The sequence below is a fragment of the Squalius cephalus genome (assembly GCF_949319135.1).
Source record: "Squalius cephalus genome assembly, chromosome: 16".
NCBI lineage: Eukaryota > Metazoa > Chordata > Actinopteri > Cypriniformes > Leuciscidae > Squalius > Squalius cephalus.
This window is the reverse complement of record NC_137137.1, coordinates 5,965,650-6,109,828: the sequence shown is the minus strand read 5'-3', so window position 1 is coordinate 6,109,828 and position 144,179 is coordinate 5,965,650. Positions and strand designations below refer to the sequence as shown.

The 144,179-nt window shown below is 36.4% G+C and overlaps 3 protein-coding genes across 3 annotated transcripts; 1 reads left to right on the top strand and 2 right to left on the bottom strand.

Annotated features, from left to right (window-relative positions):
• The first annotated feature begins 29,290 nt into the window (after window positions 1–29,290).
• LOC307173493 (serine/threonine-protein kinase SBK1) lies at window positions 29,291–36,753 on the top strand. The gene is made up of 4 exons (XM_079896641.1): window positions 29,291–29,381; window positions 30,763–30,944; window positions 32,674–32,876; window positions 34,990–36,753. The coding sequence occupies exons 2-4, from the start codon at window positions 30,776–30,778 to the stop codon at window positions 35,635–35,637; spliced, it is 1,020 nt and encodes a 339-aa protein (XP_079752767.1). The 5' UTR covers window positions 29,291–29,381; window positions 30,763–30,775; the 3' UTR covers window positions 35,638–36,753.
• Window positions 36,754–38,674: 1,921 nt separating this feature from the next.
• LOC307174400 (scavenger receptor cysteine-rich type 1 protein M130) lies at window positions 38,675–59,429 on the bottom strand (the record flags this gene model as incomplete). The annotated part of the gene is made up of 18 exons (XM_079898181.1): window positions 59,291–59,429; window positions 59,048–59,158; window positions 58,467–58,658; window positions 58,028–58,222; window positions 56,522–56,806; window positions 56,105–56,410; window positions 55,678–55,896; window positions 54,231–54,548; window positions 53,627–53,923; window positions 53,169–53,471; window positions 51,374–51,646; window positions 49,551–49,832; window positions 49,297–49,419; window positions 48,936–49,016; window positions 48,350–48,421; window positions 47,612–47,758; window positions 47,380–47,517; window positions 38,675–38,769 (listed from the first exon to the last, which is right to left on the bottom strand). The coding sequence occupies exons 1-18, from the start codon at window positions 59,406–59,408 to the stop codon at window positions 38,675–38,677; spliced, it is 3,555 nt and encodes a 1,184-aa protein (XP_079754307.1). The 5' UTR covers window positions 59,409–59,429.
• Window positions 59,430–67,988: 8,559 nt separating this feature from the next.
• kcnd1 (potassium voltage-gated channel, Shal-related subfamily, member 1) lies at window positions 67,989–123,604 on the bottom strand. Its single transcript, XM_079896640.1, has 7 exons — window positions 123,424–123,604; window positions 120,587–122,407; window positions 82,045–82,207; window positions 79,981–80,064; window positions 71,820–71,912; window positions 71,467–71,705; window positions 67,989–69,992 (listed from the first exon to the last, which is right to left on the bottom strand). The coding sequence occupies exons 2-7, from the start codon at window positions 121,699–121,701 to the stop codon at window positions 69,791–69,793; spliced, it is 1,896 nt and encodes a 631-aa protein (XP_079752766.1). The 5' UTR covers window positions 121,702–122,407; window positions 123,424–123,604; the 3' UTR covers window positions 67,989–69,790.
• Between the last annotated feature and the right edge of the window lie 20,575 nt (window positions 123,605–144,179).

Below are 144,179 nucleotides of genomic sequence, written 5' to 3'. Positions count from 1 at the left end.
ACCCATGACTAATGTTTATCAGAAACATGCAGTTCTGACTAGCATAATGGATTCCCAATAACAATAACACCACTAGCGCTGCTGAGTTCCTCGATATCAAAGTGTAAACCAGGAAAGTGTTGTCCACGTCCCTTCCAATTCCATTCATGGCAAGTCTTCCAGACGATGTCATTATTTCACTCTGAAAACAGACTAAGAATAACACAGCTAACAAGAGACCTGAAAGGGTCCTTATATGGCCAAAGAGAACAGGGCTTTACGCCAGACCCAACATTAGCCCTCTCAGCGCAGGGGGCCCTGTGAGCCACAATGACTCAAATCAGGGACCGCGAGCCTGTGCCGCTGGAATGCGAGGATCGGGAACTCTGTGTGAGGGACACATAAAGCCTTCTGTCTTAGATAAGATCATGTGTGAATGTGACTCCAGCCCGTCCTGTGATTCCAATGTGAGGTCGGATGATTACAGAAGAGCTGTCACAGAAAAGCTGGAGTCACATGCTGATTATTTTCGTAAACACTGATTTAGAGAGCACCGCTCTGCTCTGTCCACGTCAAGGCTGGATATGGTTACTTAGCAAGTGTCGACAGCTTCTAAAATGTTTGTATGAAGCCTGAGAGGTTCAACCTTTACAGACCCACTAAAACCCTAATCCATCTCAGCAGCCTCAAATATAGATATATTAAGGTGGAAAAAGATCAAACTTTCATTAAAAACATGATCTTTTGATTAAAAAAAACAACACATTTGCTGGAGAGTAGTATGCACTGAAAATTACTTTGTCTTGTTTTCCAGTAAAAATACCTTAAATCCCTAAAATGAGACAAATGTTTCTTGTATTGAGCAATACTCAAATGTAAAGATCAGTTAAAAAGGATGAAATATAAAATGCACAACCAAATAATGAAGCATAATTTGTATAGTTTGTATAGCATATATATATATATATATATATAGCATTGTATAATTTGTATAGCATAATTTGTATTATTTTATTTTATTATTGTTATGACTTTTTTGTCTTATTTGATTGTATCTACTCTGTTGTTTTGTTGTTTTTTGTTGTTTGGACATGATCCTGAGGACCCCCATGAAAACGAGATGTTTCATCTCATGGGGTTGATCCTCTAATAAATGTACATAAATAAATAAATAAATAAATAGTGATAATAATTTTTTGAAGTATTGCATCGCATTCATACTGAAAGCACTATTTTGTTTTGATCTCTGAAATGGTTTTGGTGTTGAAGAGATGGAAGAACAGAGGAAGAGATATGTATTATTCATATACAGTGGTATTTACACTACACTGCAAGGTAGATCAAAGAATACCACAGAATCACCAGTCTGGTAGTGTGCAAAAAAACATCATGTTTTCCATTTTTTTCATGGTCACAATTTGACCATTAAATATGGAAATACTATCAAATATGAGAAACACCTTTAGACGAGACATATAAGATATTAAAAAATTGTCATCGATATATGAAATCTATATATGAATGATATCTTAAATAAGCAAATTTAGTCTAAATGCACTGGAATTTTTGTTTTGTTTTTAAAAAAAATCTTAATATCTTACAAATTATTGCTTCTCAATACATTTATCTTGTTTCAAGGATTTTTAGGTAATATAACTTGAAAAACAAGTAAAAAAGGTCATGAAAATCTCATAAATGTCATGAAAATTCAGTTTGTTTGAACTATCTTTCCTGCTGACCCCCCGATGAACATTTTTTAATTGACCTTGCATTGAATATTTCAAATCTTCTGAAGAGATATCTTTCTGTGAGGAAGGCTAACATTTGTTAAAAATCTTCATCTCAAATCAAAATCCTCAATCAAAATCAACTTTGCAAAATGTTGCTCCATATGGGTTTGGAAAATCAGGGTGAGTAAATGACGACAAAAATCCTAATTGTTGGATGAATTAACCATTCAATGGATAAGTACCATCAATACTCAACAAAAAAAAGACAGAGCCCAGAGCTCAAGTAGCAGGAGCTGTGCTCAATCCCTAACATTTTACTTTATTTCAATTGCTATGTTTTCATCCAAAGTTGCAAATTTAACTTAACGCAAAATAGGGATATCGCATAAAACAATTGTGAATAAAGCGCCGCTTCCATCCAGTGAGCCGAAGGGAATAAAATCGTCCCTTCCTGATAAACTGGCCCTAAATATCACCAAGAAAAATGGACATTTCTGCAGTAGAAGCCAATGTATATAATCATTTTCATATTTAATAAATGACTTGCACCTCAGAGCATGTAGACAAAACGCAATAAACGTGATCATGTTATCTTGCTTTTGGATGCCTTCTGTTTAGGAATGCAGTCGAGGTATTTATACCAAACCACTTTGACGACAGGCATTGACAGGCACAGACGTTCAGGCATTTCAGAACAACCAAAACAGCATTTCAGATGCATTGCAACAAGATTGGTCCAGTGGTTAGTCCAGTTTTGCCCATGCTTGATGCGCATTGAGGAATTCATTCAGTAAATGCGTTTCTATCGTAGATCATGCACGCGTTTTCTTATTGGATAAAAAATGTATCCAACTCAATTGAGCGCATACGGTTTTAGAATTTATGAGCATCTTGGCGTTTCCATCCAGCTTTTTTTACGCGATATCCAAAAATGTGCATAAAAATAGGTGGATGGAAACATAGCTATTGTGATTCTACAAGGCAGTCTTTCTGCAACCAGCGAGTGACGTTATTATGAACTTCAGTGTAGCCATGTACTGATAGTGCAAATACTTCAGATGAGATAAAATCAATATCCTGAAACATAAACACCTGCATGCTTTGCTGGCGACAGGACGGGCCCGCATCATTCCAATCTAATTTGTGTCGAGACGCTGTACCCAAACCCAAGGTTTGTTAGCGAATGTACAAGGCTAATCCTGCACTGACAGACCTCCGAAGGTGTCGTCTCTCTGTTTCCATAGCAACGTGACTCCCAACACCTGTCTGGGTGTCTCCGGCGCAGCACGGGCCACCCCTGCGGATCACGTGACGAGTGTTTCTCATTAACTGCGGTCCGCCTGATCTCCCAGCACGACACTTTGGATTCACCGTAGCCTCTGCTCCTGTAATCACAGAACACAGCTGCCAAAACAATTACAGCTGTGCCAGGAGACCTGAATGTAAATATCAGGACCTGTTGAAAAGGATGAAATTTAAATTGCACAAGCATACAATGAAGCATAATTTGCAGTGATAACCGTTTTTGAAGCACTCTCTGTGCATTTTATTCATTTTGAAAGCACGGTTTTGGAGTAACCGAGAGATGGAAGAACAGAAAACATGATGTGTGATTATTCATATACCATGGTATTGACACTGTAATGTAAGATGCATTAAAAATACAATAAAATTACAATAATGGTAGAGTCCAAATCAGAGTCCAAGGTTTTTTGTTTTAGTTTTTTTTTCTTCTATGGCCACACTGTGATGTGTCATGTCAGAATTATTTATATTCTATTATATAATTATTATATTTTCGGTTTCATTTTAATTTTAGTAGTTTTGTTATGTGCTTCGTCGTATTTGTTTTAACATATCTCTATTTAGCTCAATTTTATTTCTGTTTTAGTTTTAGTGAATTTTAGGAAGTAATTTTGTCGCTAATTTTGTCAATTACCGAAAACAATTTTGAATAGTTTTAGTTACCGATAACACCACTAATACTGTGCTACTTTCTTATAAGAGGATAAAAGTTTAGGTCATCATTTACCTCCATTCATGTTGTTCCAAATCCTTTTTTGGAAGACAAAGGTGAAATTTTGGTCACTCCTTATCATTTACCAAAACTTAAAAATGACCATTAACATGAATTTAATTGAATACTGTATGTTGTGATCATAGTGTGTGTGTGTGTGTGTGTGTGTGTGTGTGTGTGTGTGTGTGTGTGTGTGTGTGTGTGTGCGTGTGTGTGTGTGTGTGCGTGTGTGTGCGTGTCAGTGAGGGGCACTTCATGTATGAAGTACATGTTATATGCTCTTGATCAATGTTTGACGTTTTATGTTTGATATGTCACATATCCTTGAATAATGTTGATATTTTAATCTGTGCTGTATTTATTTGTACCTGGGGACTGCAGATGCAAATTAGCCTAAGGCTAACTCTGGTGTAATGCATGAAATGTTTACATTTATGTTTTTAATTGCACATGGTCCCTTTTAAATAAAATCAAATCAAAAATCAAAAATTAAAACATTCTGCAAGTTTCATAGCTTAAAACGTTCTCCTCATTATAAACAAAGGATTTATTTGATCAAGCTCCAAAAATGTCTCGTTTTGATATTCTGGGATTTGTGATGTCACACAGGAAATACATTTGCATATGACTGCCTCCATAGCATGACATCGATGAATAATTTAACATCTTCACATCATAGGCCCCGCCCACTGGCCTTCAGTCGCTTAACGACTGACACTGCAAAAGCAAATAGAACCCATTATAATCACTGACGCTGTCTACACTGGATACAGTATAGAGATGCGCATTCACTTTCTGGCATACTCCAGGCGATTAAGTCGACAACAGGACAAATCATGGAAGAGTTAATGGAAGCATCAAGGCATGTTCGCTTTGACGCGTCCTGTTTAAACAGCTTATTTGCTCATTTCTATCAAAACTTCAGAAGAATCCCAGTGTCAGGAACAAGTGGATGATTTATTTTAATGGCGTCATGGATCACGTCGGAGGACTAAACGTTTGTTCGGAGGATTTGACTGTTTTGTAGAGGCACAGTGTAATGGAGAGATTGCAAAGAATTATTATATTTTTTTAGGATAAAATATCCCTTTAAATGATAAAAAAAAAAAAAAAAAAACTTCATTGGGGTTTATATATCTCTTGACACTCATATTAAAGACAATCTTTATTATACAATTATCTCCTTTCCTCATTCCCACTGCCCATAAGGACATAAGGAGCTGCTGACAGTGATAATTACCCCTCTTCGCCCCTCCCTTATGAGCGTTAACGCATTAAACAGTCCCATTTCATCCAGCTGCTACTGTGTGCTACACCTGCTATCGGACGTGCTGTAAATTTGATGCTCAATATAATGTCCAGGTCTAGAACCACACCATTATCTGAAATCTAATTAAGATTAATGACACGGCTGATGATGGATGCCTGGCTATCACAGGCTGAACCGGCCCTTTGCTGCTGATCTGTGTTAAAATGAGCAGCTCCAAACTGATCACCATGTCATAGGCAGAGAAACCGACAACATTTTCTAGAAAAATAGAGGCATTTTGTGGCCCATCACTTGTCATGACAGTTGTGAAGCAGATAAGTGTGCGAGGATAGTAATGGTGGACTCAGAACAGGTGGAGCGGTCCAGGTGTGGGGTAACAAATCTGTATTGTTTTATCAGGTACAACTGGCCCAAGCAGGTGGAAGTATGTCAGACACCAAAAGGTGAAGAGGAGCAAAGGATCCTGGGAAGATGAACAGGTGTTAAGTGACAGAAAGAGAGCAAGAGTAGGTCACAGGGCAATGACGCTGGAAACGACCATTATAAAGCTTGGAAGCGTCAGGGTGTTTATTAATATAGCTCTGACTGTATTCGTCTGAAAGAAGAAAGTCATATACACCTAGGATGGCTTGAGGGTGAGTAAATCATGGGGTAATTTTCATTTTAAAGTGAACTACTCCTTTAAAGGGTTAGTTCACCCAAAAATAAAATCAATTACTCACCCTCATGTCGTTCCAAACCCGTAAGACTTTCATTCATCCTCGGAACACAAATGAAGATTGTTTTGATGAAATCTGAGAGCATTCTGTCCGTGATTTTCTGAAGAGACACGATCGCTTTATATGATGAACAGATTCAATTTAGGATTTCGGTTGAGCTTCTGTTTATGTTCGCTGATCAATGTTTGAAAGTGAATAAAAGCCTAAATTAAATCTGTTCATCATATAAAGCGATCCTGTCTCTTCAGAAAATTTGGACTAAACCACTTTGCTCACATGGATTAGTTTGACGATCTCTTTATGAACTTTTTGAAGCGTCAAAGTGGTAGTTGCGTAGGAGGGACAGAAAGCTCTCAGATTTCGTCAAAAATTATCTTCATTTGTGTTCCGAAGATGAACAAAAGTTATACGGGGGTTTGGAATGACATAAGGGTCAGTGAATAATGACAGAATTCTCATTTTTGGGTGAACTAACGCTTTAAATGAACAAATTAGACTAAAGCTCTTTTGCCTACATAGGCAGCTCCCTTTTAAGGGAGCATCCTAACTGAAATGGAACCTCATAAATAGCTGATTTGAAATGTTCTACATAAACAACTTCATACAGCACACCAATGACACAGAGCAAAGCAAATAGAAGAATCAATGGATTTCAATAGATTTTTGCATTAGTATGTTGCTAAGCTACTGACATAACTCTCAAATATTCATAAAAATACACAGTATACACAATTATTGGGTAAAACTTTACTTTGATTTTTTTATGGACACTTTTCTGTGTTTAATATATAATTATTATATATGATTATTTTACTGACTTTGTCTTAGATTAAGCCATCATTTCTTTAGTGAGTTCACCAAAAAGAAATATTATAAATATTACAATTGATTACAACAGCATTAACAATAAGTATATATTGTATTATAATAAGTATTATTATTATTAAATCATTGTTCAGAGAATATCCTTAAAACGTGATTTTTTTTAATTAACTGGAGGAGAAAACAAATGGCATAAGAAATTAAGACTTGTTTTCATGTTTTCAAAGAACATAACTTGAATTAAGTCTATTTATTCTTACCCCATTGGGGTAATTGTTTTGTGTTAAGTTAGTTTTAGTTCATCTAAATCTAATTAAAATACAAACTTTTTTCAAGATATATTCTTATGTTTTCAGAGAACATACTGTATGTTGAATAAAGTTTACTTATTCTTACCCCATTGGCAGATTGTTTTGTCTTGTTTCACACATGAACTATGATCTAGTTGAAATAATCCAAGATATATGTCTGAATGTCTGAATGCAAGTAGTAAAATCTTACACATCTTAAGCAATTTATTTACTGTTTTACAGAAAAGCAAGACACAAATATTAATTAAAAAGATGTTTTGCCATATTTGATGAGCCTATGCATCAGTAGCATGTCTAATATGCCTTGAAATGTTATTTACACATGCAGGCTTTGGAGTCAAGCCTATGTAATCATCAATAAACGGACCGTTTGTCACGATTCATTAAATCTGTTATACGACAGCAAACTTTCTGAATCCACCCACGCTTTCATACACAAGCTCACATGCACAAGCGCACGTCACATGGCTTATTTAGTAAAGGTTAAGCATGAGTAAAATGGTAAATTGATGAGGGTGACGCTATGAAGACTGTAGCCCGCAGGTCTTTTGTAAATCCAGTGGCCGTTCTCCGATTCCTTTGAATCACACTTGAAGGCCTTTTCCTCTAAAGCACATGACCGCACACTTCCCATGGGACGACATAGCACATGTGTAAGCAGTGACACCCTGCAGCCTGTCAAACACACTCACTCAGTGTGATTGTGACGTGTGTGTGTGTGTGTGTATTGTTTAGCAGCTGCTCTGTTCTCTTATATGTTTGATGCTGACATTCCCATGAGCATTTCTCATTAGCCAAATTCCGATAATCTACAACACAGCTCTAATTGTGAAGGAAATCACATGCCACACAGTTCTCTGTTTTGAACTGGGGCATTTCTGCATAGCTCTGATAAGAAATATGAGATGAGATCTATTTTCACAAGTCCCCCGTGACACGATTCTTGACATCGGGGTGGCCCACTGACAGTTTGATGGAAATCCCAAGACAACCTGCAAACTTTAAATGTGTCGCATTTAATGAAGGATCTATACAGATGAAGAGCCTCAAAAACTGTTTGAGGAGACCAAATCTCAAAAACACGATTGATATGGACTGAGCTAAAGGGTTCAATGGGTGCGACTGTAGTTAACAATAACAGGAACAGGATCCCATCCCCCTCAAGACACAAACACACACACAGCTCATTATTGCGCTGGGATTAGGGTTTGGGAAGGGCATGGGGACAAGGAGCAAAAATCATTAGTGTTCTCTTTATGAGCACACACACTAAATGGGTGTGAGGATGCCTCAAGAAAAAGAGAAAATTAGTCAGATTAAACAAACATCCTTTCTTGTCATAGTCGTAAAAAAAATAATACACAAGTGCTGTAAAAATGTCAGTACTTTTGACAGTAAACCAATGTAAAAATGCTACAGTAAATTGGAATTATATTTAAGACACTAAAATCACCTTAAAATGCACCACTTCATGTATTCTTAAAATTATTGTTGTATGAATCATTTTATAATTCACAGAAGTCTCTGTGTGACTCATAGACATTTAAATAGATACATGTGGCTTCTTATGTTAGTTATGTACAGTAGGTTGCGTCAGGGAGTTTAATATTACATTTCAGTAATGCAGCTAATGTTTATTAATGCTATTTTAATTATTCAAAAGTATAGTTTTACATGACAATGTAATATATTATAACCATGGCATCATTTATTCTGTCTTTATAAACCTGCATTACTACTATGTTCAATGTCTTTTCCGTTTTTTCATAATTCCATTAAAATGAGCTAGGACTGAAGCTGTCAAGATCCAAAAAGAAAAAGAAAACACCCTAAAAGTAGTTCAAATAATGCATGCAGGCATAAATAAAAAAAATTAAACAAACAAAAAATAATATATTAAAACAAGAAAGAAAGAAAGAAAGAAAGAAAGAAAGAAAGAAAGAAAGAAAGAAAGAAAGAAAGAAAGAAAGAAAGAAAAAAGTTGTTATTTGAAATGTTTTTGACTGTGATGAGAATAAATACAAAATGACACATTGAAATATGTGTCATGTGACCATTGGCACCAATTCACTCTTAAAACACTCAATTAAAAACTGTATGAACTACTTCTGTCCCTTAATGTGTCCAATTAAACACTAATATGTTTTATGTTAAAGAATGTGCCATGCAAGTGAAGCAATAAATAGCTTTCATTAAAGTCAATTTACCAGGATTCAAAAATGTAAATGTCTTGAATTACTGGGACACCAACATGGAGCTCATTAGACAGGAGAAAGTGGTAAATTATGGAATGGAAAAATAATGAGGGAAGATATTGTGCAGTGATGCATGGGAGTATCCCCACAGGGGACCGTAAAGGCGAACGCACAAGGAGACAGGAAGAGGTAGCCGTCACGCTCTCATCTCTGGCCCATCTTTTGCCCTCTGTGAGACCCTAGTATTGTGCACCGCTGATCTAAGCCATTGTGAAGGGAGACAGTGGCTCTCCACTAGGGGTTAAGCACTTCAGATACACATTGTTACAAGCTAATGTGACCAGCTAAGTGATCTATGATGACCCCCAAATGCTCACTCTCTTTCTTTCTCTGTCTCTGTTGCATTTCACCCTCACTCTCTGATCTCTCGCAGTGCTAGTGGTGGTGGTGGGGGGGTGTTACAATATGCTGCTAAGACCTTTTAATAGGCTTTGTAAGGGAGTTCTTCAAAAGATCTGACTCCACAAATAGGATCGCTCCTGAGGAAGAGGCATTCGGGAACACAGAAAAGCCTTTACTGTATGTAGCATGTAATACTGGATATTTCTAAGTAAGATATATACGTTTTATTCAAAAACATAAAAGACATCAATAATACCCCCTTGTGAAAAAGGTGGTTGCTAAAAAGTGGCTAAATGGGACTACAGAGGTTGTCAGGGACATTAAATATCACTCATCCACTCACTAGTTCACTTACACACCCTCATTGTGTTTATAAGCGTGCTCTTGCAAACTATTCTAACTCAAACTTTAAGGGAAAATGTTTTACTAATAAAAGACTGAAAGAGTTAACAGAAGCGTATTGGTGGTGGTGTTGAAGTCATGCAACCGTTGTGTAAGTCTATAGCCTATCATTTATCTTTTTACTTCTGGCAATTGTATTTAGGCTTCAAACATTATAAAAGTTGTGCTCATTTGTGAGTATTATCATGATGAACAAAACATGTAAGAATCATAAACTTTGTTGTCACAGAACTTATTTTCTCCTTGGCCTTCAAAAATAATAATGTAATTATACATAAAAAATCCTTTTCCACGCACACATTCTGACCAATCAACTCTCTCTCTCTCTGTCATCTTGACCACCCTCATTCCACAGGTCTGTATTGAAGGGCAATGGCCGTGAAACAGCATTGAGGAGTGTGTGAGTGTGCGTAGAAGGGGTGTTGGCGGGAAATCTGAGAGAATGAAGCCTGTGAGAACCAAATCTCCCCGCCATCCCACCTCCCATCATGCTCTGCTCCCCCTCACTGCATGGAGACAGACAATGCTGGCAGGTGGTTTGGCCTCCTTCAAAACTGAAGGTCTTTTCGCTGTTTGGAGGCTGAAACTAAGCATTTTTGTCCTTATTTGATGCCAAGTTTTGCTCACATTATGTCCAGTTAACTATGGTTAAGAAATATCAGTAATTGTATCTTTCTTTAGACACTTTGGTTCCAATTGCATCTGTGTGTTAAAACATTGATCTCATAGTTTAATTTAAACCTCACAATATATGACCATGGTAACCATAGTTTCTGCCAAAATGGTGACTATAATGACTGTTGATCATTATTTTATTCTATTTAAATTATCTTGTCAGTGCCACTTTGCTGATGTCATGTAAACGTGTTTTCTATCAGCTGCACATGGAAATCAACACGGTCACTGTGAAGTGTAAAAGTGGCGATTAATGATTAAAAATATGCAAAGAATACCAGACCAATCACAATTCAATAAAGAGCAATTAAGAAGAGTAATTAAAATTCAATATGCAAGTAGTAAAATCTAACATTCTATCGATGAAAATTAATATGAAATGATTTAAAAAACGTTTGAATGGAATATGTGCATAAATGGATTCATGTTTAATTCATTGCTGAAGTTTAATAATCAAAGTTTGAGGTTTAGAACAAACCCTATTTTTTAGGAATACAGTAGCTGCAAGCACTAATTAATGTGGGATCTCCTTCAAATAAGAAGCTGTCAAACTCTTTGTCATATTTTCATTATACCACATTTTTATTATGTAAATTAACTACAACACTTTCCAACTGGTTACTATGGTACATTAATTTAAGGGAAGGCATTTGTCATATGCTAATCAGAGGCATATTTATACATCTTGCTATTGTAGAATTGTTGACTGTAAAAAAGCAAAATAGGCTGTCAACTGAGCAGAGAGATCGCAAAGCAGATCTCTCCTCCCATCACAACGAAAATAACTTAGTCATTATGACTAAATCAGGATGCACGACACCAACATATCATCCATAAGTAATGAGCCCGCAAGATCAGTGCCATAAACAACAGGGTTTGTAACAACAAGAGACACAAGAGGGGCAATGAATCTATTACAGATCCAAAACAGTGTGTAGTGTTCATATATATATATATATACGTATATATCTGGATATAAGTGCTTTAGTTGAGTGCTGTCTATAGCAGCATCATCTCTGCTGGTCCAGCTCTCTAATGAGACCAGATTCAATAAAAGACACTTAGAGGTCCACGGCCGGAAGAGACAATGCAAATAGAGTTTATTCTCAGCCTGGATGTCTGGTTTTCTTGGAAAGCAGAGATGAAGCAATCATGGCTGTGATGTTTATTTGATTTAGGCCCCCTCTTGCTCTCTTCACCCACTCCCAAACAAAAAAAAAAGAGAGAGACAGAGAGAGAGCGAGAGAGATACACGCCTGTCTGAAGAAAAGTGGATGAAAAGAGCTGATTGAGTTTGAAAATAGAGCGCTTTATCTGCTAATACACTTGTGATATATGGATGAAATATATTTACAGCACTTTTATGATTTTGCAATCTTTCTAACAACTCCCGCTAAGTTTCTTAAAACCAAACAAAGCGTGTGATCTTTTTTATTTTACGATTTCACACAACCGATTCCCTATTCAGTTATTTCAAAAGCATCTGGAATTCCACAAGGCCTGACATGCATTATCAAATTCAGTTTTTCATCTTCTTTACAAGTCTTCATTTCATTCACCCGCTCTGCTATTCAAATCACAATGCATTAGCGAGCAGCGGCTCTAAGAATGTGCTGATATCCTTTGATAGCTGCCCCCTGTCACCCCACTCTCTCCGGTTTTCTTACCCGCTTTTGTGTCTCTGTGAACTTGGCCTCTTTGGAGGCCCTCACAAAAGCATCCTGAGGAGCGAGGGTCCCGCGCCACACACAGAATGCAACGCACTGACTCAGTGTGAGACCAAAACACACCGACTAGTCTCTGCTCTTGCACTGACACCAATACGTCACACAATAAATGAATGGCAGTTTTTTTCGGTAGATTGTACAAATGCTTTGCATCAGTTGAACTCGATGCCCCCAGAAGGATATTGGCGCCAATAAACGTCCTTAAACTGCTTTATTAAAGGTAAACTAATTTAGGAATGGATTGGGATATGCTTAAAAAGATTTGGAGAAATAAATAATGAGGGTTTTAAACACTTTTCGTCAGGTATGTTTCAGACTTTAGATAGATAGATAGATACTGTAGATAGATAGAGACAGACAGACAGATACACAGATAGATACACAGAGAGATAGATAGATAGATAGATAGATAGATAGATAGATAGATAGATAGATAGAGATAGGCACACAGACAGACAGACAGACAGAGACAGACAGATACACAGATAGATAGATAGATAGATAGATAGATAGATAGATAGATAGATAGATAGATAGATAGATAGATAGATAGAACAAAACCAAGCAGTCATTAACAAAGGCTACACTCTTGTGAAAACTTCCTACTTTGTTTCCTTGGCTCTGACCCCATTCATCCCACCCACAATGCCCTGCTGGAATTCCTAATGGGTGGGAGGGTGAACTCAAGGGGAGGGTCGGGGCTCCCGGCAGCATTCCACCGCAGAGATCCCAGCCAATGGCTCTAGATTGGAGAGGAGGAGACAAGAGGAGGTGGGGGAGTTCAGATTTGGGCAAGGCTTTGCTAGCTTCTTCCCATGAACCTCATGGACATGGTACACCAAAGACAGCGTGCTCCCACACACTGCAAAACAGAGACTTGTCAAAACCAATTACAGATGACTGGGGCGTCCAAAGAGACCACGGGCACAGGATGAAATTGGGGTCACAGAAAGAGTTCAGAGAGGCCGTTCGTGGAACCAATAGGTTACAGAGCACCTCCTGTAGCTTTTTGTCTTCCTCAATCCATGTTTGTCTTTAAGACGCCTTTCCATTAAGAACAAATGTGTCATGAAGAACCACAGATTCTCTCTTAGATTACAGAAAATGGAGGAAGATTGATTTGATGACATCTTGAAACTCACCGTCATTTTTCAATTTGTGCTCTCCGCTTCTACGTCCTGATCATCCTAAACTGGATTTATTTTATTTGCCAACTTACCAAATAAATATATCATTTTTAAAATAGTGATTTCAGTAAGCAGAGGATAAATTGAGTCATGTGGAAGAAAAAAAAGAAAGTGGAGTAATGAGAAAGATTTACCTTGCACAGCAACTGTTTAAGTTGCCTACGATAATTGCCAAGGTTGTGCACCATTCAGAATTGAATTGAGAAAGCCTTAAATTCCAATTCATTTCTTGAATTTGAATTGAGGTAACAAACAGAAGGCATTTCTCAGAATGCATTACCTGTATTTGAACTACAATTCAGTGAAATCCTCTTTTTGTCATTCTAATCCAAATTCCAATTCCACTTCTTGTGGGGCGTGGCCAATTAAATTCAAACTCATGAACTGAAAGGGAGCCCTTTCTTTAATTCTGAATTTCGCACAACCCTGACTCAAACCACCATAACAGAACACGTATGTCATCAGAATCCTGCCATTAACCAATCAAGTATTCCAGAGAGCCGCATAATGAAGTGAGATCCGATAAGGTATTAAAAGATAACACAAACAGAGTGAGGTGGGATTTGAAAGTAACTCTGAAATGAAAACTGACACCTTTGCTGTTTTCAGCATCTAAAAAAAAGGGTTGACCTTCCTCATGAACCTTAACATGAGCAACGCCAAAGGGCTTCTTAAAGGGCAAGAGGTATTGACACATCAAACACTGTCACACTCATTACGTCTTAGGAAAGATATTCATAGATGTCTAAAAATAAATAAAATCCTGCATAATAATGAGATTAACTGACTGCAGGATGTCTTTTTGTCATTAGTTTTCAAAGTAGGAAACAGAGCCTTATAAGGGAATGTGGAAATGTTAAAAACAATACTAACATGAAACAATGCAAGGATTAAAAGACCTCACTTCCTTCTTACCGGTGTCCTTTTCAGCGCGGAACAAATAAAACAAAAAAATCTTTGTAGCTACACAGTGAATGACAGATTCAGAGCGCTTTGAGATGAAGCCAGATTCACACGACCTGTACTGTGTTGATGTGCCAAGCAGACACAAAGTGCATTCGCTCTACGGCGCCATCTATCGATCAGCTGAGGCACAGAAGGGCCTGTTTCTCAGAACTTCCTCAACAGGAATAACATGCTTGGAATCACTGGCAACAAACAGCCTGTTTTTTCCAAATTATAGAGTGTTCTGATCTTGTGATGATCATAGAATGATTATAGTACTTGTCGGTCAATGAATTCTCTCCAGGCTTATGATGACTAACCACAGTGGTCATGTGGGCGACACATCATACTGGAGAGAGGACTACTCGAAGAGACATGGACACAATGCTATAAAACAGTGCTTTTCTCATATGGTGGGCTGCAGACAGCAAGATAGATAATGCTAAATGCAAATCATAAAATGCAGCAAACCATATAATTGTGCAGTTAGGCTTTAGGAATGCACAGATTAAAAAAAAAAAATGCTAGAAGTGAAATAAGACATTACAATATTACAATGTACAATATATATTAAAAAACATATTGTGATTATGTTTGCCAGACATCAATTTGTTTTTGTCTGTTAAGATAAATTTATGACAAAGGTCATGCAAATGAAATGTATATGAATGGAAAAAGCATGCACAATTAAATATCCAAAATCAGCTGATATATACACTACTGTTTAATTAAAAGGTTTGAGTCAGTAAGATTTGTTTTTCTAAAGAAATGGATACTTTTATTTTATACTTATGCATTCAATTGTCCAAAAGATACAGTTAAGTCTTTCATGTTGCTACAATTTTACCATTGATAATAATAATGTTTCTTGAGCAGCAAATCATCATATTAGAATGATTTCTGAAGGATCATGTGACACTGTAGACTGGAGTAATGATGCTGAAAATTCAGGAATAAATTACATTTAAATATTTATTCAAATAGAAATCAGTTATTTTAAATCACAGTAATATTTCACAATATTACTGTTTTACTGTATATTTGATGAAATAAATGCAGCATTGGTGAGCATAAGAGACTTCTTATAAAAGTTATACTTTTACTTTTACTATATCTTATACTTCTTTTTTTTTATTTTATTTTTTTATGTAATGGTAGTGCATTTATCCAATGTCGAGAAATACCAATAGAAAAAAAAAAACGTAAAGCCTGATAACAATAAGGTACATATATATTGTGCATGCCTAATGTGCTAAAGAACTTTTAAAAAGGAGCAAAAAACAATTATTGGATGGCAAAAGCATGAAACTGTCAAAATTCAAGGGACATTTAGAAATCAAACCCTCAAATGAAAATGCACTCAACTTCAGTAGTTCATGGCATATTAAAGACATGTGTATTCAATTTTGTACAATAAAAAAATTCCAGTAACCTCTTGATTTCAAATGTACAGTAAAATCTGCATCCTGAAGCAAAACAGGTTGAGAAGCACTGCTGTGATGCGATTGTAAAATGCTTGAATGATGATGGATACTATTTCCAAATATAACACATTGATGCAGTTACTCAAGCTCCTCTGCTCTCCTAAACGGCTGTGGGAGTGGGAGGCAGGGTTAGGTAAGGTGATGGTGGTAGTTTTAATGTATTATATCCCAGAATGCTCTGTCTGTTATAGCACAGTGCAGGGTTTGGGTGGAAGCCAGACTCCACTGTTACCATGGGAACCATTTACTCCAGTCTGGCATCACAAGAGCATTTCAGCCTTTTACTACAAGATGAACCAGCAATACAAAAAAATACAACATGCTTGACCAAAGTGTACAATCAGCTGCATGTATCATTTTCTAATTTCCCTAAAATGGTCAAAGGTCCAACCCAGATGTCCAAAATTCCCATAAATGAAAAAAAAAATTAAATAATAATAATTGTTCTCGGAACAAACACATAGTCATATTTGACAGGAAGGAGAATTCCAGGGTAATTCCACAGAATCTGCGGAGTTTCAGCAGAGGAATGTTATGTACAGAGGAGTGATGGAGGGTGGAAAAAAACATTACTAGAAAAACATGACATTTTCGGAAAAGGACACAGTGATCTAAAAGTTCATGTGCTCATGAGGTTTGAAATGTGATGACTAATAATTAGACTAAGGGAATTATTAGATTGTGTAAATATAAAGAACAGGCCTATTATTATAATTAGATGTGATGTAGCGCTCCCTGCTGGCAATACCTGTGACAAATGCATAATTCCAACAGCAAAAACCTAATTCACTGAGAAATTTTTTTTTTCTTAATCAGTGTCTGTGTGTGTGTTGGTCTGCTTAATATCTGCTAACACTGCTAATATTTTGGTCCCCCAACAGACATTATACTGACTATAAGTATGTCAACTTATTCTACTAACACTCTAATGAGAGTTAGTTGACATTTAGGTGCAATGTTACTTCTTAGTCAACAAAATGTCTAAAGGGGACCATCAAAATAAAGTGTAACCCTTAAGTCTTGTTTTCATAAAAATGTAGCACGGAGAAATCTATTTATTTTTCTTTGTCACATTGTCACATCTTGGACAATATTCAAAGGCCCTCTTGTCTGAGCTAATATGTACCTCTGTACCTATCATAAGAAATATATATATATATTTTTTTTTTTTGCATTTTAATTAAGATTATCTACAAATAACTAAACGTAGAACGTAGTTTTTGTAAAGGAAAAAAAATAAAAAAATAAAAAAATAATAATTATATATATATATATAATTATATATACTTTATATATATATATAAAGTTATCTTGTTTTTGTTTAGATGTTGTTTCGAAATTATATTATATTATATTGTTAATTTTATAAATAGATATTTATAGTGGGGGGAAAGGCAAAAATACTGATTAATAATGTTTTTGGAAGTTAACACTGTCATTAACAAACAAAAACTGCAAAAGGGATAGTTCACCTAACAAATGGGGAAAAAAACAACTCACCAGTTCTTTATGGAGAGAAGATGTTTTTGAAGGATCTTCAAGCGGGTCTTTTCCACACAATGAAAGTGAAGGGGACTTTTGTTGTTAAGCTCCTAGAAGGATAAAGGAACAGTCTCAAGTATTCTAAAGCCATTCCGCAGATTTGTGTGAAGAACAAGCTGAAATTGAACTATTTCACAGTGAACTGACACAAAGGTGAGTAAATAATGAGAGAATTTTCTTTTTGGGCTAAAGAAAACAATAAATCAACAACCAAAACAAACAACATAAAAATTGCATAGAAATTAAATATATCATGCCATTGATATCCGTATGAGCATGAATCATTGTATACAGCAATATAAAATGTGTTTAATATTATTAACAAAACTATGCTGGCAACATCAAGGATATGGGTTTGATTCCCAGTAAACACAGTACACATTTAATGTACTGCAAACCAATTTGGATGAAAGTGTCTGAATGCAAACTGTTGTGAAATCAGAATCTTAACAGGAAATGGACAGACTGGAAGAGTTTGAACAGCCAAACAAAACAGAAAATTGAGTGCAGCCCAAATGATGTAGTAAACTGTTGGCAATAACAAGCGAATTCACTCATCTAGTGTCATTCCACTTTGACATTTCTGAACTTTTATTTCCAAACCGGTGGTGTAAAAACAGCCCGCTGAGACTTTCTATTGTTTGTGAAATATGTGGAACTGAAGTACTGTATAGGTGGAGTGGGAGGGTCTTTTCCAGTAAGAGGCCAGTAAACTTCTTCTTTCTGGGGAATCGAAACTTTCATATTTCACTTTCCCGACATCATATAAGCATTCACTGAATGGACTTCTTCTTTTTGAAATGTCAGCATCAGGTGATGCCTGAACTAGAATGGGAGGAAGAGAGGAGGCCATAAATTTAGTTCATTGTTGTTGTTTTAAAAAAAAAAAACAGATTCTTCCCATCTAAGGCAAGTATCATGAAGTAAATTGGCATAAACACAAAAAATTACCATCCCTGCATCGGAAATCACATACTGTATAGTAAGTACTACATGTGGTTTGAAACACACTTTGCGACCATTAAAAAAGTATGTAGTAATCTATATAGTATGAATGTGTGCAAAATAAATGATTGAAATTCACATGTACTACATTCACCATGTTTTTATTATCATGTGTACAACGGGTTCAGTTGTGTTGCTTTACAGCCATTTAAAGTCCAACTGAAATCAAAATTGACCCTATTTACTTTGTTAGCGCATATTACTAGTCTTGTGGTGAAAAATTAATCCGTGCAAGTTAATACACAGAAAAAAAATTGTTTGCCGTCGTAATCTTTAATCAAAGTCTGAAAAGTTACTTCCGGTCTGGAATTGCGTTCCTTCTCTGATGATGTAGGTTTGAAGGCTTGGGTTGGGAAACACTTAACCACTCCCCTCAAACCGTTAGTCTGTAATGAGCGAGAGATGGAGAGGAGGAGCGCTAGAGTAAAACCCTGCCTTTTCACTGCCAAATATGTCACAACACTGGAGAAAAGTCGTTTGCAACTTCCGGTTCACGCGGACTTTAAATCGTCTCCTGTGGCCTCATGGGATAGTAAAGTGTCCATCAAATAGCACTTCAGAATCTCGTCAGAAGCAGTAGTAGGTCATCCGGGGACTTTTTGCCTGTTTTATGAATACTATGAATTCGGGCATACTTCTCGGTTCACATACTGTTTTTTGACTACTATATAGTATGAAAGTAAAGTAGGCATCTAGAGATGCATCGCACGGCTGCTTCTGAAATCGCACACTCTTGAGTAGGTACTTATTTTGAACAAGTAACTACTCCACGACTGCTAAAAGTACGTTCAATATAGAATGAATGTGTGTAGAGTGAATGTAATCTGGATGTTCACCATGTTGTCATTATCATGTGACCTACCAGGGTCAGTTGCATCGCTTCACTGTCATTCACAAATCCTCTCCTGTGGCCTCATGGGACAGTAAAGTGTCCATCGCATGCACACTTCAGAATCTCGCCGAAAGTAGTAGATATACAAGTACTTTTTATACTCTTTTATGAGTACTGTGAATTCGGACGTGTCACATACTGTTTTTCGCCTACTATATAGAAGGGAAGTGTGCTATTTCGGATGCAGCCCATGACTCTGATTGCAGGTAATGTCCTGTGTGATCAACAAAGTTGTTGATTCAGATATCCCAAGGATCCATCCATGATCAAAACAATTATCTTCAGGCAGGGATGCGCAATCTTGTTCCAGTAGATTCACCTTGCTGACTATTTTGCAGTAGTACACCAGCTTTTCCATTGTGGTGCTTGGCAAACAGACGTAAGGTGCATTTCTGACACCTACTGGACTGGAGGGGCTAGCATGGCTGGTTGGATAGTGGAGGAAAAAGAGAGGGGGGGGGGTCCTTAAATTAATTAATCAAAAAAGAAAACCTAAAATAACAAAGTCTATTAATCAGACCAGTTGACTTTAAATATCTATTTATCTTAAAAATAATCATTATAATATCTTAAAAATCACATACAATCAATGACCCAATAAATTTGACACATTGCTGCATATCTTGCCAATATTATCACCTCATACAAAGGATAATTCAAGAACAACGGAATGAAATAATGACAAAAATATCACAAACGTTCACAAATATGTAGGTGATATTCTACCACTGTTCATGTTCTAGCACTAGAGGACACTGTTGTTGTTTGTACTGCACTTACTGTACAGCACATAGATCCAGTCTGCATTTATTTACAAAACGTCAATATGGGCGGTTAGAAATGAAGGATGGTTAATATTATTATCATGTTTTTTCCCAACCCATATATTGCCTAAAAAAAGTGCTTGTGAAAGTGTAAAGATGGCATGTATATTATTCTCGAAATAAAAAAATATCTGTTGAACATGTAATGGGCTTGATTTTTTATGATAATTTTCACATATCGTTAACTCTTTTTATATGATATAGTGAAAACTGATACAAACTATTTTCCGGTCACTCATGGGTCACCAGAGGGTCCGGTCACAAGACACGGTATGAACATTACTGATCTCCCCCTGTATGATTGATGGAGGACAGCTTACTATGAACTTTTACAGACATATTGAAAAAGTTATGCAAAATCTTATACAAAATCTATCAAATGTATAAAAAGGATTTGCAAATGACATATACAATGACTTTATTACAGATGTCCTGGTATAAAACTTGTAAAAGATAAAATACTGTATGAAACAACTAGCTATTAAAAGAAAAAAAATGTATGTAAAGGAAATTTACACGTATCGTAATTGTCCATTCAACAGATTTACTTTCCCAAATATGAATCTTCATAGAAAAATTTATTCATAGAGGCTACTGATTTATCATTATCATTTATCAAAGTTGACATCAAACGCAAGTTGCAAAAGTCCTTTCTTCCCTTTTTTGATGTAGGCTATGTCCAAGTGAAATGGCTTCTTGAACAAAAAAAAAACAAAAAAAATGTAGGGTGGGACTTGATTTTGGAATTGATCAGGAATTGATTGGATCATTGTGGTTTACTATTGGTGGATCTCATGTGAGTGACAGGTTGTCCCGCCCTCACGCCAGTAAACACGTCATCAGAGAAGAGATGAGATGTCACTGCAAGTTGTGTGTGTGTGTGTGTGTGTGTGTGTGGGGGGGGGGGATCTTTAAAAAAACAAACTTTTTATTAAACATTACCAGTCCACATAAATAAATAAATAAATAAATAAAAAGATGTGCCCAGATAAATCATTTATAATAAATACTGCAATATTCCACAAAAATAAGAATTTGTGATTTGATTTCATGGTGGCTTTATTTAATTACGTTATTTCATTTATGTGAAATGATTATTAAATTGCCTTTTTATGTTAATTTTCAGTTTTACTTTTCCACAGTAAATGCATACAAATGCAAAGTCTGTCCAGTCAAATTCTATCGAACGGTAACTTTACACTCCTCTATAGGATCCCTCCACTGTCATTGGAAAAGTTGTGACTATCAGGACATCTTAAATGAGCAAATATTTGAGCAAATGAAAGTTTTACGGTCAAGGATAAACTGCTCAGTTTAATAATGTGAGCTGTCCTTTCGTACTCTAGCTGTCATCGCACACAGATCTTCACACTTCATTACCCACACTCATAACATTCACAGGCCACTCGCTATAAATATTCAGCGGCACTGCGGAGTCACTCATGGATCAAATGGCACTGGCAGTGACTGTCATCACATATATCAAGTTCTTTTAAATCCTGTACTGATTTTAAAATAAATAAATAAATGATTTCAGTGCAGCTCAAAAACACAAAACAACATCAAATTCAGTCCAAACTAAAATTAGGTATATACCACACAATAAATGAACATGATTCTGATTGCAGGAATATCGTGGATGATGTGACCTAATGATTAATTTTTTTTTATGGCCCAAGTCTTTAGTTTGTTTTGAAGTTGAATGTTGATTAAAATGTGTGGGTCATATTTCACCACCAAATCAAAAGAAAAATAAGAGATTTTATTTTGCAAGAAGAGAAAGTCTATAAAAAATGTTCAGAGGATGAGCTATGTTATGCTCGTAAATGTCACAATGTGAAAAAATATTGATGGCTTTATTTTCTTAAAGAAAAATATAATTCCTTATGTTTTTTTCTTTTCGTTTTTATGGTGAAATAGGCCTACGACCTAGACATCTTAGTGCGATTCACTACTGAACACTGCTGCTAAGAAATGCTACTGCTGCATAAATAGACATATTAATCCCGTAGCAGATCTAGGCAGGTGGAGCTGGGGGAGGTGGAGGGTTTCAGAGAAACCTGCATACTGCAGCTTGCTAGCTTACAGCAAATAATGGCTGCAGCAATCCAGCAATCTCATCGGCTGCAGGATATATTGTTTAGTTGTTCACACTACATATATAGGATACTGAATAACTGAACAATCATATATACCATAATAATACAGGTGTAAAATAATGGACCATAAGGTTTATCAAATGTGGCATTTCTATGTCACCCACACAAGGAAAAAAACACCATAACTAACACAATTAGGGCCTACCACTAACTAAACAACATAAAATACCCTAAAGTACACAATAGAGCCGCATGATTTATAGTTAAAAGTTTGCGATCTTGATTCAAGCACCCATGCGCTCTTATGGGCTTGCTCATGTGCTTATAAATGTCAACGATTTGTCTATCATACCTGTTGAAAGTAACTTGACGCTTCAAATAAAGCTTGTATATTTGGGGATATTTAATTTAATTAATCAATCAACGATACTATTGATCAGCATTACCAAACGTAGACGTTCCACTAGAAACAAACATTGATGTATTGTTCTAATTTATTACTGTGAAGCTGCTTTGATACAACCTGTGTTGTGAAAAGCGCTATATAAATAAACTTGACTTGACTTGACTTGACTTGTATCAATTACATTGTTACAACAGTAGGTGGCGCAAGTAACTTTAAAAAAATATATTCGTCATTGAATCATTCATTCAAGAGATTCGTTCAAAAATGCTGTGAAGTCTTTATGAGTGACTTTAAATAGTGAGCTATTTTTTTTTTCAAATTCAAATTAATTAAATATATTTTTTAAACAGACTGCAGCAATTAACATTTTGCCGTGATCTCTATTTTAAACAAAAAAAAATTGATGATTCTCAATTTATCCTCTAGTACATAACTGATTACATAGGAAGCAATATAGCTATATAAATGCAATTTAACATAATGCATAATGCAGAGACTTAGGATCCATCCTTTTTACCGTTTTTTTCTTTTACCAACAACACTGTAAAAAAAAATCCCCAAGTCAAAAATTTCTAGTGACTGATAACATCTAAATTTTTCAATTAGTCTGACGTATTATTTCTCATTGAGCCAATGTTAACAGACTATTGCAACAAGAATTGCACTTGGGCCAATTTAAAAATTTAGATGTGACCAGTCACTAGAAAATTTTGACTTGGAGAGGTTAGAAATTTTTTACAGTGAACAAAAAAAAAAAGCATATTCTTTTTAAATATAATATGCATTTTGAACGTTAAGGTAACTTACAGTTCACAATTAACAGATTTTACTGTAGCATTTTTCACACACAAAATGACAGTGTACTTGTGCTGTATTCTTTATGTAACAGCCATCATGTGAATGCACAGAAGCCTGCAGGACGAATCACAGGGCACAGGGGGTGAACATTAACAGACATTGTTTGGCTCACATTACTGCCTCTTTGTTTGTTCTGATGACTAGCGGGAGATAGACATTCCCTGACTGTTTTAGAAGTGAGAGCTGCTGTCTGTACTATCACACCATGCCTGGGTTTGATTTAAAGCCCTCTCTCACACTCTCTGGAAGACAACACTCTGCTGCCATGCTCTTTGTTGACAAAACACTTCGTATCTTGCCCACTAGACACTAGGGTGCTGGGTTTGGTGTCCGTCTGGGTGTAAGTGTGAGGCAGATAGGAAGATATGGGAAGTTTCAAACATTCTTGTCAGCTTTATGGCTTTGCGTAATCCCGCCGCAACCCCACTACATCATAGTCAGCGTTCTCCTGCTGGGCTTGGCAGCGGGGGGCTCGTGCCTTACAATTTTCAACACTTAACACTGGAGAGAATCTCTCTGCCACAGACGCTACTCATATCGGATTGTGTGGCGTACAGTGTGTGACTGAATGTCGATTTCAGAATGTTACTTGAATTCTGTCCACAATTCAGACACTTCTTAAATCTTAATCATGTTAATCCTTTACAAATATTCACCAGTTACTATAGTAACACTAATTACGGTATATTGTTAGTGGAAATGCTGTTTCGCCAATTTTGGAAAGTCTATTAGGGGAATGAAGGCATACTTTGTTTTTATTATATTTTCTTTTTTATAAACCATGATTTATCTTGGTAATGCAAGCCATCAACGGTTTTGTTGGGTTTTGCTACAAATACCACCAAATATTATTACAATTTTAAAATAAATGTTTTCTATTTTTGTAACGTTCCTTTAGAAATCATTCTGCTTATTTTGAGTACAAGAAACATCCCTTATTATTATTATCAATGTTGAAAACAGTTGTGCTGCTTTATATTTTTGTGGAAAGCGTAAGACATTTTTACGATTCTTTAATGAATAGAAATTTCAAAAGAACAGCATTTATTTGAAATAGAAATCTTCTGTAACATTATAAATGTCATTATTGTCACTTTTGATCAATTAAATGTGTTGTTGTTGGGGAATATATATATATGTGTGTGTGTGTGTGTGTGTGTGTGTGTGTGTGTGTGTGTGTGTGTGTGTGTGTGTGTAGCAGCTAAAACAATGACTATTAATGTCCAGCTGGAGTGCCTATAGTAGCCACCAGAGGGCACTCTTTCTGTCTTTTTGATCTCATCAGGGACTGCATTTTCCATTACCCATTTCCCAAACTCATTATGCTTGATTACTTTCAGCTGTTTCTCATTACCCTTGTTAACTCTGCCTATATAAGCCCTGTATTTTCACTCATTCTATGCGGAGTCTTTAATGTTGTTACATGGAGTGTTATCCTTGTTTCATTTCTCTGCCTGTTTTCAATATTCCCCATTTGCCTGTGTTTTCTGCCCTGTTGCTCACTTGTATGGTTTGCCCATGTGTTTGGGATTACGATTCTGGATTGTCCCAATAAAACTGCGTTTTGAAGTCTCTGAGCATACACCTACAGCAAAATATGGTTCTTGATAAAAAGAAAATTCTTGAAATGTACAATGTAAATGTTCATAAGGTGAAGGCCACTTGGCACATATCTCAATGGCATTGAAAGCACCTCATTCATTAGTGTCATATTCATCCGTCTTCACCGTGCTCTACAATCCAACTCAAAACCCAGTCTAAGCTCTGTATCAAAGAACGTTTGCCAGGGAGAGTAATTAGCCTATAAGAATAGCACCTATTGAATCCACCGCTTCTAAAAGTGTGCTCCGCAGAGACCTACTGCCCCCTAATTCATCAGAGGAGAGGACAGACGGACAGGCGCGCACACACACACACACACAGCAGAGTGGTTGGCATGTAGATCTGAAACGATATCTTACGAAGCTGTCTGCACCTTCTACGTCGTTTCTGGCTCAAAACACTTCTCCTCTAAAATAAACCCTTTGCTTTTCTAGTCCTAACCTACTCAATGCCCTACAAAGACCCCAGGTCGGCCACACACAACTGGTCACAGATTGAAAAACAGATACACTTGCACTGGTTTTAAGATTAAACACGATGTCTGTTGGGCATTTTTGTGCTCCTGTCTGTTTCAAACACTGAGATAATAAAAAAAAGTCACTATTTGGTTTAATGCAATGCCATTTATATAGGCTACTTACATAGGATATTTAAGTGTAACCAGTATAAGTTCAGTACAAGTTAAGCACAATCAACAACGTGTCCTCCTCGTCTGGGTTACAGTGAGGCACTTATAATGGGGCCAATCCATAAACATATGTTAAAATACTCACTCAACAATATATGTGTTGTTAACATGATTTTAGTGTGCAAAAACTCGCATAATAATCTTTTTTGTGTAGTTATAGACAACATTTTTGCCAGAAGAATTAATGGAAGCTTTTAAAAATTAATTAAATAATTACATTTATAAATAAGCTTAACATGCCTTCTTCTAAATTCTTGAAAATGTACTTATATTGCTCATTTGCTCGTGCCTCGTTCTTTTTTCTTTTTTTGGAAAATAAGGGACGAGTCAAAATAATATTTGTGGTAATCAACATTATGCCACAAATGCTGTTGAAGGATCGTAACTTGCATAAAAGCCAGAACATTCCCTTAAGTGTAATACAACAAAAGCATCTGTGCTTCTTTAAATGAACAGCATTTGATGATCTTCAAAAGCAGAATTCTTTTTCTCAACTATGCCGGTGTAATTTACAATATAAATGAGAGTGCAAATGCCAAATGAGTCACATAAAACAGTGGCGTACAGTCTAGAACTTGATATGTAATATGATTATAGTGTTCAAACGAATCTATTCTGTGACAGCAGGTGGTAAGAAACCCATGATCCACTCACGTTATTCACACCGGTGGGAAAGAAAATCATTCTAAAGTGAGATCACTGTCAAAGCCAGTCAGTGATTTTCACCCCAAATTAGCGTTCCTGTGGTGATGAAGTAAGATTATCTCGCTGAAACCATTATGCTAATTTTGTGCCCTGCTTTTGTTTTTATTCTTAATTTGCTAGGCACATTCTAGGTCACTGAAGACGAGTAGCATGTTGCGCGTGGTGCATAATTGGGATAATATGAAATATGCAGCAACAGGGTTTGGCTGACCGTCTGTCCACACTGAACTGTAATTCCATTCCCGATGGCCTCCCAGGAAAAAAACACTGGTGCCCTTAACACTATCCCAGTGTCTAAGACATCTCAACTACCATGACATAATTTAGTGTCAGACTGGATGCTAATGTGACTGATTAAGTAAGAACCTTCCTGCTCATGGGCTTGAAATCTACACTCTCAAGAAAAAAAAAAAAAGGATCAAAGGCGTTCTAAATAGATCCCTTGTGTTCTTGACTCAATATTAAAGAACACTTTAATGTATGCCAAAAAGGTTCTAACGAGTAAATGTCTTAAATGATTGCATAATATACTTTCATGCTTAAATGGTTATAATATAATATATATGAAGACTTCAGATGCAAAAGCCTCTGAGTGCCATTTGAAATTTTCTTCTAGAATGATAATTTTTATCAAGCTTGTATGTTTATGTTCAGTTATTTCACTTTAATGGCAATGAAAATTACCTATTAATTGTCATTAAAGTGAAATTACTGAACCTAAATATACGAGCTTGATAAAAATGCTCATTTTAGAAGAAAATTTCAGATGGCACTTAGAGGCTTTTGCATATACAATACATATATAGGCCTAGTGATAAAGTGTTTACGAGCTGTTTTTAAGGGTGTTTTTATTTTTATTATTCTCATTTATTAATGGCTTTTTATTGCCATTTTGTGAATGAAACTTCAAAAAACAAAACTTTCCCCCGATTTCTAGTTTGTCTATGAAAGCCTGAAGGACGTTTTTGCCAGGAAAAGGATGTGACGGTTACGCGCGCTCCCGAGAGCCTCTCTTCTTAAAAGTTTAGGATAATGCCGAAAGAGCCATTTTGTACAGTAATGTCAATGTGTCATGCAAAGAAAAGGGAATAATTCAAACTATAGTCTCACATAGTGAGATTATATCTATATAATCTATTGTCAATATAAGTTACTCAAACTATCATAACAGAGTCATTTGAATTACCTCATCTGTCGACATGATGCCGGTGAATTGCAGATCTGGTGCAAATCACTATGATCAGATGCTTTCTTAACTGCTGCTTTCTCGCTGTCCTTTTTGTTGTTTATTTTGTTATTGAGAGGAAAGCGATAATTACATTCATAAACGTCACTCTCGTGGACGGCGTCGAGATGTTCCTTAAAAGTATATCGCTACAAAGGTATTTCCAACTTATTTTTACCTCTAAAAGCGATGAACGAAAAAGAACATTGTGGTAAGTATATCGGGGCCTTGCCTCACGTTCAGTCTCTTCTCTCTTGTAGGCCTACGTTACTATACATGTGCACGAGCCACGAGAGCGATCACGAGCAGTTAGTTGCTGGCTGCAGTTCACTTAACGGCCATCGGTGTCGCTAATAACAAGGGTTTCTGAATTCTACACGTATCCAAAGACAAAAAAGGGACTTTGATAGACTTTGACCCTTTAGACTTTGACCCTTTAATTCATAAAATAAAGAGGAAAACAAACCCCTAAGCTTCTGTAATACAATAAAATATAAAGAAGGAAATATACAGGAGGAAAAGGGAAAAAAATACACATAAATGATAAAGTAATGATAATGGTAGGCTATGCTAAAAAGTCTCCAGGATCACTTTAAAACAAAAAAATGGAAAAAGGTTACTTTATTTTAAGGTAACGTAGTTACATTGTACTTACTCAAATAAGTACTGAGTAATATTAATTAACTACATGCACTTACTAGAGAGTTACGGTTAGGTTTAGGGTTAGTTACTTGTAATTATGCATAATTTACTGTTATTACCATAAGTACATGAAGTAATGTGTATCTACGTCACCTTGGCTTAGAATAAAGTGTCACTGGAAAACAATATTGACATCTTCAAGCCCTTGAAGAAATTGTTTAAAAAAATACCTAAATTTCTTAAGTAATCTGAAATTAAATGTATTTAAAGTATAAATTATTGAATATAACTTAAATATACTGAGAATTAAGAAAATAATTAGTCAAATTAATAAGATTTAAATTATTTTATAGACATCCTGTTATGAGGGATCTGATTAAAATCCTTGTTATGAATAGATATTTTATTTTATTTCAAGTATTTCTGTCTATTGAAACCCTTTCGATTGACTATAAACTAAACAAGACATTTATGGGGTATTTGTCAAGTTGTTCTTATAAAATAACTCTGTCTCTTTGATGAAAGAACTGATGAATGGAGATAAAAATAGAATCTGATGATGTTGTGAGAGTACGCAAAAGACAGTCACCCTCGACCAGACAGATAAACTGTTCTTTAAACAGATAGACAGTCCAACACGTGCATAAACGCACATATGACCATATTCCTAATTCCAAAAAAATCAGCTTCAACTGATTATTAAATGCTCTGCATCTTAAAAGCCAGTTCTGAAGTTTTGAACGCAGTGTTTTTGTAGAAACTATAGGCCAACTTAGGTTTTTGTGTGTGCTTCTGAATATGCATAAATATGATATGACATCTCAGCCTTGTGTGTCTGATATATGTCAGTGAACATGGGTGGAGTCAGCACCAGAGAAGTGTAACTCTTCCCAGAGCGGGTGCTTCTTCCATATAAAGCGTTGCAGGAGCTCAAAGCCCTCGTTAGAACAGGAATCCTCAGTCACTTCGGCTGCAGCACTGCTATTGCTGCGTCTGGGCGCCCTGATCCTTTGCACAGCTGCAGAGAGGTGAGAGAAGGGCAGAGAGAGAGAGAGACAGAGAGACATTACTACACAGCTAACAATGGCAGATTTGTCGATTAAGTTAAATCCTGTGCATTATTGTGCATGCATACTGTATGGACACTGTGTTATTCGGCTAGTCTGAATTTACAAATATTTGCATTGCAGCGATTTGTAAATAATTGTGGGTTTAAATGTTTCTTAAAATTGCCAATGCAGTTGAAGACTGATATTGATGGAAAAATCCATTTTGGTTGGATTAAATACACAGTAAAAGTGGTGACATGCAATTGTTACCTTAAATAACTTTTTCTTCCTGATGTAACGCATTCAAATTAGTTTGTATAAATCAATTTATTCAGGTGGATTCAGTGATGTTAAATAATATTTTTTGACGGTTGATTTAGATGTTACCATTTCAAGTTTCAAGGTTGCGATTTTTTCAGTGTATAGCGTTGATTTTGAAAAGCTGAATAAATTCTGGACTAAGAAGGCTGGACTACACAAACATAGTGTGATATAATTCACATGTACATTAATAAAGCAATTACATGTGCATTTCTAGATATTTATTTAATTTATGTTTTAAAGTTATTATCAGCATAATACATGGAATCATGTTTTTATTTTATTTTTTTCCTGTTCATTGTAATAGCATGCAGTGTAATTTACAACAACCTGCTTAGAGTTTAAAAGGAAGGAAGAGCTCATAAACGATAATCACACATACCACACATAACCACATTACATTCTGTATTCATATTCCTGATGCGGCAGGTCTTGCACACGTGTTTTGTAGAGTATCAGAGTACAGAGAGCACAGGAGCTTAACAGGAGCGGGAATGTATGTAGTGAGTGTTTGGAAGCTGAGGAGGAATGTGTTGATTGTTCAGTGATGAGTGACGAGGACAAACAGAAACACTCCGCTATTGCAAAGTGAATGTGCAATACAAGACTTCCAAAAGAATCAGTTTTTGATGAACATTTGATTCTTTTTTATTTATTTATTTAGAATTGCTGTTTGGCAATGTCATTGAGTGGCATTTCCAAGATGATGTAAAGGAAAACTCTAGAAATATATAATAGTTTTTGTTATTTATTAATTAATTAAACTTTATATTTATTAAGTGGTCTGCTGAAATTGGTACACAGGGTCTACAGGGGTCCTTTATGTGATGTAATTTACAGTTTTAGGAAAATAGTTTACTGTATGTTAGTTTGTATGTTAATAATAATATATTTGGAATAATAATCATATCGCCTACATAGACAAATGCACATTTACAGCTGGGCACAGTTTCTATTGAAAGGCATTATGTTGTTAACGTTTACACACTCTAAAATGAACAGTGTGCTGAATATTCTTTGGTTTTCTTTTATTTCCCAGGACAGGCAGTGCAATGATTGAACTGGGCTCAGTGGAGGAGGGCAGCAGTCTGATAGACGAGCTGATGGAGTTGACATCTCAGAGCTTATGTCAGCTCGAGATTAAAGAACATTTCAACATCATTAAAGAAATTGGCCGTGGCAAGTATGGCCATGTGCTGCTGGTCACCCACCGCTGTAAAGGTACGCTATTGAGCCTTTATTCTGTATTAAGTCACTCACTGTGTTTTTTAAAAGTTCAGTAAGTTCTGTGATTTCTTTTTAAAACAATACATACCTGATCCCAGCATTAAAAAGTGCAATCTTGGGTTTTTAACTAACTCCTTTGGGGTCTTGTATCACCCTGAATGGATTTATTTTAAGATAATGACTTGCTGACTGTACATTTTTCAGCTCACAAATTATTACACTCACTTACACAATAAATATGACACAAGACGAAAACTGTTTGAGAGTGCGAGTCCAGGTGAATGGACGAATACAGCAATTAAATAAATTGAAACCGCAATGGGGTTATGCACTACAAAAAAACCTCCGTATTCTGTAAAACAAGTCGCATCGCTTCCGGTTCAGGTCTTTTGTGCTTCATCAAATATAGATAGAGCTGTTTTTCTCAAGATACTGTCAAAGGAGTGAAATTATGTGTATTTCAGTTGACTTTAGTCAGATGCATTTACATTGTTACTGTGCCTCAAGATGCAATCAACTGAAACTGTGTCTGTAAAGGTGTGAACCAAATGATAGGTGTATAGGCCAGACGGCCCACACAAATCTTGTGTATCGAGTCTCTGTTATAAAGTTCTGCCCCACGGAAAGAACTTTGGGTTAAGATTTTTGAAGGACGACATGCTAACATCGCTGCTGAAGAGCTATATATTATAGAGAATAAATTATTCTCCCCACACGAAACTCTTGTCAATCGTACTTATTTTATATATTAGAGAAATCTTATACATTGGCGAGCCATCCAAACGACCGCTCGGCCAAATATAGATTTTTGGAAAGCAAAGATGATCATATCTGATGTCCATTGTAGCTATATGCAAATTGATATCAAGTTTTTTTTTTGTTTTTTTTCTCACTAACATTTAGGTATTTAAATAAAATAAAAACTATTAAAAAAAAAACTAGCTTGGTTAAAAAGTCCATAGACATTGGCGTGCGTCAGTTAGTACTGGCGTTAACACTTTCTCCCACAAGCAGATGCATGAGACCTGTTTGATCATGTGACGTTCGGCATAAAGCTTCTGAAAATATAAAAGAATTGTTTTTATTCTCAAGATGGTAAATGGACACCACTCACTGAGTTGAACATGCCGAGGTCATGGCAGGCGTACTATTTGAAATGTTGTGGAAAAACCCTTCTGTTTGATTTACTAAAATAACCTAGAATATTTTGGACTTTTATAAAATCAGTTTAGATTCAGTTCCCACTTGAAGCACATTTTTAGGTCATCCGACAAAAAAACTTTACCAAAAGCACAAAATAATTATTTAATTAATACTAATTAAAGCAATTTCCTGACCAATAATTTGTGGTTAAGACAACTAAAGTGTTTAGCCATTTTGGGCTTGGCCCTTTCTTTTTCTTTTTTGCCCAGGAGTGTACATGAACATCGGAATCATTCAGTACCATGCCATGATGATGTGTATCAAAGTACTATAGTATTACAGTTTGATAGAGTTACTGCATGCACACTTCTGTTAGAGATCACTCAGAGCAGTGCAGAAATGATTTAATGCTATTTAAATGAAACACTATCTCCTCTTTTACACTCCCTCAAATCTTAATGCCAAGACATCATAACAGCTGTGAAAATACTTTCCACTATACGTCATCATTTTATGTCTCTATAGAGCACCATCTATGAAGGCCAAAAGTGTGTATTTTTCACTGCTGATTGTGTCACAGGGACTCCAATGGCTCTCAAAGTGCTTCCCAAAGCCTCGACCAAACTTCAGGGCTTTCTGAGAGAATACTGCATCTCCTTGCATCTGTCCTGCCACCCCTGCATCGTGGGCTTGTTTGGAATCGCCTTCCAGTCCAACGAGCACTACGGATTCGCCCAGGAGCTCGTCACAGGACGGGACCTGTTCGCCATCATCCAGCCACGGGTGGGTGCTCAAACATCATCAGATCTTTCCCTTTATTCATATGCACTAGTAATAGCACTGCCAATTCACACACGCATGGGTCTTTCTTCAAGTACGGGCACTTTAAAACTCAAACATTAAAACTGATTACTTTTTACCATGCCGCCATTATTTGTACTATTTTTCAATTGCATTTTATATATAAATTTGTCCTTTGTCCCGGACATTCAGTCTTTAACTATAACAATTCATCATGAAATAATAATTATTAAATGTTTAATTCAATTAAATACATTAAATGTCAAATTTAATTAAGAGCATTTAAAAAAAGATGGACTTTTTTTTTTACACAAATTACAAGGTGTTGATCATGGTGTAAATTATGCCACAATTAGTGTAAATATTACAGTAAAATCAAGATCAATATCTCATTTCAATATTAAATTGTGCATCATTTCCAATAAATCTGTAATTATGTCAAATGATGCAAAAAGTACAAAAATATGATTTATTTGTGTATATTTAATACTGAAACCCAAATAAGTCAAGATTTTTTTTTCTTAATCTGTTGTGATCATGATATTTTCTTGGTTTGGAGGTAATAAAAGCACTTTCACACACACTATATATATATAAATATACACAAATAAATCATATTTTTGTACTTTTTGCATCATTTGCATGCATATATATATATATATATATACATACATACATATATATAGCCAGACACACTGACTATGTCTGTCATTGCCAGATAGCTTCCAAATCAATGTCTGACACTTGAGAAGGTTACATTTTCATCGTCACAGACACTATGTGTCTCCAGATGTGGTATATTTTATGTCTGCATGCTTATATAATGATGTCTGACAGATGCTGATTAAATGCATTGCGGACTACAGATGGGTGATTTTTTGATTACAGATTTTTTTGTCTCAGAAAATAATGCACGGCCTCTGAGGGCTTTCATAACTTCCAGATACTTTAAGAAAATATTAGCAATGGAATAAGCTATGGAGTCACTAAAAAATATTTAAAATGTAATTTTCTCTACCTTAACATCCAACACAGAGTGATTCCATAATTTGAGATGGTGGAATGGTGAAAATGACATTGATCGGATCATTTACTGTTGAGCACACAATTGAAAGAAACTAGTGAGAAACGTATATTTTAGGTTTATTTTATTATGTCCGCAGTGCCAAAGTGCCCATAGCTGAAGTAAACACTTGCACAGTATGTGACTAATAAAGCTCCAGATCCTTAACATGCCAGTGCAGGCCTGGAGTGACTTTAAGGATCTGGAATCCAGACCGCACGCTAAACATGTTCACATGCTTTTCGTACTGAATAAGGAGCAGGAGGTACGCTTGACATATTTCGGTAATGTTCACATGTCTTAGGAAATCTTGGAGGGTGTAATGTGTGAGTAAAAGAGCAGAGCAGCTGTTTTTCTCTGTCACAACATGAGTCTCTGTTACTTCAACATATCCAGTGAAACCTTAAGCCAGACGTACTGAAGGATTGGAAAGATTTACAGTGGCAATAACACCGCAGGGGCTCCTAAACTCATGCAATCGTATATTGCAATGATGTTGTCTTGACAAAGTTGTGCACAAAGCACAGTTAGCAAAATGTTATTTATATACATTATACACTATTATTCATATACATATTATTGAAGTAAATTACTGAGCAAATTCAATTCAGTTCATAATTGTTTTTAAATGTAAAAGATGTAGTTATATATTATGTAATATATATAAAAATATATATTTATTATTTAAAATGTGTGTATATATATTTATATATACAGTCAAACCAAAATTTATTCAGACACCTTGCTATCCTAACTTACATAAATGAACTATTGTGTCCTGCACCCACTAGTAAAAAAATATCAAAAACTATATATGGTGTCTGAATATTTTTTTGTTTGACTGTTTATATATATATCTATATATATGTACTCAAAAATATGGATTTACTGTATTAGTTTTTTGTCATTTTACAGTATGTAATTTATATTTCATATTTATTTTATGTTACCAAATATTAGTTTTTTGTGCCATTTTTGTGTACAAGATATCCTACTTTTAACAAAAGTTTATTGATTTCTGCTCTTCTCCAGGTGGGCATCCCTGAATGCGCAGTGAAGCGCTGTGCCGTTCAGATCTCTTGTGCTCTGGAGTTCATCCACCAGCGTGGCCTGGTCCACCGGGACATCAAGCCTGAGAACATCCTGCTGCTGGACACACACTGCCGGCGGGTCAAACTGGCCGACTTCGGCCTCACCCAGAGACAAGGAACCTTCATCCGCTTCATATCAGGCACGCTGCCGTATATGGCTCCAGAGCTGTGCGCCATGGTCTTAGAGGAAGGTCAGAAGGAGGTGAAAGTCCCTCCGCTCAGAGTGGAGCCCACTTTAGACACCTGGGCCTTTGCTGTTCTTCTATTCTGTATCCTCACGGGCTTCTTCCCTTGGGAGCGCTGCAACGACAGCGACGATTTCTACGAGGAGTTTGCAGACTGGCGCAGAGCGCCGGCAAAGACCCCCGTGCCGTCTCAATGGAAAAGGTTCACACCCATGTGTATGCAGATGTTCAGGAGGATGTTAGCGCTGGATGCCAGTGAGAGGTGCTCCATAGGGGAGGTCAAAGGTTACGTGGGTAAAGACTGGGTGCGAGCGAAGGATGCCAACGGATGGGTGGGAGAAAACGGGAAGGTCAGCACGTCCACACCGAGCCCTTGCAGAAGCAGCCACAGTGATGAACAGTGATGGTGTTATATGACAAATGAGCAATCAGAATGTGGCGCTAATTGCAATGCAGACAGATGATTGGTGGGCTGAACTGACATCATTAGAGGTGTTGATATAGATATTGCTTCTCTGAAGTAAGTAAAGAGGAAGACACTAATTTGCCACAGTATTGAATTATTGTGGATTAAATACAATTTAGGCTGCTTTAACAGCAATTAATAATTAATTGTCTATATAAAAGTAAATATATATGAGGATTCAAGCTATAACATAATTCTTGTAATGTATACTGTATGTTTATTTGACCTTAGAAAACCTTTGTAACAAAACAGTTTTCTACATGATCTGATTCGCACATGGTTAGATGTGATTTATGTGAAATTGTAGTAAAATGTTCTTGAAATCTTTATTATTGTTAAAAAACTCTTTATGCCAATAGTAAGGGCAGAGGAAGCAGGGATAATTGTAACGCTCAATAAATGACACTGACACAAGACGCCATCTTGTTCAAAATTTCCAAAACTTTTTGGCAATGTTATTTAAATAATATCTGGGACAAAATCTGACAACAATGCCATTATAAATCTTGCTTCAAATTAGCTTAAATTGTACATTATTTTTCAGGCTGGTCCATGCACATACATAGAGTAAATAAACAGGCGGTGCCTCTCTCTAAAATGTGGTTGACTCTTTTAACCGAGGACAACAGCTGCCATAATGAGCATTACAATTGTTCCCATTTATTTCTATACGAGTGGACCGTCTCCTCCCCTTTTATCTCTGATGCAGGTATGAACACGCACAATTCAAACCTCTACCTCCACACAAAATTTACAGACACTTTCAGGAATGATCCATATTGTATTATTTTATGATTTGCCAATCAGTTTTTTTTTCTAGCATAAATGAGGGTCCAGTGAATGAAGAATACAAAGACAAGACATTAAATGTAGTGTAGATGAGGGGTAGATTTCAAACAACTGTTGTATTTTACTCATGTTTCTATCCAAGTTTATTGAAATATCTATTATATATTTGTATAAAATGTGTAGATTTCATTTCAACTTGTTTGTTTTGTTTGCTGTGTGCTTATAATGAGACCCATGTCACTATTAAAGCCTGTCCTATATTATCTCCAAGGATAAATCTAGTGTTTGAGAATGTTGTGTATTAACTTACAGTAATACTGTATAACCATTTTAGTTTACTTGTACTAAATTATAAAATTCAATAATGGCTGCTTATGTCAAAAATGTTGGAGACAAAAATTCAAAGCTTTATGCCAAACATTTCCTGTCAAGGCAACATAATATCAGATATGACTGTTGCTTTTAAAACATTTAACTTTAGTATTTTTATGTCGACTTGCACTAAAAGCGAACATAAAACTGCCCTTAAATGTCAAAGCAACTTGATTTAGCATCTGATGTGCTTTTCATAATGCACGAGCTTGAGCAAAGAGCTCTAGACTACTTGACGAAAGAAAGAAAAAGGATAATTTGCATTAAAAGCAATTCAGTTTAAAAATAAAGTTCCCCGAGTGAGGTATAGTTATTTACCCTTGAAATATGATTGACAGGATTAAACAAACAAGCAGCTCCCCAACCTTTTTTGTTGCAAAATGTGCTTTGAAACCCCTTCTAAGCCACTGATGGCCTTTGCTTGTAACCCCAGTAATTTATTACAGTACATACAAACACAGAGAGCACTACAACCTTCTCTGTTCAACATTCAGAGACCTCCAGGCATCTGTTGCAGCTGGTGTGGTATTGATGGATTCTGGGCTGGTGTTTGTTTAGGCCCGGCTCTAGAGAAACTGTCCCGGCGGTGCGTCGTCACGCTGGGGATTTGACAGCACTTCTGAACCCAGCAGCTCCCCTTGCTTTGCAGCATATTTAGAGCGTTACACTAACCGGGATAATGTTACCGCAGTCCCTGTGAGCTGGTCCAATCAAAGACCTTCATTACTAAATACTCTAAAGCAGCCAAAAGACCATCATGGGGTAAAGGGTTTAACAGCTTTCACTGAAGCTTGACTCCTCAGCAATGACTCATAATCTGTTTCGGTTGTTACTTTGAGCCAGATTCTTCTTACAAAGCGTCTGGCAATAACAGCCGTTTCGTTGGTCACTTTTTGGAAACGGACACTTTATGGTTGTCAATTAATGCAGTGAACTACACCTGTGGTTCCTCTGCTTGGACTCCTGTGCAGGGTTCTTATCGGTAACTAAAACATTTCTGTTCATTGAAATAAAGCTGAAATAAAGTTGAAAGACTTAAACTAAACTAAAATTAGCCCTTAAACGCATACCTCGGGTCTTTAGTGACCCGAGATGTCATTCACTACCCTCCCCCTCATTTTTTTTTTTTTTTAAAGTTAGACATCAACCTTCTTAGTATAGAGGGTGACTGCGGTTACGCCCACTGAGTGGCAAAAAGACTGAGTGGCAGCATTGGTTTTCAGCGTGAATGCCATGGAAAACACACAAAACACATCCAAACCGGGAAAAAGCTTTGAGATTGACTGTACAAACAGATTTGACAAAGAAATCTGAGTTTTTTTTTTTTTTTTTTTTTTACAGACTTCTGAAAGCTACAGAAAAGAGAAGCAAATAGGTCGCTGCATTTCCTAGAAACAACCGGACTCCAGGCAGAGAAACATGGATTTGCAGTTATCATTTTGTCTCAATATGTTGAATTTTGGGGTAAAATCATATCCTATATATTGTAGGCTATTGTTATATATTTTATTAATAACTCATCAATTAAATATTTATGTTCTGCCTAATTTGATGTTTATAATAAACACTGACAAAAACTAGTTTTAGGGCTGGACGATATGACAATATATATATAACATTGATAGCCTATAAGTGATCAACCAGATTTAGACCAACTTATATTGTATTTATATGAAGCGTTCACAGGCAAATTTGCTTAGTGCATTTCTCCGGCATCGGGATCAGGCACATATAAATGTCATAAAACATGTTTCCTGAGGTTGCATGTCAGTGGATCACTGGATCTTTGGTAAGTTGTGAGTCCAACCTTTAATTTAAAGCATTGACGTCACTTTCCCGCCGGAACACGCCCCCTCAGCCGGACTGAGTGGCAAAAGAGCTGCTGCATGACTGGAGGTAATAGGAGAAACTGCAAAAACGAGAGTAAAACAAACGATTATCAGTTTAAACTAAAGGTTGGACTCGTTATAGTGTTCCTTGCAACTTACCAAAGATCCAGTGATCCATGGATACTAACTTAGTGTTATAGTAATAGTGTTTCCTGACATGTATATATGCCTAAAGCTAAAATTAAAACTGAAATAAAAATAAATTAAATGAATATGTAAATAGCCTAGCAATATCTAAAATAAAATAAACGAATAAAATGACAAAAGCACTGTAACGGGGTATGTTGTTATGGGAAGAAGGAGGCGGGAACCGGCGGACATTCAAAGATTTTAATAATAAAAATAAAACAAATACAAAATGAAAGTAAAAGCCAGCAGCCCCTCACGGACGACTGCTGGCGACACAAACAAAAACAAAACATCAACTAAAACACAGGCCTGTCCTCTCTCGCTCTTCACTGTCGTCGCTCCTCCTTTATGCCTCCGCTCCTCCGTGAGAGATGCGAGACCGGTGCGTCTCACAGGTGTGGCTCATCATAATCACGACACCGGCCTCGCGCCGTCCTCCCACGGCCCTCGACCTCGTCCTGCTCGCCACATACCCCCATCGCCCCTCGCAGGCCGGGGGGTACTCCCGAGGCTGCGCCTACTCCCCCCCCCCCCCCTCCCCGGGGGGACCGATCACGGCGGCTGCGGTACCTGGGGGTATGGACAGACGAGGCGAGAGGAAAGGAGACGGAAGCATGAGGAGCGGCAGAGACGAGAGAGGGGAGAGAGGAAAAAAAAACAACTTGATCCGGTTCCCACAACGCGCTGCCATCCGGCCCGCCACCCGCTGGGCGATCTTCTCCGCGGTGCCTGGCGGTGACGCTGGATAGACCTCGGTGGACGGCACGACACTCCTCCGCCGCCTGGTGGACGGCGACGGCTCCTCCGGGTTCGGGCAGTCGGCAGGAGTCCCCCGTTCCCTGCTCCTCCCCGTCATGGCGGATGGCAGCAGGCTCCGGCCCACGGCGAACGGCGACGACTCCTCCGCTCCCTACCGGACGGCAGCCGCCCCTCCAGCACTCAGGCGGCCAGCAGCGAGCTCGACCGTCCCCCCGGCAACTCACTCCAGCGCACCGCCTCGAGCGTCCATGGCGACGGAAACTGCCCGCCATGCTCGATGGCACCGCGGATTCCCAACAGCGGCAAGGGCTCTTTGACAGCGCGTTCCTCCTCCTTCCCGGGTTTCGGCACCAATGTAACGGGGTATGTTGTTATGGGAAGAAGGAGGCGGGAACCGGCGGACATTCAAAGATTTTAATAATAAAAATAAAACAAATACAAAATGAAAGTAAAAGCCAGCAGCCCCTCACGGACGACTGCTGGCGACACAAACAAAAACAAAACATCAACTAAAACACAGGCCTGTCCTCTCTCGCTCTTCACTGTCGTCGCTCCTCCTTTATGCCTCCGCTCCTCCGTGAGAGATGCGAGACCGGTGCGTCTCACAGGTGTGGCTCATCATAATCACGACACCGGCCTCGCGCCGTCCTCCCACGGCCCTCGACCTCGTCCTGCTCGCCACAAGCACATAACTAAAAATGTAACTAACATGAAAAATAAAAATAAAAGCTAATTCAAAATAAATAAATAAAAACTATAATAAAATTAAAATAACAGTGCTCTTGTGTGAGCCTGAGGAGAGCTGACTTCATTCATTCACTAAAAATTCCCAAAACATTAGGAGTTGAAGAAAAATGCTAAATAAAAGTTTCATGTTCTCTTAAGTCATGCGATCAGGTTCAGACATTTTAAGTGTCTGAATAGTTTTTTGGAGGCCACTGGAGCAACAGCGCTAACCGATACAGTGTCAGTTCCTACTTTGACGCCTGCTGAAATGGAAATGAAGTTATCACACTGCACGGCACCAATACGAGGCTCTAGCTGATATAATAAATGCCACTCAGATTCTTCTGACACATGTGGAGCAACAGACGAGCACAGGACTGCTTTAAACAAACCATCATGTTAAAACATATGTTAAAAATGCTTTGAGCTTCTGTACTTTGTTGACAGACTCGACAACTTGACTTTTATGTGTTTTACGATGACACTAAAATATCATCCACCACAGTGACTGCAGTTAAACCAGTCACAACTATATTTTACAACTATCTTTTTATCCCATAAATGCAACAGAAAGTATATGATATATTCACTATTAAGGCCATTACATTCAAAATGGTTTGTGCATTGCAACTGAAAGACAATTCATATTTGTTGTAGTGGTGAATTGTTATCATTCAAATATGCTTTGCTGCTATTAATAATGGTTCTTTTTAATATCAATAATAAGTTTTGCTGCTGCTTTTTTTTTTCTTCTTCTGGAAACCATGCTACATTTGTGCCAGAATTATTTGATGAATAGAAAGTTCAAAAGAACATTTATTTGAAATAGAAATATTTTGTAACATTACAAAAATCTTTACCGTCAATCAATTGAATGCGTCCTTGATAAATAAAAGTACTAATTTCTTTCAAAAAAACAAAAACAAAACTACTTACCCCAAACTTTTGAACATTAGTGTATCACAGTTTCCACAACAATATTAAGCAGCAAAAACAGTTTTCAACATTGATAATAATAAGTTAAGTTTATTGAGCAGCAAATCTTAAAAATAGAATGATTTCTGAGTAATGATGCTAAAAATTCAGCTTTGATATCAAAGGAATAAATTACATTTTAAAATATATTTAAGTTATTTTGAATTGTAATAATATTTCACAATATTAATGTTTCTTACTGTATTTTTGACCCTAACCCATTACTTTCAAAAACATGAAAAAATATTCATATTTGTCATATAATGTGGGAACATAAAAATCAGCTAGGACCCCTCCACATGACATCACTCTCTCCAGTATCCCATAAGGCTTTGAGGGCCAGATGTCATGAAACAGCGGCCGAAGAACCAATGGATCCGTGTTACTGCCAGCAGCTCATGCAGCATTACTGCTAATAAATCTTTGCCGTTATGGAAAATCACAATCTCACAGCCAACAACTGCTTATACCATCAATCCACAGGCCTGTTTGTGAAGGTTATTTCTGCTCTCACAGTACAGTACAGTGTGTCTAGACTCATGGAAACATTGAGCAAAGCATCATATGAGATGACATCTTGATTATATTTCTGAGCATCACTCACTGATGATATTATGCATGAAAGCTGTTTATGAGCGTTATTAGGTTTATAATCTACTGAATATTGAGAACATTTTAGAATTATAATTTTAAAGAAGGCCTATTCCGTGACAGCGTTGGTGGTAATGATTTGCAAGTAACGTGAGATTCGTAATCAGATTACTTTTTTCAAGTAACGAGTAAAGTAACATTACTTTTAAATTTACAACAAAATATCTGACTTCATTTTTTTCAAATAAGTAAGTTACTTTGTTTTCCTATTTATTGACTGACACCTCTCCTGTCAGTGTTGAGAGAAATCATCATGCACACTGTGTAAACATGATGGTTATTTTCATCTAGACTAAATGTGAGCATGCATTTATTCATCTCACTTGCACAAAAACAGTTTCAGTTTTTCTCAAAATGAATAAAAACAGAGAAATGCGAACTCAGAATATTATACAAACATGAGATAATTAAATGTTAAACTATGCAAAGATGCATTTCATCTCACTTTATTTTCCAATGTCTTTGCTGCTGACCTTTGATGATCTAATTCAACCATAATAAGCAAAAATGACTTTAGTGAAACACCACATTTGCAATTTTTGTTTTTTTGCATCCGAAATCACATACTTCCCTACTATATAGTAGGCTAAAAACAGTATGACAAAAGAAGTATGTCTGAATTCACAGTCCTCATAAAAGAGTTGACAAAAAGTGCCCGAATGACCTATTCTTCCAGCGAGATTCTGAAGTGTGCTTATGATGGACAATTAACTATCCCATGAGGCCACAGGAGAGGGTTTATAAACGACAGTAAAGCGACGTAACTGATGCTGGTCGGTCTCATAATAATGACAACATGGTGATAGTACATCCAGATTATTCATATTACACAGATTCATACTAGAATGCATTTTTTTAGCCGTACAATCAGATTAATTTAAATTTTTAAGTCCAATCAACTTGGATGTTTAAGTTATTTCAACTTTAATTACATTAAACTGACTTGAAAAATGTGTTGAATCTTGTATATGTTGAAAAATATGTTGAAAGTTAAAGCAATGTAAAAACATAAGTTGTCACAACTTATTGATCTTTTCATTTTTATCAATGTACTTTCCATAAAAAGTAACCACGCAATTAGTAACTTTTTTGGGAGTATGCAATATTGTAACGCATTACTTTTAAAATAAACTTTCCCAAACACTTATTAAAGAATGCAGTGTGAAAATTTGATTACAAACCAAAAGATTGTCAGATTGCATCATCCACAACCAAACTCTCACAATCGGCCTGCAAACTCAGGTAATTGCACATTTTCTGGCTGCATAAGTTGTTTTAAAAATGATACAAGGTCAAAACAACAATATAAACAAAAGACAAAATGTCCACCTATTATTTCACACCCATTAGCTCAGCACAAATCGCCACAGGCGTGATTAAACTTCTTAAACAGGCTGAGTTTTCACGGAACTGTAGAGAATGCTAAACAAATCCCAGATAATCCTCATTTGAATTTCGGAATGTTCTATTCAGAGATTCCGGCCCCTGAAGACACACGGTCACTTCTCTTCAAAAGAAACATGTTCTGTTTACACAAAGCACTTACAAATGAGCCCCTCTGGGTAAAGCAGATGACATGTGAACTTCACCGGCCACAGGAAGACGTCACCAAAATACACTAACACTAATACTACTAGTAATAGTACACAGCAGCTGATGCTGCGTGTAGTAATGTAATCAGACATTTTTGCAATTAAATACACAGATCATGTGGGATTTAGAAGTAGAATTCCTGATGAAACACAGAGAGCAAACTCTTGTGCTGTGAATCAAACTATAGATGTTATAGAACGATACAGTTTAACACACGGCACCAGAGCACTGCATCTCCACTGACATCGTTTCACCCTCCAGCTCTTTTGAGATTTACTGGACATACATAACATTTAAAGAGAATGCATAATAATGTACAAAAGAGTCAGAACTATCAATTACTTTAATGTGAAATAAATCTATAAAATGGAAAAATCCATCCAAGCAGTTTTCAAAGCAAGCAAATAAAATAAGTGCAATATTGGATAAAAAATAAAAACACAGAACAGAAAACTTGGATCTTATTGTAAAATTCTAAATCATAATTCTAAATCAAAATAAGCAGTATCTTTTAAAATTGATGACTTCGTAAAATTAATAATCACATAATTATAATTTTATACATGCACATAGTAAATTCTGGTGACTTTGTGAGCAGCGTTTTTACATTTTCTTGAGTATAATGTAGCATTAAGAAAACTATTGATTACAGATTCTTCCATTTCTTGCAATTGGAAGAATCTGTAATGTACAAACTAAATTTATATTGTTACAAGGTACATTTTTCCTAATTAATGTTCCAGAAAATGGATGGAATCTAAATGGATAGTTCATTTGTGTTCACTCATAAACTGCGTTCCAAATCAAAGGCTGCATCCTTCGAAGTCCACAAAGATTGAACTGAGCATTGTTAAATGGGAATGTCTTTCCTACAGAGGACTGCAACTGTGACAGCTGCCATTGACGAGCAACAGTAACATTTGTACAGGATTTTTTTAAAAGCTATATTCAACTGTCTGAAAACAAAGCAGGATTCACAACCAGTCTAAATATGTTCACCCAGGGCCATTCATGTACATAATAATGAGTATAAACTATCAATAAAGTCACATCTTGGTGAGATACAAGTCAACATTTGAACAGATATTCAAGTAAATTGAAACCTAATACTTATTTGAAAATGTAATCTGGAATTTAAATAAATCCTGTTGTCATCTGTGCGCAGTGAATCTTGCGACAGCCTTCGTTGCACCGCTCTTCTTCGAATGAAGACGAAGGATGCCGCCTTTGAGTTGGGTTTCATCCAAAAATGAAAATTCTGTCATCATTTACTCACCCTCAAGTTGTTCCAAACCTGTATGAATTTCTTTCTTCTGCTGAACACAAAAGAAGATATTTTGAAGAATGTCTGTAACCAAACAGTTGATTGTTTTTTCTCCATACTATGGAATTCAAAGGGTTCATTCAACTGTTTGGTTACCCATATTCTTCAAAATACCTTCTTTTGTGTTCAGCAGAAGAAATAAATCCATACGGGTGTGGAACACATTGAGGGTGAGTAAATTATGACAGAATTCTCATTTTTGGGTGAACTATCCCTTTAAGTGCAAGTGAACAGGATAGCCTATCAAATTTTAATTTTAAGGATTTCTGCAGAAATCTGCTCATAAGCTTCAACACATTGAAAACAAATGAAAAAGAATATAAAAAACTTAAAACAGAGAAAACCAGATCAAACCACTACAAAGCACATCAAAACCTGAAGAATTTCATCAAGTTTGTAGTGATGATTTGATCATGAATGATTTGTTCATTTTGAACGAATCTTTAATATGACTCGGGACTACTGAGTTGTCTCAGAGAGTGATTCGTTCATTTTGTGTTGACCGCATATGCACAACATCCAATAGGTTCTGTAGTGGAAACAGGAATGATTAGTTCATCTTTTGAGTCTTCAGGTTCGGGTCCGAGTCTTTCATTCTTCCCGTCAGTCCCATACAGGCTATGCTTGTCTGTATCGGAAACAGAAATGATTAGTTCATCTCTCGAGTCTTCGGGTCTGATTCTTCTGAATCTTTCACTCTTTTGTCACGTGAAGTGATTTGACAGCGCTGGACACAGAAATGAGATAATAAATCCCAAACTTTCTTATAAACAAGCGCATAGTCAGGTTTTTTTTTTTTTTTTTTAATTGGCTCTTACAGTTACTGTACATGCTGCGTTTTTGGTCTCAAATTATAGCTTTTTTATTTCTTACAATTTATCATTTTTAGAATTTCTGTCATGGTGGTTCTTTTCCATAACATTAAATGTGGTACTAAAGAGTTGGTAATGCTTTAAACTTTATCTATGATGGGGAAAATCACTAAAGATATATAGCCTAATAACAACATACAGTTACGTGACAGAAGACCAAACGACTCGAACCCGAGAGATGAACTAATCAATTCTGTATCTGGTACCGACTGCATTGCTCAGCGTATGTGGCTGTCACGTGATGAACTAACGACTCAAACCCGAAGTCGATAGACTCGAAACGTGAACTAATCAATTCTGTATCCGGTACTACAGACTGCATAGCTCAGTTTATGAAGATGTCACGAGATGAACAAACGGCTTAGATCGGGAGGTGAGGTAAACTAACAGACTGCATAGCCTGAAGACCCAGATAAGTAATGAATTAATCGTTTCTGTTTCTCATAATTTGGCCTTGTCCTTGCATTGCAATTTTTTTCTTATTCTAAATGTGATCAACATTTGCTGTGTAACATTTTAAATACATTCTGCTGAAATTAACGAAATGACTTGAAAAAAGATTTGTTCATTTTGATGAACTAGATTCAAAGATCCAAGTCAGTAAAATGATCCGCACTTCCCACTACTACACGTTTGGCTGGCTTGTCAGCACAAAAAAAAATTGCTCTTTTTATCAAGTCACACTCTTATGGTCTTGTTATTCCAAAACAGTGTCCTTTCTCTTATAAATCTTGAGAGTTAGCATCATTACACAGCATTCATATATAAGACTGTATTATCTTCCTAATGTTCTACTGATATGAAATATAATAAAAACATAAAATCGTATCTCTTATTATTATCTTAAAAGTAAAATTTGGGGTTACACTTCATTTCGAAGGTTCACTTTAGACAATCTACTAACTATAAGTAACTTTGCAACTACTGTATCTGTGTGCATTGTGACTGATTTGATTATTTTTTTAAACATTGCCCCGTTATATGCCCCCTCGTTCATTTTAATGGGAATTTCTAAAAGTGTGTGTGTGTGTGTATTAATGTGAGTGTGTTCTGCATTGGGAATGTTCTATAGTCTCATGCCTTCATTTGTCTGTGTGTGTGTGTGTGTGTGTGTGTGTGTGTGTGTGTGTGTGTGTGTGTGTGTGTGTGTGTGTGTGTGTGTGTGTGTGTGTGTGTGTGTGTGTGTGTGTGTGTGTGTGTGTGTGAGTGTGTTTGTGTGTTTTTTTGGGGGCAAATTTAAACCAATCCCAAATTGACCCGCAAAAAAGGGAAAGATTTTTATCACAACCACAAAAACTCCTTGAATCCAGTCAATTTGTGTGTGTGTGTGTGTGTGTGTATTCCAAATTTCAAGTGCGACAAAACTCCAGAGGTCTTGGACCACTCCAATGAACACAATTTAAAAAATTAAAAGAAAATGACTTTCGGGTCAAAATAACCCGAACTAAGGATTTAGTTGCAAAGCTACTTACAGTTAATGGAATATCTAAAGTGGACTATAGAAATAAAGTGTGTAACCATGTGGCTGCATCATTTCTCTTCTTCAGCATGAACTTCTACCTCAGTGGTCACCACCACTGCATCTGCATTTACACCTGTACCTGCTTCTGAACCTGTGCCTGCATCCACGGCTACATCTACTAGTGCTTGTGTGTCTGCCATCCCTGCATTTTCGACAGGCATGACATCATCATAGTCCTCCTTGTTCTCTATCTCCACTTCATAGGTGTCCTGATCTGCTGAGAACATTAAGGAAAAAGGTCACCACCATTTCCACAAGGGTACTAACTAAACGCAAACACACACTGCGAGGTGTGCCTTTTAGTGCTGTACCTAGAATGTTGTCGGGTCGCCTGGGAAGGAGTGGGGCGTCGTCATCAGCGTGGGTTTGGTGAAGAGAGATGTCACTGTTTTGTCCCTCAATGTCATCATATTCGGTCCCAGAGGAGCCTTCACTTCTATCATCTGCATCCTCCCCTCCTGTTGGAGAACCGAATATGATTTACTCTAAAACAAATAAGTAAATATATATTTATTGTGTGAATATTATTATGACTATTCTAAATCAATTTAACCTACGTGTCCTTTCTCGTAAAACGTGAGAGTAAGCATCATTTAACAGCATTTGTATATAGGATACTGTATGAATGCTGAATATGCGAATGCTAAATATATATATATTTATTTATATAAACATATTTAGATACATTTATTCCAGTATTTTATATTGCTTTTTATATTTTTTTCTTTTTCTCACATAGTCCAAAAATCTCCTATAAATTTCAGTCTGATTCATATTCATACATTTACTTAGCCTGATATGGGATGTCATTTTAGCTGACCAAAAATAACATTTTAGTTTATCAAACATTTAAAAAAAAAGAAAACCAGTGTAAATAAATTAATTTAATTATCATATTTTCAATCTTGTCTTGTTTATTGTTTGACAAAAGTCATGATGAAAAATTGCATCAGTAATTTTGTTGAGATTAACAGAGTTATTTTAGTTACAGAACACTTGGATGGAAAAATGGACGTGTAGGCAGACAGACAAATATTTGAATATCTTACCCGTCTTGTTGACAGAATCCACATCCTCATAGTCGTCATATTCTAATGATGACGCCTTTCCTTGAGACAAATCTGAAACAGATTTGGCTAGCAGTAATATCTTTGCTTTAAATACACACACACACACACACACGTGCCGCGCACAAACAAGTTATGTGTTCATGTTTTATGGGGACTTTCCATAGACATGATGATTTTTATACTGTACAAACTATATTCAATCCCCTACCCCTAAACCTAGACATCACAGAAAAATGTCTGCATTTTTACATTTTCAAAAAACATCAGTTAGTGTGATTTATACGTTTATTTATAAGTTATAGACCAAACACAGACAATAATTTCAGATATTACGATTCTTTGTGGGGACATTTTGTCCATTTAGGGTTTACCTGGACCACACACACACACACACACACACACACACACACACACACACACACACACACACACACACACACACACACACCTACATTTCCATTGGATATCATTTTCAAATGTTTTGTATTAGCTCATGCTTTTTTACATATGCATTATCCTATGTGTTTATATTCACATCGTTCAAAATAAGAATGAAATTATATACCTCTGTCCTCTTCCTCCATGTTTTTCATTTCATTCCTGTCAATGTTGATGTCTTTGCCATTTTTATTTCTGTAATTTCTTACTGCAAAAAGAGAAACAGGTAGAAAATTGTGCTTTTGGAGGCCAAGGATGATAAATGGATACAGTTAATGTTTTGTTATGTAAATGTTATCGTTTTATATTTATGTGAGTGTTGTGCCTCTATTGTTCAATCTGTAGTGAAACAAGGACTGGGAAACACCGCCATCAACAGGTTAACAAGATGAAGGCACTTCAAATATCACTGTAACTTCAGCGTGTGAAAATAATGTTTGTCTGCAGATCAAGATGACTTCTTTCTGCAAGGTGCAAGTGATACTTACAGACTAAAAGTAGGCGTCTCCTATTCATCCACATAAAAACCATAATCAGCAACCCCAGTATGCCCAGCGATAGTCCCACTATCAGACCAGTATTATCTGGAGGTTCAACTATCTCCTTATAACCTGCAGTTTTAATGATAGTTTCAAGGGTCAGAATATGTATTAACTTTTACTAAAGCTATTTAACAAGAAAGAAAGCAGTGGTAAAACAAATACTAAAAAGATAGATGATTTTTCTGTCATCCTTTTTTTACCTTCACATCTGATTTGAGCATGGTCTTGTGTGCATTTTTCATTGAGAACCTGCACACACCGAGAAATGTGCCTGCAGCTCTCTGGAAATGTAATGGTCACCTTCATTGCATTGGCTACGTCCTTTATCTCCACAAGTTTTTGACCATTCATGCAGTTAAGCACTTTACAAACTTCTGTTGTACGATCTTTATTTAGGGCTCCACAGACATATACCCACTGATCTCCATACTTGACCGCAAGCTTCCCGCCACACTTCTCAGTGGTGCCGAACTCCATTCCCTCTGCAATAAAAATGTCAATTCTGTAAGTGGAAGTAACTGGAAGTATATTCCATACATTTGAATAATCTTTTTCATTTTTAAAAACTTGTATATATCTGTTTCTGATCAAAGTAAATTAGTAATACATAAGCATGTAGATGAGAAAACAGAAATTGACCAACAGCTACAAAACCCAAATTTTGATTTCATGGGATGTTTAAAGATACACTGTAACTTGTAACTGCGTGCATTTTGCGGAAGAACATTGTTTTGGTTGTGCTTCGGCTCTGCTTGACTGTGCGGATGAATATGACTATTTTCATTCATACGGTCAGGCCAAATCCGATTTTGTTGCATATCCGATTGAAATCCGTTCAGAATTAGCTAATGTGAACAGCAAAAATGAATGGCTATTTTCACAAATCCGTTTCAAGCTACATCCATATGTGGTTTGAAATCCCCTTCAAATCTCTTTTCTGGAAATCTGTTTCAGTCGGACTGCTCTGATCGATTTCACATGGTTTATGTGTCTTTCTCATGCAACGTAAAATGTAAACGTCAGACGTTGTTATAGGAAACATGCTGAAAGTCGCTGCCTCTGCTTGTGCCGCTGTCTCAGAAGACGCAGTGGTCCAGCGCGGCGGCTAAACATTTCCATGTTCTAAAATTTAAATAAGACGACATCTTTACTGCTAACCCCTCTATGTTGCGGTTTGTTGTTGTTTTTGGCGTATTCCTACCAACGCAACGTCATCGTCATAGAAACCAATGCAGATATTCCGGAAAACTAAAGAGCTGCATGGACACACAAATCGGATCTGAACAGTTGCAATACACAGTGGGGACATCAATAATTTTGGATCAGATTCCAATCGGATACACAAATAATCGGATTTGGACAGTGTGAACATGCTCATAAAACATTAACTACTAGGCTTAAGAGATATAACCAGCTTAGATGGAAAGGATCTCAAGCCGACAAGCTGAAGACATTACTGTAGCTTTAGGCATTAATAGACACTATACTTCCTTGAAAATAAATTCTAGCACAGCGCTACAATAAACACAATGAAATGATCCAGTAGATATATCTTTACAATGACCTCTGTTAGAGTGCTACATATGGCATTTCACTTTCACAACATTTCGAATCCCTCAGTTGTTGCCATCTCTACAAATCCAATGTTGATTTTGTCTTTTTACAAGCTCAGGCGCATTCTATTTTTCAAGTTCGAGATTTAGCGCCTCCATGTCAACCTTTCTCACTCGTTGTGACAACAAACATATGCCACTCCCACAAAGCAACTTTCCTCTATTTACGGATATGGACGGGCGAGAAAACCTGACAGGTTTAAAATATTAAAAAGTTACAATCTGGGTAAAACAAAACACGTTTTGTAAAAAAAGGATTGATGATGGATTGACTCATTTAAATGTTGTTAATTTTGAACAACAAAAAAAAAGTTACATAGTGTACCTTAAAAAGAGGACCTATACATTTCAGCATCCATTCATTACAGTAACAGTCCTATTTATAGCCCAGTATTATGTGTATGACTCACTTTGACAGGTCACAGAAAGGATTTTGTTACATTTGCCCTTCGTATGGCCGCACTGCCACAGCAGCGTCTCCTTGCCAGAGCAGCTGAAATGCCAGCAATCTGGTTTCTTCATTTCTTTACTCCAGCTGTGGAAGGCCTTACCACAGCCGAGGCTGTCACATAACTCACTGTGCATATGATGATTGTCCAAATGAGACGCACAAACATTCTCCGTCTCATTTATGCGCACCTCGCCTGTGCAGCCTTTGGAGAGGCTAATGGGTGGAGGTTTAGCTGGAGAGGAATGAAACCAGACAATCAGATATTCCTGTATGGCATGTTTATAAAATAGTTGGGAAACTGTTTAAGAATTGATGCCCTTTCAAATCATGAGTTTGGCATGGCCACAGTCTCTTGAATTGAAATGACTTAATTGGAAACCAACACAATCTGAAACAGGCAAAATACTAAATACTGGCATGCTGTTTATGTCCGTTTTGAACACTTTGGGGTAAATTAGAGCATTCTGGGAAATGAAGTGGTCTTCTATAATGGTTTGAAAAAATAAATGTAAACTTTTTTTGTTTATTTATCAAATAATTAAATTGATTGAAAAAAATCATTAAAATGTATATATATTAGTGTGTGTGTGTGTGTGTGTGTGTGTGTGTGTGTGTGTGTGTGTGTGTATGTGTTATTTTAGCATCATTGATATACTATCAAAAAATTGTATTAATATATATATATTTTTTTCTGTTATTTTTATTACCATTTTCCAACAGTTTTATACAAATCACTTACATATATACAATTTGTATATGTATAAATGTAAACAGAAAACAAAATGAAACGTAAAAACACAAAAAACAAAACAAAAAACAAAACCCTGCACACACATGAAGTATTAAGTAAAACTATATAAAATCAGGCATTAGGGGAGCCGTCCAATTTTACTTATTATAATAATTAATAAAAGGTTGCCAAATTGAGTAAAATTTTTGTTCTTTCTTCCTTAAAGAATATTTAATTTTTTCCAATTGTAAATATTGCATTACGTCTCTAAGAAGGTTTTGGTGAGTAGGAGGAATTTTATTTTTCCAGTTTAGTAAAATTAGACGTCTGGCTAGTAACATCACAAAACACAATACATTAATTTGTGAGCTGTTCAAATGTATATCTGTAGGTACAACACCAAAGAGTGACATTACTGGATCTGCTGGGAGTCTAACATTAAAAATTGCTGACAAAGTCTCAATTATTTTAGACCAATAGAGGGTGATGTGGGGACAGTCCCAAAATGTATGTGACAACGAAGCAGGGGCATAAAAAAATTGTATTAATATTTTTAATGTTTTTATTTTCAGATTTTTTTTTTTTTTTTATCAATTTTGTTGAGTGTTTTTGGCATTTTTAATAGTTTTGGTCTTTTTTTTTTAAAATATGTCTATATAGGTGTTATACATTTTTATTTCAGTTTTAGTTATTTTAGTTTAGTTTTATTATTTATTTAGTTTTTAGTATTTAAGTTAAACTATGTTAAAATGAGAAATGTTGCCTTGGCCACTAGTTTTAGTTAACTATAATAAACCTAATATAATGTACATTTAATATATATTTAAGTTCCAATACAAAACACAAATATATTGATTAATTTATAACTGAATTGGAATTTGATGTTTAAAACTGAATTGTCCATTTAATTCTGAATGGTGGACAACCCTGGTTTACTTAAATGTCAATAAAAAAATAGATGGCATTGCTGCTAAGAAAATACTGTTCTCAAAAAATAAGTGTTTATAACTGAGGTGATACCTACCATCACATGTGATGTTTAATTGCCCTTTTTTTTGGGAGGGCTGATTATCTCTCTCACATTCCCAAATATTCGTCTTCCCTGAGCAATTATAGGTCTTACTCCACCACTCTTTCATGTCACTGGCTTTATTGGAGTGTGTTGTGTAGTTTCCACACTGTAGATACTTGCACATCTCTTGCCCTTCCTCTTGGCCCCATCCCTGTGCGCTGACGGGCTGCGTTTTCCCTCCAATCAGAGCATATACAGGACCACTGCAGGGGTCTGCAGAGTCTTCCTTTTTATACAGGAGCAATCGTTTCCATCCTGTTACATCAACGGCAGAAATATCAAAGGTTTCTGTTAGCATGTTTAAGATGGAGAGGTTAAAAGTCAGAGGATATGCAGAAACTACACCCTTCACCTAAAAGGAAATATATGCACATTTCAAAAGAATTATCATCAAAAAAAGTGCAAAATACCTGTGCATTTTATATAGCTGGCAGTGCACCCGCCTTTGACTAAAATGCTTTCGAGGTTACATTCGGAAAAAGATTTGGCACCACTCTGACATTGAATTTTTGATAGTCCTGTCTCTTGAAACTCGTCTCGTGAAACAATAGAGTTAAACTCCCCACAATTCAATTCACTGCAGATTGCATTACTAAGATCTGCATTAAGAGTGTCTTGGCAGATGGGTGTCAACTCTCCAAGGTAAGACAGTGACACAGTTCCAGCGCATTTGTCTCTTGGATCCTCCAGTTTAGCTGTGACGCTGCCTGCAGGGAGTGTATCAAATAAATGTTTATCAAATGGCTTTTCACATTGTTCTTAACCCTGGATTAACATCTTATTTAACCCGAGATTAATGAAGAATGAATTAAAGAACTGAGGTAAATGCAACGTTAAGTTAAAATGAAACACTGATTGAGCGATTACATGAGACATGATACATAATCAGTAAGTAAGTTGTTGCCTATTGTATTTCCCAACATACTTTTTAACATTCATGCGTGTTTTTTGTTTGTATTAAAGATGAAAAGATGACTCGAAAACACCATTTATTGTTTGAACTGTACACATTACCTGTGCATATCACTTGGACTGGGTCTTTGCAGGAGTCGTCGTTGATGGGAATAAACCTGCACATGCTTATATTTTTCACCTCCTTTAAGCAGTACACACTATAGTGGGTCACAGGTTTACGGTATTGTGTCAGACTCTTTTTTAACTGGCTCTGAATTGGTTTACCACAGCCCAAGTCGTTACAGATCTTTTCAGAGTCTTCACTTTCAATTTTGCAAACTCCTCCACATTTTCCATTTTTGCAGACCTCTACCGTCCCCCAGCATCTTTCATCCTTTTCCCTTTCAGGCTTGTTTCGAAGTGTCACGCTCACCGAGCCTACAAGTGGCATTATTAAGAATATAAGCATTTTACTCACAGCAATGTTAAACCTACACTATGTAGGTCTTGGTCCTCTAGTGGTTAAAAATAAAACTGCATATATCTTGAAAAACAACATTGCTTTAGTTGCGCTTTGGCTTTGCTCCTCTGCAGATGAATGTGGTTTGATGGTACCGGTGTACAGAGATACAGGACATCTTATCAGAGAAAATAAATGACAGTTTCTATAACTATAGTGGCTGTTCTTGCGTGTGTAAATCCCCCAAAAATCATGTAAGACTTTCCAAATATATATAGGCAAAACGCTTTTTTTTTTAGAAATGAAATAAAAATTATAAAATTAGGAGAATTTGGAAGAATCATTGAATTATGAATCATTTACTGCCATTAATATTCAAAAAATATTAAGCAGCCCAAGAATAAATGTTTCTTGAGCAGCAAATCAGCATATTAGAATGATTTCTGAAGGATCATGTGACACTGAAGGCTGGGGTAATGATGCTGAAAATTCAACTTTGCATCAGAAATAAATTACATTTTAAAATACATTCAAATAGAAAACAGTTCTTTTAATTTGAAATAATATTTCACAATATTACAGTTTTACTGTAATTTTGATCAAATAAATGTAGTCTTGGAGAGCATAAGAGACTATATGTATTTTTTTAGAGGTACTGCTCATTTCCTCACTTAAGTCTAAAATGCAAGTAAGATTCTGACTGACTATTTTTTTAAAGGCCGCTGTGCCTTTAAGACTGCACATGCTTATGGTTTGCTGTTGAATCCAGTGTAGCTTTTCCTTCAAAAAAAACTTTGCAGAGCATTGGCAAAATCACAAAACTATTTGCGCTAAAATATGCAATTGATCAAATTAGATTAAAAATGACAGTCAATAGCCAAGCATAACAGAGTCAAGTAGTATGTGAGTGGTATAAGACCCATTTACTAACCTCAGAAAAAAAAAAATGCTGTACAAAAAGTGTATGATATGGTCTCTGTAATTCTAAAGTAACTTACTATTCACTAGATCAGTTATTTAAGTCACATTTTGCTAAATAACAAGTTTGCAGAAAATTGCGGTCATATACTAGGTAAAAACAATGAGAAATTTTGGTGACACACATACCTGAACATGTGACATCGCCGTTTTGAATTTCAAAGGATACTACGTCACCACACTGCATTGCATGGCATATGTCATTGGCTTTTGTCTTGTAGTATGCTTCTGTCTGGTTGTCTGCTAGCATATTAACAGGCCGCGGATTGGCCTTGGCCTCATCAAATGACTTAACGAGTACTCTTCCCTTGCAGGGAGAATCACCTTCAAAGAACATAAGTTCTTCCTCTGCGAATGAAGATAATGGATTTGTGGTTACTTATAGTGCATGCTCTACATGAAGAGTAATCAGAGTGATACCTTAGCTTTAATTACTTAAACAAAAGCAAAAACTACTGGGATGAAGTATGCTGAAAAATATGTAAATATTGTGAAAATATGTAAAAAAAAAAAAAAAACTTTTACAAATGTATTTTTATATCATATTATTACTTACTTTGGCACACGATTTGTACATTTGGCTTTCTTGGGCTTAAAGGTCTCTTCTCTTTTAAGCACTCATGGAGTTTTACTGAAGAGTTTTCACAACTGAAATGCCATTCCAGTTGTTTCTTATTCCCTTCGATGAAGGAAAGTTGATTTTTCTGTATTGAAGTACCACATCCGAGACGTTTACACACCACGTTTGAGTTCACAGGGGTCCACCCATTGGAGTTTATGGACATCCATGAGCCCTCCCATTGCAGCTCTACACGTCCAGAACAACGACCCAGACCATCACTCAAACGCACATCCAAGCTGCCTGCCATTTAAAACCATCATATTTTATTATTGCCTCAGTTGCAGGTAATTTAAGTAACTTTCCTGTATATTCTGAGTAGATTGTAATTAACTGCAAGGCTGTCTCAGTTACCTTCACATATAACAGTGGTTGGCGTGCATTTGCCCATGTGACTCCTCATCAGGCAATGCCACAGTGACGCCTCGTCGCCCAGGCACTCAACGTTAGTCAGCAAACCGTCAGTTAAGACGCTGCCCTCTTTCTCATCCAGCAACCCTCCACAGCCAAGCTCTTTACACACTTGCTGCCCCAGTCCTTTATTTGATTTATTGTAGCACACTGCATAGTTAGAGCCATTCACACTAACACTAACAGTTCCAAAACACTTTGATGTGAAGTTGAGGAGCTTGACCTTGTCTGTGAACACAGAAAATGTAATCGTTACAATACCTAATAAACAAACAAATAAAAATAAAAAAGGATTCAAATGAAAACATGATTTTTTTTTTAAAAGAAACATTTGCAGTTAGCATTCAATAAAACGTGTATGCATTAACACCACAAACTACTAATGTACATCAAACAAAACAATAAGAATGAATATGTGATGCTGACTTTTCAAATATGCTTTTTTCTAAAAAATCCAAAAACTAAATTACACAAAAATTCATCATATTCAAGTTTTTTCCTTCATCAGAAGGATGGCTTTTTTGGCCTGTTACTACCCCTGTGTTTCACAATTCTTGCAAGATTATAAAATCTGAACAAAATGTATGGAAGTAAAATTTAGTTTTATGTCTTTAATTATCTCTCTCTCTCTCTCTCTCATATATATGAGAGAGAGAGAGAGAGAGAGAGAGAGAGAGAAAGAGAGAGTTTAATTGATGTGATGTATTATTAAAAGCTTTTATATTTTATTAAATAAGATATCTTATTTGTTAATTAGACTATTTATGATCTATATGACTATACACATGTATAAATACAATAAATACATATACATTTTTTAAATATTTTTAATGTCAGAATTACTATCACATTTCAGAAGGTTGTACGACCTTGAGCATGTAATGTCAACTCAAACTGTCTACCCTATTAACATAATAATAATAATAATACAAATAATAATAATAATAATAACCCTATTATTAAATTGCAACACATTTTAATGTATTAATTGAACTTAAGATGAAACAATACAATTTTCAATTTGTTATAACATTGTACAAAAAATATAATATAATAAAATATAATAAATAAATACAAAGAAATATATAGTCTATTAATCATTTTTACATTATATTCACATTTTACAAGGTTTTACAACCTTAAGCGTGTAATGTCAACTCAAAATGTCTATCCTATTACCATAATAATAATAATTAACAACCCTATTATTAAATTGCAACTCATATTAAAATGTAATTTAACTTGACATGAAAAAAATTACATTTTCTATTTGTAATAACATTGTACAAAAAAATAATCTTATCAAACTGTTTCTCTGTTACTATTTGTATTAATGTAGCATTTGTTTATAAATAATTACATATTTAATAATAACATATCAAACATTTAAATACTTATTAATATTTATATATTTATTTATGTAACATTATTCACAAAAGAAAACATTACCTGAGCATGTCAGTTGGACGCTGTTATTTTTATAAACGGTTGTGACATTTCTACCACAATTTAACTGCGTACAGATGTCTTCGGGGATGTCGCTCTCCTGAACAGGAACCCATGTTTTATTTGCGACACTGTTCTTTTCCAAAATCCCAGAGCAAAGATTGTCGTTGTCACCTCGCAGACGAAAACTCTCGTAATCTGTACAATACAAGTATTCCAGTGTAAATATCGCTGTGAATTTTACCACTCACTTGATACAAACCATGGAAATACTGTCTGGGACAATTACTGGAAAATTTCAATGAATTTCAGTGAAAATGTTCAGTTTCCCGGATGAACGGACTGATTTACACTGTTGCTATGGACGACGGTGAATATTAGAATATCAGAACGATGAATGCCACCAGTCAGAGCGACGTACTTCAGAAAGCTTTACACTTACTGTTGCAGATCACACTGGCTTGTTCCGAGCATTCCTCTGGCTCCATACATTGCCAAGAGAACTGGTCTTTGGCATCACATTTAAGCACTACATTTTCTTTGCTCTTATTTTCTACGAACAGTCCAGGATCGGGGACGTGACTATGATTTCCACATCCAAGCTCCTGGCATATCTTGTCTGCTATATTTTCATCTGGCCAAGATAAAAAAGAAATACATAAAGATAATCCTTGCATAAAGTGTCAGCTGTCACTTTCAATAGTACATAATTTTTTTCAAATATATATATACTTCACTCCACAAAAGACCAATTTGAATTTCATGGCCTTCAGTAATGTTATACACACACACACACACACACACACACTATATTTATTAATAATTACATATTTAATATTAATATGCAATGACAAACACCAAAGTTAACAGACTATAATGCACAAAATATACATAAAGCTAAACATTTATTTATTTATATCATTTATTTGTAATGCAATGACATTCAGACAGTCTGATATTGATTGACATTTAGAGTCTAAGAAGTACAAATTAAAAATAAAATTCTTGTTTTTGTCCACTTACTCCATTTAGATTTACAGACGCCAAAGATCTTGCCTTCCTTGGTTTTGTACTGCACCACTCCAGCACATTTACCACTCTGCCCATTCAGATCCAAACTCAGTTTAACATCTCCTATGGTGAAAAGCTTGGCATCAACAAAGTGTATTGATTCACCTCTGGAAACTAACCAAGATGACCTCAAAACAGAAATATAAAATTGAATAATTTCACAGTTAAACATGCAAAACCAGAAACACTACCTACCAGAGCATTCAACAGCAACAAAACTGTCTTGTGCACCTTTGCACACTGGTTTATTTTCATCATCAAATCTGCAGTGCCAAAGGCTCGTTTCATTCGATATGCAGTCCACTTGATCCATCAAATATTGTATGGGTTGAGATAAATCTTTTTTATACTCGGTTTGTTCTAGACCGGAATTCACCTCGTCCCCACACTTTAATGATTCACACACAACCTGTCCATTTTGTTTCTTCCACCCGAAATGACACACCAAGCCCCACTCGCCATCACTGTTGTTACGCACCTCCAGCCGGCCTTTACACGGGCTGTTCGATCCACGTAAAGTCACATTGAGACCTGCAAAACAACAAAAACTTAAATAAAAAACAAAAATATAATAATTATCAATCTTTTTTGTGAAAATGTGTTTTTGTTTTGAAATAGCTACTTCTTTTTAATGCAATAAAAGATTGTATAGTAAACTTTTAAGTGCTATACATCATCACTTTTATCAGATTGAATAGATTTATGTTGTCATAAACAGTGGTGGACAGTAACAAAGTATTTTTACATTGTTACTTACTTAAAGGAGAACTCCGGTCAATTTTAACATTGAGCTCATTTTTTTGTACATTTGGAGTGCTGTCAGTACAGAGAACAACGACAAAAATCGGTGTTGCCTACACCGAGTTATTCTATTTTTAAAATTTGCACCCTGTTGACTTCAATGGGGCAAGTACTAAACCTGCTTTTAGCCTCTTTACATCCTTGATGTGTCATTACAAGTGCACAGAAAATGTGAGTGATTCCTTCTGAGTGAACACGAGTGAGTCTGACTGCAGTAGATATGAAAGAAATGTATAAAAATTATGTTATTTAAGCCAGCGCAAATACCTGTTTACATCCTGTTTTTCGGTTGAAGTCCAAAGTAGTCGATTGCCGAGTTCACGCGCGTGATCATAGGTATTAAACCTATGCGTGTGAACTCTGCAATCGACTACTTTGGACTTCAACCGAAAAACAGGATTTAAACAGGTATTTGCGCTGGCTTAAATAACATCATTTTTATACATATCTTTCACATCTACTGCAGTCAGACTCACTCGTGTTCACTCAGAAGGAATCACTCACATTTTCTGTGCACTTGTAATGACACATCAAGGATGTAAAGAGGCTAAAAGCAGGTTTAGTACTTGCCCCATTGAAGTCAACAGGGTGCAAATTTTAAAAATAGAATAACTCGGTGTAGGCAACACCGATTTTTGTCGTTGTTCTCTGTATTGACAGCACTCCAAATGTACAAAAAAATGAGCTCAATGTTAAAATTGACCGGAGTTCTCCTTTAAGTGCATATTTCAAGTAGGCTATATGTATATTTTGGGAAACGTTTACTTTTTCTTCTCTACATTCTTAAAGCATAACAGGCCTATCGTACTTTTTACTCCTCATAAAAACATGTCGTTCCTCGTTATTTTGAACTGAAGAAATCGTCACTCGCTTCAAGATGCAACCGATTCGTAAACAAGCTGATTTCAAATGAGCTGCTAGTTATTTGCTAGTTAACCTGTTATAACGATTCATTCGTGAATTGGACCGATCTGCTTTTTGAGTCAGCAACTCACTGATTCAAATTGATCCGGTGAGAACGGGTCTCCAGTTAACAATTCACTAAATTCACAAGAGCAAGAGATCCTCGGTCCCGGCTGTCAGTTGTTTGTAAACTAGTCCTGCTGGCAACTTGACAATTCATAATTATTCACAATAATAATAATAAACATTCATCCATCAGTACTTTCTACTTTTGATTCTAAAGTACATTAAAAATCAAGTACTTTTGTACTTTTACTCAAGTAAAATTGAAAATGAGTTCTTAATACTTTTACTGGAGTAATATTTCCACTGTAAAAAACTATACGAGTTGTGTCAACATATATTTTTATATTGCTTTAACACGTCAAAATAAGTTAAGCAATTTTCAACTTTTTTTTTTATACGTTATACAAGATTCAACACATTTTTAAGTCTGTTTAATGTAATTTAAGTTTAAATGACTTCCAAGTTGATTAAAAAATAGAGTTTTTACAGTGTTGTACTTTTACTTAAGCAGGCTATACTTGATTTGTGTACTTCGTCCACCACAAAACACACAAAAAAGGGAACAGAAAGATAATTTAGTAACACTTTACCATAAGGTCTCATTTGGTAACATTAATTAATGTATTAATAACATGAACTACATTTGTTACAGTATTTATTAATCTTTGTTAATGTTAGTTAATAAAAATACACCTGTTCATTGTTTGTTCGTGTTAGTTCACAGTGCGTTACAAATATTAAAAAAATACAACTTTTGATTTTAATAATGTATTAGTAAATGTTAAAATGTACATCAAGATTATTAAATGCTGTAGAAGTATTGCTAATTCCTAGTTCATGTTAACTCCGTTATTGTAAAGTTAAATGATATAATATGATCATGGTCAAGATGTCGTTTTTAACCTTATATGGTCGCTGGAAAATGTGGTTGTGAATTCTCAGAGCAGATGAACCACATGTTCTGCAGAAACTGCTGCGGTCTCTTATCTGCCTGTGGCTTTCAGCTCTGAAATTCTGGCAAGTTGCATGTTTATGCAGATTCTGAGATAAACCCGCTTCACATAAGCATGAGTAAGTTAACCACAGGCATAACCGTGTCTTTCCACAGGGTTATGAAGAACATACAAACCACTGCATGATCTTGGTTTCAGAATGATTAGGTCTATAGCTTTGAAATGTATTGCAACAATCACGAACATTAGGGAAACTCGTGTAACATGTTTTAATGTGCATAAATATTCATGTATTTCTACCATTTTTCCATAAAGTACAATAAGGTCTCATTTGTTAACATTAGTTAATGTATTAACTAACATGAACTAACAATGAGCTATGCATTTGTTGCAGTGTTTATTCATCTTTGTTAATAAAAAATACAGTCATTAATTGATTGTTCATGTTAGTTCACAGTGCATTAACTAATGTTAACAAACATAACTTTTGATTTTAATAATGTATTAGTAAACATTGAAATTAACATTAACTAAGATTAATAAATGCTGTCAAAGTATTGTTCATTCTTAGTTTGTGTTAACTAAAGTAGTTAACTAATTTTAACTAATTGTAAAGCGTTAGCAAAATAATAATACATTTTATATCACAAAGATGCATTATCATATTCTTCTATATATTAATCATTGTTGCTGTTTTAATTTAGAATTAATGCTATAGTGATTTTGATTGTTAAATTAATTTGTTAACTTATACTGAGAGGAGATAAGTAAAAGACCAGCTGAAATATGCAATTATGCTATATGTGAATGTATAACCTTTTTTTGTGTGTGTCAATTTATCTTAATTGAAATTAATTAATTTATCCATTAATTAATTAATTATTTTCAAATTTAACTAATACATTTTTTTCCTCAGGAACTTGATATAATATGTGTGTGTGTGTGTGTGTGTGTGTGTGTGTGTTCAGTGCTCTAGTTAGGTAATCAAATAGCTAAATAAAAAGCTTATGTATGTATGTATGTGTATATATCTATTTTTTTAACAATAATAATTATTTTAATGCATTTCAATAATCTTTGTTTCGGAAACATGATCCTGCATAATGCAGACACAGAAATGAAACAAATTAGCCATTAGTTTTAAAATTGCAATTGCATTTATATATAATTTATCCATTATTTACATTATAAGAGCTTGTTAATGCATGCATTTCTATACAGGCTCATCACATATATTATTTTATTATATTATGAAGATGAAGCTACGGAAATGTCACTGAAATTAATAACAATCAAATGAATAAACAAACATATACATCAATAAAATAGCAGACTGCAGATTGCAAAAATTATGGCTAAATTTTTTTTGTTAATTTCTCTGTATGCATTATGCCGCATCATATCCAAAACAAAGGTTATTGAAATAATCAAATCCCCAGATTTTAGATTTCTTTTTTCAAGTAGTATAGTAAAACATAGTGATTATAGCTTCATTTTCATGTCAATAAATTATTATTTTTTTATTTTTTTAAATGTTAAAACCAAAAAAGTTATACTGTTTCTAGGTCACTCGTTAGCCATTTTATCAGATTTATCAGTCAGATATTCTTGCTTCCACTAAAGCAGATGCTCTTTGGAGAACATGAACATCAGGTTTTGCTCATATCGCTTAAGTGATACTGCCATTAATTTTTTTTTTTTTTTAATTGTTATCTTGATACTATAAATTGATGAATTATATGTAGCCTAATGAAAAGTGTTGCAATTAATTACAAAATAATGCTAAATAATACTATTGGACCCAGATTAAACAAACATATGCAAAATGAATAAATGTGCATGTCCAATCTATAAAGTGCCCCATTAACAGCAGCATAGAACAGAATGGATGTAAACACAGCAAGAATATGGAATTTGTTTTAATTAGGAAATACAAGTTCACTTGCCTTGAATAGCTGATATTTGCAAATACAGGAGCAGGAACCACATGATTTCAGAAAGGAGGACGGAGGAGAGGGACAGGCCCAGTGCTGTATCTGCTTTTAAGGGCTCTGTGATGTCATTTCATTTTTATTAGCATCCTGTTCATTTCCTTCATCTGAGACCATTCAACTGCATTTCAATTGATAAAATGAGCCTTGTATATAATTTAAGCAGTTATTCGCTGATAATCCTCTCAAACAAACTCTGTAATCCATTGAAGCTCGTTCCCGACGCGGAGTAAAAAATTAAATAAAAGAAATTTCACAATTTGTAATTCTCACTGTTCTTTTTCACAGAATTGCGAGTTTATACTATAGGCCTATCTCACAATTCAGAGGTAAAAAGGTCAGAACTTGCAATTGTAACATTTTTCCTCAGAATTTTTAGATATAAACTAGCAATTAATACATATAGGGTAACGATAAACTTGCAATTGCGCTAAAAAAAAAAAAGGTCAGAATTATGAGTTAAAAAATAGCTTTTTAATTCAGTGGCGCAAACAATTCCATAATCTCATTCGTGGTTTATATAAAGCAATGACAAATTGTAACTTTTGTGTGAACTTTTCCTTCAACAAATTCCGAGCAGCGCCATGACAGTATGAAAGTGAGGCTGTGAGTTTTTTGTCAACTAAAATTTCTTGGAAAGATATTTTTCCAGTGTTTCATGAGCAGAACAACAGAAAAAACACTTTAAATAACAGTACAGCCCATTGCAGAGCTGCATGTCTGTCCCTCGAAGCCTCACTTTCCTTCCCATTAAAAATCAAAGATGGCGCTGCTGTTAATAAGGTCTATTGACCACATACTGTCCTCTTGAGCTCGCGCTGCTGTTACTCTAACACTAGAGGTCAGTGTTGCGTAATCATTTTCCCGCCTTTCACATGTCATAGGCTACGTATGAAAGCTGCAGAAAAATATTAATTATTACTATTTTATCGTTTCTGTTCTTGCTAGTTGCCTTGAGAGGAAAGGAGAATCAAGATTAGAGAGGAAAGATGGACATAGAGACCAGGATTAAAATGGATTTAAGAGAATAAAGAAAATAAAAATAAAAAGGCTCTAAAAAAAGTTCTAGGTCTAATTGTATTATTGAAGTAATCAATTTAAACCATTTGCAAATAATGTTTTATTTTAAAATATGCCCACATTCATTCTTATTCGTATGTCTCGAAATAGCAAACGTCCCATTCAGTTATGAATTAGGCCTACGAATCGTGTAGGCCTAAACTGATAGTATATTTACAATTCAAAATTTGATAAAACATTTTAACATTTATCGTAAAACAGTTGTCAAGTATTAAATGTTTTGCTACTTGCATCTCACCCATAGACTGGATCTCAGCACGAACTCTTTTAGACTGTCATTGAAACTAAAGCCAAGCGTGAAGCGTCGCGTTGAGTCTTCGAGTCTTCTGTGAACAGTAAGGCCCGCCTTCTTCGATTTGATTGGCCATCTCAATCATTTTGACATTGATGACCTCTGAGGCAGACCAGACTAAAAATGTGGAGTTTCTGACATCCTAACAAACAGAGAGTAGTGCGTAATGGAGGGCAGCAGAGCAGGGTCAAGAAAATCCAAAATTTGCCCATTTCTATGATTGGGGAGGACTTTCCCCTGGTGGTGTATTGTTTTATTATTGATGTATTGTTTTATTACTGTGAAGCTGCTTTGATACAACCTATGTTGTGAAAAGCGCTATATAAATAAACTTGACTTGACTTGACTTGACTTACGGCCCTGCCCCAAAATGAACATTCTGTCATTACTTATTCACCCTCATAACATTCCAAACCTGTATGACTTTCATATGCAAACGTTTAAATCACAGATGCCAAAGTTTATGGTTGTTTCTCTATGCCTATAATCATCTTATATGTTGTGTTTTGGATGTCTGCAGTACCCGGAGAAAGGTATCCATCTGCATTCCCATTGAAATATAAATTCCAGACATGCAAAACCTGGCCAGCTTTATCCACGGTTGCAGGGAATGATGGTGGAGTGGAGCTTGATATTGAATCACATTCCTGGACTGTACAGTAAGTAACAGCTTTGATTACATAAAACAAGCCTATAATAAAATAAAATATACAGAAAATTAAAAAAAAACTGATCATCATATCAAAGTTATACCATAGTAGGCTAGGCCTATATGGGCTTGGAGTTCAGTGAATTGAAAAATCACCCAATATATTTTCTAAATGCATTAAAAATTTGTTGTAAACAATTGTTCCCTCAGCTGACCAGTTTTGCCAACTACTTTCAGTGGAAAGTTGGTAAAGCCTGCGCAAAAAGACGTTAAATATCGCCAGATGACGTAATGTGTCAACTGTCCGCACTGTATTTTAATATAATATATGGCTAAATGTCCAATAAAGCTGTTCTCATTTAAATATTTCCTGTCAGACAACAGAACGAGTATGATATAGTTACTGACTAAATGTCAACCAGCAGTCAGAAAAGTCGCTAGTCAATAGTTGCTTTTTTGCAGCTAAAGGGATGTGAAAAGTCACTAATCTAGCGACAAAGTTACTAAATTGGCAACACTGCTGTTGACGTATACAGGACCTCTCCAATCATTTAGTCAGTTTAAACGCCGCCCCTGCAAGCTTGCCTTCGTGTGTCTCCACTTTTGAGTGCAACGGCCACATCTCAATATCCAATCAACAACCGATGCATTTTTGATTTTTTTTTTTTTTTTCATTCTTGATAATCTGTTACACAAATGTATGTCACAACATGGACGACGAAATCCCTACTACTTTTGTTTTATCGCAGCATTAAAGGGGACATATCATGCTAAATCCACTTTTTTAGCCCTTAAATGCATTTTGTTGTATATTTGGAGTGTTTAGAAGTACAGAAAAGTTGAAATTATTCTCTTCAGGTGCTTCGTTGATATCTTTATATTCTGTTTTGGCCTTATTTTTCAACCTGTTCCGATTTTTCTGTTATCTATGACATTTTGTGAACTATTACGTCACAGTATTTGCAGCGGAACTGCCAAATAAGGACATTGACTTCCAGCCCAACACTTCGAGCAATCCGCCATTTTTATTTCTCGCTGCAATTTTGTAGTCCAAGCTAAAAGATGCAGAAGTTACGAGAGGGTAAGTTAAAATGTTCGGTTGTTGGATGTAGTAACCCACACGCTTCATTACACCGTCTAATGTAGATGAACTGCCGCGCTTGTGACAGGGCACGTTTAACTGAAAGAACGAGCAGAGAGAGAGAGACCCGGTCGCGCGCACGCACTCTCTCTCTCTCTCTCTCTCTTCGGAGCCAGGCGAAAGTGTAAACAAGACATCACCGTCTCCAAACTAGACGCTGTCTTGCTCTCTCTCCCTCGCACATATTAATCAAAATAAATCGACACGGTGGTAAAAGGTCGGAAGACCAAAGTTTCATGTGTAAATACAGTAACACACCATTGCGATACATCCATATGAAGACGTTGTTCTGCAGGTTCGTCGTCTTCATTTTCATCTCGCTCCGGCTCCGACTCTGGCTCGAACATGTAAGGCTGGCTGGACAAGTCTTCCGTTGTTGACATTTTGTTAATAGCGTGTGAATAAAACGTTTCTGTGCTGCTAGATAATCGTATCTCTGCTATCAAACTACAAAAATGGCCGAACGGGGTGGAGTTGAACCTCTGCAACCTGGAGAGGGGGCGGGTGAGACACTTCATACGTATTTAAAGAGACCGCACCAAAACGAGTTGCTCTCAGACGCACATCAGAAAAGGGGTAGAAAAGGGGCAGAAAAGGGGCCTGTGGAGCTATAATAATGAGGAATTCAGACCCAAGCATTGCAGTTCCGCTTTATATAGACCACAAATGTATGATTTATATGTAAAAAGGAACGATTTAAAAGCATGATATGTCTCCTTTAAAGTCAACATAAAAAACACATTTCATCTTCTCATCCAATTAATTCCCGGAAGTTCAAATCAAGCCCCGCCCTGCATATTTCCAGCTTTAAATATCCTGTTCCTCTCAGAAATGTCACATTAGAGATGTAAAATGGATTTCGAATGCATTTCATTTTGACTTAACACTAAAAGATTGGCTGTGGTGCGAGTAATTACGCTCAGCTAAATTATTTTGATTTAATGGCAAATTATCACATTATGCAAATTGATAGCCAATTACACAGTGTTCCCTCAGGAGAAAACCAGAAAACAATTATGAGACTTTCAGTGAACATCTTAACCATCGCGTTCAAGATTAGCACTATAAAATATCAGATGGTGTCAGCATATCTGAAGACAAGAACATACATTACATTTTTGATGCCATGCACTGTTGATTTGTAATACAACATTTCATACAAAATAATCGATGCAGATGTTTAGATGTGATTGAGAGCCAACAGACATTGTGTTTTCTGAGTTCTGTTCACTTTATTTGTGGAATAGACTTTACACCTCTGTGCTTTTGATATCTAACTCTTTAATCTTCTACCAGGAGCCGTTTCATCCAAAACCCCTGCCGAAAATGAGCAAGTGCCTGACCAATTACTAAATTTACCACTTCACACCGTTTTATGAAGCTGGAGAGGGGAGAGGGGTAGAGAGAGAGAGACAGAACCAAAACAAACATAAAAATAAAAAGGCTTGTAAACAGAGTAACAAATATATTTTTCATCACAGTCAAGTGCAAATTTGCATTCCACCTGTTTTGTACTCATTTCCATTAAGAATTGTATCCTTCTTTTCAGTTGTAGTAAAAAATAATTACACTATTATTGCCTGTCTCATTGCTGCTTATGAATTTTAAATAAACATTAACAGAGCATCGAGAAATGGCTCACTGGACATAGCCGTGTTCGACGCGTGAACTACTGTATAAAAATAGCTAACTAGGGTTTAAAGGTTACACTTAATTATCAAGCCAAATGAAAAAAATAAGTTGAAGTGACTAATTACTGCTGTAAAACTCAATGACAGTGGTAAACGCCCTCAATTCGCTTTAAAATGCTATAGAAACGCTTCATTTTCCCATGGGAGAAAACATAAAAATACCTATAACGGTATCCATGCATATCTGTGATTCCGAGTCGGCCCTCTCACACACACACACACACACACACACGCACGCACGCACGCACTCACTCACTCACTCACTCACTACCGCACTAGTCCAGCCTTAGATTTTTGCAAAGAACATGCCTGAATGAATTTTTTTTTTTTTTTTATCATTCTTTTTTCTAATGTGCACATCTGGTGCAGCACATTTGATCATTAATACTCTGTAAATATCATCTTTTTTTCATCAATGTTAAGAAAGAAACCAGGACAAACTAAACAGAGGTAAATTAAGGTTCATGCAAAAGTATGTGAGAGTAGCATGTTGGCGGCTCCATTCTCTGCCATGGTATCTACTATACAACAACATGCATGTTTGGGTAGGATTGCTCAGAAATCTCTCTTTTTTTTTCTTTTCTTTTTTTTTTTTGTGGGGTTTTGAAGATGCATGTGATCTAAAGAGGTATGATACAAATATTGATACATATACACCACCTCCTCTATATCGGCCATAACTTTTTGTAACAGCATTTTTCCCTGCAAAGATCATTCCCACCTTTTGTAATCTCTCCTGCAACTGTATTACGCAGTGGATGTATATAGGCATAATTCCTGCTTGTTGAAACATTGCATATCTTTAAAAGTAAAAGGCATTCTGTGCCACTATGACTGCTGATTTATCATTGTAAAATGCGTCGGATTGAGTTTGTCCTTTCACTCTCCCCCAGACAAGCGCGTACGATCAGTCTGCGTGAATAGTCCGGGGTCCTCCGATGTACAACAGGGTCACAAAAAAGCACGTCAGCTCATGCGAGTCTGCGTCGAACTGTCGATTTGGAATGAAGCAGATATGTTACGAGATGTGTCTTTTCTGTGGCGTTGCGCGTTTCCTAGGAGAAGAGCTCTTTCCCCCATCACTTGCGTTCTGTTGTGCAGTAGGAGATGCTTGTGTGCTTGTGGCGGTTATAAGGAGGAGATCTTCACTGTGTCGTGGGTGAAGGAACAGCGAGAGTTGCGCAAGATTCCGGGAATGGCAGGAGAGGGCGGCAGACTCTCGTCGGGGGTGTTGGCAGGAGGGGTGGGGATACTGATGATAGCCGCTGTGAAATCCCTGTCCTCACAGTTGAGCTTCAGGTCTTCTGTCCGGGCGTTCAGACTGGAGCGGCTGTTTGGACACATACGTTCACAAACCCATGGACAGAAAAAAAGTTATTGGTTAGATGGGATATCACTGGAACTGTTACAGAAGTTATTGTTTTTGTTGGAGTCATACTGTATACATAAATGTAGAATACAGTAAAATAAGCTGTATTTATTAGTGTGTAAAATATATATATATTTTTAGAATATTGCCATCTTCATTATTAGGCTATATAAATCTATCATGACACGTAAAAATTAAGAATCTTAAGACATCTTAAGAAAAATGTCAAGAAATATTCAAAAATGAATAAAAATGAAAATCAAAAGAGTCTCATTCTCATTACTGTAATGAACAAATATAAAATAAAATAATTATTTATAGTTATTAAAACATAGTTATGGATTATAGTGTATACTAACAGTTATTCATAATTATTATAAATACACTTATGAAGTAAATAAAATCATAATAATTATAAAACAACATTACATATAAATCATTATTTTACATATTTCAGTTTAGGTTAAGTAATATACAGTATAATTATTAATATTTACAAATAATTAAAATCATAATAATTATAATAAAACAACATAACCTAAACTGAAATAAGTAAAATAATGATATAGTATTTATATTTATAAAGTAGTTGATTATTTACTGTTATTGGACCACTGTCATGATTTGGTTTTGTTTCATGTTCCAGTTTCATGTCTGTCATGTGATCCTGCCACGTGTTCCCTTGTCTCCTGTGTCATGTTGTCAATGGTTCATTGTTTCATTGTTCACAGATGTCCCTTGTCTTGTCATTAGTCTTGTGTGTATTTAAGCCCTCGTGTGTCTTTGTCAAGTTTTATTTGTGTAACCACTGTCTGGTAAGCTCCATGTTCATGTTCAAGTCTTGTTCTAAGTTCATGCCACGCCATGCTTTTGTTGTATGTTTGTTCACGTTATCCTAAATAAACTGCACTTTGCAACTTGCCTCCAGTGGACTTTACTACAACCACATAGGCTGCATTTATATACAATGAAATATTATTACAATTTAAAATAATTTATTTGAATATACATTTATAAATGTAAGTATTTTTGTAACATTACAAATGTATTTACTGTATTTTTGTCTCAATTTAAAGCATCCTTTCTGGATAAAAATAATTCTTAAAAAAAGAAAAAAAAAGTTTTTTAAAATAATAAATATCATTTAAAAGCAGCTTTACAGAAAAGGCATGCGTCTACCTTATAAATAAAAAAAAAATACATTTGTGTATGTATGCATGTATGTATGTCTGTGTATATATATACAATACAATAATAATGATATATTTGTAATGGTCCTAAAAATACTCTAAATTTTCTTTATGCTAAATAAAGTAGATCTAATTTTATATCTAAGTTTATCTGAGTCATTTTCACAATACATATTTCATGATACTTTTTTCCCCATTTGATTTTAGAGTGAAAATGACATCATCGTATCTGTCTGATGTCATACCTTTGGTGTCCAATAGAGGTCTTGTGCACTTGCAGAGTGTCCAGCTCCTGCACGCTGCCCCGGCTGACGGATACGGTGGAGTTGGCGAGGCGGATGGCTCTTCTCTTAGATCTGCGGGGGCAGCAGGACGTCGACAACCCCTGCTGGCTGGAGATGGAGGTGCTGCGGCTCGTACGGTAACCCACGGACTCAGTCATACACATCTCACTGAACGTCAGCTCGTCTGTGAACTCATGGTTCTGTTGGAAAACAGGGGGAAGTGCTTAATGAAACCTTCTGGATTATGCACTTTGATGGAGAAATGTATGATCATTTGTGTCCAGTAACAGGCTGAGCGGAGGAGCTGTACTCACGGTTGTCTTTTCCAGACAATGTAGCAGGTGATGATGTTGGTGCTCAAAGGAAGATCTGTTCTTCAGGCACAGAGCGCTGTCATTGTCTCGAAACTGAGAGATAAAAACACCACAAAAGTTTATTTAGGGCGATCCATAAAAACCATGTCTTTAGATACAAGCTATACTCACCTTAAAACATCTATCTTAAGTGGACACAGATCTATTTAAAGAGACCACGACTATTTACAGCCTTCAGAGGTTGATAGCGTCATCAAGACTTCAGGTTTATTTTTGTTAAAGAACAAAAACATTTTGTTCACTGTCATCTCCAATGTACTATGGCTGGATAAGTTTTATAAAAAGATATGTTTTTACCCTTTTTTTGTGCAAAAAAAACAAACAAAAAAACAATACCAGTTCAACTTCATTATAGTTGATTCTTACTGATTTGGGAAGAAGTCTCTCATGCAAAATACAATAAAACCAGTAATATTGTGAAATATTATTACAATTTTACAACTGTTTTGTGTTTTAATATATTTCACATTGTCATTAATTAATAATAGAAAGATAAACTTTTTTTTCCCTGTTTTTATTGCTCTTAGGGCATGAAAAACAAGATTTTTTAAAATAATTCACGTCATTAATTAATAATAGAAAGATAAACATAATTTTTTTTTCCTGTTTTTGTTGCTCTTAGGGCATGAAAAACAAGATTTTTAAAAATAATTCAAAGACATTTTCAGATGTCCACTTACAGTATGCGTTTTTGTTTTTAACTAAAGAGATATTGTATTAAACATATAATAACACAGTAATACTGTATTTAACAAACCAATAAATGAAATGATATAAAATCATGTGAAAGATATAAAATATCTACAAAAAATATAATACAGCTTCAGTTATTGCAACTGAGTTTGTTCCTGTTCGACAGAGAAGATGGAGAAGAACATTTATGAGGATGTGACGTTATGTAATCGGATTACTTTTTTGATGTAACGAGTAAATTAAGACATTGCAAGCAACGTACATTACATAATCACATTACTTTTAGACGTAACGGCAAATTACATTCAATGACAAAAATGACGTTTTTCAAGAACAACAGTCAGATATATGAATTGTAGCTGAAATATAGCTAGTGATGCATGATGTCCAATTAAATGGGCGGATGATTTATCAGAATTTCCTCCCAATCTAAAATCAATACTTCGAAAATGTAACAATAATATGAACTCCTAAAAAAATTTAACCTGCAAGAGTCTCCTAGGAGAGAAGGAATGGATGGATATTCCGGACCAAACTGGCATTTCTGACTGGCTGTCGGCCATCTTGGTTTGGAGGAAAAATAAATCCACATACAACAGCTTGCCGCATGGTGGCAGTGTAAAGGATGATGCACTATGTGCAACTATGCCTTCAAAACCCATGCATAAGCAAGAAAATGGCCTTTTGAAAACTATAAATGATATATAAACTGTTTCCATTTTTCTATAATTATAAGGAAAAATATTATAGATAAAATATGGATGTTAGCTAAATATGATTCAAAACAGTCTGCAATATATGACCATGCTTGTGTGACTGGCTTGCTGGGAGATTCCAATTTTCTTCCTGCCAAACTTGTTGCTATGATACAGAGCTGCTGTTTTTTGTAGTTTTAATCCATAAAGGCTTTATCTAACTGCAATAAACATTACATTGCAATGTAGTTGCAGTGGGTTAAAGCCTTCATTGCCCTTTGTCACTACTTTACCACGCAACTACCTCCTGAGACAGGCCGCAGTCCTTGATGCCATTCGCACATATCCGGTAACCTCTATAACCTCTCGTTGTAAAACGATCACACGCAAGGATGTCTTGTCCTGAAGAACAAGTCTCTCAAGAAACATCGGTCGCAGCGTCTCCCTTTTATGCTTCCCCGATACCATCTGGCCCCCGAGTCAAGGTGGTTTATCGCCATCTAGAAGTAGCCCATCAGAAGGCTTTAAAAGCAGCCGATCTTATCGAGGAGCGAGAGGACGGGCTGTTCAGAGAGGCTGGGACAGAGCAAGGACTGCCCCGTCAGCCGAAACCAAAGATGGCTGAAGGAATCGGGGCAGATAAGATCATCAATAATTGGACCTAAGCACAATTAGGTTTGTTTTTGCAGAACGAAAAGCCTTAAGTAAAATGAAATGACGCAGCTATACCGCCAAAACCGTCTGAGAAAGTTTGATCACGTAGGACGTGAGTGGGAGCAAAAAGCAATTCCACTTCTCAGATGGAAAAACCAAAACGCCTCAATCCTTTGTAGCCCTACAGAACGGATCTGGAACGGAGACAACGGCTAACATAACACAAAGCATTTCACTCCCATACAATTCAACACAGGAACTACATTTAAAAATTCCCCAAAGCACAAGTGTGTGAGCAAACTAATTCTACAGAGCGGTTTCAATAAAGGATCCACTACGTTATCTTGACACAACAACAACAGAGCAAAAGCAGAATGTCATACATCCTTCAGAGCGACGCAAAATGAGAAAATGAAAGAATCTCAATTTATCTTGATGCATTTCCTGTTTGACCGGGGAAACAAAAAGTGCATTTCTCTACCAGCCAATCACAGATAGGCAAGCAATAAATCCCAAATAAATACATTTCAGTCAAATCCACGGGCTGCAACACTCTCTTTCCGAACACTCCATCAGGAAAGAGAGCAGAGGAACCTCAGAGGGTATTAAACCATCAATCACTGACAATTCCATTGTTAAAAAAGTGCTGATAGGGACGTCACATTAACAACACAATTTTCTCAGTGGAGACAAGAGATACAGCCGTTGGATGACTTAACTACCCATGATTAGCATCTACGCAGGCTGTACCGATGAAAAAAAGAAAATAAAAGCTGGTTCTAAGAGCTCCAGGGATGGAAAAGATCAATAAATCTGTTGAATGCAGTTCTTTTAATGCTGAAGATGATGCTGGAGTGTTCAGGGTGATTGCTAGGCTGTCCACTCTCAGAATAAAAAGGTACAAAAGCAGTCACTGGGGTGGTACCCTGTCAAAAGGTACAACTTTGTATATTATTTACCATGAAAGAGTGCATATTAGTACCTGAAAGGTACCCAAATAGTACATATTAGTACCTTTTGAAAGGGTAAAGCCCCAGTTACAACTTTTGTCCCATTTTTTTTAGACTGATTATAAGTGGTTGCATGCTTACCAGTTCAAGTTAAATGATGAGTTATTACGAGATTAAGTTTAGTACTTACATGCTTAAAAATAAATTATCATTATTAAAAATATTTTTTTATATTTAGTGGTGCTTACTAATGCAAGTACAATTAAGATTAATAATAAATTATTAGAAAATACAGTATCTTATTTAGTGCTGCTTACTAAGGCAATCATAATTAGGATTAATCATAATTATTATTATTAAAAAAATGTATTCGGGATAAAAACAGATTAATTAGATTAATTAATAAGCACATAATGTAATTAATTAGATTACAAAAGTTGAATCGCTTGACAGTCCCAAAAAAATTATAGAAAAACACAATTAGTGGTGCTTACTAAGGCAAGCAAAATTATGATTAACAATATCAACAACAATAATGTTTAATAAAATGTAATTATTATTACTATTATTAGTAAGCACCACTAAATACAGTACTACATTTTGTATCCATTTTTGATTTTGTTTATTTAAAAAAATACATCAGATTTTTATTTTTGAACATTTAAGCTAATGCATGAACAGGTAAATCATACATAGGCTAAATCACAAAGTGGAGCACACGGACACTTCCTAATGACCTTTCGTCGAAGGTCAAGACTGAATAACAGTGTGCAGAGACAAAAGTAAGACCTAAGTGGAAATTCAAAGCCAGAATAAACTGAAGAGTTGAAAAAAGCGTTTGTCGGGTTTATAAATAGCATTGCAGGCCTGTTAGTAATGGCTTTATAGATCCATTCTGAAAAAAATACCCCCTCACTCGGGGATTGTAAATATTGGATTATTGTGGGTTTCACAACCTGAGAAGATTCCGGAGAACTCTACCTGCCGCATTAGTAAAGACACGGATTGAATCTCTCTCTCTCTCTCTCTCTCTCTCTCTCTCTCTCTCTCATGCTTTGAATACAGCTACTTGTCCTGCGTAGTGAAGATGGATTTCAGCAGTGGGAAAAGGTGTGTTTATGGAATAGAGATTTGCTTTAATCCCTGCAGTTATGATCTGATAAACTGACAGGACACGAGGCTGCGGCAGATACAGTTTCAAGACCATCACACCACAAAGCACTTCAAAAAATCATGCAAGCTGTAACTCCTGCTTAAAAGAAAGAGTATACATAAAAGAAGTTATCTAGCTTGACTATCTGACAGCAGTGGTCAACATGCACTTTCATTTTATGGAAAGCATATGCTATAGACCCCAAAAAACTGCCTGGCAAATGCCAAACAAAAATCCCATGGATTTCAACTAAATGACTAAGCAGCCACAAGCACCACGCTTTCTTCAGAAAATGTAAACATCACGTTTGCTTCTATTATTTCTTAGTCTTTAAGCAACTTTGAAGTTATGTAAAACAAATGGGAAAATCCATAAGCTGTTATTCAACACTACATCTTCATTTTCCGCCCTTAACCGTGAAGTAGACTCTATATTCAGAATGTATTCCAAGAGCAACATGATCAACAACAAGCGCAGTGAACACATCCCGGGGCTAGAGGAACTGAAACGAGTGCAATAATTACATAAAACCACAGAGAGAAACCGATATTTAAGTAGGTTTGTTTTCCCTGGGATGGCAATTACCGCAGAATAATGATAACCAGGGCTTCCTCATAAAGGCAGTGATTGGGAAAGGGCAAGAGATTCTTTCCATTGGAATAAACACTGTACTTAATATTACTTAATGCAGCAGAGAAAATGCTATTTGAGAATGTTAAACACACCCATACGCTGGAAGGTGAAAGAAAACCTGTTGAAATATGTTACAAATTGCTGAATCATACTGTGATAAATCGACCCAGCGACCCAGGAAATATGCTTATTTGGTGCTCAATTATTAATAATGGTTCTTATTGTAATCAATGTTTAAAACAGTTCATATTTTTGTGGAAACTGGGAATTTCTTCAGGATTCTTCGCTGAATAGAAAGTTCAAAAGAACAGCATTTATTTGACTTTTGACTTTATTTGACTATACTGTAACATTATTAATGTCTTTACTGTCAGTTCAATGTTAATTTCATGCATCCTTGCTGAATAAAATGACTAATTTCTTATTTTGGTTAAAAAGATAACTACTTACCCCAAACTTTTGAATGGTATTGCATCACGGTTTCACAAAATATTAAACATTTGATCAACATTGATAATGAGAAAATGTTTCTTGAGCAGCAAATCAGCATATTAGAATTATTTCTGATGGATCATGTGACACTGAAGACTGGAGTATTGATGCTGAAAATTCAGATTTGCATCACAGGAATAAATTACATATTAATAATATTTCAAAAATCAATATCACTGCTTTGACTATATTTTTGATCAATTATATTTTTGGAGCCTTTGTGAGTGTAATATAAGAGACTTCTTTCAAAAACATTACAAAAGCTTAATTATCCCAAACTTTTGATTGTATTTTTTCCCTGGATCTCCAGTTCTTACAGGCCTCCAGATGGTGTACTTATGGGATCCACCAGCAGGGGGCTAACCGAACCCTGCTAACCTGAAACTGACCCCTTGAAAAAAAGCTGCCCGGAGGTGTTACCAAGCTGAAAGCCAAGTGAACCGACAGGCCTGAAAGGGTCTCTGTAATTACTGCTGCGCCTCCCACCTGTCCCGCATCACCTGTCCTTCCTTCAGTGTTGTTAATTGCTATTTCCTCACAGCACCCCAGGTAAGGCCCTGAAACCGTGTTTAGCTGACTCTGAATGTCAGCGGCCATTTGAAAAAGCTGATATTACAAGGCTCTTGTGGGACTGACGCATTCTCAGAAGCCAAATGACTGACCTTTACACATACATTAACACTGTTTGATGAGATCAAAAAGACTGTATGATCGTTAATATCTTAAAATCTGTTCTGTGCTCAGCAGAAAAAATATACTGTACTTTTTATGGTGCGCTATGACTTTTTGATTTGAATTTGTTGCCCTCCATTTGAATATGAATACTCTGAAGCTGAGATTCTCTTTTTGCCGGGTTTGACTGAGATTGAACGGGTTGTATTAAACTTTTATAGTTTTAGCCTTGGTTTTTAAAATCGGAGGAATTTAGATTTCTCTTGCAATTCGGAGCTGAGAAAGTTACTTTGAACTCAATATAAAGTTAATTTGAACTAACATGTGCTAACAAGGAACAATACTTCTACATCTTTTATTCATCTTTTATTCATCTAATTTCAACATTTACTAATAAATTAAGATCGAAAGTAGGGTTACATTATTATTTTAAGGTGTCCTTGTTGTAGTGTAATTATACATTTAAGTACTGAGTAAAATCAATTAACAACATGTCCTTAGGGTTTGGTTTAGGATGAGTCAGATTATGCATAATTTACTGTAGAAATGTAACAAGTAACAAGGACACTTTAAAATAGTGGTACTGAAAGTTGTATCTGTTAACATGAGTTAATGCACTGTGAACTATCATGAACATTTTCATTAACTATGTTAGCTAATGCATTAACTGATGTTAAGAAATTGTAATTGTTAAAACATTTTCTGTAAAACGCACACCAACATGGGCACGCACACACACACACACACACACACACACACACACACACACACACACACACACACACACACACACACACACACACACACACACACACACACACACACACACACACACACACACACACACACACACACACACACACACACACACACACACACACACTTTGGGTTGCAAACTACAAAGGAGTTATTCTGGGGGGAAAAAACTTTTTTTCATTCATACAGTTAAAGTCAATGGGATCCTTGACTTTCACTGTATGGAAAGAAAGAAAGAAAGAAAGAAAGAAAGAAAGAAAGAAAGAAAGAAAGAAAGAAAGAAAGAAAGAAAGAAAGAAAGAAAGAAAGAAAGGTTTGGAGGGTGAGTAAACTGACAGAATTGTCATTTTTAGGTGATCTATCCCTTTAAGTAATTAATTATTGCACAACATGTAAGTATTTAAGACAAAAACTAGCATGTATGAAGTGTTTTGAAGTTTTTCATTCTTAAATTTTCTGTCAAGCGAGATGCTACTGTTAGCCTCTTAACAGAAAACCATCTTATTATGGAAGATCCGATATCAACCATTTCTGCTGGAATATCATTGAGGCATCTATTACACGCTGTGTAAGCAGTCCTAACTGTAGTTGAACACTCAGTCATTTCATCTCAACAATAAAACTTCCTAAAATACACCCAAATATCGTTTATTTCTCCCTTAGTCAGATGTTTAATGTCTGTACTGAAAGATTCCCCTTATGCTATAAATCTTTGTGTACATTTTAAAGATTTGATGTCAGGCAAACTTTGTCAACTCCAGCAACTATAGTTCCTCCTTGGATGTGCTGAGTGGAACAACTGGGAGATTGATAAAGACTATAGTTTTTCAGATCATTTAAAGACAGCAGTTCACACAAAAATGAAAACTCTGTCATCATTTACTCACCCTAATGTCGTTCCAAACCCTAAAGGACTTTCTTTCTTACAAGAAACAAAAGAAAAAGGGACGGTAAAAGTAGTCCATTCACATGATTTGTGCTCTGTACAGTGATTCAAGTCTTCTGAAGTTGCGAATAGACTGAAATTTCATTCAACCTTATCTGCTCATTCACAAACTTGCTTTGATCCAGAAGACGCACAGCAGACATGGATTTAGTGCATGTGCACTACACTTCAAAAGTATTAAGTCAGTAAGATTATTTTAAAAGAAATGCAAGGAAGCATTAAATGAAGTGAGAGTAAAGACATTTATAATGTTACAAAAGATTCTATTTCAAATAAATGCACCACAGGAATAAATTACATTTTGTAGCATGACAGTCTACAAAAAGTCTTTTTATTTTCTAGCAAGAAAGCCATACGAGTCTGGAGTGACATGAGAATAAGATGATGATCATATCTTTTTAGACTATAGATTTTTAGTTACAGTGCAACTAAATTGAATTCTCAAGATAACTCTCACCTGAAATCCTCCTTCTTCTTTGTATTGTAGGAAGGCATTGGTGGTTCCCTTCTTGGCCATGCGAATCCTTGCCTGTCGCACTTTCTGTAAAACAAAAGAGCATTTACCTGAATCGATCGTGTAAGCATTTGTTTCACAAACAACTGCAGTGACTCAGAGGTGTAATGATGCCAGTGATGCGGTTTAGTTACATCATGGTTTGTTCAATGCTGTTTGACCTTTTGACTACTCTATTGTGAAAAAACCCCAAAACAAAACAGAGAGATGGGATACTTAACTTGGAAATTTAGCAAGCCAGATAAAAACTCACATTGCCTGTATGAGCACCAATGGTCAATCTACTGTGATGTACTGTAAACGGCTCTGACAATATGATTTCAATAATAATTTATAATAAATTCCTAAAAACACATTCATACTGAAACATAATGAAATTTGACAAAAGTAAAAGAAGACAGACTAGGGGTGTTTCTAAGCTAGATAAAAATGATGTTTCTGAAGTAAATTTGAGCCAACCCTATTCCTTAAAGGTAGGGTAGGTAGGAATTGTCTAAAAAACTTCTTTTCCAAATTTGTTTAAACTTTATTTATACATCAATACATAATTAAAATGTAAGTACTCTGAAAAAGAAAGTATAAAAATCGAGTGTCTGTAGACCTCTCACGACTGTTTTAAAGACAGCTCATTATTTCCATTCACTCCACCCCCTCCCTTCTGGGCTCCTTCCAAAGCCACGCCCCCAAAACACATGAACGCACGACTCCAACCGCTGAGCTGGAAGACGCATTATTTACCTGAGACGAGCGGAGAGGAAGGAGCACAGTGCATGTAGTGACATCATGTCAGAATCACATGTAATAAAAAAATCTAACTTTATCATTATGAATATAAACAAATAAGATGTATTTTAGTACTCACTATCAAGCTAGCATATTGATATTGGTAAAGTTTAAAATATATATTTTTTGATTCGCTAACGAGCTAGTTATATCTATAAGGCAAAGCTAAAAACAGATTGTATTGATAGACGTTTTTCCATTACCATCAGTTACACTGTGATGAAGATGAATTTCGTGTAAGATTCATAACATATATGGTGTTCTGCATGTAAGAGTTTCCATGATGAAAGCATTGTTGACTCTGATGAGGACTACACTCCAGAGACAAGTACCGCATCGTCAGCTCGAGGACAGGTCCGGGGTCGAGGGCGAAGCAGAGGAGGTCGTGCAAGAGGCCGTGCAACTAGGGTCCGAGGATATTGACACGCATTGTATTTCTTTGTTTATCCAAAGACTTTTTGTTCATTACCTTTTCTAGTACTGTCTTCCTTTTTTTGCCTTGTTTGCCTTCGCTAACTGCATATGCCGGTAATGTGAATTTTGATTGCTCTTTCTCTGCCATTGTTTTGCTATTCCTAGGTTCCGTGCCTCTTGAATTCCTCAAATCAAACGGGTTCGCGCAAGTGGGCAGTTCCTGTGGCAAAAGGGTGGTTGCCATGGTTGCGAGAGAGTGACAGTCGCCTAAGCCAATCATTTGTTTCATCCCGAATGGAAATAATGATCTGTGTTTAATGCAGATTAAACGGTCTAGAGTCACTCAATTTTTATACTCTTTTTTTCAGAGTACTTACATTTTAATTAAGTATTGATATATATAGAAAGTTTAAACAAATTTGGAAAAAAGTTTTTTATAAAATTCCTACCTACCCTACCTTTAATAACTTTTTTACTGTGTATCAAGTGCTGAGGAATCCTCCGGAGCTGAAATTCAGATATGGTAATGGCCGTTTGGTTTTCAATAAGAGCTGAGCAGGCTCTCAGAAAGGAGGGGTGTAGAGAAACCAAATCCTTTATCGAACCGTTTCAGACACCGTGAGAAATGAGGTGATGCTGCAGTGTATATTATGAGAAAATTATAGCGTTTTTTTTTATCTTGGATGCATTTAAACCTGTTGTATGAGACCTCCAAAACAAAATCAGGAACCTTTAAAATGGCACTTAAAAAAACATCAGAAGAATATTCCGAACAGATCTATATTGGGATGAAGAGAAGTTCTTTAGTACCTGCTGTGCTCTCATCTTGTCAGCTCTCTGGTTCTGATGGTAGATCCGGCTGAAGTTAGACACAATGACGGGAACAGGGAGGGCGATAACCAGCACGCCACTGAGAGAGCAGATAGAGCCGAAGATCTTTCCAGCGATGGTGTTTGGAACCATGTCTCCATACCTGCAACAAACACCAACGTCAGTCAAACACTTAACAGCTCTGTGTGTGTGTGTGTGTGTGTGTGTGAAAGAGAGAGAATGACAATTTGTGTGAATATGATTACGCTGATTTAATGACCAGCGCTTGCTTGGAATCTATTTTGCAGTCACATTTATTGCAATTGTGTAAATTAGTTTGGAAAAGTGCATGTGCATTTCAATTTACAAGGCTCCAAAGCTCATCTCGGAGGCTCTTGAGGGCTCTAAAAGTCCACTAACACAACACATTACATATTTCTAACAGCAGAATACACCACCACAGAACTGCAGAATGCTATTAAGGTGATGTGTTTCTCACAAACACTCACACACACACACCACAGTCCTGCAGCAGCCGTGATCACCACTGTCCTCCTACACACTGGATGAGGGTTGACTAATTTAGAGGGGTGGTCATGGTTAAGATATAACCTATGGATATAACCCATAAATCTCCTGGAAGGGCATAGTATGATATTACTCATGCACATTTTTTTTACAGTATGCATACTGTGCACAATTTGCACAGTTTCTATAGGCATGCAACAGTGTGCAGTTTGCAACCAGAACACACTGTGAAATATTGTATTCCACAATTTAGTGCGATCCATTTGACTAGTGAAGAATGAACCAGAAACCTTTCTTGGCTATTATTTGATCGGTTTGCTAAATGTGTGAACACAAATTTGATTAAAAATTCATACTGACTTAAACTTATACGTATATAGTCATATCATTGGGACCAGTGCAGCATACTACTGTTGCATTCTGCACAGCATACTGTTTCACATACTTTTTTTTGAAAGAAAAGTATAAATTGTGTACTAAGCAGAATGAGAATAAGCTCCTCTTACTATTTATTCCATATTAAGAGAAGCATGTGCTTTCAAAATCAGCCAGAGATCATGAGTTGAGCTTTTATTTATCAATATCAAAACATTGCAGAAGTATTTTTTTTAAAAGTTTAGATTCAATAAATGCAATTTTGGACTGGGAACTTCTGAGTTTTGAAAGTTGCCGTATATTCTCACAGCAGGAAAGTCAAACTCCTTTAGATCTCAAAAGATCAAGAAAAATGTGAAAAAAGTGCAGCCCACTACACCCATAACATCCATAACGGTATAGAATGTTTGGACGGTGAGGCATGAAACAGTCAAAGCACAATATTCAGAGCTTTACACGGAGACAGCAACACTTTTGAAAAGTAATTTTCGGAATTTTCCCTGGTGCGATACACATTTCTCTGAGGTTCACTCAGCATTTTGGATCAGTCACTGACAACACAACGAGAGAACGAGAGAGAGAGAGAGAGAGAGTGTACGAATCATCATACGGCACATTCACTTTCACATCATGTTCCATCCCTTCACAGGAGACCGATCTGCAGGTGGCGTAAATTAAAACAATATTTGTTTTTAAAGTGGTGTTGATGTTCTGCACTTATATCCTGTACATGTTTACAGAATCAACAGACTGAAACTGTCAAAACACTTTCCTTCTACAAAACAGACAATATGCAAATCAAAACCTGGATACGTTTTCCTGAGCTGGGAAATATAAAAAGATGACAATTTTATCCAAAGCGACTGTTTAAGGTACAAGAATGCTACAGTATATAAGCCACTCAAGGCTGTGCATTACAATGACTTAAACACAGTTTAAAATTCTGAATTTAAGAACTGATTCTCTTCCATTTAATGAGTGTCAACTCGGATTGGTGACACCCACTGGATTTGAATGAGGAGTAAAGGAAATTTCATGTCTTTCATTTCAAGTTTTTCAAATGATATCTTATAAAAATATGAAGCCACTAAAGGAACAAGGGGATGGAAAAAAATATGAGATGGGAGGAAAAAAGACTCCCAAGAAACTTTGCATTTTGCCTTTACCTGCACATGCACTTGTTTCTTGGGGAAACACAAAACATTTCCGAGAGCAAGTAAAGGCATTAAAATACATATTCCATCTCATACATTTTCCATCACCATGTTCATTTAGGGGCTCTGAGTAAATAAATTATAAATAATGAATTATTTAAAATTGATTAGATAAAATTTTAAATTAAAGTCGATTTAACTTGACTAATTATGCTTATGTATTATTTATAACACGTTATTCTTACTCACAAATCTAATTTAGGCTCATGTTAAATGCAAAAATAGCCAATAGTCATATCACCAATCACAATGAAACAACGTGGCCAAATTTAAAAACATTTTTTAAACATATTTCTTACTGTCTCTCCAGAGATCAAAAACAAGAAATCATCTCTCCTCAGAAAGCCTCCAGTAAAAGCAGTCACATTCAGGTCTGTCACATAAATCAGACCAAGGCTCTCTGTTATGTTTTACTGACACATCAGGCTAATGTGGGATTTCTCATAAGAGCCTGATCAGATGAGAGACTCAAACACACACACACACTCTTCCCAGCATCTCTCATTTGTCAGCTCCAAAGAGTTTGTGCACTCCCGGGATTAATCCACATCGGCCCGTGCGCCTAATTTTGTTTCTGACTAGTAAACGTCCACATTTCGGCATCGCCAGATGGCCCCGGGTGCATAAGGAGGGCAGGAAACAGATATTGATTTGTACACTGACAATGTCTATTATCCTTCCAGTGGTTCTTGGTTTTCTTAATCTTTGAATGTTCATTCTGTTGTTTATTAGTGTTATTCAGATATAAGGCAGAGATCAGTAGTTTTTATCTGGAACATGAAACCATTAAACTGCTACATAAACAGGAAAAGTTGCTCGAAAAGGACAGGTAATGTAAGGCATTCAGGCATTATCCAGGAGAGCTCTCTATCCCTTTAATTTTCCCGTAATAGAAAGTCTTAGACAGACGTCCCCTGGGCAAGAATGAGGCTGCCTGGCCTAGATGCCGGTCTGGAAAGGGGTCAAGGAGGTTTGCCAGAAGTTCACGGAGAACATTGAGCAGAAACAGGACGGAAGATTAAACGGCGAGGACATGCATGGAAAAGATCAGAGGAAAAACAGCAAACGCTTGTTTTTGCGTCTGCTGATGCTTCAGTTTTTCCTCTCCTCCTGGGGATCCAGCACCGGGACGTCCCCACTTACACTCTCTCTCTCTTTCTCTCTGAAATCTAGCTGGATATAAAAGGGATGATTAGGTACAGAAGGAGAGAATTTAGAGAACCCAAAATAAAGCTTCCTCAAACATGCCTATTTTTGCCCTTTCGAATCTGATACAATCCTGTTTCCCCGGCCTTGAAACATGACATCACTTTAAACTCAGCAAAACTCGGCTATGAATAGCTGTGGTTGTTACAATCCAAATTAGGAATGCTTCATCCTAAAGTCCTTCACCGCATGACGAGCACACCATCGCATAACACACAAGGCAACATGCAGAAAGGACTGCTAGTATTCTGTTTACTGCATATGGAAACCCTAATTAAATATTACAACAAGCTAATCAAGGTCTTCAGGTTAGGCAACAGTCAGGTGAGTTTTTATCAGGGTTGGAGATAAACTCCTCAGGACAGTGGCCATGTTCCTTATGAAGCGGATCAATTTATGTTATTTAATTTATTTTTCTATTATGACTGCAAATAGCATATTGTGCATTTCTACAATGGTATAAACAATTAAATCTTTTGAATGATGCTACGTTCACACCACTAGGTGTCAGCATCCACGACAACTACCAGTACAGCGTAACGCAAGCAAAAAATTACTTGCATCTGTAATCCAACAAAAGCATCTTTATTCTACGGAGACCCTAAAAGGACATGGGGAAGGAAAACATATTTCAATGCTTTTGAATTCTCTTGCAAATGTTTTGCATTCCCCCGAGAAAGTGTGTTTTCTGAATGTTTTTTTGGTTAAATGCCTGAAACAAGTTCTGTAGTAAACACAAGCCCAAGATTTTTTTAACAAGATTTGCTTTTACTTGTCTTGTTAAAGGCAGTTGCTACACTGTAAACCCAAATAAGTTGGCAAAACTCAAAAAAATGTAGATAATCATTTACATCAAAAGTTTTACTTTAAGAAATTCAAAGTTCAATTAAGCAGAACTTGCAGATTTTTATTTTGTACTCAATTACTCTTAACTTGACATTTGAGCAAGCTAATACATCTAACTTAAAATTATCTTGTAATCTCAATTCAAATATTTTTAGTAGTGGAAACTTGGCTAGCTTTATCTAACTAATTTAATAAATGCTAACTTGCTAATTGGTAACACAATTTGTTATCATTGATAGCATTAGCATAGCATAGTTAAACAACTGCTGAATGAGTACAGCAATATAAACATTTAACATATATCTGCTCTCAAACCAAGCTCATGCATCACTCGTCACAATAACCCTCCAAAAAACACAACGTAACAGAAACTCTTCTAAACTAGCATAACAAAACATTAAACACTACTAAATATCCAACTTAACATTAATCTTGTATAAAAACATACTTTTAGCATTTTGCTCTCCCTTTTGAGTGCCATGGCAAAGCATGCTGTGAAATAGAAATCCCAGCCCAATTTCAGTAAAATTTAAGTTTGTCTAAATTAAAAGAAACAAGTTCATTAAACTCAAAACAATGAAACAATTCAGATTACTTAAAATGTGTCAGTTTTGCGAACTCAAAAAAGAAAGAAAGTGCTAAATACTCATAAACGTTAATTTGATTTGTTTAATTTAAGTTTGCCCTACACAAACCAATAAATTATTTTGAGCATTTACAGTGTTTTACAGTGTAACAAGTGGCTAAATTGGAGCTTTTAAGCTTTTTACTTCTGCCGATTGTGTTTAGGCTTCAAAATTAATAAGTCTTGATGAACAAAATGTGTAAGAATCATAACTTGCCACAAAGCTTATTTTCTGCTATAATCGAAAAATCCTATTGGGTTTTTGTCGAGGGAACCAAGGTGATGCAAACTTCCAAGCTGGCCTAAGTCATCATTGCAGTACTCTGTTAGTTCTGATTCTTTCGTCACATTGGAAATGAAAGCTCAGGTAAAACAATACATCTTGGGTGGGATACAGTATTCTTTGCGGTGTGCTCTGCTGTTTACTGCACATTTACCAAATGCAGCATGTATTTCATGCATACAAAACATTTGCATACTATGCATAGCATACAGAAATAGTAGAATGGTAGTATGCTGTTCTGAACATAGCCACAGAAATGCACAAACATACACCTGTCCAGCAGTGGGAGGTCAAGGGTTAACCGGTGAACGGGTAGTTTTCATCTGCTAGTGGAAATCGAGGAGGCTTGTGGACAGATTACATGTGGAAACACCACTTCATGGATTTCAGCACTGCCATTTCATTTTTTTTTTTTTTTTTTTTACATTTCAGGCATCAATCTCCTTCTTTCTTTTTACAACCCTCATCTAGCCCTCTCTCCACGTCCCTTCTGTAGCTAGTGTGTGTTTGTGTCTGCACACAAGTTTCAATACAAATACCCACCTCTGATTGAATTTCCAGCTGTTCTACTGATGGAATCAACGTTCAAACAGCATGCAAATTCTAAAGCTAAAGCTTCAAACTGAAGCAGGGCTAACAGTGGATGTGTCACTGTTGTGTTTGCTACTTAATTCTTAATTGAAGTGTCAGTTGTTGTTAAGAACATGCATGCATAATAGATTCAAATAAAGTGGTCAGAACCAACCAAGGATGTCTATAATACCTGGAGAGAATTATCCACATTCCTATTCATCTCATTGTCTTGCTCTTGCAGTACTGGAAGTATCTGATTTGAATGTTGCTATCATTGCACAAAAGTATTCCACATACAGGTAACAGGGAAAATATATGTAAATTTTATGCTTTTAAGACTCTCCAAAACATTACTTTGATAATAGTAGCATGGAAATATATTAATGAAAATATAAACGATGTTCTGCAGTTAAAATGTTTAAACATTTAAATAGCAAAACTTTTAATAATAATCAGATTGCAAATCTATATTTGAATGGCTGCCAATAAAGAAACGTACTGAATTCTGAACAGCATACTACTCTTACTGTATTTACAATATATTTCAAGCAGAAATATTCAGCAAGGCTTTTTGCCTCCAAAATGTTGCCATTACAACAATAGATACAAAACATATCGGACCCATTTGAATTCTACACAGAATACTATACATTTTAAAGCAATATGGAGGAGATTACGAGGAGAGACGGTTAGACAGACTCGGCATTAGAAACAGCACTGATGAGTAGAAGAGATAACACAGTTAACAATACACATCCTCAGCATGATTATGTTCACTGTTTTGCTTTAATAACGGTTTTATATTAAGTCTAAAAGGGGAATCTATTAGACTGTGGCGGTCAAACACGGCTGTACCGAGCTCAATGGCTCTGGCCGAGCTGTGATAATGAAACGCTGTCGGCTATTTCAAAAAAGGGGAGGGGCTGATCGATATGTGGTCTTGCCCTGTCAACACATTGAATAATGCTGCGTGTTTCAAGGCACTTCAGTGGACCTTTAACAATGCTAACCAGCCAAACCCTAGTCTCAGAGAAGTCACACCCACGGACCATTGGCTGAACGTGATGCATAAGGAACACAAAATGGGAAACATTTTGGGAGTTTCGAAGTAAGTCGTCATCTGATTGGTTGAATTCCCCCTCATGGAAGAAGAAAGAAGCAGTGTTTACAACAACATGACAATGAGCGCTTATCAGGATCAACTAATCGCTGGATTTTCAAAAGTATGTGAAGTTCACAATCACTAAACGAAAATCACTAAATCACCATAATGAATGGAAAGTTTTTAAACGTCATAAATGTCTTTACTGTCAACTTAATGCTTCCTTGCTGAATAATAGTATTAATTTCTTTAAAAAACAGTTATATTTTATTTCACATTCTACTAACTATAAGTAACTTTGCAACTACATGTCAACTAGCAGTCATTAGAGTATTAGTAGACTGTCTGCTTAATATCTGCTAACACTTTATTTCGATGGTCCACTTTAGACATTCTACTGACAATAAGTAACTTTGCAAGTACATTAACTTATTCGACTAACCCGAACCCTAACAGCTATCCCTAACCTACAGTAGCATGTAGTTGCAAAGTTACTTATAGTTAGTAGAATGTCTAAAGTGGACCATCGAAATAAAGTTTAAACAGTATTGTATACTCACTATAAAAATTTCAAAAAATGTCTATGAATGAAGATTTGTTTCCCCCTGGAAATCTTCAGATTTTCCATAACCACTGGAACCCAGTCTTTCATTTAAGTTTTACAAGAACGGCAAGCCAACTTTCACGTATCTTTGATGTTTTGATTCCCTAGGCAATACATAAACATCAAGTAATGAATATGATGGCAATCACACAAGTTTTGCTCAGCAAGATAACGGCCATGTTGACAAAGCACAGACCATGTTAGCTTGACACAGACATTTTAAGTGTACATAAAATATTCATGAGGAGGCCGCCTACAATTACAAACTCAGCATTTGCCGGGATGTGCGTGTACCGTAAACTCTGAAAGACTCTCTGATTAAACATAACACTTCATTTAGCTCACTTCACGACTGAATACATCAGCTGTCGGGCATGACAGCTAAACGAAGCAAAACAGAAAAGGATGCGTTTTGACTCGGCCAACGAATACACCTGACATTTATTATTGAGCACCAGTCTTCCACAGCTGACAAGTTCTCGCTAAGCGACTGATGTGTCCAAAATTGCCACTTGACATGCCAAACGTTTCAGTTTAAAAGCCGATCTCTCAAATCCTTCCCGTTAGATTTAATCACATTTAAGTAATTACTGATTCAATTATGAATGGCCAACTGTCAGCGTGTGCTGAAAATTAAATGAGGTGTTGAAGTTTCCACACAGCGAGCTAATATCATTAATCATCTCTGCTTAGCAACAACACCTGGTCACCGTGAGCATGCTAAACACTCATAGACCCTGTGTATCATTCACCGCTGGGACAGATCGCCATTACCTTTGGATAAACCTGAGATGATTGAGTTTTCTGCACTAGATCGTGTGCCTATTGTCTGTATGATTATTTAAACGGTGTAACCGCATCAGTACTTATGTCAAATTCGGAGAAAAGAAATTGTATTTTGGAAATCCAGTCTATAGAAACAGTCGATGAATGGATTATTGCATCATGAATAATGAATTTTGCAACTTTATTGCTCTTAATTGTGACTTCGTATCTCACAATCATAACTATTTCAAATAATGTGATTTTATATCTCACAATTGTAACTTTATTTCATATTTTAATACTTACCCATTTTATGTATTACTCTGAGGTTGCTTTCAATATAACAATAGCTTTCATACCTGTATGCCAGCCACTTGTTGGCTGTTTTTACTTACTTATTCAGTCCAATAATCCATTTCAACCTCCCTTTTTAATTAAAGTCAGGCTAGTCAGCAGCTTATGAAATAATAAAGTTGTTGTGCTCACAGGGACCATTTTCCTGTCCAAAGCAAAAGGCTGTTTAAAAGAGGTTCCTTTTTTACAGAAATGTATGCATATGCTAGTTTTGTGGACAAATATAAATTGTGCTCAAGCATAAGCTGTTAAGATTTTGTCAGGTAGTTTAAGTTAAGAATTGCAATATAGTCTATATGGGTTAACCTCACAATTGTCATGTCCTGGAGACGCACTGACTCCTAACACCGTAAATCTTTGTAGTAATGATAGGGTGGGTGTTCTGGGTCTCTGATAGTGGCTTGATGATCGTTCTGGAACTGTTTCTGGCTGAGTGCATTCGGCTGTGCCAAGTGTGATTTATGTCTTCCTACAGAATACAGAGGAATCCAAGTGATATGTCGACGTATCTCACATTCGGCTGGAGATTTACGAGTTTGTGCCCAGCGTCACGCTGATGCAGGCTGAATGTGAACATTAAACCAGAACAATGGCGAACATCCACCAGCTTCAAAGATCACATGTGTGTATGCCGTTACTGCTTGTATCCGAACGCAGTCGTAAACAAATTAAAAAAAAAAAAGAGTGTGGGCAGAAAATCAGGAGTTTGTTGGATAAATTGGCTGGACGGAGAGGGTGTGAAAGACAGCTCCACTGTAAAATGTTTTGTCAGGTAGCCAACATTTTTTTACATTATTATATAGACAAATACTAAATACTATATATAGACACAATGCTGTCAAATTGATCACGATTAATCGACTCTAAAATAAAAGGTTGTGTTAATATAATATGTGTGTTATATAATATATACAGACACACATATACACATTATATATATATACACACATTACATTTTTTTTATATATATATATTTTTTCTTTATATATATTATTTTTTCTTTATATATATATATATATATATATATATATATATATTATGTGTGTATATGTGTGTGTGTGTATATATATATATATATATTATTTGTTTTTAGCAGATAAACATCTGTTCTGTCATTCTAGAATACAAGTTTGTGTTTATAATATATGTGTGTATATATTGCTAAAAGCAAATTTAACATTTAGGGGTACACTAGCATTTAAGTAGCCTGTGAAAAGCCACAAAACTCCAATCTTATTGGGCTTTAAGTCTTTCAACTGCACATTTTCACTTTTTTACAATGTACCTGGCTGGTAGACCAAAGTCGTACTGTAGCTACAGAGACAATGAAACCTTGACCTCAACAAAAACCCACATAATTTAGTGCTTACAATCATTCTACAACTTTAAAAGCAACCATATCTCTTCTGAGAGACAACTAACCTTTCCAAATACATCAGCTCAACAGCAGCAATGCCCAGGCAAATATCACAGCTCATCTCTGCAGTAATAGGTAGTGTTTTGCTCTGTGCACGGGGAACACCTCTGCATTTCTATCTGAATGAGAATTGAAGTCACTCTCCAAAGTGAGATCCCTGGATAATGACAAACAAGTCAAGTCAAGTCAAAAGGGAAACACTCCTTACTTATCCATATCCTTAATCCTTCCTTAGCATGGCTTGAGCATCTAAAACAAATCAGCCTTTGTCTCCCTCTTTCTTGAAAAATAACAGAGTCCCAATCTCCAGAGGACACAGACAGTCGATAGCAATTCATTAATGAGAGATCAGAATCATTTCCATTTATAAAGCAATTGATTCTTTCTTAATGCCAATAAAAAAGTCAAAAGAGTAAAAAAAAACTGTCCTGAGTCCAAAAAGCAAACCACCAAGACTATAGTATTCTAGATTTTGCTCATGTCTGTCAGTGTAAGTCTCTGGGAAGGTTTTTTGTTGTTGTTGTTGTTGTTGTTGTTTTTGGTCCACTACTAGACAGACATTATAAATCTGACCTCTTAAAATCCGGCCTGTCTAAAATGCAGAACTGAATTGAGAATACCTTAATTCTAATTTGAGATAGCAAACAGGAAGCAGAATTTGAATATAAGGACATTTAAAATACTAAAGTTTTAGTAAATACTTAATTTTGTCAAGACAAACATTGAATGCTGTCTTGACAAAGACTTTGTTGACAATGTTTAAAAAAAAATGGATGGATGGATGGATGGATGGAAAGAAAGAGAGATTGATGGATGGAGAGAGAGATGGATGGATGGAGGGAGAGAGAGGGATGGATGGATGGATGAATAGAGAGAGAGGGATGGATAGATGGAGAGAGAGATATGGATGGATGGATGGATGGATGGATGGATGGATGGATGGATGGATGGATGGATGGATGGATGGATGGATGGATGGATGGATGGATGGATGGATGGATGGATGGATGGATGGATGGATGGAGGGAGGGATGTTTGATGGAAAAAGGGATGGATGGATGGAGAGAGAGGGATGGATAGATGGGTGGATGGATGGATGGATGGGTGGATGGATGGATGGATGGAGAGAGAGGGATGGATGGATGGATGGATGGATGGATGGATGGATGGATGGATGGATGGATGGATGGGTGGGGGAGTTTGTTGAAATCTCTAATGCTGAGTATGAGCAATATTGGCATTTTTTGTGACCTACATTTTTTGATTGAACACCAAAGTACAATGTGTGCAACACTAGATTAAATGCATCTGGTAAAAACACCCACGATTACTTTAACACTAAGTGTGGATGTACAATCTGTGCCGAATACCAGAACAAAATATGCTGCAGATATTTACAGGCATCACTGGTAAAAAGACTTGCTTAAGCACTGTTTTGCACTTTCATTTGCAATTTTGGCTCTGGAAGAAAGAAAGGAAACCAAAGACTGGATTACATCAGTCAAGTGTGAAAGGAAAAAACACCCTAGAGGAGATTACATTAAACCAATCCGTTTTTCTCTGCATGCTTCTGGTTTAGTTCTCTTGCCTTTCTGGTGTGAAAAGCCACTGTTAACATTCAATTAGCAGATCCTCAGCGCTGTTCAGCAAAGCTGAGCGTGATGAGCCAAGAGTTTGGGGTCAGATGTCATCCCTATTGGACCGAGAGCTATATTTATCATCCACCCTCCTAAACCACGCAGCCTTGGCAACTAAGCCTCATGTTTCTTGTCTACAGCACAAATAATGAATTAACCATTTAAGAACATCTTCAATACTGTAAGATATCAGTAGAGAAATGCACACAATAAATACAGATTTGATAAACAAATGGTATTTGCAACTCCATATTCACTCAGTTCTGACAAATGATCCCCAATAAATGAAATTATAATATTCTGGTAGCAGTCTAGATAACTGGCTTTCCTTCAGGACCCAGACTTTACATTTCATACGGTTTAAATTGATCATTTTTTTATACTTCTATTCAGCAAGGATGGATTAAATTAATCAAAAGTGACAGCAAAGGCATTGACATATTTTACAAAAGATTTATATTTCAAATAAATGCTGTTCTTTTAAACTTTCCATTCATCAAATCATCCAAAAAAAAAAACAAAAAAAAAAAGTATCACAAATGTTGAGCTGCAAATCATCATATTAGAATGATTTCTGAAGGATCACGTGACACTGAAGACTGGAGTAATGATGCTGAAAATTCAGCTTTGCATCACAGGAATAAATTACATTTGAAAGTACATTAACATAGTAAACAGTTATTTTAAATTGTAATAATATTATTTATAATACTTTAATATTTTCATAATACTAATGTTTTTTACTGAATTTTTTATCAAATAAAAGACACCTTGGCGAGCATAAGAGACTTTCAAAAACATCCATATCTGACCGACACCAAACTTTTGAACAGTAATGTATAAAATATTTCTAAAAAACAACATAAAAACATTTTTTTTCAATATTTTTCAATTTCAATAAACAAATACCATTTTAAAATGTCATTATTTATTTATATGTATTAAAACAAATACACATTTTTTAAGATAGTATTTATGTGAAGAAAAATTTATTTTCTTATTGCGTTGAAAAGTTGATAGGCATGTTGTGAATTGCATATTATAATTTGCATTTAGCGTACAATCGTAATAAACAATAGTACTGAGATGTACTGTATCTGCTGAGAACTGTGCAACCAGTAGAGGCTTGTAAGGCCACTAATGAACACTATTGTAAAGTGTGATATTTCTATAATGCACCCCCAACCGCTATATCTTTACAGAAGGGAATCAATATACAGCGAAGTTTTGCTAGTGTGAATGTTACCTGTAGGACTGCTGGTATCTGGGAAGAACTCTCTCTGCTTAGAGATACTGGCAGACGGAGAAATATGAAGCTCCCTTATCTAATAAAACGAAAGTGATATGCTTTAGAGATGCGCATTATCACCGGAACTGTGCAAGGTGCAACAATCCGCCTGTGAGCAAAATGATAAGCAGGAGAAGGAAGGTCTCCCTGGTTCTACATATCATGAGATTGAAGAGGATTGTTGAAATCCCACTTTAATAGAGCGCAAAGGCGGCGAAGAAGAACTATGGCATGTTACTGGTGAGGTTTTGCATGAGCATATTAAGAAACTTGAGAAATTAGATTGAGAAACTCTGAAGACTCTGAAGACGTTCGTTGTGAGCTTTAGTGATTCATAGACATCTATTTACAGATTATGCTGGCGGTTGGACATGCAAACATAACTATTGGAGGTCATACGTTCAGAATTCCAGTGGAATGGAAAGTTTTAATGGAAACTGCTAATTGGTGTTCAGTGGCAGAGTTAAAAAATATCTCTTACTGAACGACAGCTTACTTTACCAAAACTAATTCTGTAGACATTTGCAATTCCAGTTGATTATGTTTGTGGTGCAGAAACATTTATACTGTCTAACCTGTTCATCCTTTTATTGCTATGTTTGCTTCATAATAACTACCGTTAAAAGTCATGTTTTGCTGACTCTTATTCGTCTTCCTAAACTGCTAATGCACGGCATTAGTTTTTAATTAGTCATACAAATCTATGAAAAGGTGAATATATAAGGTGAATATAAGTGCATTTCGTCTCACAATACTGGCACATTTTTTTTAAACTTATTTTTAACTTGTTTTTATATTTTTTTTAAGGTGAAAAATCTGTCAGTGCAGCAATAAATAATACACTCATATTAAAAACAATCTCTGAAAACTAGCTTTAATATCTTATACAGTGTTGTTTCAAGTACAAAACACAAAAATACAGAAAAAGTCATTTTTGCGGTATAGTACATTGGTCTCAGGCCTTATAATGAAACATATTGCAGAATTACAGAAGAAAAAAAATGAAAAAACAACACAAATAAAAAATAAATAAATAAATAAAAAAGTGTAAAAGTAAAAAAAGCCCACATCTACATTTCTGATATTCTTGTTTTCAATGGATGTCTTCAAAAACAAATCTGTTTTAAACTACACACAAGAGCAGTTTAGGGATAAAACCCTGAATAATTGTCTTGAGATAAACTCATTATATAGACATGTACATATAGCAACCAGAACAACTGACTCTGTATTACTGAGTTATTGAAAATGAATGCACACCACAGCTGTAACGCCCACTCCATTTTTGCATCATGGCCACATAACCATCTCGAGTGCACATTAATTTTCAATAATTCAATGGACTATCCTCAACCAGCCCTAAAATAGCTGTCAAAAGTATGTTATTTTTAGGTGCACATTTGTCAAATCAGTCTCAAAATTCATTCTACATTTTCTAAATGATTTTACTAGTAATAACCTGAAAATAAAACAAAACGAGAAGTAATCAACCGACGACTATCCTTAAAGAAAAGAGAATCAGCCGTAAACAGGCAGCCGAGCTCAGTATATCTAGCCTGGCTTGTCTTGGAGCAGAAAGCAGTGTAGATGATAACAAGGCATAATGGAGTCTCTACATGTGCTTTACCAGTAATCACTCCACTTCCACAAAAATCCCTTCCACCTCATAACAGCTCAGATGAGTTTTCTTTGTGCACAACTAATCATGAATAATGGATGGCACAATGCAGAATGCTGAACCATATTTGTGTGGCTTTTAGCCTTGCCCTTCACCATACCCCTGTTTCAGGAGGGGGAAATGCAACCCAAGACGACGCCGACTGCTTGGCGAACGGCCCAGAGCGACTGCAGCGCCGCTGTCGGACCACCCCAACGAGCTATTTGGAGCAAAGGTCAATTTACATAAGTTACGAAGAACAACACGTCATGCGCAACATGATGCTAAAGGTTGATTAAATGTTTCATTTATGCGTCACGTTAGACGTTTCGCCACCTGACGGGTGGAAGGGGGGCTATCAGATTTAATGCATAATATGATACCGGATGGCCCAGCGCCGGTGTCAGAGCGGATTCAAGGAACTGCATTCCGTCTTTTTACCGGTAAGATACCGTTTACACATCAGTATCAAAATACCTCTCAGTGATGTCAATCATCAGAAATGACCTTTAAACACAGAGCCATTTTCTTCATCCACCTGGATGAGGAGAAGCACTTTAGTCTCTTCCCAGTAAACAATTACCGTCTTTCAACGTTGAAATATGGTTGAAAATAAGTTGGGCCCGCCTTGGACTGGTTTACGACGTGATTTCAACTGAGTAGTTTCGGCCGGACTGTTTGACTACGTGTTTTCAACTGATCATCTAAGAAAGGATAAGTCTGTAATACATGCTAAAATAGCAGAGAAAAACAAACTACCAAACCATGTTCATTATTATCTCAAATAAATTGAAAGAGTTTTACATATTCCATCAAGACGTTGAAGATCGACCTGTTTTCAACGTTGAAAAGTCGTAGTTAGACGTTTAAGATATACGTCTATTCAACGTCTAACAGACGACTTTTTGCTAGCTGGGTTTCTTTCTTTTTTTTTTACTTCTGAGTGACAGACGCAAGGGGGTGATCACAAAGAATGTGGGTTTGCTCTTAAAAACACGAGACGCATAATAGTTACTATAGTACACAATAGTACATGCAGAGCCACAGCACTGATGAATGGAAAAGAGGGCATGGTCTCGAGCGCAAGACGCAGCGCAATGGTCAGATGTTCGTTTAGCGCATGTTTACGTAGAAAAACAAATAAAAGCAGCAGAACTTACCGTAAACAGAGCTTTACGATTGGCCCAAAGCAAACTTCTTACGTCAGCGCGTGATCTCGTACGTGCTCATACCGGTAATATGAATATTCTGTCATCATTTACTCACCCTTATGTCTTTCCAAACCTGGATGACTTTCTTTCTTCTGCAGAACACAAAAGAAGACATTTGTAAAGTCACCATGAAATCAAAATTGACAATTGACACTTTTTTGTTTTCATTTGCCCTCATAATCTTTAATCAAAATAATCTCCTCTCCCTCTGTCAGCGATATGTCTTCTCTCATGACGTTTACTGGCGCGAGGGCGGGGCAACCTGTCACTCACATGAGATCCACCAATAGCAAACCACAACCAACAATCAAATCCAATAGACAAAATCAAGTCCCACCCTACATTTCTTCTTTTTCGAGAAGCCGTTTCACTCAGATTATAGATCACAATAGGGAAGAAAGAGTACCGCAAAAGACTCACAGTTTCCGTTATATGCCCACTTTTAGAATTTTGGGAACCAAATAACATTGGAGCTCACTGACTTCCAGTGTATGGACGACAAAAACAAAACAAAAAAATCTCACAAAAAATTATTTCATGTTTCACAGAAGTCATCATGCAGGTTTGGAAAGGCATTACTTTAAGTCATTTTTCATTACTTTGCATTTAGAAGTACCTTTGAGATTTATTGTGATGTTTGCATTTACAAGCAATTTTTATGTTCAATAAAACTGCTCAGTTTCCTGCTTGGAGAGGTTTTTGGATTAAAAAGTAGTACGCCAAATGCTGTAATATTTGATTTCCTTGTACTAACAACACAAAACTAACTTAATTCCCTCCTGAGGTATGCAACGTCATGCCGGAACAGAACAGGAATAAAGTTTTTTTGTGTGAGTAATTGATCCAAACAGTTTTTATTTCAAACCCACAAATGTTTTCTACAAAATGTATGCAAATGAGCATCTTTATTATTTTTAGCACTACAAGCCATTATTTTATGCATGTCATTGAGGTGGGAATGCTTTAAAACTACCTTCAAGGTGTAAGGAGTTCAGACGGGACAAAACAATACATCAATGTCATAAATGCACTAGTGCTCGTAATGCCCAACAATCAGCCATCAGGACAAACCTTGGAATCCATCACTGAGAGCAAAACACATTAGAAAAGATTACTGCCCTAGTAAAAAAAAATTATACCAAAATCTATTTAAAACGCATTTATCTCATACTAAGAACTTCAAATCCATTAACATATTTATTGACGTATCGCTTAAGACTTACTGATTTAAATTATAATTCAACTTTATTTGGAGTATTTCTTTATTGCACAATGCACAATTCTTAATCTTAAGCCTAAAATGTGTTTTATTATCATAATTAATAAGGATTGTCTTTAAATGCAAGGTATTTAAAGTGTACCTTAAGTATACTTTCAATAGTTCCCCTTTAGCACAATCAAGTAAGCATATCTTTAGTTGGACTTCAGCAATACTTCTGCACAATTATAGACTTTAAGTATACCAGTTTAGTACACCAAAAGTACAATTGCAGGGTATTTTTATTTAGTACATAAATATGTAAATGTATTTGTAGTATACTTAGCACAAAATAAATGTATTTCAAATACATTTTTTTTTTTTTTTTTTTTTCACTAGGGTGGTTCAAGTCCATTCACATACTTACATTCTATGTTTGGGAAGTTTTCCTACAACATACCTTTGCTTATACCTTTTGTATTTAGAAGTACCTTTGAGATTTATTGTGATGTTCGCATTTACAAGCAATTTTTATGTTCAATAAAACTTGCTTGGAGAGGTTTTTGGATTAAAAAGTACACCAAATGCTGTAATATTTGAATTCCTTGTACTAACAACACAAAACTTATTTCCCTCCAGAGGGATACAACGTAATGCCGGAACAGAACAGGAATAATGTTTGCGATGATCAAAGTTTATTGTGTGTATAAAGCCTCATAATTGATCCAAACTGTTTTTATTTCAAACCCACAAAAGTTTTCTACAAATGTATTCATGTCTTTTAGCTGTGAAATCTTTATGATTTTTATAAAATAAACCGAAGAATACATTTATACACAGGACTGAATCAACTAAGGTTTACTTGATTTTTCTAAAAATGGTGTATGGATAATCATGTTGAAATTATCGGTTTTGCCTCCCACAATAAAAACTGCAGAGCTTTGCAAAACTAAGCTATATAAACTATTTAAATATCATATTACCAAGGAGATATAGAGTGACAATTTATATTTATATGCATTTTATGTAAGCAGTCTGTTATACTGTTTTAAAAAAGAGAGTCATCTTACTCTTTGTCCATGTAAATATCAGCAGCTGCACCAAATTGCATACTTTTGCTCAGTTTGGGCCTCTGATTGAAATTAAGGAGTTTTTTCTCCTCAAGGATGAGCTCCATATTCCCATATATCATACTTTGTGAGCCATAAGAGTCTGAAGTATCAAATATAATATTCAACAAAAAACACATTTGTAAACTCTTTTTCTTTTCTTCTAAAGGTCAATAAATGGTTCCATGTTTATTTCTATGACTATTACTTCACATGTCAGGCTTAACAGGGTTAAAAAACAAAACAAATATTTGAGTTTCTTGTCCGAGTTTGTCATCCCTTAGATATCTCCAGAACTGATCGAATCTAGTTCATCCCTGAGACTGTAGTTATTCAGCAGTGAGGGGTGTTTGAGGGGACACCATTGACTTCCATAGTAGGAGCAAAAATACTATGGAAGTCAATGGTGTCCTTGACTACCAACATTCTTCAAAATATCCTCTTCTGTGTTCAACAGAAGAAAGAAATTCATACAGGTTTGAAACAGCTTGAGGGTGAGTTAATGACTCTTGTTGTTATCGTCTTGTTTTCTGAAAAAGTGAATTTCTGCTTAAATCAAGAAAAATATCTGCCAATGGGATAAGAAAAATGAACTTGTTTTCCCATTGAATTAAGTTTATATTTCTTACCCTACTGGCAGACATTTTTTCTTGTTTTAAGCATAAACTCACTTCAATCTAGTACATTTTTCAGACAACGAGAAATAATATCTTAAAAAATTTTTCTTCAGTAAATGTATCTTGATTTAAGAATGTTTAGATATTTTTTAAAGAAGAATACTGCATATGAAAATTATATTTTTTTATGTCACTTCTCAAACTGTGCACATTTAGATCTATTTTATTTTTGCATCAAGTAATGTTGCTTTAAAAGCTGCTTCTCGACAGAGAAGGTCAACTGGACTGTGAAGTTAATTTGTAATGAAGACACTGGGGTAGGAAGTCAATACAACAATGACAGTGAGGTTACAACTTAGGACAACTTACTCACAGACAATGAATCTGGAAAAATGTAGAGAATGGCTTCATAATAAACTCCAGATATTGGATACCATATCAACAAATAACAGCTCCACCGGTGAGCTTCAGACGGGAAGGAGAGACAGAGAGAGCGAGAGAAAGAGAGATGTGCGGGGTGTGGATACGGTTATATGGAGATGTCAGAATCTGAGAAAAAGGATTTTTTTACTGGTTTTCGTGCATCATGTGATCAGGCAGATTAGACTCCGGCTAAGACGACTGCAGCAGAGAGAGGCGTGAACGTCAAATGAGCTTGAGAAATTGAGAAACGATAGTTCTGCTCTGAAACCTAATCTCTTCACAGGGAGAACAACAGAAATGACAGCTATTTATAGATACTGGGTTTATTTAGCGCATTTTGTGGCCACAACATCAATACACCTTCGGGGAATAAGTCGGCTCAGCAGAAAACGACTGGAGGATCACACATGGGGTCATTATTTTGGGATTCTCTGTGCATTAAATAGTAACTTACTATAAAAGCTTTAGGGCCAGATTCTGTCTCCTGTTCCTGATCTGTGCTTGCGTTCCAACTATTGGGACATTTGACGGGACACAAATTACAATCTGACTGCCGTTTCACGTTCTTTCCTTTTTTTTTAATCAAAGCTTTAAAGCTAAACAAACAGAACTAATCATAGGCTTGACTTCCAGCAGACCTCCATAAATGGGAAGCCGACGGCGATGCTGACAGAATGCTGAAAGGCCTCTTCCACGAGATTTATATGTGGCATCCACAGGTTAAACAGACCACCCGCTCGCAAATATCATCAGTGTAGAAAACTAAAGAGAGTGCAAAGCTGTGGTTTATTGCTATAAGGGAAAAGGACTTCAGGAGCAAGAGAGAAACGCTCAGCAGGACTTTATGAGATCTGCAAACATCGAGTGTGTGATTTAAAACCACTAGAATGTGAGATATGCAAAAAGACAATCGTGCATTAGCACAGGGGTTTTCAAACTGGGGTCCGGGGAAATGTTTAGAGAAATTGTAAAAATGAATCAAAAATAAAATAAATAAATAACGCAAGTTACAAATATTAGATTAAAATAACTAAAAATATGAAGAAATGGATTAACTAAATAATACAAATTAGATTAAAACACACAAATGAATAATAGACAGTACAGTACTATAGTGAGTAGAAAAAAAGTGTATAAACATTCAATAGTTTAGACAAATTTCTAATATTTATTCATCACAATTTAATTTGGGTCTTTATACATAAAAATATATAGCTGCATTTTAAATTTTAAGATGGGGTAGTGGTCCATGGCATCTGAAAGATTGAAATGGGCGGTGTTAAATAAGGCCTGTGGGAAACATAACTTGACGATACTTGAACGTTTTGCTCTACAACATCAGACACGAGCACAACGACTGATGTAGTCAGCCAGAGGAGAACTGCCCCTCCGACTGAGCCTGGTTTATCCCAAGGTTTTTAAAAAAACAACATCAATATATAACTAGATAAGAATGTTTGGGGTGTGAGTGTGTGCAGTTTATGTTGTAGAGCAAAACGGTTATGTATTTCTACCACAATTTACCAATGCATTACAAGTAACTCAATAAAATATCTCAGTTACTTTTTCAAATAAGTAACATAAGTTACTTTGTTTTCCACCTTTATTGACTGACAGCTCTCCTGTCGCAGTGTTGAGAGAAATCGTCATGTGCACTGTGTGAACATGATGGGGTTTGTAGTTCTAGACTAAACGCGAGCATGCATTTACTCATCTCACTTGCACACAAACAGTTTCAGCATTCCTCAAAATGAATAAAAACAGTGAAAAATAACGCAAACCTGCAATAACTTTAAATATGTTCACACAAAAAGTACAAATGTACTTTATAATCTCACTTTATTAACCATTGAATTAGCGGCTGACCTTCGATGATCCAATTCAACTATATGAATAGACAAAAATTATTGAAATCATATTTGAATCTCATTTTTTTTGTTTTTATTGCTGAAGTAAACGTGTTGAACTTTCTTCTTCTGCATGTTTCTGTAATCCAGAATGGCAGCAAAGCTGAAAGGTTTGTCTGAGCTGTATCTTCTACGTGCAGGCTTGAATTTGCATTTCCTTTAGACTGAGGTTTATTCATTTCACTTTTGGTTTACATTTGCCAAAAATAGAACTTTTGTTTGTTTGTTGATTTGTTTTTTTACTTAAAAACAAACAGACAAGCCCAGCCCAGGTGAGAAAAGGAAACACAAAAGTATCGTAACGCATTACTTTCATAAAAAGTAACTAAGTAACGCAATTAATTACTTATTTAGGGATTAACAAAATATTGTAACTTTTAAAAGTAACATTGCCCAACAGTGTTTACCACAGACCTTATTTTACGCATACATTGGCAACACTACAAAACACTTCCTGACACAGACAACACTACAAAAGTTGCAAAAGCTCAATTCTAAGACAGCATGGCGTGTAATCCCAAAATGCATTGCAATGGCTCAGTGAACAACAAAAAGTTGGTGGAGAAAGCGGGAAATATTGATAATAAAGAAACATTTTCATTCAACAGTGAAAAGACTTAGTTTAGTGCAATTAAAAATGATTATGATGATTATTTAACTCACTATGTGTGTGCATTTAGATTATCAACATCCTATATATTGAGATTTCTTTGGAATAACATGCACAAATGAATCATTCACAGTAAGATCAGGAATATGTATTGAGTTGATTTAATTTTGACAATTTCCCAAAACTTAACAATGCCAGTCAAGCTGATAAGAATTCATACACTGCGGTTTCAGTTTAATAAATGAAATTGTATTCCTATTCTGTCATCAGACCACCATAACTCCATCCGTCTGCAATATAAGAAAGGACATAAATTTGATTAAGTGAAAAGTGTCCTTTTATTGAATATTTGGCCGGAGAAATGCTGAACTAAAGGAAGGAGTTTGAACCCTTAGAGAGAGACAAAAACCAATGCCATTTGTGAAGTCTATTTCTGAGAAATATAAAAAAAAAAGAAAAAAAAAAAACCACACACATATACACATACATATATACAGATATACAGTATATATATATATATATATATATATATATATATATATATATATATATATATAGAGAGAGAGAGAGAGAGAGAGAGAGAGAGAGAGAGAGAGAGAGAGAGAGAGAGAGAGAGAGAGAGAGAGAGAGAGAGAGAGAGAGGAGAGAGAGAGAGAGAGAGAGAGAGAGAGAGAGAGAGAGAGAGAGAGAGAGAGAGATATATATATATATATATATATATATATATATATATATATATATAGATAGATAGATATATACTCACCTAAAGGATTATTAGGAACACCATACTAATACTGTGTTTGACCCCCTTTCGCCTTCAGAACTGCCTTAATTCTATGTGGCATTGATTCAACAAGGTGCTGAAAGCATTCTTTAGAAATGTTGGCCCATATTGATAGGATAGCATCTTGCAGTTGATGGAGATTTGTGGGATGCACATCCAGGGCACGAAGCTCCCGTTCCACCACATCCCAAAGATGCTCTATTGGGTTGAGATCTGGTGACTGTGGGGGCCATTTTAGTACATTAAACTCATTGTCATGTTCAAGAAACCAGTTTGAAATGATTCGAGCATTGTGACATGGTGCATTATCCTTCTGGAAGTAGCCATCAGAGGATGGGTACATGGTGGTCATAAAGGGATGGATATGGTCAGAAACAATGCTCATGTATGCCGTGGCATTTAAACGATGCCCAATTGGCACTAAGGGGCCACTAAAGTGTGCCAAGAAAACATCCCCCACACCATTACACCACCACCACCAGCCTGCACAGTGGTAACAAGGCATGATGGATCCATGCTCTCATTCTGTTTACGCCAAATTCTGACTCTACCATCTGAATGTCTCAACAGAAATCGAGACTCATCAGACCAGGCAACATTTTTCCAGTCTTCAACTGTCCAATTTTGGTGAGCTCGTGCAAATTGTAGCCTCTTTTTCCTATTTGTAGTGGAGATGAGTGGTACCCGGTGGGGTCTTCTGCTGTTGTAGCCCATCCGCCTCAAGGTTGTGCGTGTTGTGGCTTCACAAATGCTTTGCTGCATACCTCGGTTGTAACGAGTGGTTATTTCAGTCAAAGTTGCTCTTCTATCAGCTTGAATCAGTCGGCCCATTCTCCTCTGACCTCTAGCATCAACAAGGCATTTTCGCCCACAGGACTGCCGCATACTGGATGTTTTTCCCTTTTCACACCATTCTTTGTAAACCCTAGAAATGGTTGTGTGTGAAAATCCCAGTAACTGAGCAGATTGTGAAATACTCAGACCGGCCCGCCTGGCACCAACAACCATGCCACGCTCAAAATTGCTTAAAATCACCTTTCTTTCCCATTCTGACATTCAGTTTGGAGTTCAGGAGATTGTCTTGACCAGGACCACACCCCTAAATGCATTGAAGCAACTGCCATGTGATTGGTTGATTAGATAATTGCATTAATGAGAAATTGAACAGGTGTTCCTAATAATCCTTTAGGTGAGTGTATATATAGATATAGATATAGATATATATACACACAGCATGATTTCACATATAGCTACAATGAATAATGAACAGATGTGCTTAAACACTCACCCATCTGCCACTGGTCTCATCCCACTACCAGTACTTTACATATTGTCTACAGAAAACATGTTCATGAATAATAAGACAGGCTTATCAATGAATTTACAAACACACTGAAAATGACCACAGGTCCACAGCATATACAAAACTGCCTCTTGGCTTTTAGCGTTACCTCATCAAGGATGTGAGATATTTTGTGATGACTTATTAAAGGAAAGCGCATAAAAATTGCAGGAGAATGGATTGAGAATTCATGTTCCTCCTTCAGCCCCTGATAGTTGGTTGTTGACACCGCTGGCCCTGTTAAAAACCCGTACAACCCAAGATCAGCTAGCTATGGCATCTGTACGTCCCATATGCTGCACTTGAATCTAATCGCAGTGCTTTAGTTTATGAGCCGAGAGAACACGAGAACAGTATCCAAAGTTTCTGAAAGTCTGTTGCCAGTTCTGACCATCTGGCATGTGAAGAGAAGGTCAAAAGAAACCTGTTTATGATTCAATTAATAAGATCTTAATTTAGACAGAAGAGATGATGTGATTACAGAGTTTAAACTAATTATTATGGCAGAACTGCAAATTTGAAATTAGATGTCTTAAATATGAATGAAAGTCATAAAAATGTATGTACAACAAAAGGCTACAATGACTGTCCATGTTGTTCGCAACAAAATGCTTGGTCCGCTCTCATTTATGGAAACTACGCTGAAAAAACTGTCACGAGCAAGAGCACATTCTGAGAGATCATCAATGCCTATTCAGTATTCAGCAACTTGACCCTTAAACATCACATGCAAAACATTCAAAACAGAGCCATATACACATAGAAGTCTTAAAGGTACAGTAACACAGAAGACCAGCCTTTTATAGCACCTGTTTCACACTGCAAAGTGTGTGCGCAAAACAGCAGTGTAACTCACATTGTGTTTACCAGGGTTGTGCTAATTCAATAGAGTGCAATAGTTCCAGAAGTAAAAACTCATTCATTTTCTCCATAGGGAAACTGTTTTTTAATGATAACTTATAAACCTTTAAAGACAGACCTGTGAGCCAGGAGGTTGTTAATGGAATTGCATCTGTTGAAGCTGTCAAACTGCATTATTTCAACTTCTTGTTATGAGTTATTGTGTTTAATAGCGGAATTTGTGGTGAAAAACTACATTACCCATGATACTGTACAGAAATTTCCACCAATCAGAGTCACCACAAGCAAAACGCCCACTCCCATGAAGCACTGCGAATGACGAAATCAAGTCAAACTCCTTGCGCTCTCAAAATACTTATATATGCACATTTTGCAATAAACTTAAAATATATTGTTTTTATATAATCAACATTTTTAAATGAGTAGTTTAATATTTCTCCATCGCTTTTAATTCGATTATGCTGTTCGCAATGCTTCATGGGATGGTCTGATTTTCAAATACTTTTATGCTTCAAATCTAAGCTTGTAATGTCATAATGTCACCTCGTAGATGGTTGGCCTGGTTCATATAACACTTTTACGATTTAAAAAAAAAAAAAAAATCTCTATGGAAGAAATGAATGGGAGAAATACTTCTGGAAAAAAACGCTGCTGATAGATTCCGACTCAGATTTCCCAACCCTGATGCCTAAAGGTCAGAGGCAGAAAATAAAAATCTATTGAAATCTTTACATTAAAGGGTGATTTAAAATGCTACAAAAATGTACAATATGGCTGTTTTAAGATTTAGGAAGCATATGTTTACTACCCACTGCAAACTAGAACCTAAAGAAGCATATAAGGCTAAATGAAAAAGGCTATTGTGTGCTTGGAGCTGTCAGGTTTCTGCTCATATGTTGGCTATGTGCAGACAGTCAAGTGCACGCATCAACGGTTTAATTTAAACCCGCGACGGCTGGCCAGGAACACAGGAACACAGTACAAGTGGTTGCAAGGCTTCCATTGGCCATGATTGCTGCCAGATAAAGCTGGGGCTGTAAATGAAAGTCTTTTCCAATCCTGCAGAAAGGTGATAATGGTCTCTGGGATGAGGGGAAATGGCAGGGACTTAATTTGACTCCACATTCTAAGCTGTGGAAACGTCTAATTAAAGATCTGTGGACTGCACACATGCGACAAGAACTCAATGTGCATGTTAGATTCCACTCTGAAGCATCGTTAGCATGTTAGACCTCTGAAATTAACAGCTTGAACTCGGATAATCAGTTCCTTTGCAAACTGGAAAAATGTCATGATGTCTGCTCTTTCTGGAACACAACGTGAGCTCATGGGAACTGATAAAGTGCACCTCATTTTATAAAGCTGATAAAGTGAACATGTTGAAGTACTTTGTCTCTTTTGTAATACTCTGTAGACCTAAATATACCAACTATATAAATGTCTCAAGGTATATTTAATTCATAACACATTGTTGCTTAAACAGGTCAACACAAATAACTTTGTCCTCAAAATTGTGACTGTTGGTGTTATGATATAGAGGAGACCGGGTTTAGTTGTCACACTTTCTACTCTAGTGAATACTTCTCAGAGTGGGGTTATTTTTCAATGTCATTTTTTGAATACGCGCATACCTGCACATGAGTTTTGTCTACAAGAAGTTCATTCAGTTCAATTTAGTCTATTTAATACACATTTTTTTTCTTCACGCAATGGGCTAAGTTGTCACAACAGCAAAGTTTTCAACAAAATTAAACATGTAAAATGATAACTGTTTTGGTAAGCAGAAATTATAATAAATAATTTCTTTAACAACATGCCCTGATACTATACTATTAGATACATTACTTATTATGCAAACCTGTAATTTAAGATTTTGAACAATTGTGAATCAAAACCTTACTGAGATATAGCCAATGTGACAACCAGCCCAAGTCTCCAATATACCAAAAAATTAGAATTGAGACAAATTACAATATATATATATATATATTGTAATTATATAGTAATTTGTCTCAAAATATATATGTAACCATAAAGTCAATGTCTCTTTTATAGGTGACACTGAGCTCTGAGTTTTCCCTCCAGAACGGGACATGTTTAGAGGGCTATAAATCAAAAGCACAATGAACAGTTCTCTAGATGATTAAAGTGATTAACTATCAGAGACAAAATGAATGACTGTGTATATAAATGCTAACTACTAAATAATGAGAAAGAAAGTAGAAACAGAAAGGGCAGAGGAAAATTGGGCCTGCAAATAGAGTAGAGTAGAGTAGAGTAGAGTAGAGTAGAGTAGAGTAGAGTAGAGTAGAGTAGAATAGAATAGAATAGAATAGAACAGAATAGAGCAGAGTAGAGTAGAGTAGAGCAGAATAGAGCAGAGTAGAGTAGAGTAGAGTAGAATAGAGGAGAGTAGAGTAGAGCAGAGGAGAGCAGAGTAGAGTAGAGCTGAATAGAGTAGAGTAGAGTAGAGCAGAGCAGAGTATAGTAGAATATAGCAGAGTAGAGTAGAATAGAATAGAGTAGAGTAGAGTAGAGTAGAGTAGAGTAGAGTAGAGTAGAGTAGAGTAGAGCAGAGCAGAGCAGAGTAGAGTAGAGTAGAATAGAGTAGAGCAGAGTAGAGCAGAGCAGAGTAGAGTAGAGTAGAGCAGAGTAGATTAGAGCAGAGTAGAGCAGAATAGAGCAGAGGAGAGTAGAGTAGAGAAGAGTAGAGCAGAGAAGAGTCGAAGAGAGGAGAGGAGAGGAGAGGAGAGGAGAGGAGAGGAGAGGAGAGGAGAGGAGAGGAGAGGAGAGGAGAGGGTAGGAGAGGAGAGCAGAGTAGAGTAGAGTAGAGTAGAGCAGAATAGAGTAGAGTAGAGCAGAATAGAGTAGAGCAGAGTAGAGCAGAATAGAGTAGAGTAGCGTAGAATAGAATAGAGTAGAGTAGAGTAGAGCAGAGTAGAGCAGAATAGAGTAGAGCAGAGCAGAATAGAATAGAGTAGAGCAGAGCAGAGTAGAATAGAGCAGAATAGAATAGAGTAGAGTAGAGCAGAGTAGAGCAGAGCAGAGTAGAGTAGAGCAGAATAGATCAGAATAGAGTAGAGTAGAGCAGAGCAGAGTAGAGCAGAGCAGAGCAGAGTAGAGTAGAGTAGAGCAGAGTAGATTAGAGCAGAGTAGAGCAGAATAGAGCAGAGGAGAGTAGAGTAGAGTAGAGAAGAGTAGAGCAGAGAAGAGTCGAAGAGAGGAGAGGAGAGGAGAGGAGAGCAGAGCAGAGCAGAGCAGAGCAGAGTAGAGTAGAGTAGAGTATAGCAGAATAGAGTAGAGTAGAGCAGAGTAGAGCAGAGTAGAGCAGAATAGAGTAGAGTAGAGTAGCGTAGAATAGAATAGAGTAGAGTAGAGCAGAGTAGAGCAGAATAGAGCAGAGCAGAGCAGAGCAGAGCAGAATAGAATAGAGCAGAGCAGAGCAGAGTAGAATAGAGCAGAATAGAATAGAATAGAGTAGAGTAGAGTAGAGTAGAGCAGAATAGAGTAGAGCAGAGTAGAGCAGAGTAGAGCAGAATAGATCAGAATAGAGAGTAGAGTAGAGCAGAGCAGAGTAGAGTAGAGCAGAATAGAGTAGAGTAGAGTAGAGTAGAGTAGAGCAGAATAGAGTAGAGCATAGCATAGTAGAGTAGAGTAGAGTAGAGTAAAGCAGAGTAGATTAGAATAGAGTGGAGCAGAGTAGAGTAGAGCAGAATAGAGTAGAGCATAGCATAGCAGAGTAGAGTAGAGTAGAGCAGAATAGAGCATAGCATAGCATAGCATAGCATAGCAGAGTAGAGTAGAGTAGAGTAGAGCAGAGTAGAGTAGAATATATTTGTTGTCACACAAGCAGGGTCGGTGTAATATCTTCCAAGCTGTAATTCTTTTTAGTCCTAAAAATTGGCCCACATAAAGCGATTTTTTTTTTCTTGACCTAAAATGAATTTGGCATGCCCATATAAAAAGGACAATCCCCCTGGAGTAACCTGGGGTTAAGTGTCTTCCTCAAGGGCACAATGGTGATAATTCATGGGCTGCTTCTTGCTCTCAGGAATTGAACATGAAACGTATAGTATTTTCAGAAAAGAGTAGAATATGAGATGGATCACCCAGAAATGAAATTACTGTCATCATGTACTAACCCTCATGTCATTCCAAACCTGTATAACTTGCTTTCTTCTGTGGAACACAAAGGGAGAGAGAGTAAAATAATTTTTGGGTGAACTAATCATTAATTTTTTTTTAGATCTTTAGGTTGCATTACATTCTGTTTGTGAGTCTCATTTAGAATTGAGTGATTCACTCATGTCGCGAAAACAATTTTTTACAGGAAAACATGGAAGTCTACAGGAAGTCACAAAAATGCAATCTGCATCTCAGAGTGAGTCAAGTATCCCCCATATATTCCGTCAAATGCTCTCAGAAGAGCCTCATGGCTGGGAAACTGTCACACCACACTTTCAAACCTGAGCTCACAGAGCCGAAGCGATCACACAATCTTCAATCATCACACAATGCAGCACGTAATGGATTTGTACTTTCAGGGTCCCACAGGTTTGAGTGCAGCACGGTGCAGGGACGAATGGCTCCCTTCTAGCATATTTAAGCACAAGAGCTTATCCTTCATGCAAATATGCTCACGCTCCAAAGGTCTACAAAATTGAATTAGTCTCTCATATATATGACCTACATGGTTAAAGGGGTAATTTCATACCTTTTTAATGTATTTTATATAATAATAATAATAATAATAATAATAATAATAATAACAATAACAATAATAACAACAACAACAACAACAAAAACAACAACAACAACTAAATAAATAATTTTATAAGAAATAAAAATATGAAGTTTATTAAATAAACTAAATAAAAATAAACTAAATATAATAATAATAAATTACAAAATGTATGATATTAAAATAAAAATCATAAAAACAAATAATTACAATTTAATCAAATTTAAACAAAAATTTATGATTTTTGAGTTTCAATATTTGGACTGGAGAGAAAGTTTTGATTTCTGAAAGCTATTTCTGTAGTCAAGCAATGCTGATATTTTTAACATTAACAATTTGAGAATAAAGTATAATTTGCATGATAAGCGATCGTTAGATTTAATCAGCGCGATTTACTGCAATGCTTTTTCTCCCCTTAGTTGGTCAGAACAAAAGTTGATGTTACTTGTTCTGATGACATTTTCCGGTGAAAATTCTTATGTTGGTCATACTTCTAAAAAGTAGAATCTGTGATTCCGAATGACAGTATCCACACCCGTGACTGACAGCCGCACATTCTCCTCAAAACATTGGATTCATCCGCGCTGTGCCGTGCCGAGGCACAACCCACGCAAAGTTGATAATTCCGCGAATAACTGCAATGGCAGATTTCTAACAGAGATGGCGACAAAGAGGAAAAACTACAGATTGCAGCTTTAATTAAACCTAAATTAAAACGAGTGCGGCTTTGTTTCAATAAATGCCCTTTTAGAAAGCTGTAATTCCTAAAAGCTACTGTACCATATTTCATAGTAAATCAAACTCTTATTTCAAATGATAATTGTAAATTTGATTCTTTATGACCTCATTAAGTGAAAGTTGTTTATTATTTAATATACACCTTCCTAGCATGTCTTTATATGTCATGGTGATGAGAGATAAGTATGTTAAAAGCCAAACTTGACAACAGACACTATGAACATGCAAACTGCAATCAAAACAGCAGCATTCTGCTTTCACAGTTCCTACACTTCAGTCTAGTAGTGCCGCAGTCTTCCCTTTCCCTCAAGCTCCTGTGGGAAAGGTGCGGACCTCGACGAGAGGCATGAGCAAGAGAGGAAATGATGTCAGCTTTGTCATTTTTCTCCACAAAGGCGGTAAATGGGTCATTCACACAGAAGGACCACAGCCAGGGGCCACCTGACTGAGCAGCTACGATTATTTTTGGATAGGAGGGAGGTGTAAGTTGGCCAAATCATGTCGGGAGAGCTGGATAATGGAAGGGAACGTTTTTGCAATGACACTACGGAGATGAATTGTGCACAGAGCTATTGTTACTTATGAACAATATGATTGAGCAATGCCTCTCAGTATGAGAGTTTGAATGGTTTATATACTTGTGATGATTAATCTGGGTCACTGTAACCATAACCAACCTCCAGAATTATATATGTGCCTGATGAGAATTACATGCATGAGAAAAAAGATAATCGTCTTGCACCTTCAAAAAGCTGGATTTCCCGACCCTCAGTTGACCTTCTGAATATAAATCTATAAATGAAAGATCTCCATCATCCTTTGTCTTTCATAAAACATGTGAACAGCAAAAGCAAATTCCCTTTGAACTTTCACTCAATCACAGTATTGACACAAAGCTAGTTCTGATGGGAGTGCCTCATGGTTCTGTCCTGGGCCCACTATTATGATGACTGTAAAATATCTCCCTCTTCCTGACCATTGACCCTTGTTCTTTGATTTACGTACAAGAAAGTTAATGCATGCTCAGCACCTTACCGCCAAGTATATTTACATTCATGTCATCACCTCTGCTGTCTCCGCACAATAAATGAGATATTTACACGTGACCTTATGACATTTAATTTTCTGTATTCATGCATGTGATAAACTGCAACCTCATAGGCAAAGTAAAATCTGACCCATGACATTTCATTTCATCATCATTTCTTACACTATAAAGTTGTTTCATATTTTAAACATCTCAATGAAAAGATGAAAGATCATCATGGGACACAGCTGAGAGACATTTTCACTCTAATCCATCATTCAGCACCATATGACTCTTTAGACCTCAACAAATCCCTTTATCTGCAGCCAATCCAGGTGAGATCTCTTTTCCCTGTAAGATTATGAATTGCCTGTTATTGTCTGGACCCTGAGAGCTGTCAGGAAGCCAGTGTGAGTGTGAACTACAGCTATCAACACAAGTCCTTTAAGCTTTGTTCAGAATCTGAAAAAAAAAAAAAAAAAAAAGATTATGAAAAATATAAATGTACAATTGAATAACAAAAAAAAAATCTGACTTTTTGCATCAAATCTGATATGTTAGGTACATCAATCAACAACAGAGTACATTAATCAACTCTGAAGAGCAAAAAAATAAATAAATGAATAATGCAAAATATAAACATAAATATCAAAAACTAGTCTTCTGAGAAAGATAAAATAAAAATATAAATAAAAAAAAGGCTCCACTACATTTATTTTTTTATGATAGTCAGTGTGGTCCTAAAAAATTAGATTTGAAAACTAAATTGGATTGCTGCATGAAAAAAAAAAGCCAAACAGAAAAAAATGGCAAAAAGAACTGGCACACAAATGTGTATTTGTAAGCTTTTGTATATATACATATATATATATATATATATATATATATATATATATATATATATATATATACACACACAGTATAGACACATTTTCAAGAACTGCAGCATATCCCTTTATCCAGAAAGCACACACATTATGTCACACAAAGACTGTGCCATTATCACAGTACAGTATATAACCTCGATCACTTCTTTAACAGTACCTGGAAGTGTGTTGGAACTGGCAGAACGTTTGAGACACTGCTTGTGCTTTTAAGAGCGGTCTCTCAGAGTCAGACAGCTCGAGACACCTGACAGGCACACCATAATTACAGACGGGAAGATCATAGACTGCTAATGATATTGGTTTGAGTTCAAATTCACTTGCAGGGAGGAAGTTGGTTTGGTTTGATAAAGTGGCAGATTAAATGTACTTAAACATCCATCAATAAGTGACATCGCACTAAATTATAAAACACAATGTGCCAGTTGTCAAAGAAAAGGTCAACAGACTTATCTCTGGGGGAATTAAGTTTAAATTATAGTTCAGACAAAAATGAAAAATCTGTCATCATTTACTCATCCTCACGTCATTCCAAACCTGTATGAACTTCTTTCTTCTGCAAAACACAAAAGGAAATGTTAAACAGAATATTGAGGCTGCCGTTTTGCATAAAAATGAAAGTGGAAAAGCACTGTCATGCTCCAAAATGGCCACATAAAATTACTTTAAAAATTGTCCATACAAGTCTTGCGTTACATTCCAAGTCTTCTGAAGTCATATTTGTGTGAGGAACAGACCCAAATGTCACTATTTGCTTAAAATGTTCCATTCCGCTGTAGCTCTCAAATCTTATTTGCATTTCCGCATATACAAACTTGGATATTTTTGAAGTCACATGAAGACATGTTAGCCACAAAACATCTGAAATCCAATGCAGTTTGGCATCACTGACATCAAATGACATAGAACAGCATGAGAGTGAAAACTACTGAAAATGAATGCAGGTGAAAACTAATAGGGACATTTTGTTGTTTTTGTTTTCTGGATGGTGTGGGTGGTTGCCAGGGTGTTGCTTTGCAGTTGCTAAGGTGTTCTGAATGTTTTAGTGTGTTGTTGTGTGATTGCTAAGGTGTTCCGAATGGTTGCTAGGGTATGATGTGTTGGAAGACTATAACTGTGTCTAAAATCGAATACTTCCCTACTATATACCATGCGAAAAACAGTATGCCAAAAGAGTAGTATGTATGAATACAGTAAGAATGAAAAACAGTAAGCGAAAAGTCCCTGGATGACCTTCTACTTCGCAGAGATTCTGAAGTGCACATTCGCTGGACACTTTACTATCTCATGAGGCCACAGGAGAGGATTTATGAATGGAAGTGAAGCGATGCAGCTGACACTTGTAGGTCACGTGACAGTAACATGGCGGATGTAGTACTATCTGAAATTCATTCATACTACCCATTTTCATACTATACAGAGTCACACATACTATACATACTATACATATTTAACGGTCAAAAAGTACATTCAAACGTAGTACCTACTCATACCATATGTGATTTCACCTGACACCTGACCCCATGTGAGAACGAGTAGAAATCATAAATCCGTCCCTTGAACTGCACCATGTCCACACCTGAATTAAATCTTTATTCTCAGGCAGCATTATCTCTTATGCCAAAGTCAAATCTCCCAGCCAATCACGGCAGACCTTTACACGCCCCAAAATAAATAAATAAAAGCATGTGGTGCCTGCTGCCTCTAGCACGAGATGAATTATGTGAACTGAACCAAGACCAGAACCACATTACATCACTAATACATAATTCTGACAGGTCATCAGTCTGAGGAGAAAAAAAAATAAAGAATAAAATAAGAGCCACAATCCCATCACACACCCTGACAGCTTCAATGAAGTGATAAGTTGAGTGGTTTCTGTCACAGACGTTAGCGCTTAACGCGGCTGCTGTGAGGTCCTTTGGGTATTGCATTGTTCAAGGACGACCATTTCCCACAAGACACTTATATAAGCTAACAGCAGATGGTGAGAGTGGACTCTAGAGAGGGACGGTGTCGCTTTGGGACAACAAGTTTTGTCCTCTTGTAAAGGGAGAGATTAACGTTACTCCCCAACTGGAAAGATTTTGAACAGTCCATCAAATCTCTTTTTGATAAATGACAAAAATAAGCATTTCTCTTTTTTTTTACTGAAAAACCAAGCAATTCAATATCTTACTCATTGTGCACTTTGAAATCTGAAAACAAATGTAAATGTTTGAATGTACACTATTTATTCTGTTAAAAAAAAACGTACTGTCAGAGCTGCATGTTAGGACTTGTAAGAGCAGTTTACTCAAGGGAACCCAGGTTTAAGTTTGACCTGGGTCATGTCCCAATCCCATTCCCCTTCACTCATCCTAATTTCCTATTTTGTCTACATTCCACTTTCCTTAAAAGAATAGGCACAAAATGAATGAATGAATGAATGAATGAATGAATGAATGAATGAATGAATGAATGAATGAATGAATGAATGAATGAATGAATGAATGAATGAATGAATGAATGAATGAATGAATGAATGAATGAATGAATGAATGAATGAATGAATGAATGAATGAATGACAAGAGGAGGAATTGGCTCATTCCATGTCAAATCAATCAAATTTCAGAAACTTCCCAGTCTCTTCCCAGTTTTCTGAAGAAAGACGAACATAAACAGTGATGAAAGCCAAAATATCAAATGTCATGGATGTATATGTACTGAATAATCCACCCATTTTCAAGATGGCAGCATCCTTATTTTATTTTTACACAGAGATTGGTAAGTCTATTAGTAAAATCTGTTGACTTTTGCAATGTTTGTTGCGTTATATGCCAATGGTGACAGTTTGAAAATGGGAAAAAGCACTTCTTGTGTTTTTTGCCTGAAGTTTGCATGCTTGTAACGTCTTTTTCTTTTAAAGAAGAATGTCTGAAGAACAAATAATGTTGAAACTAGAAATGCATCTTGTTATATCCCCATCAACACAATTGCATAGAACATACCTGTGCAATAATGTTCACAATGCACACAATGTTCTCTTTCCAAAGTTTGTATAACTGTATCTTTAACAGTGTTAAAGATCCTTCTAGATTCTCATTCTTAAACTTTTCTTTTGTAATCTTCACTTTTAAAGCCCTATCTATCCATCTATCCCCCCCCCCCATCATTCCATCCATCCTTCCATCCATCCATTCATTCTTTATTTAGATCCCATAATTTACGAGCTGCTTCGGATTTCTTACATACCAGGGTATTGTATCCTGCTTTCACCCAGGTTGTATTTAATAATAACTTAGAGGGTGCATTAAACATTTAACACAGTATCCAAATGGAATGAAGCAGACATCTTAATTCAGCAGCTCCTGCTCCAAACGCTGCCCTGTCAAGGTCAAAGGAGAGGAAGCGTAAAGTTGGATATAAAGCCCTGGTAATGTGCATTCCACTCATCTGCCGCCACGGACCGGCCAATCGAATCTTGCACTCACTGAGAGTCTCTAAAGAGTCTTTGCTCGTTCCTTTGATCTGAGCACATGCATTTCTTTCTGCACAGTAAGGCTAAAGCAGAGCATTTATCCGGCTATCACCAGAGGGAACACGGCCAATCAACCCAACCCGAGAAAACAGTGATGCATCAGGTGATCTCTCTACTGTAACTTCAGGAACACCCACAAATATATTCATTTATTCAAATCAGACATTCATTAACATGCACTCTGAAGCATGCAACCTGATGGAGTTATTTGCTTTTTCATTGCCCGGGATTTCCAAACCACAGAAGTGCATAATTATATTTGGAAAATATGATTATAGGGTTAAAATGCCATACTTCTTGTGGCTCTGTTTTTCATGAATATTAAAATAGTAAATGCAAACAGAAAGCACTGAATTTGAAAACTGAAAACATTACTTTTGTTGTTCCAATATGACTGCTTCCAGATTTGATTTCCTTTGGAGACTATACAATGGTCACATAGCCAGGTCTATGTAAAAGTAATTAGTTTGAGGGTAAAATGTCACTGATTAGGTTTTAAATTTGCTGGATGGCATCACAGATAGTCCTGTGCTTTACTTTACATCACAACTTTTTGTTTTTACCCACATAAAATCAATATCAATGTCACCAACCAGTTTAAATGCATCAATGATCATGACTGTACATCTAAACTATGTACATTTTTAGAGACAAAGAGAGTGGCACTTTCCCACTCAAAACTACTACACGGTATTATATTATCATCCACTACGAGAAAAATCATAAAATTGTATAATTTATAAACAAAATACCACACCATTCCTCAACCAACCACACAATTTAAACCATCACACATGAAAAACATGTGGAAAAAAGTTTAATACTTTGTTCAAATCAGCCTTAACTATGAGCAATAGTACATACAGATATATTTGAAACCATAATACTGTTAGATCAAACATCGGAACATCTGAGAACCATACATATGTTTCTGAATTGCTCTTAATGAGGTAGGCAAATCTAATAATATAATACAGATTATATATTTCGCTTTCTAGGTGGAAGAGATCATGTCACACACAATTTTACAAAAAATACGTAGACTTCTAGATAGTAATAACTCTGCACAGATACGATTATCGTCCTCTTCCAATGATCAGCATCCCTGCAGAAACCACTGGAGATTAATGTTTAAAGTCTACATGATATTTTATGAAAAAACTCTAAAAACCCGATGACAGGTTATATGTGTGTGCAATGATAATGTACAATAACTGGATGATGTATTGCTTCAAAGTGTTAATACGCAGCTCCTGACATTTGCACGATTAGCTCAAATATTAAGAGTAATATGGTGTTATTTCCCACATTTACATAATGCAGAGGAAGACCCAAGATTTAGGTTCATTATTCGCTCCCACTGTCCAAGAGCAACATAAATGCGGTTGCACAAAATTCAAATGCCACAGTTTTGTGTACCAACTTATCCAATGTAAACAGCATGCAACTACAAATAGTCTGTGAAACAGTATGCAGTATAAGCAACATTAAACATGACAAATATGAGTTTGGGGCATAAGTCACTATGATACAGAGTGCAATGACCATCAACTTGCAGCCTTGGTTTCCAGTAGGAATTTTACCATCCACTTTCATTATATAGGGATTTCAAATAAATATCTAATAAAGAATAGAAATTCATGAGCCAGACCTAATATTCCTAATACTAAAAATATTACAAAGGTTGATTTGAAGTCAAAAAAGAAAAACAACAGCAAATATATATATACAGCAAGAACAGCAAATATATATATTTGATACGATAGAATCATATTTCATCAATTTATAACTTCAGAACTCATGCTAGGTTTGTCTTGAAAGGTATATAGTTACTATATATAATCATCAAAATCAATTTCTATATGGTGAAAAAGAATGGGAATTTCACTTCCAGAACCTGGAAGACTGTACTCTATCCTAGTACCTCAGTGGCTCAACCAATGGCATTAGTCTTCAGGTTAACCGGTTTGAAAACCAATAAATAAGTAATTTTTGCTGCCAGTTCATTTGTAACACTGGAAATGGAAGGTCATGAAATGCACATTGCAATGAGGGATTCGGTATCTCAGAAAGTGTGTTATTACGGTGTATATACTGTGTTTGCCAAATACAGCAGCTCATTCAGTTGTTCCAAGCAGAAAACTTGCTTAAAACTAGCATACTTTGTGCAGTATACTTAGTACATACTGGAAAAAATAGTAGTATGTTATGATATTATGGTGTTTCAAACACAGCCTACATGTGCTATAGTGCTGAATGATACTCATTGCATCCGTGTGGGTGTTTTCTACCCAACAACAACATGGAAAAAAGAAACCATATTGAGACATTTTGCAAAACAGCCAAATGTTTAAGGAACAAGTTGAAAAAATAAACACACATACACACAAAATGACTACGCTTCATCTATCCTCCTCATCCTCTCCTCTCAAATGCAGTGACACAGCATTTCACTCTTCATCTATCACTCGAGGGATTGATCTGTATCAATGAACAAGAGAAAACTGGACTCTGTCATCTCTGCTTCCCTAAAGACTGACAGCAAACCAATGGACAGAGACGTGGCTGAAGAGTTTAGTGCAGAAACAGTACATAACTCATTCACGGCTCAGTTTATGAGTAAATGACTCACTACGGAGAAGGTTTCAGGGCATAACTGAGGAATTCAAAGGTACATATTTTGGTTTTTGTTGCAAGGATGATTCACTAACCTTAAAAATGTGCAATTTTATTTTATTTCTTTTTTTACATATAGGCAGGTTTCTTACCTAAAAAGCTGCTGCAATACCAAAATGTCCATATTCAACCTCATTCTTCACTGCAAAAGTTTCGGTGGAACTTCTCTATTAGAATACTGTCAGCATCATAAATGAGCAATGAAGCAGTAAGTGGTTTGGATCACACGGGAATTTTCCAGTAAGTTCTTAATGGATCTCATCTACTCCTTCCTTAGCTTTTTAAATACTACCATGGAACCCGCTTCACTGCAGTCTAAACAAACACTCGACAGTTGCGAAATAGTCACTCAAGACTAGATTGAAGATCAATCTATCGCATATTCAAAACAATTGCAGGTAAAAATGGAATGAACTTACCCAAGAGTTGTCATGGTGACTATGGTGTACCAGAAGGAGGCTGGGATGCTGGTGAAGTTGGTTCCCTTGGTGCCTTTCTCTGCGTAGAACATGACGGTGGCAAATATGATGATGGCCATGGTAAGGGAAAACAGGAGGAAGCCCAGCTCAGAAGCACAGCTCTTCAGAGTATAACCCAGGATCCGCAGGCCCTGCGAGTGACGTGAGAACTTGAAGATCCGGAAGACGCGGAAGACCCTCAATGTGACAAACGCGCCACTCACATCCTCGTTCTCAGGCATGACCAGGCCGATGTAGTAGGGCATGATGGCGACGACGTCGATTACGCTCATGACCGAGCGCATGAACTTGCAGCGACTGGGCGCGGCGAAAAGCCTCATGAGGTACTCGAACGTGAAGATGAGCACGCAGGCCGTGTCCATGCAGAAAAACGCCAGCGTGTACTTCTCGCCACAAGGCAAGTCTTTCTTGCTGCCTTTGAGGGGTCGGCAGGGGACAGTTTCCACTACGTTCGCTATGACCGAGACGGCGATGAAGAAACCTGTGACGTAGTAGAAAACGAGCGCCATGGTGCTTGTGTGGGGGTTCTCGAAGGCGCGCCACAAGCGCTCCCGAGATGTGCTTTCCGGCGGCAGTGGGGTGTCCGTCGCCATCTCGGCCTCTGTGTCCTCAGCCAGACGTTCCTGGTTCTCCTTCTTGCGGTCCCTGTACTCTTCCATGCAGCAGTCTCCGATAATGTCCGGCACGATGCCGTAAAATGCCAGCTCCTCATCGAAGGCCTGAATGCACTCCTGCCGGGGGTAGTGAAGCTTACCCGTACGGTAGAAGTTCAAAATGTGGCGAAACATCTCTGGGTCCCTGTCGAAGAAATACTCCTGAGTGTCCTCGTTGTAGAAAAACTCCTTTTCCGAGCTGCCCAGCAGAGTGTCGGGATAGCGATCCAGCGTGTTTTTCCATGTCTGGAAACGGAGCCCGCTCACGTTTACGAAGAGGATCTCGTCGTTGCGGCTCTTTTTGTCCACGGGCGGTTTGGGCATGTTTTTCTTGGCTAGAGGAAGCCAGCCAACAGCCGCTGCCCTGGCAAAAGGTAGCCATGTTGCCACTCCGGCAGCCATCTTTAATTTGGTGGCTAAACGTTGTTACTGAAACAAATACGCCAAAGAGGAGAATGCCAATCAGCCCTGAGGAGATTTTCTGAACCTTTCTGGACCAGAAAAAGTCTTTCCAAACTAATCATCCGAGCTGAGGATCTCAGACTAGTCAGTTATACGTCTCTCGGTTTGTCTGTACATCTAATAGACTAGGAAGGAATCCTCTGAGAATGTTTTCATTATCAGCTACAAAAATTTGGGGCTGTCAAAGTGTCAAAGCCATTTGAATCTCAGGATCTCCATTTGTCAAAAACGATCCTGAAATGACCCATTCAAATTCATCATTCACAAGTCAGTGTGTTTGCAGATTGTGGCTGTTCAAAGAATCAGTTCAGCCATCTAAAGGGTTAACTCTCTGGGCCATATCTTGCAGGCTCTGCCGGAGAATACTGATTTGTTGCTGCGCTGTGCCGTTTCAAATTTTTATTAGTCTGTGATGAGGCTTTCTGAAGTTAGCAAGAGACTATTTCTGCTCTGCTACGTCCATTCTTTCAGTTGTAGGTGTACTACCTTCTTTTTATGCAGTTTCAATACTCTTGCCTTTATTTTTCTTTCCTTTCTTCAAGCTTCAAGTGACTACTCAATCTTACAAGGGGCTGAGAAGGTTTTCAGTGGGAGATCTCAGAACTACAGGCACCTGGACTCCAAGTATGGCCTTTCCTTCAAGCACCTGTCATGAAACAACATAACAAAACATTAGGTGACGCCTGAAAGCAACATGGAACACAGTAGCTACTTTCATTAGCTTGTTTTACGTCAGAGACTGTTTAAATAAACAAGCTTCACAGTCTGTTTATGAGATCTCTCTCACGCTACATTCATTGATACTTTAAACGGAAAAAGGTGTGGCATTACAGCTACATAGCTATATACTGTAACTATGTATGATATATATATATATATATATATATATATATATATATATATATATATATATATATATATATATATATGTATGTATATGTAATTATAAATGCATAAATTTGATTTATATATGCAGTAGACACACACATTTAAACTCTTATATAAATGGTACATAAAAACTATTTATACTACCCTACAATTTAAAAAAAAATATGCTTTGTTGCATAGAGAACTGTCATGTATGAATGCAATACAAGTACATTTTTTGCATTCAGGTTCACAACAATCAATAAGTAATCAATAATGTGTTTCCCCACTTCTAAGCTAATGCAACTTCCTGTTGCATCTAAATGTCTCTGTATGAATGAATAATCTCCCTAAAGCAGAATCAGGTGTAAAACAATACACAAACTTTTTAGGGTAGCATCACATAGCGTAGCACACGCCTGCCCTTATGGGTCCTGGCGGAGGACAGGTGACCCAGCCCAGTCCCAACATAATGCATACAACATGCTCCCACAATCAAAAATCAATAACGCATTACTCTACACCTCCTGCACCATAGACAAGAACATGCACGTAGGAGATGAACAGTAAATTCAGGGTTTACTTTAGCACTAATGCAGCTCTAAAGCAAAACGCATTATTCAACTTATTCTATTATTTTTTTAACGCGAATGAAGGTGCTCCTAAATTTCCTACAATATAAACGCTAAAGTGACTCCAAAAATCAATGAGTGCTGTAAATAACATGACACAAAAAAGTCGAGCAAGTTGCCAGCAGTAACGATAAGTAATGATCTATCTTTATAGACTTGTTACCTCTGAGATAGACGAGAAGATGAAGCGCTCAATGTGACAGAAAGCTGATGAAAGAAAGAAAGAAAAAAGGAAAGAAACAGCAATCTCTCTGCAGCAGTCCTAGCATCTCGCATGCAGCTTGTGAAGGAGCGACCGTAACGCCTAGTCCTCCTTGCCTCTCTCTCCTCTCCTCCGCTGCTCTGTTGCATTCGTGCGCTGCCTCTCTCTCTCCTTCACTCTCTCTCTCTCATTTGCTTGCTCAACCTCCCCACCCTCTTTCTCTCTCTCTCTCTCTTTCTCTCTACACTTATACACATCCATTTAAAGCTTAATATCTCTTGCAAATGCATACTGCCCTACAATGGGTCATAGAGAATGAGGCAAATGCTCAGGTTTCACACAACCTGACAATACTAGATCATCACACAGTCTACTTGTGCCTTTTGTTGCAGCTTACTGCATTCAGACACATTGCATCCTCTCCTCTTTCAACAGATAGTTTCATGTTGCTCCACCTCTCTCGGCAATGGGAGTAGCATGAGAATTTCATTCTTATTTCAATTTCCTCAAATGTGTCCGGGCACAATGTGGTGCCATCACACTTCTGAAAGGAGTCTGAAAGGAAAATTGCTGGAAAAAGATGAGAAAGCTCTGGGAGATGCTATGTGAGGTTTACATTACTGATATGTACTGTACCACGATATTGTCCAATTTAATTTCAGCAATGTTGTGTATGTCTCGTTTGCCTTTATAAAATTGCAGTATATACATTATCAGTTAAACGTTTGGACACGCTTGACTGAAAATGTGTTTCTCATGATCTTAAATATTTGTATTTAAAACAGGAGTTTTCAACCAGGGGGCCGGGGCTCACTAGGGAGCCTCAGCAAACACCCAAGGGGATTCAATTATGAAATATAAGACAAAACATGTATTAAAGGTAGGGTAGGCAATTGTTTTTATAACTTTTTGTTATACTGGTTGAAACACTCTTCACATCCTGATAGCAATCAATAATACAAGTGGTCTAAATAACAAAAAATGCACGTACATAGTATATCTTCTGTGGAAGTCTAAGGACAAAAAAAAATGCAAACGGTCCGAATGCAATGATACGATGTCTCTCTTGCCTGTCAACATATGTATCTCCATACCTCCATGGACCCTGCTCGTGTGGACATCACACATCATCAGCGCAGTAAGTGAGGTAAGGCTGTGCAGAGTTGTGGACAGACAGACACAAAGCACCAGAAACAAACAGTAGCCGCCTTTTACAGTTCCTCCTGAAACAAAACAAAGAGCTTATGCTGCGTTCACGCCATGTCATAACCACAATTACAAGATGGAAACCCGTGACGTTCTAGCCGGAGCAGTTCACGTCTTCAGACTCGATGCGTTTTAATGGCAACAATATCAATGCCGAAATGAATCTGCAGCAGTGAGGTGGTACAAGTAAGGACTTCTAAGTTGTTTACGTTTATTATTATTGTAATGTTATGCTCTTTAAGACATGAGGTACAGTACTGTGCAAAAGTCTTAGGCATGTTAATATCCCCACCCCAAAAATGTCCCCAAAAATGGTTTTAAGTCAGTTATTTATATCTTTTGCTGTAGTGTGTCAGTAGGAAATATCAGTTTACATTTCTAAACATTCTTTTTGCCATTAATTGTAATAATCCAGTGAGATTTCTGTATGCACAAGGAGTCTGACAACAGCCAGGATGATCTGCTCTCACCATCATCGAGTCCGTCTGTGATTACATGAAGAAACAGAAAAAACTGAGACAGACTAAATCCAGAACAACTGTGGGAACGTCTCCGAGATGCTTGAAGAAACCTTCCTGCAAAGCTCCCTGAAAAACTATGCGCAAGTGTACCTCGACAAAAGCCGTTTTAAACGCAAAGGGTCGTTACACCATATATTGATTTGAATTAGTTAATAGAAGTTAAATCATAAATAAATTCAATTCGTGATTTTATTTTTGAAAGCATTCTCACTTTACAGCATTTTAACACAAGTGCCAATACTTTTCACAGTACTGTAGCTTTGCAGGAAGGTTTCTTCAAGCATCTCGGAGACGTTCCCGCAGTTCTTCTGGATTTAGTTTGTCTCACTTTTTTCTGTTTCTTCATGTAATCACAGACGGACTCGATGGTGGTGAGATCAGATCATCCTGGCTGTTGTCAGATTCCTTGTGCATACAGAAATCTCGCTGGATTATTACAATTAATGGCAAAAAGAATGTTTGGAAATGTAAACTGATAGTTCCTACTGACACACTACAGCAAAAGATATAAATAACTGACTTAAAACCATTTTTGGGGACATTTTTGGGGTGGGGATATTAACATGCCTAAGACTTTTGCACAGTACTGTAGTTTAACGCCGTTTCTCGTGACGCTTTGAAGACTATGCTCTGGCTGTACGTGTTCATGTGTTTTGAAGGAGGCGTGGCTTTGGAGACGCTCTGAAGGGAGGGTGGGATCACATGTTTTCAAAGTTAGCTTGCTATTGCTAGCTCCTCCGAAATTGCCTACTCTGCCTTTAAAATAAGCTAAAACAACTCAAACAAAATCAAGATTTATATCACCCCTCAACAAAGGTTTTTCCCCCCACAGTCTTGGAAAACCTGCATATATGATCATATAACACCAATTTTATCATCTCTACATTGGTTACCTATAAAGTCACGTATTAATTACAAGGTATTGCTACTGACTTATAAAGCCCTAAACGGCTTAGCTCCAGTCTATTTAACCGATCTTCTATCGCCCTATAATCCATCGCGCTCTTTAAGATCACTAAATTCGAGGCTTTTGGTCATACCTAGGATATCCAGATCCACCAAAGGAGGGAGAGCATTTTCACATTTAGCTCCAAAACTCTGGAATAGTCTTCCGGATACTGTTCGTTGCTCAGACTCGCTCTCCCAGTTTAAAACTAGATTAAAGACGCATCTCTTCAGCCAGGCATTTATATAATACTTTTAATCTTACAGTTAAATCCGGTCTCTAGTTCATAAACGCCAGAGGAGAACTGGCCCCCGACTGAGCCCGGGTTCTCCCAAGGTTTTTTTTTCTCCATTAGGTCACCTGATGGAGTTTTTCGGTTCCTTGCCACTGTTGCCTTTGGCTTGCTCAGTTGGGGATATTTGGGGATATTTAATTGAATTAATCAATCAACGATACCATTGATCAGCATTACCAAACGTGGACGTTCCACTAGAAACAAACATTGATGTATTGTTTTAATTTATTACTGTGAAGCTGCTTTGATACAACCTATGTTGTGAAAAGCGCTATATAAATAAACTTGACTTGATATATGAGGTAGCCTAATTTTAAAAGTGTTATTTCTAGAACTGGAAAAGTAATGTAAATTAAAACAATCTTAAAACTCTAAGGGGAATTTTTATGAATATGCATTTTAGTATATTTTTTTAGTATAATATATTATTATTTTTTATTATTTTGGCCAAAACATAAATTGTGAATAAAAATATTTTGATAAAGATGTCTTATAAAAAAAATATTGTTGACAATGTCCCTCACATCTTGTCAAAAGTCCAAAAGGCTGAGAACCATTAATCTAAATATTTCTTAAATGCTGTCTGAAATTTTTTTTTCTGTTGACATTAATCGTTCCTATGCATACATTTCTTTGCAAAACTAATATTCTAATTGGTTTTATGTCAAATGTCACATGAACAAACAGAAAAACAGGTCTCATTGCATCTGCTTGTCGGAGAAAGTTTTAATGACAGTATGTGCTGATGGTGATATCTATGGACTTTTAAGGTAATCAGGTAACCTAGTTAGTTCTTTTTATTGTTGCCATTTTATTCGATTTAAATATCTAAATGTTAGTGAGAAAAAAAAAGAAAAAAAAACCTTTTAGATATCAATATGCATATGCGATGGACATCGTTTTTGGTCATCTTTGCAGGTATCTTGAGTAAAACGGCTCTATATTTAATAAAGCACATACAAAAGAACTGAACTGGAGGCGATGCAACCTGTTTTACAGAATACAGATATTTGTTGAACATAACCCCACTGGTAAGGATAACACAGGAAAAGCAGTCAACAAGTGTGCAGCATACATACCATTCAAAAAGCATCCCAGCATGCACTACATGAAGCTGGTTGATGAATGCCCAGACTGTGTAGAGCTGGAATCTAGACAAAAAGAACGAACTTTCATTGGTTTGGTCAATTCTCGTACTTCCATTTGTGTTATTTCATAGTTGTAATGACTTCTTATTATTATAAATGTGGATATATTAATAATAAAGAATGAGTTATGTCTAAACCTTTCATTGGTGTATACAGTAATCAGCCACCTTGATCTCTAGATATCAATAATGGCATAATCCATTGAAAACCCATATCAGTCAACCACTAATTTACATTCGCAAACTGTTCTTTAGTCAACATACTGTATTATTCATGAGGACAAAAGTTGAATTCAGCAGACTGACACTCATCCATTTAGCATTTATAATGACTCTGCTTTCCACTGCTGTCTTGCGGATGCAACACACATGCATGTGACTGGGGTCCTGAATGGCTTGTTGTGCTCCACCTAAAATAGAGGGATTTGATTGCATTGGTATTTCTGTCTTGTTTACCCTGTGGAATTAACCATTTAATGTAATGGCATACTGTACACAGTACACACATGCATGTAAACATTGTCTGGTTTCAATTATAGAGCAGGTGTTAAATTTCTCACTGAAGTGTCACGTTAGGGACAGATTGACGGGGTGTGCAATTCCATTTGGAGCCACTAGTGGCACAAACATTACACATTTCAACTCCATAGCAAATTTATAGTCTCTTTTGGTACGTCAATCCTTTTGATCAAGTCTCACTTTAAAATGAAACACTCTCTTGGCCACCTCCAAAGACTACATGAAATAAGAAATAGTTATGGATAGCTAGTGTAATTCCCAGTGATAGCATCTGCTATGAGGATTGAACTAAAGGGGTTTTCAGGGCGTAACGATTGATTCTGTGGAAGTATTACAGTATCAATATAGCGAATAGAAAAAACAGGTACTCTGGGGAACTCACTGGGATTGAGTGAAATAAGCCAAAATGATGGCAGAATTGATTCCTGGATCCTCACATCAATGGATGTGTTACAGCTGGAGTCTTCAAAGGTGTTCTGGGAACAAAACAGGTCAACAATGGAAGAGGTTAGATTAAAAATAAAGAGAACAAATCTATGTAAGTGTTATTGTGCATGCAGTTTCATGCCATCTTAAGCCCTATTCGGACGGGACTAGTTTTCCAAACGACGTATGAGTTACAATTCTTATCAACCTACGTCTGTGATTTCATGTACGGATTCGGACGGGACTAACATCTCCGTGTTTATTACCGAGGTAGGAGTAGGCCTATCTGCGTTTTACATGTGGGCATTGCAGAAGATCACATGTTCAGAATGCGTGGATTGCGTATGAAATTTGATCAAATGTATTTTGAAATTAAGTACTTTGAAATATAAAGTAAACCGTCCAAACGTATTTAGTGTTTTGTAAACATTTTATAAAAATTGTAGTATAAAAAAACTAAACATACATTTATCATCATGATTTTATAGAACTGGGTTCTTATAATAAACCCACTGGAATAAAAAGTTTTAACTTATATAATTTACACGTTATGTAATTAAGTGCAGAAATGAAAGTAATCTTACCTGAAACTGATATTACAGTTGCCAGTCTTAACAGTTTACGTGATTTGGCTCTTCTTGTTGATTTCATTTTTTTATTTATTCGCAGTGTAACGTTACCGAACACATCTACATGTCTACATCCATTATCGGTGCGCAAAAAGCAGAAACTTGAATACCCGGCGCGATTGCGAGAGATTGTACGGTAGTTCACGTTGACCAAAAACACAAGAAAAAGCGTTTTGGGAAAAAAACATTTTCGGCAATCACAGACATTCGCATTCGGACGGGATTAGATTTCTCTGAGGACCGCCGAGTTTGACGAAAAACAGTAGGTAATTTGCTCTGGAATTTTTACAGAGGTCGTGTGAGAAAAAGACAGACATGGCAGATTCGGACAGGATTAAAATCTCAAAGTACGTCTGTGAAACAGAAATTTCTCTAACGACCCCCTGTGAAACTAGTCCCGTCCGAATAGGGCTTTAGAGTAGCAAATAAGGCCAAATTTTAAATTGGATATTTTCAGATGTTGAGTTACATACTTTGCCTCAACAAAATGAGATTAAAACAGACTAAATTGTGAAATTTTGCTTCATGTAGGGACACATGGAGAACAGAAGAGTGGTAGTGCATGGAGTACAAGGGCAGATTTGTATGAAAACATAAATAATTCACTGATTTCACAAAATTCTCTGGGTGATAAAAGCAATGAGGTGGAAATCCAGAAGAAAGGTGAAGTGAAAGGAAAGGAAAAGAAGGAAATAAAAAAGAAAAATATTCAAATAAAATTCAGCTACATGAACAGGACCTCAGGTTCATCTGTGCATTTTCTGTGTGGATGTCAATTTCCACTTCCTCAATTTCCACTTCCTGCAGACTCCCATGGGACATCTCAGAAATGGTCAAAAGCTCCTTAACTAAAAGGAAATGAATTGATCATGCATTTACTGCACTGTATTTCTGCATTCAACACACTGTCACATTAATAAACGACATATTGTTATATTAATTGGACATGTTTATTTTTTTTTCTAACTCTAATTAACCAATTTTTCTGCTTCTACAGTGACAGCATGAAAGATTCTCAAAGTTTGTTAGCGAAATAGTTCACCCAAAAATGAAATTCTGTCACGCACACACTCACCATCATGCCGTCCCAAACCTGTATGTCTTACATGAAACACAGGTAGAAATGGTTATCCCGGGTCCTGGGATGTTAAGCTCGAAAAAAGGACACAAAAAACAAAAAACAGCAAGACTGAGTTAGTAACTTCACATATGGAGAAATGAATTATTGTTGGAGAGGCTGGAATTACAGTGAGAGCTGTTGCGTCATACTTCTGGAGTCTTTCTATGAATGATTGAAGAAGACGGGGGAAAAGCTTTCCTGCAGGCCTCTGTTTTGGAGTGAAGTATTGCAGTTAAAGCGCAGAGGCCAAAATACTGTAACATGCTAAAAATGTACACTAAATGTACCTAAATTCAACTGAAATCAAACCTATCAATATATACCTCTGATACCCACTACATACAGTAGCAAAACTCTTGTTTAAAGTGTATAAATACTAGTACTATTTTTCACTAAATATGGCATAATAACAACAGCTCACACTCTGAAATGTATCATTGCGAAGTGATAAGAGCACCTAAGGGCTGCACAGTGATGAACAAACTGGGAAAGCTTTTACTGTGAAAGCTACTGTGTTGTAAACATCCATTTACATTCCTTACAGGAGGTCAGTGAGGTGTGGGAATAGTCCAGGACCATCAACATTTGGAGAGAAGTTGAACACACTGAATACATCCATGTCAGATCCTACTGCAGCATACTGGGAAGGATCCTCAGGAAAGTCAAAAACCTAGAAAGTCAAAGCATATGTAATTTTATATCGAATTATAACAGTGATGACATTTTGCAACCTTTGAAAATTCACCTCCAACTGAAACATGCATAAACATTTTTTTATAAGCAGGGACGTTGTTTCAGTGCATTATCACAGTAAGAAATTGTTGCAAAATGCTATATAATATCATATATATATATATATATATATATATATATATATATATATACACACTGCTCAAAAAAATAAAGGGAATGCTTTTTATTCAGAGAATAGCATCAAGTCAGTTAGACTCCTGGGATATTGATCTGGGGCCTCATTTATAAAAGTGTACGTGCGCCCGAAAGCCAAAAATGGCGTACGCAAAAAAATATTCAGACTTATAAAACCGTGCGTACGCCAGAACCTGCGCAGAATTCACTTTATAAATCCCAGTCAGCGGAAGATTGTGCGTACATGCGTCTCCACCCGAAATAACCATATATGGAGCTTACAACGCCTAGTTTTACTATGCAGATCCTCATCTACATATCATTTGCATATGATTATTCATCCACGTGATAACTTAAACGTTATCACGTGGATGAATAATCATATGCAAATGATATAAACGGTACAAGAAACATTACATTAATACAAATCAAGTAGTTGTCTATCCTTGCCTTGTTTTTGAATAGCCTACATAAATCAAATAGTGTAAAATACATTTCAGAGAAAGTTTTTCTCAATCTTTTCCACTTGCCGAATTGTATTTTTAATTGATTTATATTTTTAATGGAAACAGAACAGATAGGCCTTGGGCATTATTTGCACGAAACTATTTTCTCAGACAATCTGGTATTATCATGATAAGCAATTATCTCTGTGGTTAAAACATTAAAGCACGCCACAGGAAAAGTGTTCAAAAACAATCGCATCCACAACAAATATTTCTAATGATTGAATTTAAAAAAATGTTGTAACTTCAGTAATGATTTCATGTTTAAGTGTTTAACTCCATTAATTTGAATGGCATATTTAATATAAATGTTTATATCAGAAGTATTTTATTTATTTAAACTGTTATTTGCATCAGTTTCATTTTGCATTTGGCTAGGGTCAGTGTCACTACTGGTAGCATGAGGCGATACCTGGACCCTACAGAGGTTGCGCAGGCAGTCCAGCTCCTTCAGGATGGCTCATCAATACGTGCCATTGCCAGAAGGTTTGCTGTGTCTCCCAGCACAGTCTCAAGAGCATGGAGGAGATTCCAGGAAGACAGACAGCTACTCTAGGAGAGCTGGACAGGGCCGTAGAAGGTCCTTAACCCATCAGCAGGACCAGTATCTGCGCCTTTGTGCGAGGAGGAACATGATGAGCACTGCCAGAGCCCTACAAAATGACCTCCAGCAGGCCACTGGTGTGAATGTCTCTGACCAAACAATCAGAAACAGACTTCATGAGGGTGGTCTGAGGGCCCGACGTCCTCTAGTGGGCCCTGTGCTCACTGCCCAGAACCAGGGAGCTCGATTGGCATTTCCCATTGAACACCAGAATTGGCAGGTCTGCCACTGGTGCCCTGTGGTTTTCACAAATGAGAGCAGGTTCACCCTGAGCATGTGACAGACAGGAAAGGGTCTGGAGAAGCCGTGGAGAATGTTATGCTGCCTGTAACATCGTTCAGCATGACTGGTTTGGTGGTGGGTCCTCTGCAGGCTAGACAATGGCACCCTGACTGCCATTAGGTATCGGGATGAAATCCTTGGATCCATTGTCAGACCCTATGCTGGTGCAGTGGGTCCTGGGTTCCTCCTGGTGCACAACAATGCCCGGCCTCATGTGGCGAGAGCATGCAGGCAGTTCCTGGAGGATGAAGGAATGATACCATTAAAGGGCCACCACGCTCACCTGACCTACATCCAATAGAAAAGCTCTGGGACATTGTGTTTCGGTCCATCTGACATCACCTGGTTGCACCTCAGACTGTGCAGGAGCTCAGTGATGCGCTGGTCCAGATCTGGGAGGAAATACCCCAGGACACCATCCGTCGTCTCATTAGGAGCATGCCCCGACGTTGTCAGGCATGCATACAAGCACGTGGGGGCCATACAAACTACTGAGTACCATTTTGAGTTGCTGCAATGAAATTTCAGCAAAATTGACAAGCCTGCTGCATCATTTTTTCACTTAGATTTCCGGGGTGTCTTTGAATTCAATCCTCTGTAGGTTGATCATTTTCATTTCCATCAAACGATGTGGCATCCTTTCGTTCATAACACATTACCCAGTCCATATTAGTATAGATATCCAGCATGATATTTTTCCCCATTGAGATCTGATGTGTTTTCAAAGTGTTCCTTTAATTTTTTTGAGCAGTGTATATATATATATATATATATATATATATATATATATATATATATATATATATATATATATATATATATATATATATATACACACATAATGTATATTTGCTTATATATAAATATTATATTATAAATAATAATACAAATATATAATATATTATAAAATTAGCTATGTAAATAATATATAACAATATACTTTGTATTATATTACCTTTGCATGAAATGATCAATCTCTCTCTATTTTCCCATCTTTTTGAAAGTCGTAAAAACACTATTGTTGAGTATTTCTTTTGCTATATACCGTCCATACCGGCGTGATGACTCCGAATTTCAACCAGATGGAACTGGATATTATTCTGATTGTTCCAATCCAATTGGCTCCATTCTGTCACCTGATGGAGTTTTGGTTCATTGCCACTGTCGCCTTTTTCCACCTTTGTTGCCATTGACTTTTGGCTTGCTTAGTTGGGGACATTAAATTTAACATTTAATTTAAAATTCAACAATAATATTGATCTGCCTGCATTGAGAACTGAACTTAAATGAGAACTGAACTGAGCTGAACGATGATAGCATCACGGTTTACTCCAGAGTGGCTATATATATATATATATATATATATATATATATATATATATATATATAAATTAACTAAATTAATAACTTTTCTACAACAAAAATGAAACATCACTGAACTTACTTAAGCTGGACTGTGACTGTATTTTCTTCTGGAAACAAAATTTGTTGCATTATTTTCCTGTTATCTCTGTAAAGCTGCTTGGAAACAATCTGGATTGTAAAAAGCGCTATATAAATAAATGTGACTTGACTACATGAGCAAATGGGAACACACACAAAAATAATTATATATTTAATGTAGTCTCTCATTCACCTATTGAATTTGACTAAACTACCACGACTTCCGCTTCTGAGAAACACTGACATGAAAAGGGTCAATTAGTGATACAGTATCTACTGTACACCATCATCCATATCACTAATGGACGTGCACCAGTACGACATATTAGACGGGTAAGGTTATAAGGTTGAGCAAATTTGCTCTTTAGGAAGCAAGTACTCATTCTCAAATCCAGTTTACTGTCCATAATATATTTGTGTGGCAGTCAGAGCATCTGTGCAGACACTATTGAGAAATTAAATGTGAAAGCTCGCAACTCAGAAAGGGGTAAAAATTCTGCCAAACTTCCCAGTTAAAAGCCTCGAATATGAGATCGGGAATGTAGTCGAGATAGCATTTGACAGCATGCTTAAAATGCAGAGCACAGCCTTCTAAAACTACTAGTCCTCTGGGAAGACAACCAGCACAACACACTGGATCCATTTATGCGACAACTGCAGAACTCTACCACTAAAACACATTCAGCCCTCACCCTATAAAAGTCAGACAGTCTTCACCGTCAAGAGGCATCAGTACAAAACACAGCTTAAATAAAATAAATGGCAGTGAAGTGTGTTGGTCTGTAGTGAAGCATCTTTAAAAACAAGGTACAGATGTATTTGACCATATGGAGTTTGGGTTCTCTGCCTTGCTTAGTTGGGGACTTATTATTCAACAATATTATTGATCTGACTGTACTGATGCTGTTGTATGAGAACTGAACTTTTTTGCAGAACTGCTTTATAGAAGAAATAAACTAATTTAATAATTGATGATATTCACAACAGAACTGAATCAACACAGCTGAACAACAGCCGAAATGCATCATTTTCCCGTTTATCGCTGTTAAGCTTCTTTGAAACAATCTGTATTGAATAGGTGACTTGACTATATATATATATATATATTTGTCATTCTGAGCAGGTGGTGCATAGCAAGTAGATTACCCAGAAGCTCAAAGCAAAAATCATGAAATCTGCATAGAAAATTAATAAAAGTGTGACAGAAAGAGTAGCTAAAAGCAATAAACATACACACACACATATATTATGAAGAGCTTGCATTATACAGTAAATCACAGGTAGTAGAATTATACTACATACAATAGAATTAGTAATGATGGTCCGTGCACTAAAACTGAGATACAAGTCTGAGTTTGACCGGCAGTTTAAATTTAGGCACAAAAACATTGAATGTGCATCTTTAATAAAAGTTTAATCTCCGCTGCAATGCCGCTGGAGTTTCTCTCTGCCCTCCAAAACAATCTAATTGATGGATGTGTGTAGTCCACACTTTTATGCAGATAAAACGCGGCAGGCCTGCTGCTGATGTTATTACAGGGACTGTTATCATGTGCTGTGAATGAGCGATGGGCGGCACTGAGGACTCTGGGAGCAGGAGAACACATAAACTTTCGCTTGCATGTCATTTTTTTACCTCCCTGGAGGGACTCTTCGTTTGAGGGTCAGCTCTCTACTGAAGCAGCGTTTGCTTGTCACAGGGAGCTTTGGTAAACACACACACCATCATGATGTATTAACCCCTACAGTATTTACCATAGTAACCACAGTTTCCAGTATACATTTGTATGTATATATGCATTATAATTCTATTTTAGAATTATATTATATTTATGTTTACATTTTATTTTTAAAAAGTAGCCTATATTTTGTATGAATATATTATACACTACCGTTCAAAGGTTTAGTCGTTTTAATCTTTTAGAAAGAAGTCTCTTCTGCTCACCAAGGCTTCATTTATTTGATCAAAAATACAGCAAAAAGAGCAATATTGTGAAATATTATTACAATATAAAATAACTACTTTTTATTTGAATGCATTTAAAAATGTAATTTATTCCTGTGATGCAAATCTGATTATTTTTTAAGCATCATTACTTGAGTCTTCAGTGTCACATGATCATTCAGAAATTGTTTTAATATGCTGATTTATTCAAGAAACATTTCTTATTGTTATCCATGTTGAAAACAGTTCTGCCTAATATGTTTGTGGAAAGTTTTTTCAGGATCCCTTTTCTTTCAGGATTTATTTGCATTAATTAAATGTATTTATTAAACTTATTAAAGCATTTATTAAATAGAAATCTTTTGTAACATTAAAAATGTCTTCACTTTCAATCAATTTAATGCATCCTTGATAAATAAAAGTATTAATTTATCTTTTTTTTTTTAATCTCACCACAATTGATCACAAGGTTTCATCGTATCCAAAAAAATGTTCAGCAGCAAAAACATTTTCAACATTGATAATGAGAAATGTTTCTTGTGCAGCAAATCAGCATATCAGAATGATTTCTGAAGGATCATGTGACACTGAAGATGCTGAAAATTCAGCTTTCATCACAGGAATAAATTACACTTTTAAATGTATTAAAATACTTCATAATATTACTGTATTTTTGATTACATGCAGCCTTGAGACTTCTTTTAAAAAAATTTTTTTTTATTTTATCCAAACTTTTGACAGGTACCGTACATAAATAGATATATCTAAAAATTATTGTTACTTCTTGACAGCAAAATTAATAATATGGATGTTAAAAAGCGCAAAATGCTTTCACAATCTTTTGGTCATTTTAATTTCTTATTTTGGTGACATTAGCGGCAAATACCCAGTGCTTCTGAACAAACTTTAACAAAACAAGTATCAACTTGTATGTTGGCAAAAATAATAATAATTTGTGTAAGCTACCTTGTTATACAAACACAGCGTATAAGCTAGCATGAGATATGATGTTCATTCTGGGATGTCGGGATATTTTACGGAATGTTGTGCAGAAAAGCCTCCTGCCTAATAACATTTGACAGCATGTTTCCGTTGTTAATGGCAAAGCAATGGAAAGTGCTTTGAGTGCAACTCAACGAGATCATTTAGAAGAAAAGAAAAAAAAAAAAAACTGGGGAGAATTAAAACAAAACTTAGGAAAGTAAACCTCCTTAAACTTGAGCTCTATTTGCACTTAATGTGCACATTCTCTTCAGAGATAATGTAGAAAAACAAGACATTATTGTCCTTCACGTTTTTTACAAAGCTGCTAAAGATGTCAGTTGCCATGGTTCGGATCCTTCAGAGAAAGGATTATTTCTTCTCCAGTGATTCAGATGTTTCTGTAATGACGTACATTAGCAGGTTAAAAAAACACACACACAGACACTTCTCCATACTGACTCCAGTAAAAAATCCCTCCATTTTCCCATCAGCCCTTATCTCTTTCTAATTCAAAGGAGTGTTTCCCTCATGCAAGTTCTCCTCTCTTGACTCATCAACTTGATTAGATTTCAATTACGCCAACCTCACTCCCTTTTCAGGACAGACCAAAAGCTAGCATGAGGAAACCCTGCTGAGTCCAGTATTGACAGAGATAGAGAGAGAGAGCTGAATGTAAAGGAAAGAAACATTATTTATTCATGATGACTCTATAATGATTCCTATTATCCAATAGATTGCCTGCTTTTAATGCTTTTAATGGCCACTCTCGTTTGCCCCATCTATATTTCTCCTCCATCATTTTTATTCACTACAGCAAAACGTCAATGCGGAAATAGCAGACACTGGTATAGTTTGAGAGTGAAGTCATATGAGCATGAGATACTGGCTATAAACAGCCACTACAACAGAAAGTGAGATGTACAGTTCGCTTATTGTTTCATAACATTTAGGGTCAGGTAAATCTGACGTTGGATGTGGCCCTGATAGCAAAACAGAACATATAGAAGTTGGTTAAACATATCCTACCTTGTCCCAAACGCCACCCTCAGCCCTCCTCCTCCTCCTCAAAGTCTACGCATGGACTGCTGGGTAATAATCCAATGTTAAGTCCTCCTATTTTACCTGTTCCTTCTTTTTTTCCAGTTTGGTGAGGAATATTCTGCATCTGTTATAGAGGGGGAAAACAATTTAGACATCCTACTTCTGAAGGCCTACAGTAAGGTCAATGTACTAACAAATTTTGACAGATGCATTCTTTACATTAACTTTATGTCTTTGATTTAACATGGGTATTGCTCAGCAAGGTAGGAAAATTGTACTGGCCAATCAGAGGCCAGGACTGAAATGATCCATTTTATTAACATTTATTTTAAAGCTGCATTCATAGTAAAACACCATAAAACCCAATTAATCAATCAGTCAATCAATCCATCAATTCATCTATCAATCCATCCATCTATTTATCCACCCATCCATCCATCAATTCACCTATCCATCCATCCATCCATCAATTCATCCATCCATCAATTCATCCATCCATCAATTCACCCATCCAATTGTTTTATCAACTGATATTTAGAACCTTTGGAACTCCTTCAAACTCAAATTGAGTGAATCATTATCAGTTACCTTTAATTAATGTTTCCACATTGTTCAAATCAGTTGTGCACTCTTCTTCTGGCCTTTTCTGAAGACATGAAACATAAATCAGAATTGTGACATTTATGCCCAAATACAATTATATTACTATAAACACTTCTAAACAAATAAATAACTGCAGTAATATAATCAATGCCGCTCTCTATTAAAATGACAAAGAAGAAATGCATCACAGCAGTTTCAAAACATTGATATTTTTCAGCATTATTTATAACTTTAAACTGTTGCTCTGTGAACAACTTTAATCCATCATGCAGAAAGAACTACAATGCGAGGCTTTAAAAAGTGAGAAAAACAAACACACATATGGGAACATCAAACCATAAAGAGTTAAACAAGGCCTTGCCAATCCAAGCAAGCATTTCCGTTCATTACGAAGTCAATACTTAAAAAATAATCATTTTGAAATCTACAGAAAAACTTTTTGTTTGAGAAAGTCAGCACTTCCGGCTCTTAGTGGACAATAGATAAAAACATCCACTTTTATCTGTGAGATGAACCCTTCTAAGGGCCCCGCATACGATAAAGCTAATTTACCTCCATGACATCAGCCAGTAAAGACATTTCAGGGCCAATTACTTGATTGCTTCTGACAACTGTTTACCAATATGCTCTGGTTATTTATGGAGTGCTCTTCTTTAAACACACCAAAAAATGGCTAAAACAGATCACAGACCTTTTGGATCATCCACAACCTTTAATTGACGCAATTAGACACAACAATGCAGGAAGGAAAACCTGTGCACATTCTCATATCGCCATTGGAAAGTGGGTCAAGTATTGTAGTGGCTCACATATCAGCTACTTTGATTGTATAAATGGCTTAGTAATCTGAGAGCGGTTTCTGGTCAAGCCATGATTTGTTTTGGAATTTTGTCTTGGACGTGCCTATTATATGAATGTCAGTGGGGTTGAAGCATCCAATTGCGCATCAGTAGCATGACCTAAATCATCCATCTTACCGTCTGCCTGAGATAGGAATCATGAGCTTTATTTTGTTTGCAGTGGACATTTTGTCTAAGTGCAACATCAACTTTTTCAGGACAGCACGATGTAGCATGAAAAGGCGGATCTCGTCATGAAATCAATATGAACCCATTCAGATCCATTCACTGACCCCTCGTCAGCACCGATCCCGTATCTCTTTCATTATCATGTCTGGCTGTGGCATGTCAACCTTTCTTAAGCCTCCAGTAGACGATTGATAATGGATGAAGCCACGGGCTGACTGTGCCGCCACTACCACAACGCAATTTAATCTTCCACTGCTCCTGCCTGACGCTAAAAGGGTTTAGTGTTTGTCGAATCTGGTCGCAGAAATCTTCACTGTACAATTGCAATGGGACATGCAGTGTGAGCACAAAAAATAAAAAGTAATATTAATGTGCATAATTTCTTAGCATCACTAAATTGAATGGCAAAAATGAATGACTGTTTTCAAAAGATCAACACTCTCCTCTGCTATTAGTTGCATAAAGAGATTAATTTCCCAAACTCATCACTTAAAAAAAACAACAACAAAAAAAAAAACATGTTATATAAGTGCATTACTCCTAATACAAGAAACTGTATGACTATAGAAGATATTGTCATAAAGTCATATTGACCACTTGGTTAGTCACGACAATCTCTGACTGCATGGCAAGAGCAACGTGTACATATACGACACAAATTTAGAACACAAGGTAAATAACAACAGAATTTGCATTTTGGCATGAACTCTCTCTTTAAATAAAGTAAATAGAAAACTTATTTGAAAATGTAACTCAAGTATGGCTGAAACTAATAAACTGGGACACTGGAAAACTCTTAATCTTAATGAGCATATTTGTCTTGTTTTCCATTAAAAATATCTAAAAATTCTTCAAATTAATTCATTTGAGAAATGGGGTTGTTATTGTTCACTTAAACTGCAACTTAAACTATTAAAAACATTTTTTGTGTATTAAAATAAAGCTGAAATAAAACATAAATATTAGATGAAAACTTAAGCTCAAAGAAAATTTGAAGAAAATAAATAAGTTGAAGTGCTAAAACGACAAATGAAATTAATTAAAACTAAATATAAATATAAAAAAATGTTACAATACTAAAAAAAACAAAAACTCTAAATATTAACAAATGCTATATAAATAATACTAAAATATCATTGTTGAGAAGCAACTTTGCTTAAGACATTAAGCGTTTCATAGACTGCATCTTGAATATAATAGTATTGTCTTATTGCACTGGCAAGTTTTTCCACTTGCTTTTAACTTGTTTATATGCAAAACAAGTGAAAATATCTGCAAGTGCAGTATTAAAGATACATTCTCTGAAAACAAGTCTTGACACCTTATGCATCTTGTTATAGGCTTTTTTAAACTTCGTTTCCAGTTTGAAAAAAAAAAAAAAAACTATCAAAACCTTATTAAAAAGCTATTTTTGCAATGCAAGTGATATTTTTTAAATATAGTCAGCCATCACACAGTATTGCCCTGCACCCTGAACAATAATAAAAAAAAAAAACAGTTTGGTTTAGAGGTAAACAGAGGCTGGTTGCTCTGGCCAGGCAGTACTACATTTAAACTAGGAGTTCTGGGCATCGAACTGACTCTTAATGGAGAATTTAATGGACTGTCACCATCAATAGAAGCTCTGCTCCAGTGCATCACGGGACACGGTTTTACAAGAGCCCAGAGTGGCTAATGAATTGGACAGGGTGAACAGCCCATATGGAGAGGAGAATTGAAAAGGGCACTTCTGTGAGGTAAAATTGACCATCGAGTTGAATTAGTCATCCCATGCGGACTCCAAAACAGTTGTCATTACGTTATAAATGTTGTCGTTCACGGTTAAGCCGCGGGGCCTCCGAGGTCTGAATTTAACCCGGGTGAAAGTCCCATCTGAACGTGTATACGGTTCCAACGAGCAGGCTCAAGTGACGGATCGATACCCCAAACAAACAGATAATCTCTGGCCACTTCAGAGATGACGAGCCAAGAGCTGAAATTCCATCCAGCGATGAGGCCCTCCTTCCTTCAGAGAGGACTGTCAAGACTTACAGTCAACAGTCACAAAACAGAGGATTAGGAGATGCTGCAAAGACTGACACCTCCAGAGCTGCTGATGGAGCGTGTGGGTTTGGGCTTCGGAGATTAAGCTGAATCAGATTGTCGGTATTCATTTTGGACGCAGCCTTTTGTTTCAGCAGCCCGTTTCAAACCGACAAGCTGCGGTTCTAAAATCCACACACAAAACGCCATCTGGATCATGGAGGAATCAGAAAAACTTTCGTTTTTTCCAACAAACATTTTCACAAATGTGGTCTGTTGTATTTTAACTGAATATGCTGTGCGAGACATCTTTTATTAGGTTTTATAAACATTATTTTCAAGCTGTATTCAAAGCAGGGGTTTAAAACAGTTCCTAGCACTTTGATCTTTCCAAATATTTATTTATATCTGAGAATAATTGGTAACACTAATAAGGTCCCATTAGTTAACGCAAGTTATAACATGCTACTAACGCAACTCAACTAGGCCTCATTCCTTTTTTTGCATATGTCTTGGGTGTTCGTTACCTGGAAAAAAAACCTCAAGACTACAATGGAGATGTTTCAGGAAGTTCAGAAACAGTGCTATATACAATAAATTCTGACATTTTGAAAAAAAAATTGCCACAGTAATGCTGAAAGAGTAATTTACAATGCTAGAATGCGGCTCAACCAATCAGAATCAAGGACCGGAACAATCCGTTTTATAAATGAAATTTAGAGCAGCACAATCATGATGTCATGAACAATTCAGGCTGCCTAAAAGCGATTCCATTTCCTGACATTGAAAATATTTGTTCCCTGGGGTCCTAGAAGGAAATGATCCCAGAAAAAATGTTCATGTCAATTGATACCAAAATGGACAATGACAGGGTTGAGAGGAGCGACTGTGAAGATCTGGGATACAGGAGACTCATTATTAAAACAAAACAAAAAACAACATTTTTCATGCATCCACCGAATTAAGATTTTACGAATCAATATCAATCTATCTTCTCAATGAATATTTACATACTGGGAGGGAGGATGATTTTGTCATGAAAAGAAAAAAAAAAAATCTACAACCCAGAGATTTACCCTTATGGTTGAAAGTCAAGAAGGAAAATCCCACAAATGACTTTATATGAAAAGTAGCAATAGATAAGAAGCTTTTACTTTATTGGTTTTAATGCACAATAAAGGGTTTCAGTCATTATCACTTATCTGTGACTATAAAGAGTGTCTTCATATCAAAACTCGAGGAAGAAAAAGAAAAAGCTCCCCGCTATCTCTTCTGGACTGACGTATAGGATCAGTTGGCACAAAGATGGAGCCATTTCAAGACCGATTTGTTGTCCTTTCTCGATTTAGACTCAGATAAACGGTTCTTAGGAACAGATTTCGACCTACAGTACCTTGATTCATCCGGCCTCCATTAAGAGGATTTTCCTTTTCCTGTGTCCTATCACTCTGCTGCAATGACACGGTATGAGTCCCATCCGGCAGACATTCTTACACACTGACGTTCAGATGAGAAGAGTCAATGCATCCTTTTCCAATGTTTTACACCACACCTGCTAGGGCACAAAGAGGGAGACCACAACCAACAAATTCACTTGGTATGGCAATACCTGAAATTTGCACTGTGGTATGGCAATACCTGCATATTTTGGTATTGTGACAAACTTAAAGGTGCAGTAAGTGATTTCTGAGAAACACTATTGATTTTCACTCCTCTGGACGTCATGGGTGGGGTTTGACCTAATTGGTATTAGGGATAGGGTTATGGGTAGGGTGGCTGGACCTTCAAGCCCCACCCATTACGTCCACTGAGTCCACATGAGTTGGATGTCAAGCTCCACCCACTGACTCTGCAGTGAGCAGTCTCTTGATTTTTTAAATCAATCCAAACAAACACACCCCTCCCTTTAATGCTCCGCCTCCAAAATGCACGAACAGTTCAATGCAATGCTTTGCGAAAAAATTAAGCGAAGATGACCAAAAAAGGTCAAGGAAGAAAAAAACAAAAAAACAAGAGTATAAGCAAGAGTTGGTTGTTAATCATCAGCAGAACACCAGCTCCAGAAAAACAACGACAGTCTAAACCTGTCCCGTTACTATAGCTAACATTACAACAACAGCATATCTTGGTTCTGTGAAACAAAGCAAAACCAATGTTACTGACGTATGGAGCAGAAACAACGCAATCTCTGAGTCCCTTTTTAGGCCTTCTCTTTTGTAATGTCTCTTAACAATCTCTCTTTCTAGTCTTTCTTAAAATCTCCCTTTTGCTCCTCCCTTTCTCAATCTCAAAACATGTGAGAACCAATGGGCTAATGCATGGCTTCAGAAGACTTGAAATATAGTGCACAACTCTTTTTGCTATTCTTCTAGGGTGCCTTTTGTCATTTTGGGAGCTTGACAGAGACTGCCCTCCTCATTCACTTTCATTATATGGAAAAGAGTATCATAACATCCTCTCTAACATCTCCTTTTGTGTTGCACGAAGACAAAAAGAGTAGGATTTAAAAAGCAGATTTATAACAACATGAGGGTGAGTAAATCTTTTTTTTAGATTAACTATTCCTTCAACTTCCTGTTCTCC

Excerpts from the sequence above, each read along its gene's own strand:
- kcnd1 (XM_079896640.1), bottom strand. The coding sequence starts at position 121,701 with ATGGCTGCCGGAGTGGCAACATGGCTACCTTTTGCCAGGGCAGCGGCT. Across the intron at positions 82,208-120,586 it reads GTCACCATGACAACTCTTGG|GTATGGAGACATGGTTCCAA; the intron begins GTAAGTTCATTC and ends TGTTTGTTGCAG. Across the intron at positions 80,065-82,044 it reads ACAAGATGAGAGCACAGCAG|AAAGTGCGACAGGCAAGGAT; the intron begins GTACTAAAGAAC and ends TTTGTTTTACAG.
- LOC307173493 (XM_079896641.1), top strand. The coding sequence starts at position 30,776 with ATGATTGAACTGGGCTCAGTGGAGGAGGGCAGCAGTCTGATAGACGAG. Across the intron at positions 30,945-32,673 it reads GGTCACCCACCGCTGTAAAG|GGACTCCAATGGCTCTCAAA; the intron begins GTACGCTATTGA and ends ATTGTGTCACAG. Across the intron at positions 32,877-34,989 it reads TCGCCATCATCCAGCCACGG|GTGGGCATCCCTGAATGCGC; the intron begins GTGGGTGCTCAA and ends GCTCTTCTCCAG.